We start from the raw sequence: 144,179 nt of genomic DNA, 5'->3' as shown, positions 1-144,179 counted from the left end.
CCTGCATCCTCTGTCTAGGCCTGTTAGAATTTGATAGGTTTCTATGAGATTCATAGACAATCCAGTCCCCACATACAAAAGCAGACAGCAAGCTGGGAAAGAGGCGGAGTGGGATCACAGACTGAGCGCTGGAATCTGTTATTAGTAACAGCAATTCACCAAAAGCTTCAATACTCATTCAGAATTATTGCCTCCCACCATAAACTGAAGAATCATAAACTAATACAGCACAGAAGAGACCATTTGGCCCATTGCATCTGTGCTGGTTCTTTACAGAACCTTGCAATTATATCCCACCATCCTACTCTTTCCCATCTTTTTCTTCAGGTAATTACCCAACTTACTGTTGAAAGTTGCTACTGAATCTGCAGCCATCAGCTTTTCAGGCAGTGCCTTCCAGATCAGAACAAATGCCTGTGGATTTCTTTTTTCCTCATGTCACTTTCGGTTCTTTTGTCAATTACCTTAATATTGCACCCTCTGGTTATTGACCCCCCTGCTGCTGGAAACAGTTTGTCCTTATTTGCTCCACCAAAACACTTCATGATTTTCAAATATCCCCTTAAGAGGAGAGCCGGTGTCTCCACATGACTGAAGTCTTTAATAATTCTATTAAATCTCTTCTGCAGCCTCTCCACAGCCTACCTAAAGTGCAGTGCCCAGAATTGAACCCAGCAACGGAGCCCATTCTCAGCTGCAATTGAATCCTAACCAGTGGATGTAATTGTCTTTTCTAGTCTTGTACATTTGACTATGCCAACATTCCTTCCTAAACTAACACCATCAAATAACAAATGAACTGGCATGGATGGATTTAGATGGGCTAAGTTACATTTCTGATCTGTCACAACATTTCTCATCTCAATTCTCCCTGATGGAAGCACCCACTGAAGATATAGTGAGGTTATACATATATGCTGACGTCACTCAGCTTGACCCCTTCAATACCTTTGTGTTATCAGACAAAATGTCTATTTTATTGTTAGAATTCATTGTGTGAAAATAAATAAGGCTCTTAAATGGAGATTGGTCTTAACATTGTGCATTTGCACAGTAAAGCTACAGTGGAATAGAAGATTCTGGGATCTAGTGACAAATAAAGTCTTGATTCAATTTTTTTCAGAAATTGAGGTAGAAACATCATTGAAATAAACATCTGTGGGGTGTAATAACATCTTCAGGAATTGGTTGTCTTAATAGGGTTGCCGACTCTGGGAATGTCATCACATGACTGCCTACCTTCAATTTCCCCACCCTCAGACTCCTGCCATTGGTCACCCAACATGTCAATGTTCCCCACTTTCCCAAGGTTTTTCAAGAGTCACAGCTTTGACTTGAAAATCTGGTCACCCTAGGTACAAGGATTAGAAGATAAATTAGCTCAGTATCTGGAAAGCAGTTTGTAGTGAACAGATTAGTTCCTGTAGTGATCTATAGTCACTGCCTCAGCCAGTTCCTATGCTTCGTAAAGTTTTAGGCACAGAGTCCATTGGATTTTCTGGTAGACAGTGAACTTATATTGTTCAAAGCATGAACTGCGTTTAGGAGTTGGCTGAGGCTTTAAAGCTGCTTCCCCACTTGGGCCATTTCACTATAAAAGTCAATTGTCAAAAAACAAAATACTGTGTTATAAATGTATCCTTGGGATCTGGGCATTGCTGGCAAGGCTGGCATTTATATCCCATCCCTAGTTGTCCTGCAGAAGTGGTGGTGAACCATCTTCTTTAACTACTGGCACTGCAAGTGTGGCTTGCTAGGCCTCTTCAAAGGGTATTTAAGAATAAAGCATTTTGATGTGGGATCGGGGTCACAAAGCGGCCAGATCAGGTAAGGAAGGCAGGTTTCCTTCCCCAAAGGACATATGTAAATCAGTTAGGTGTAGCTTCATAGCAACACAGCTTCATAGTCACTTTACGCTAATGTCAGCACTTCATCCTAGGCCTGAATTTCACTTGTGGTGGGTGCACGTGATCGGCGGGCCCGGGAGTGGTTGGGAAATGGATCACTGACTGTGATTGGCCCCCAAGCACAATTTCACGCTGACTGGCCAATTAGCAGCCAGCCAGTATGAAATGCGCGCTGGAATGCTCAGCACTGCCAGGGTGGGGGCGTGAAGCAGGCGGGCGATGACGTTTCCGTGGGTGCTGGTGAGCACTGCAAGAAAGCTCCCTGAAGGCAGATAGCTGCCTCATGGAGCTGCAGACCTGAAAATGATCAAATAAAGGTTTTAAAAGCTGAAAAAAATTCATGCATCACAATCGATCACCTGAAAATATAGTTGATAAAAATATTGACCACAAATATTGATTTTTATTTTATTTCATAACAGATATTTCATCCTGCCCTTGGATGAAGTTTGATGAAAAATGCAAAGGCCGCCTGGCTGATTCACCCGTCCGCCAACCGTAAGGTTGGATCGGCTATGAAAAATCAGAGACAAATGACCCGTTAATGGGCTTAATTGCCCTCTTAATTGTCAGCGGGCATGCTGCTGACTCTTGTACCCGCCCGCTGAATGAAATATCGTGTGAGTGCGCGATGACGTTGGGACGTCGGTCATTGGTTTTGTGGAATTCTATGCACCATCACCTCGAGGGCACCTCAGTGCACATCACCTCAATGGATGCGAATGGGTCCTCCGCCAGTGTCTTTCCCATCTGTTGTGTGCCCACCATCTCCTGCAAGAGAGAGGGCAGAAGGTCAGTGACTGTGTGTCAGAGTGCTTGGATGATGTGTCTGCCTTAACTGTAGGTTTGTGGAGGTATTTTGAGGTTTGTGTGCAGCCAGCATGACTGGAAGGTATGTGTGGGTGAGGCGTATTATAAGGATGTTAGAGGTGAGTCCTGAATGTCAGGGTGTGCTGCTGGCTGAGTGATGGGGGTGTGGTGCATTGAGCAGAGTGAGAAGGCTACTCTGGTGGGTCTGAGATGCAATGTGCAAATGTATTCATTCACCTTGACCACCCAAATGAGGTGTTTAAACTTCTTTCTTATTGCCATGTCTGGGTTGCGATACTCTGGGCATTAATCACCCTTCCAAGCCTCGCTAGTGAGGGCTTCCTGCCCTCAACCACCCCCATCGGCTGAAACGCGGGTCCCAATCTTATCTCTGTGCAAGTGGATGGGCTTTGATTGAATTAAAATCTCATGTATGGTCTCATCCCAACCTCTGAATATCCAGGGTGGCATGACTGAAGACAGGAGCCCTTTCATTGGCATGGTGCAACATGATAACCCAGTAGCCTGCAGTGCATTGCTGCAACTTCCCTTTTATTGGGACTGTGCCTTTAAAAAGGGTATGTGCTTTGTTCAGAATGCTGCTGGGCCTTTTGCAGCAGTGTTGGAGCCGCTCAGGCTGTACTGCAATCAGGGAAATCAGGTGGATACATGAATTTTATGTGCTACCCACATTGTTTTCATCCAGTGTGGATAGGTTGTGAAGCATGAAGCCCTCTGCATCCACCCAAAAAATTGAAGCCAACTCATTTCCAATGCTATAAATTTTAATCACGTTTGTCTGAGGTCATAACAATGCAGGATACCATTCCAAAATGCAAAAGATAGAAAATACTTTGGTGTGTTTGTACTTCATTTGAATATCACCACATTAAAATTTGCACAGGAAAATTGAATATGACTCATTATTTCCAGCAGGTCGCAATGTTAAAATGGGCTGGGATGTGCCACGCCACATCACTGTCCCAGTTCCATCTCCAATATCCTCCAGCCCCAACTCCACTGAAAGATCAACAAAGGCTGAATAGAAAATCAGGCCGAACGTTAACATGAAGAATGCATTAAAAGGCTTCAATTCAGTTTAAATTACTTCATAAATTCCTCCCTTATTCATTTAAGTTACACATTAAAAAAGGTTTAGGCTAATTTTCAAGCAGACATCTTTAATAGATCAAAGGGTAACTTGTATAGAGCATAGCATTTCTGAGAGAATTTCTATAAAAGGCCACAGTATTATATATAACGGTTTATACTATTTTACTGAGAAATTAGGTTGAAGTTGCAAGGCTCTTACTGCAGCTAATCAACAAGCTTGGAAAAACTGAAAGAGATGACACTGGCTCTTGGTTTAACAATACCTTGATTTTCCAATCACTCCATGGCCACTCCTTCCCTATTCTGTAACTGGGCGTATGTGGTCTTACCATCTTTTGTGTGGTGTTGTCACGCTACCATGTAAAATCCATGGTTCTGCACCTGGTATGGCTTGGTTTCAGGCAGGTGGGTTTCTTGGAGGACAAGAATGTTAATCATTTGCATTCTAATTTCCCTATTTTGTTCTAAATAGGCCTTCAACATTGAGTTGATTAATGTGCAGTGCTGGACCAATTATCTTGACTGGTTGGTCCTGAAGAGGACCTTGGTTAGTGGCACACTCGATGTTGTCATGCTTTTCAGACAGGCAGGCCACTTTATTGTTCAGTCGTCTTCTTGATGACATTAGCTGGCAAGTTCTCAGTGAACTTTCACACACAGGTAGACCATGGCCAGAATTTTATCATAGGGCAGGAAGTCCCACAGCTGGGATCAAAAATGGGTTCCAACCTGGCGCAAGTGGGTGTAAGGACCCTGGATGGCATTTTACTGGCAGGAGCCAATAAGGAAGCCACTGCTGGGGCCCTTGTTCAATTGAGGATAATGGCCCACCTTCCAGAACTGGCTGCCCAATTAGGGAGTAGGCTGCCTTGGCAATATCACCGAAAGAGATGGCCACTGCAAGAAGGAAAGGAGGATGCCTCCATGTTGAGGCACCATGGAGGCAAGGTTAGGTTTCTTCATCTACCGTGCCAGGGCCAGGTATGCAGGCCCTGGTGATTGTTGTGGCAGAAATTGCAGGGAGGGGGGAGGTGGAGTGGAGCTGGGGGGGCTTGTACTGTCCTTTGCTGCCAATGGGCCACTTGTTGGGCCATGGGGTAGCTTAAAGGAGGGGCCCCCTACCCCGGAAACCCACGGCGAGTCCCCCAGAATTTACCTGGTGGTGTCCTCACTGATGGAACCCCTCCTGATGCCGGGAAAATGCTTATGGGGTTGGGAAGTGGCCCTTAATTGGTTTAATCGGCTGCCTGCCTCTGGTGGGTGGGTCAGTGAGGTACCTGCCACTGATACTTTCTCATTTTGACAAGAAGACATTTGACTCCCCTCCTGATGCTTTCCGCTGCCATTTTATGAGGCTTCCCACCTCCCAGCCAATCTCAGGAGGGCTGGTAAAATGTGTAGGTTGTCATCAACCTAATCTGGCATCAAGAATAGAGGAAGCAAGTCAGACACTGGTGACCTGGACTGCTACTTTTGAAACTGGTGCCTCTGTCTGATCCCAGACAAGATGGCTGTGGCAGCATTCCATTCGAATAATAATGCTGTTGGGAAAGAACACAACATTTCTTCCTGGGACTGAGATGATTGACCTCCAACAACCACAACTATCTTTCCTTGTGTTAAGTACGACTCCAAGCAATGGACAGTTTTCTCCCTGATTCCCATTAATTTCCGTTTTGCTAGGGCTCCTTGATGCAACACTCAGTCAAATGTGGAGCTTACTCCTCTGGTTAGTTGTTTAATTGTCCACCTCCATTCATGACTAGATGTGGCAGGATTGCAGAGCTTAGATCTGATCCATTGATTGTGCGATCGCTTATCTCTGTGTATCACATGCTCCTTCTGCTGTTTGGCATGCGGGTAGTCCTGTGTTGTAGCTCCATCAGGTTAAAATCTCATTTTTAGGTACGCCTGGTGCTGCTCTTGGCATTAATTCCCCATGACCCCTACCCAAAATGCCTGGATGTGACCCTGGACAGAATCCTCACCTATTTCATCAGCATGGACCAAAAAGTAAAAACCAGGTTGAACCTGGTCTGGAAATCACCAGAATGCCATTAGGGGAAGGACAGTCAAAACACTGCACTGCAAAAGTCTGCCTTGTCTACAGCGCTGCAGAATGCTGTTCTGCCTCATGGCCCTGCAGCCACCACACAAAGATCACCAACTTGCAGCTAAATACTGTCATAAGGATAGTGTCAGGGATGCTTAAGTCCACTTCAACTGAGTGGCTCCTGATGCTGTCTCACATTGCCCTGCCTGGCAGCCACTGTGCTCTGTAATGTGGCTAGACCTCAAGTTGTTGGCTTCACACTGGAGTTGGTGGAAATGGTGGAGGATGATCCTTTGAATATGGGGGATGATGAGGTGAAAAGTGAAGACAAGGGGTACCCTATCATGGTCTGGGAGGGAAGGGAAGGAGTGAGGGCAGAAGCGCGGGATGCGGGTCAGTCACGGTTGAGAGTCCTGGTCAATCATAGTTGGAGGGGGGGGGTGGTGGGGGAGGTCTGGCCAAGGATCAAAACACTCCCCAATGTAGAGGATGTTGCATTGTGAGCAGCGAATACAGTAGACTAAATTGAAAAAAGTACAAGTAAATCACTGCTTTACCTGGAAGGAGTGTTTTGGGCCTTGGACAGCGAAGAGGGAGGAGGTAAATGGGCAGGAGTTACATCTCCTGTGCTTGCATGTGAAGATGCCATGGGGAGGGGATGAGGCATTGGGGGGTGATGGAGGAGTGGACCGGGGTGTCACGGAGGGAATTGTCTCTTCAGAATGTCGACAGGGGAGGTGAGGAGAAGATGTGTTTGTTGTGGCTTCACACTGGAGTTGGTGGAAATGGTGGGGGATGATCCTTTGAATATGGGGGATGATGGGGTGAAAAGTGAAGACAAGGGGTACCCTATCATGGTTCTGGGAGGGAGGGGAAGGGGTGAGGGCAGAAGCGCGGGATGCAGGTCAGTCACGGTTGAGAGTCCTGGTCAACCGCAGTTGGGGGGGGTGGGGGGGTGGGGGGGGGGGGGGGGGGGGGGGGGGGGTTGGTGGGGGGTGGGGGTGTACTCGGCTGAGGAAAAAGGAAGATGTCAGAAGCGCCACAGTGGAAGGTAGCATCATCAGAACAGGTGCAACAGTGACAGAGAAACTGGGCGAATGCAATGGAGTCCTTACAGGAAGCAGGGTGTGAGGAGCTGTGGTCGAGGTAGCTGTGGGAGTCGATAGGCTTGTAATGAATATTGGTGGACAGTCTATCACCAGGAATGGAGACAGAGAGGTCAAGGAAGAAGAGGGAAGTGTCAGAGATGCACCGTGTGAAGATGAGAGAGCGGTGGAAATTGGAAGCAAAATCGATAAATTTTTCCAGATTAAGACGAGAGCATGAAGCAGCACCGATAGAGCCACTGACATACCGACTAAAGGGTCAGGGGAGAGGGCCTGATTAGGACTGGAACAAGGAATGTTCCACATACCCCGTAAAGAGACAGGCATAACTGGGGCCCATGCGGGTACCCATAGCCACACCTTTTATCCGGAAGAAGTGAGGCAAGTTAAAGGAGAAATTGTTCAATGAGAGAACAAGTTCAGCCAGACGGAGGAGAGTGATGGTGGATGGGAATTGTTTGGGCCTCTGTTCAAGGAAGAAGCAATCCCCCGGTGGGGGATTGAGGTGTAGAGGGATTGGATGTCCATAGTGAAGAGGAGGCGGTTAGTGCTAGGAAACTGGCAATTGTTGAAATGAGGTAGGGCATTAGAGGAATCACAAATGTAGGTGGGAAGAGACTGGACAAGGGGAGAAAAAATAGAGTCAAGTTAGGAAGAAATAATTGGAATAGGCCAACACAATGGGTCCACAAGGACTGCCATGTTTGTGGATTTTGGGAAGGAGGTAGAAGAGGGCTATGTAGGGTGGGGGACTATGAGGTTGGAGGCTGTGAAGGGAAGATCTCCAGAGGAGATAAAGTTGGTGACAGCCCTGGAAACAATGACTTATGTTCGGTAGTGGAGTCATGATCCAGGGGGAGGTAGGAGGGAGTGTCTGAGAGATGGCGCACAGCCTCTGCAAGTAGGAAGAAGGAGTAAGGTGGCTTTGAACTGGACGTTCAAACATTCCCCATGCACGTGAAACTAGAAGAAGGCAGATTCAATGACATCTGTCTATTTGTACATCGATACTGTGCATATATATATGAGATTAGAGGAGCATTAGGAGTTAAATAGTGAAACACTTGCTAGCATTATTGGCAACATGTGAAATAACCTTGTGCTAGACTTACCAATAATTGTAATGTTTTAATCTCAGGTCTTTTCTTTAGGATTCTAACAGTCTATTTCCATAAACTGGTAAAGAAACTTTTGAGAATTGGCATGACAGCTGTAGCAAGTCATTATTTGGTGAAAGGGTATGAACCCGTAAGCTCATAAATCCAGGGCTTGGTAGTTACTGTGACTGTGCTGTAGAGGGACACATAGCTACTACCGAAGCTTCACAGTTGGAGTTTCCTGGCAGATTTCAAGACCTAGATACCTGGATCAAATGAGGGTCAGAAGCCCGCACTGTGTGAGGAGCAGTCATCTGGCTGTGATTTTCCCCAAATTGGCCAATTAGTGGTCAGAAGGCAGGCATGCCAAGGATGTTGGGTAGGCTCATGAAGCTGAAGGGCCAGTAGGAGACTGTCCTGTAGGAGGAGCACTGAAGAAGCAGCAAAATGCCTTAAGAGAGAGTGCTGCCATTTTGAAGTGACTTCTCTCCAGCTTTTTCAAATTTTAGATAGAAAATAGAATCAGCAGCCAGGCCCCCAAAGGGTGCCTGCAGCTGCTGCTGAGCACAGGCTAGCAAGGAGGGCCTCAAAGCTTGCCTGGAGTCCTGCCTTCCCAGCCTGTCACTGGGAGGCCTGCAGTTGCTCCAGGCAAATTCAGTGCTCTCCTACACCTCCATGTGCCTGGAGGCCGAATGGAAATTTTCAGTTTCCCTCTGACAATAGGCCTGACAATCCTATAAACAAATGAATTGTGGGTGGGTTGCCCTGCCAATTAACCACCAGCCCCCCCTCCATCCCACCTCCAGGAAAATAATAGGCTTCTGATTGGCACGTTTAAGCAGCCTAAAGCCTGCTTCTGGTGGGTGCTCCATGTGACTATAATTTACCTCTGGTAATATCGTGCCTGGAACACTTTCAATCCAGATCAGGAGCAATGGATCACAATTCCGAATTTTGGAGCCTAACGTCCATTTACAGATGTTACCAGCTGAGTGGGGAACTTGAGGCCGGTTTCCGGCAGTGGGATCCAATCAGCCACTTTATTGGCCACCTGTGGATCTGCCATCCAATTAGGAATGGCGAGCAGGCTCTCCATGCTTCCAGCTCAGGGGCCTGGCAGAGCTGAAGCCTCAGCAGTGCCACCAGATGAGGTGGGTGCTGCTGAGGAATGCAGACGACCTCAGAATCGCAGCATGGTACGTTCGATAAACTTCTTTAAAAATTCACATGGCTAAGGGTCAGAGGGGAAGCCCCCCTGGGAGGTCGTTGGGGCCACAGGTGCTACCTTCCCTGCCTATGGGCCTTTCTTTGGCTTGTGAGGCCTTTCTTTCCCCTCACCCTCGCCATAACCCACCATCCGGGCTGCCACTGGGAGGCCTCCTTCATTTAGCCGGCGGCCTCCCCATGCGACAATAACCTGCTTTCTCAAAATGCCAACGGCACGGTAAAATGACCCTTAATAGAGCCTTTGATTATTGACCTCCTTGGCACGGGCAATCTGTCTGACTCCCATCTTGGCATCATGAAAATGCCCCGACAGTGGGAACACATCACGAAATCCCCTGCCTCCTTTCCCGCCGCCTAAGGGCTGGTAAAATTCTGACCAAAGATGAGTGGCTGCAAGCTGACTTACCCCTTCACCCCTCTCCCCCAGTTGTTTTAGTTAGTTAACCTCAAGCGGGTTACCTACATCTTGCCTGTTACCAACCTGAGCCCAAGCTCCCTGGAACTAGGTAACGGAGATGCACTTCTTTGTGTGTTTTCTCTATATTAGGGAAATAAAAACTCTAAAGATTGAATTGGTTTTCCAGTAGCTTGGTTTGGAACACAGTGATGGGTTTCCAAACATAGGGCCAAAAGCTTCATTTCTAAAAGCATTGGGCCATTGATGGGATCCAGCAAGTTTTACATGGTATCATGGTGACATTGAATGCACAATTTCTTTGTGATTGAACCAGTATAAAAAGTATAGTGACCTCAATTGTCCATGTCAATAGTTTCCTTGAATTTTGCAGCAACAGGGTTGGATTTTTACATAGGAGAAAAGAAGATTAAAATACTAAGGATTTAGCATCTTGATCCTTGCTACTAAATTTCAATAATGCTGCTTGTTTACCATAGCATGTATGTGTACATCACAACTTCCACTACTTGTTCTAAGGATAAGAGCAGCAAGTCCTGGAAGCACTCTACAGGTCTGGCAGCATCTATGGAGAGAGAAACAGTGTTAGCGTTTCATCAGAACAGACAGATGTTGACGCTCTGCTTCTCTCTGCAATGGCTTGTTAACATCTAGCACTTCTGATGAAAGGTCATCAACCTGAAACAATGGCCTAGATTTTCACCGAGTCGGGATGACTCAGGGGCCCTTTAAAAATGGCAGGCTGTACTGATTTCCAGAATTCCCAAACCCATTCCTGGGTTGTCTAATTTTTGGGAGTGCCTTTAAAGGGTGTGGGCTGGTTCCTGTCAAAAGCCCACATTCGGCACTCCTGATCTGGCTGGCTCCATTGCGGAGATAGGTATCTCCTATTCCTCTGCAATTTTCATGGAGTCAGGCTAGGTTTTTAAAGAGTTGTGGTTCATGGCCCCTCAGAGCAGTCATGAACCCTAGTCTGCACGAGGGGTGCTTTTAAAAGGTAAGTTAAAAAGGTCCCACTCATGCCTCATATGCCAAGTTATGCCTTTCCACCCACCTGCTATAGCCCTTCTTACCCCCAATGCCAAGCTCTGCCCTTCCACCCACCCCCATGACCATTCATACCTCTAATGCCAAGCTCTGCACTTCCTCCCACCGATATTCCTCCCACAGAGATCAGCAAGCTGAACTGTCAATCAAGCAATGTTTTCTCTGGTGAGCAGTTGTTTCAACAAGTGTAATGGATGTCTGGACTCTCAGCCAAGTCTCATTATGTATGATTGGCTGAGAGCCCTGAGAACCATTACTCTTGTTGAAACACCAGCCCCCAGGGAAAACATTGCTTGATTGTCAACTTTGGTTTTCCAATCTCTGCTGTGAATTTTGCAGTGTTATTTATTTATTTAATTCATTCATGAGATGTGGATGTGGCTGTCTAGGTTAAGTGATTTCAAGGATTTGTGGTTTTTGTTATTGACACTTTAAAGAGTCTGGATAATTGACACGTTTATTGCCGTCAAAGTAAAATGACTTTTTTAACATAGTAGGAAGTTAGGAATGAATTACTTTTTTAAAGCTTTTTTTTTAACACGAGACACTGTTACTATTGGGTTCTTTGGTTCTATACAGTTTATAATGGGTCAATAGGCACAGAAGTGCCGTAGCTTGGCATTGGGAGTATGAGCGACATGGGGGGCTGGGTAGTTGGTAGGGTATAGCTTGGCATTTGGGGCTTATGAGGCCATTGGGGTGGGTGGAAAGGCAGAGTTTAGCATAGGAAGCACGAGGAACCATAGAGGGTGGATGGGGAATGTGAGGTGGCATGGATGGGGCACGGGGAGTGTGTAGAGGGTGGAGAGGTTTGAGGAGTGAGGATTGGCAGGCCTTTGTGTTTTTATTTTAACTGAGACAAAGTCCCAAGGCACCAGCGTGGGCTTTTTAAACAGTCCGCCTCAGCCCCTGGCAGCCTCTGTGGATGTCTCTGAACCTTTTCCTGGTCAGCTGGCCCGACTCCAGGCCACAACCACATCACCCCCACCGCACCCCCAACCCACACTCCCCCCCACCCCCCACCCACCCCACTCCCACCACCCCCGGCAATGAAGATCCCACCTTTGCAGGCACTTGGTCCTGAGGCGGGCAGGCCGGGCCAGGAATTTTCCTGACTCCCACTACCTGCCTCGAGGATAAAAACCCAGGCCAGTAAATCTGTTTCTCTCCAAAGATGTTGCCAGACCTGTTGAGTATTTCCAGCATTTTCTGTTATTATTTCAGGTTACCAACATCTGCAGTGTTTTGCTTTTGTTCTTAATTATTTAGTCGTTGGATGGTAAAGGCATAAGCGACACACATTTTAATTTTTGTTCAGCAAAAGTATCAATTTAATTGTTTCCGAAACTTCTGGGAGCATTTCCACATAGGGAGCCAGAAATTGTGGGAGAATTTAAAAGAAAGAGATTGGATAAAAACTCGAGCGCACACACATATCCTGGAATTTGCCTTTAAAATAAATTAGATACTGCCACAAACCAAGCCAAAAAAGTGAAACATGGAGCAGGCAAATCAGGTCTTTTCGTCATTCTATTTACATAGGTAATCTAACAGTAAAACGAAATGCTATTTATATTCCTCTTCATGACGTCTCTGTTTTATGAAGAGATTCTCTGGCTCAGCAAATGCATTCCCATTTGTCAAGCTCTTCTGCATACTTTGGCTAGATCCATGCTTTGTCATTTTATGTACCTATATTTAAAAGAAAAGCTTGTTCCCTAACTTTATGCCTGGATCAGTTAGATAGGCAAGCAGTTGCTATGCCCCTTCTAATACTGATATTGAAATAGACACTAGGAGGCACTCTTGAGCAGTATATCTCTGCTGGTATCTCCTCCCTCGAGTGAACATTCAGAGGTTTGTCTGGTTGCAATGGCCCATTATTAAATTGCATAGATAGCTGCACGAGGGCATTAGCAAATTATTAGCACATGAATGTCATCCTATTTGCTGCTGAGCAGTGTTATATCTTACAGCAATTTTTTCAGAGAAAAACCTGTACAGGAGGGAGAGAAGGAGCAGTCGTGGTTTCCACAGACAGCTTTTAAGATCTTTCACAACTATTTTCTTTGGCTCCGGTAAGCCCTGCTTGTTGGGGAGCTGCATACAGAAGGGCAGGAGCACGGCAGCTATTCACTATGGCAGTGGTGATGTTTGCTACTGTCCGCTCCCAAGTACACCCCAATGCTCAGTCGGTTTGACGCTGCCTGTAGTGCTGACACTAGTAGTGTCACAGAGCTGAATTTTGTGGCCATTTCCTTAATGACCAGTTTGTGTGCAATGTGCACAGAGCATCATGTTGGTGAATGGCTGTTATCCTGCTTTCATCAGGCACCAGTCAAACAGTCCTGCTATATTTGAGCCATTGTAACATACTAGAGATTGGTCGCTTGGTCTTAGGGGCTAACCCCTCTACTGATCCGCCTGTCGAACACACGTGGACAGCGCTCCTACAATGAGCACCAAGTTGGCACCTGGAACATGATGGGCCAAACAATCAGTATTCTAAAACAATGTTTCACTGCCTGGACCACTCGGAATGGAGCACAACAATATTCGCCAGAGCTTGTCTCCAAACTCGTGCTGCTCTGCTGTGCTCTAAACAGCCTGGGTCTCAAAAGGAATTTGTCAATTGTCACCAAGCCATCAGCGACACCTCAGAATGAGGAAGAGGAAAAGGAGGAAGGAGGGAGGCATCTGGGACCCCATTGCTCTGGATTAGTTCTCTGTGAGCGATCAATAAGACTCTGGCTTCCTTCTTACCATTCCTACATCACTGCTGTTTCACAATTTCCCACCTTCAATCTCTCTGCTATAGACCATCACAGTGACCACTTGGCTAAATCCTGACATTAAATACACCCCAAAAAAACTATTCAATTCCAGCTTTATCCAGAAACACATCCAAAAATATACAGAAAGCTGAACTATACACCTTTGTGCATTCCTTTCGTGCCTGCCTCATTAGTGCCTTTGCCTGGCTTGGTGTTCCTCACAATGCTGTCCCAGTGACTGCAGCAAGGCTGGTGGAAAGCTGCACATGGCCTTGGAGGACAACCTGAAATAGCCCTGTGCCTTGAAGTTGGACTTCAGACTTCATCACGTCAGCATGGGTCATGTCAACTGGGATCACCGCGAATGTTCGAGATGATGGTCTGTTACTCCCTTAATACCTTCTCAAATCTCACTTCACCCTCATATGGGCTGGTTGGTAGGCAACAGGAAGGAGACTGGTGGAGTGGCAGTGGTAGGATATGAATGCTGTCATCCTCAGAGAGAACAGGAGGTTTGTGCTCCACAGAGCCACTAACACCCCCATGGGGCAGTGTTACAATCCCAGCTGAGGTTACCCCTGGACAAGCCTGATCCCAGGGTGGAACCCAGCTTGATAGATTCTAACTTTTATTTGTTTACTTAGATATGTGGAGAGTAACTACTGAACAGAGTAACAGGAGTCAGCTGATGAACTTTTAACAAAATAATAAAACATTTATTCATCAAGAAAAGATGAACTATATTACAATACTCCTTCATCTACAACTATAACCCTACAGATATATACAGATTTGTAAGGATAACGCAAGTTATAAATGCTATCTTACACTCTAATATACCAAGTAAGTACACGGTCCATGTAAACCAATAGGCACCCTGTGGTCAGAACACAACACACTCTGAAACCAAGTGACAGATGCCACCTCAACCAGATGCTATGGATCTCTCATTAACTCTCCCCCAGACGCTTGTCCCACCATGAGTCAACCAGTCTCACCAAACTCCGTCTTTCACACAAGAGTTTCCAATCTCCACTCTCCAAGAACTCACTTTGGAATCTTCTCCCAAATCTTCCGAAGGGTTCGTCTCCAGGGTTTCAAACTCTCCTTCTGATGTTCCTCTCACATAGGTCATCACATGCATTCAAGCTGTCTTCCACACACTCTCTCTAACTGACTCAGCCGTCAACAATTCATCACTGATTCACATACCCATAGCAAAGAGTTACAGACCCTCAGCCATCTCTTTGGACCTCCTTGCCTCTTGCAAGCTGTTCTGGCTTTAAATCTGCTTTCTGCAGTTTGAAACTTTGAAGTTGAAGCTTGGAGCCTTTCTGTGCCCCTCACTCTTAACTTCACATAGCAGGACCTTTTCCAGGTTCTGTTCTCCCTTTGACTCAAAGGTCTGGTTGGGACTTTCTCCTGTTCCACTCCCCTAGATTTTGGGATTTTTCTTTAGCTTGGGACTGGATATCTGTCCCCTTTGCTCCAGACTCTCCTGGCAGCTACTTTCAGAACCAACTGAACTCAAACAGCTTCCAACTTAAAACTGCTGTTTCTCCTCATTTGTTTGTGCATCTGTTGGCCTCTCTGCTAGGCAACAGCCCAGGTACTCTACTCTTGTTTGTTTAACTTAACTGCAATCGTCGTAAAGTCTTCATTAGAAATGCAAGCACCTTTTAAAGTTAAACTAAAACTCAATTTGACCTTTTCTAACACACAAATGCAGAAATACAAATCAAACTTAAACAAGATCCACTACTAGACAAAAAACTCCACCCCTAAGTTTCCCAGTGCTTAGGGCTAATTTGTTCACACTGTCACATGATACTACACAGTACAATAAATCTTAAAGCTACAGTCACTACATTCTTGAAAGCTACAGCTACTACATTCCTTAAAGCTACAGTTACTACATAGTCATATTCCTTTTCTCAAACACTTTTGGAATCTCTGCTGAGAGAAAGCCACAATCCGTTAAATGAGCAGGCAGCGCAAAGTTTTTGTGCTAACTGCATCTCCTTGATTGGGCACAGGGTAATCACACATCATGATCCTCACGTCGTTAATGGGCCTTTTTGAATTTTTAGCCCAATGAGTTTTACAATGCAGGCTTTACACTTTGGGAGGGAAATTCATTCATGTCATACCATTTCTAGTTTCTAGCAGCACTACCATGGCTTACCTGCTGTTTTCAAGCGTGCAAAGTGCTGCTGGACACAGCTCGCACAGCATTAATGAGGCTGAGTAATGCACCCAACCCAGCCCTGGCCCAACCTAAATATTGGGAAAGAACGATGTCCAGACATCACTAACGTGAACGGGTTGATGTAACACCAGGATGTCAAAATTGGTCCACATGTGTGCAGGCACCGTCCTCCTTATTCACTTCTGAAAAAACATGTGTTAGGAAGTAACTAGGGCTATTTAAAAGGCCATTCAATACATTGCAGCTGAGGTGCTCTTGACTTACCTTTGCTGAGGCAAGGTTTTTGGAAACGTTGTGGTGAGTTGCTGGAGGAGTTTGGAGTTTCCTGCTGACAGTGTGAAGGGGAGATGGTGGTGTAGTGGTATTGTCACTGGACCAGTAATCCAGAGGCCCAGGCTAATGCACTGGGGGTATGGGTTCAAATCCCACCACAGCATCTAGTGGAATTTGAATTCAATGAATAAATCTGGAATTGGTGACAATGAGGCTATCGTCAATTGTTGTCAAAATCCATCTGATTCATTAGTGCCCTTTAGGGAAGGAAATCTACCACCCTTAACTGGTCTGGCCAACATGTGTACTCCAGACCCACAACAATATGGTTGACTCCAAAGTACCCTCTGAAGTGTTCAGTTCAAGGGCAATTGGATGGGAAACAAAAGCTGGCCAGTGGTGCCCACATCCCATGAAAGAATGAAGGTTTTTAAGTATGGAGCCTGTTGTTGCAGTGCCATTTGCTCTCCAACATGAGCAGGAAATGGAGAGGAGCAGGCAGAGATGGGACCTCTGCAAGGATGGAGGAGAAAGAAAGCCCTACCCAATATGGTCTCCCAGGAGCACCAGTCCTCCATTGAGATGAGCCAAGAGTGTGCCTCAGGAGCCTTTACTTAAGATGTACAATGAGTTTATGCCACCTTCATCACACAAACTTGGAGCCTCAAATCAGGATGTGAACAGCCTTCCCAGTGCCTGTAACCATCATTTAAATCTACACCACTGTATCCTCCTAGGTGGAAGGAGGTGACATTAGCAACATGCTGTAATTCACCATTTATGTAAGTATTCAGGAGGTGTTGCAGACACTGTAGATAAGGAGAGAGGACTTAATCTTCTCTCTAAGGAGGGAAGGCCAGTTTGAAAGGGCCCCTTGATTCACCAGCATGGTGGGCTTCCCAGTGGTTCAGGGTGCCATTGACTGCATGCACGTGGCTCTGCTGGTTCCTGAGTCAACAAGGAGGGATACCGCAATCACAAGGGCTAGCACTTGGTCTTGGTGTGACCACAGCAAGAAATTAATCTTGGTGAATGCCCACTATCTTGACAGTATCTGTGATGCTTTTATCATGCAACAGTTAGCACTACCCACAGACCTGGAAGTTTTCGGGCCACCTAGAAAGATGACAGGATGGCTGTTCGATGACAAGGGGTACCTCCTCCATACATGGTCTATGCCCTCTTCCATCATCCCACCATGCGAATTCAGAGGGCCTTCAATGAAAGCCATAGAGCCAGCTGCAACACTATGAACCAAGCAAGCCATCGGGTTCCTAAATCAGATTTTTCTACTTAGATTGCTAGGGGTGAGGTGAGGGGGGTGGGGTGGGGGAGATGGTAATGGAAATCTCTGCAGAGAGAATCCACATTTTTGTGGGGGGTTGCTGTGTCCTCCACAACCGCGCAGTTCTGAGGGCCCAATCACAAACTACTGTGATCCAGAGGTCACCTCAGGAGGAGGAGGAGGAAGGGAGAAGATCACATGCAACTGGCTGGAGTAAAAGTGACTGTATTATGTAGTTCCGTTTCAGTTAAAAGGAACCTTCCCAATCCCAACATGGACCCACCATTTCCTAACAAGACATCCACATTAGATTCCACATCAAAGTCCCCTTGGCTAACCTCACTCAACAACAAAAACCTTCACTCAGAACTTTATCCAGCAACTCATCAATAATACAAAAAAAACTATCCACTCCTTACACACTCTTGCGGGTGTCCTTGCTTGTCCTCACATCCCTATACAATGTTTGCCCAGTGGCTGCTACATGGCTGATGGGAGGCTGCTGACTTTCACTAGGGGAGACTGCAGATGGCCTTGGAGATTTCTCACATGCTGCTCTGGGGCTTGAGGGCTTAACTTTGAACTGCAACCCCTAATTTTAAAACAGTGTCCCCTAGTTCTGGACTCACTCAAAAGAGGAAACATCCTTTCCATGTCCACTTTTATCAAAACCATTCAGGATTTTAAACACTTGAATCAAATCACCCCTCACTCTTCTAAACTCCAGTGGAAACAAGCCCAGTCTGTTCAACCTTTCCTCATGAGACAACCCATTCATTCCAGATATCAATGTAGTAAACCTCCTCTGAACCACCTTAGAAAATCAGACTAAAACTGCACACAATAGTTGAGATGTGTTCTCACCAATGCCCTGTATAACTGAAGCATAACATCCTTACTTTTATGTTGAATTCCTCTCGTAATAAAGGATAACATTCCATTAGTCTTCTTAATTTTTTGCTGTACCTGCATACTAACTTTTTGTGACTCATGCACTGGAACACCTAGATCCCTCTGCACCTCAGAATTCTGCAGCCAATCTCCATTTAAGTAATACTCTGCTTTTTTATTCTTCCTGCCAAAGTGAACAACTTCACATTTTCCTACATTATAATCCATCTGCCAGATTGTTGCCCGCTCACTCAACCTATCTGCAACCTCCTTATGTCCTCTTCACAACATATTTTCCTACCTATCTTTGTGTCGTCTGCAAATTTAGCTACCATGTCTTCACTCTCTTCATCTAAGTCAATGATATAAATTATAAACAGTTGAAGTCCCAGCACAGACTCCTGTGGGACTCCACTCATCACATCCTGCCAATCAGGAAAAGACCCATTTATGCATACTCTCTGTTTTCTGTCAGTCAGCTAATCTTCTATCCATGTTAGTATGTTACTCGCTATGCCATGAGCTTTTATTTTCCGCAATAACCTTTGATGGACACCTTATCAAATGCCTTCTGGAAATCCAAGTACAGTATGTTTACAGGCTCCCCTTTCTCCACAACTCATGTTGCTCCTTCAAAGAACTCTGATGCAGGATGGCAGCAGTCTGACCCTACATGCCAGCAGCCAGGGATCTTGTGATCTCTGTCTGAACTTCCACTGCAGCACTGAGACATCAGAAGGCCTCTGCCTGTGTTACAGTGGAAGCTGGGACAACAGCCAGCAGACACTTCATCATGGGTCAGTCTGGTAGTGCTGCCATGGTGGTACCCATCATTTCCACAGTGGAAAGCTTGGGCTCCAAGCTCTGTGCATCGTCCTGTGCCACATTGGAGCTAGACTTCTCCATGCTGCAAGCCATCGACTGGAGGCTGTTGGGCAGACCTGCCAATGTACCAAGCATCTCGGAAATGTCTTCAGGATTTTCCTGCAGTCCACTTCAACAAGGTCCTCATCTGAGTTCCCCGTGGCAGAATTAACTGGTGCCTAATCTGACCCTACAAAGGGTTCACCTTTTATTCTCCCTGGCCTGGCTGCAACCCACTCATGCCTGGTGACACACCATGTGCAGATCCCGATTCTACAACAGCCTCTAATATTGGCACAGTGCCAGTATCTGAGCTGCTGTCTGTGAGGCTGTTAGCTTGAGTGATGATGCTTCTTTCTCAGAACTTTCTTCCTCCTCTTGCCCCTCCATATGAAGCTGCAGTGGACGAGCAGCCAGCCACTCTCCGCTATCAGAAAACACAAAAGCGTCAGGGGAGGGTAGCAATGAGGAAAGGGGGCTGGGGAGGAAATCAGAATCTCCATGGTCAGCCCATCTGCTGTTTCCACTTCAAGACACCTTTTAGGATGTGGGTGAGGAGTTAGTTGACAAGGTGCAGAAGACAGTAATTTACCACCATTCAGGGAATGGGAACATTAGCATAATGATTATGTCATTCAACTTGGAATCCAAAGGCTGGGTCTACTGCTCTGGATTCCTGAGTTTCCCACCATGGCAGCTGGGGAATTTAAATTCAATTAATTGAAGAATCCTGGAATAAAAGAGCTAGTCTCAGTAATAGTGACCGTGAAATTACAGATTGTTGCGAGAAAACAGATCTGGTTCATTAACATCCTTCAGGGTAGGATAATTGCTGGTCTGGCCTACATGTGACTCCATACCCACAGCAATGTGGTTGACTTTTAATTGCCCTTTGAAATGACCCAGCAAGCCCTTCAGTTGTATCAAACCATTGCAGGAAAAAGTCAAATAAGAATAAAACTGGCATTGACCTCGTCACCCTAGCCCAGTTGACCATGCAAAGTCCTCCTCACTAATATCTGGCGACTAGTGCCAAAATTGGGAGAGCTGGCCCACAGACTGGTCAAACAACAGCCTGACATAGTCTTACTCACCAAATCATACCTTACAGACAATGGGTGGAATTTTCTGTGCCCGTTGGCGTCATTTGTCTTGGTGGGCATGAGCGGACAAAATGGTGAGAAGGCTAAAAATTGGTTTCACGACGTTGCAAAACCATTTGTCAGTCGTCCACTCTGCCCATCAGTGGTGGGCCCCCTGCCGTATGTTGGGAACTTTATTTTAATACATCTGCATATCATTATCAGCCCAGCCTACCGGAATCTTTCCCCACGCTGGATCATCCAAGCACAATGGCGTGATTGCACACTGACATGTTTCACAACAGCATATATAAGGTGTGCAGCCAGTGGGTTGCACTCTGAGGGGAACTCGGAGGTGAGTGCATTAAAATATTGTGCAGCGTTCACAAGGGCCGCCCAATGAACTTCAAGGTTGAGGGGCCGTGCATTGAGGTGAGGGCACAAGCAAGTCACTTTTTTCCAGCTGGCTGACAGCGTAGTGTCGGAGCAAGGGCTGCACTCTGGTTGAGGTGACTGGGGGTAGGGGCAAGGGCTGCCCTGTGGTTGAGGTGAGTTGGGGGCGAGGTAAGGGCTGCACTGCGGATGATGGTGGTGCTGAAGCACATGAGGAAGGTGGGGAGATGGGAAGCGGCCACACGTTAGGGAAACCTTGTATAAGGTGACCATTCCTCTGCAGCAGAGACAGTTCAGATGCAGCTACATTGACATGCTTGGAGTCGGGCCTCTTGCTAATCTGGTCACTTAAGTAACACAGAGGCCTAAAAGTGTCAGCAAATGCTCTGGAGTTTCTAACCCCTCGGGCACAGACTGAAAACTGCTGAGCATTTTCATGGACTGCAGAACAATTGGACAGCTGCGCACTTTGTACAATCTCCTTGCTAAAGCTGGCCATGGAGCAGTCACTGGTGGAGGCACTCACAACCCCTTGAAAAGGCATCATCCCGGTTTGGACCAGTCTCCCCCATGGTTGAAGCTAACAGCGCGGTCTTGCAGCGCAGGTTAGGAGAGTGCCTGCACCTGAGCTGAGAACACAGCATGCAGTCCAGTGGGCAAAGCTGCTGCCAATTGGTCAGGTGGAGTGGGGCAGAGGTTTCGGGCAGCCATGCAGCGCACTAATCTTTGGCAATCCAAATGGTGGCCAGCACTCTCCGGGGCCTTCAGACTTAACCAAGAGAGGTTCTTAGTACACCCAAGCGAACCCACACATCTCTCTCTTTCATCCTGCAGGAGGAATACATCAGGATCATGGATCCTGGAGACCTAGCTGTATGCCTTGTGGCATAAAGAGTGCAGAGATGAAGGAGAAGAGAGCGATGGATGTGCCTGGCTGGGCAGAGGGAGGAGCGCCACCTTTAGGTAGAAGGGACAGCTGGTGCTCCTGTGCACACCGCTGAAGAGACACAGTGAGCCATCACTTGTTGGCGCCTAGCTAGACCCGGGGTCTACAGGTGGCGCTTTTCATTCCTGCAGGCAACTGAGAACCAGTGTCACTGAAGACTGTGCATGTCCAGGGAACAGGTCAGTCACATCTGCCACCTCCTGCAAGGTTTGGCACCATGGGGACATGGAGGGCATCCACTGCCCCTGGCCATGTAAGTGACCACGGTGCTCAATTTGTACACCAGTTGTCCCTTTCAGGACTTCACAGGGTGACACAGAAGTTTCCCAGGGGTCAGTGTTGGGACCCTTGCTCATCCTGAAATATACCTGAAATAATGACCTAGACTGTAGTATGCAGGGCATGATTTCAAAAATTGCAGTTGATATGAAGATTAGAAGCATTGCCAATTGTGATAAGGATAGTCTTGAACTTCAAAATGACATAGATAATTTGGTGCATTGGGCAGACAAATGGCAGATGAAGTTCAATGCAGAGAATTGTGAGGTGATTTTGGCAGGAAGAATGTGCAGAAACAGTATAAAATAAAGAAAAAAACTGTAAAGAGGGTCAGGAACAAAGGGACCTCAGTGTATATGTTCATATGACATTGAAGGTGGCAGGGCATGTTGAAAGAGCAGTTGATAAAGCATATGGTATCCTAGATTTTATTAATAGGGGCATTGAGTACAAGAGTAAGGAGGTCATGTTGAACTTGTATATTACACTAGTTAGACCTCATCTGGAGTACTGCACCCAGTTCTGAGTGCCATTCTTGAGTAAGGATGTGAAGGCATTGGAGAGAATACAGAGGGGATTCACAAGAATGATTCCAGGGATAAAGAACTGTAGCTATGAGGATAGATTGGAGACATTGGGTCTGTTTTCCTTGGAGAAAAGAAGGCTGAGAGGAGACTTGATAGAGGTATTCAAGATCCTGAGATATCTCCTCACTGCATGTTGTCATCATCCTCCACAAATCCAGCAGCTATGAGAGCCTCCCGAGCACGCCTGCCTCATCTGGCCAATGTGAGTGCCTCATCGCCACCATCATTACTTTCAAGGACCTCCTGTGCAGCGGCCTCAGACTGCAGCAGAGCGACGCTATAACATGGCTCATGCTGCAACTCGCAACTTGGTGGAGCAAACCATCAGGATGTTGAGAATGAGGTTCCAGTGCCTGGATCGGTCTGGTGGAGCCCTGCAATATAGTCCTCAGAGGGTGTCACACATCGTCGCTGCCTGTTGTGCCCTTTACAACCTGGCACTGCAATGGGACGAGGAGCTGTCTGAGGAGGAGATGGAGGAGCTGAAAGTCTCCTCCAATGAGGAGGATGTCGACAGGGATGAGGGTCAGGAAGCACTCGAAGGCAAGGATGATGGCGATGAGGCCATCACACTGGTCAGACGAGACAGGTGTATTCGAGAGGCCCTCATAGCTGCTGGATTTGTGGAGGATGATGACGACGTGCAGTGAGGAGACACCATTGATCCTCACATCGCACCTGTAAATATGTGATGCCTGTCTGGCTGATAACAGCGCACATACCCTCTGTGATAAGGCTCCTGCCATGGAGACACAGCAGGTGCCCATAGTCCCTACATTCCAGGAGGGTGATGACGACATGCAGTGGGGACACTCCATAGATCCTCACATAGCTTATGTGAATCAAAAACAGAAAATGCTGGAAAAACTCAGCAGGCCTAACAGCATCTGTGGAGAGAAAAAAAGACTTAACGTTTTGAGTCCTTATAACACTTCTTCAGAGCTCTGTCAGAGCACTTCAGAGCAAGTGTTATAAGGACTCGAAACGTTAACTTTGTTTTTCTCCCCACAGATGTTGTTAGACCTGCTTAGTTTTTACAGCATCTTTTGTTTTTGTTTCAGATCTCCAGCATCCACAGTATTTTGCTTTTATCTTAGCTTATATGAATATCTGACTCATCTGGCTGATGGCATCTCGCTTGCGTTTTGTGAACAAGGTCATGTCATGGAGATGCAGCGGGGAAACTTTAACTTCTATTGATCTTATGGCATCCTTCTTGAGCAAAACCCTTCAGGACCGCACTGTCACCAGGCACAGGGGCTGATGAGATGGGGAGACAGCCGCACCTCCAAGGTGCTGGGAACACACAGAGAGAATGATGGAACTCTGTGTCTCCGGCCCAGGACATTCTGGCAGCAATGATAAGCCTCATCGAGGTGCAGGTATGACTGATGTGACCAGTGACAGTGAAGGTGCACCATCAGTGCACTGGGAAGGTTGCACAAAGCACAGGGAAGAGGACCTGGACTGAGACACCTGCCTTTATCTCATACAGGCACCAAGGTTTCACATCTGAGCGACACGAACACTGCTAATCAGATCTAGGAGCCATAGGCAAGGAGACAATCTTGGGAGTTTATTAACAAAATGAACATTATGTACAAGTGATTAACACCCATGCCCAGGCTATGCAATTATATCTTCCAGTGCCCCTCCAACATCCACAGCAGAGGTGGAGGCAGCTTGCTGATTGCTGTGCCCTGTCTGTGATGACCTTGACAGGTGCCCTCTGGAGGCCTGCTTTCAGGGTCCTGCTGTGTGGCAGTGGCACCTTCCTTGGCTTATGGAGCTGGATTTGCTGGGGTGACAGGCAGAGGGGATTCGGATGGGCTGGAAACTCCCGGAATTAACTGGGTGGATGGCCCTGGGGTGTGCACCTGCTGATCCTCCTCCCTATGAGTGCCCGGGGGCCCCTGGCTGACTCCTTGAGGAGAAAGGGAAGCTGGAGTGACATCGAGCTGCACCACACCCCTTTCAAGTTGACATTGTTGGAGGCCAACTATGGCATCAACGATGGAGTTGAGCCCGCCAGCAGTGCAGGACCGGTTCCTGCACCAAGGTCTCTATGGCGGCCGTCATCCTACCAATGTTGACCTCGGTGCATTGGCATGGCGGCATTACCACTATTGAAGGCAGACAGACTCCTCCATCGTGCCTTGCAATCTGAGGAGTGCAGCAGACATCCCTTCCTGATGTTCCCGACCTTGCCTTTGCAGCTCCAGCAACTAAGGTATGACTGAGTCCAGAGGCTCGTCATCTGACTCGGACTCAGCAGATTTCTGGTCTCCAACAGTCCTCCGAGTGTCAGAAACCTGGGAAGTCCCTGCCGCCGCCTGCTGTGGATCAGACAGTGCGATGTGCAAACAAGATTGTTACCCCAAGGCTACTCTAAAGCTTAGTTCCACTGAGGTGTGTGTCTCTGCGTTGGTGAAGGGTGTGGGTGAGCGCTGTGATAGGTCTTCAATGAAGGTTTCAGCAGATTCCTCTTCTGAGCTTTCGTCGGGACTTGATTGGAGGCCCAAGTTGTTGGCTCCCTTGGCTGTTTGGCAGATGTGCCTGCGAAAGCAAGGAGAGATAATTAGGGCATGGCGGTGGCCTGTGAAATAGGACACCTCAGTCACAGCATTGTTGTCTGATGGATGTTGTCCTGCTGAATCCTCACTTGGTAGAGCAGAGCCGACCTCACTGTTAGCACAGGACCGGTCCAGATCCTCTTCGGCCAGCTGGATGGCTCTGTTTTCAAAGTCCATGAGGACCTTGATGTCAGGCTTTCCTCCACCAGTCTGCAACCTCTTCCTGTTGCCAGCTTGTTCTGCATGAATACAGATGAACAGAGTGTAAGCAGGACACCTGCCAGGCCAGATGGTAAGTATATATATATATATATATATATATATATATAAAAACAAAAAAACTGCGGATGCTGGAAATCCAAAACAAAAACAGAATTACCTGGAAAAACTCAGCAGGTCTGGCAGCATCGGCGGAGAAGAAAAGAGTTGACGTTTCGAGTCCTCATGACCCTTCGACAGAACTTGAGTTCGAGTCCAGGAAAGAGCTGAAATATAAGCTGGTTTAAGGTGTGTGTGTGGGGGGCGGAGAGATAGAGAGACAGAGAGGTGGAGGGGGTTGGTGTGGTTGTAGCGACAAACAAGCAGTGATAGAAGCAGATCATCAAAAGATGTCAACAACAATAGTACAATAGAACACATAGGTGTTAAAGTTAAAGTTGGTGATATTATCTAAACGAATGTGCTAATTAAGAATGGATGGTAGGGCACTCAAGGTATAGCTCTAATGGGTTTTTTTTTTATTTTATATAATGGAAATAGGTGGGAAAAGGAAAATCTTTATAATTTATTGGGAAAAAAAAGAAGGGGGAAACAGAAAGGGGGTGGGGATGGGGGAGGGGACTCACGACCTAAAGTTGTTGAATTCAATATTCAGTCCGGAAGGCTGTAAAGTCCCTAGTCGGAAGATGAGGTGTTGTTCCTCCAGTTTGCGTTGGGCTTCACTGGAACAATGCAGCAAGCCAAGGACAGACATGTGGGCAAGAGAGCAGGGTGGAGTGTTAAAATGGCAAGCGACAGGGAGGTTTGGGTCATTCTTGCGGACAGACCGCAGGTGTTCTGCAAAGCGGTCGCCCAGTTTACGTTTGGTCTCTCCAATGTAGAGGAGACCACATTGGGAGCAACGAATGCAGTAGACTAAGTTGGGGGAAATGCAAGTGAAATGCTGCTTCACTTGAAAGGAGTGTTTGGGTCCTTGGACGGTGAGGAGAGAGGAAGTGAAGGGGCAGGTGTTGCATCTTTTGCGTGGGCAAGGGGTTGTGCCATAGGAGGGGGTTGAGGAGTAGGGGGTGATGGAGGAGTGGACCAGGGTGTCCCGGAGGGAGCGATCCCTACGGAATGCCGATAAGGGGGGTGAAGGGAAGATGTGTTTGGTAGTGGCATCATGCTGGAGTTGGCGGAAATGGCGGAGGATGATCCTTTGAATGCGGAGGCTGGTGGGGTGATAAGTGAGGACAAGGGGGACCCTATCATGTTTCTGGGAGGGAGGAGAAGGAGTGAGGGCGGATGCGCGGGAGATGGGCCGGACACGGTTGAGGGCCCTGTCAACGACCGTGGGTGGAAAACCTCGGTTAAGGAAGAAGGAGGACATGTCAGAGGAACTGTTTTTGAATGTAGCATCATCGGAACAGATGCGACGGAGGCGAAGGAACTGAGAGAATGGGATGGAGTCCTTACAGGAAGTGGGGTGTGAGGAGCTGTAGTCGAGATAGCTGTGGGTGTCGGTGGGTTTGTAATGGATATTGGTGGACAGTCTATCACCAGAGATTGAGACAGAGAGGTCAAGGAAGGGAAGGGAAGTGTCAGAGATGGACCACGTGAAAATGATGGAGGGGTGGAGATTGGAAGCAAAATTAATAAATTTTTCCAAGTCCTGACGAGAGCATGAAGCAGCACCAAAGTAATCATCGATGTACCGGAGAAAGAGTTGTGGAAGGGGGCCGGAGTAGGACTGCAACAAGGAATGTTCCACATACCCCATAAAGAGACAGGCATAGCTGGGGCCCATGCGGGTACCCATAGCCACACCTTTTATTTGGAGGAAGTGAGAGGAGTTGAAGGAGAAATTGTTCAGCGTGAGAACAAGTTCAGCCAGACGGAGGAGAGTAGTGGTGGATGGGGATTGTTCGGGCCTCTGTTCGAGGAAGAAGCTAAGGGCCCTCAGACCATCCTGGTGGGGGATGGAGGTGTAGAGGGATTGGACGTCCATGGTGAAGAGGAAGTGGTAGGGGCCAGGGAACTGGAAATTGTTGATGTGACGTAAGGTGTCAGAGGAATCACGGATGTAGGTGGGAAGGGACTGGACAAGGGGAGAGAGAAGGGAGTCAAGATAACGAGAAATGAGTTCTGTGGGGCAGGAGCAAGCTGAGTAAGTATGCCTGGCATGTGTGAGTGGTGAGTGGTGCTATGGACGGATGAGGACAATGAAGATGTGTGTGAGAGAATGAATGGTGATGTCCCTTGAACTGGTAGTGAGTGAGATCCCTGTAGATCAGTAAAGTGAATGTGTGAGTTGAGTATGATGAGAAGAGTGATTTGCCCTGGCGGTATGGAGGAGATTGTTCATCCTCTTTTGGCACTGGGTGGTTGTCCTCTTTTGCAGGGCATGTGCACTGACTACCGTTGCCACCGCCTCCCAAGCCAGATTGATTATGTTGCTGCCCCTCCTGTGGCCAGAGCTGAGGTAGAAGACATTACGGCGGGCTTCCACAACTTCCAAAAGGCGCTCCAGGGATGCATCACTGGACCTGGGGGCTGCAGTCTTCTTGTCTTTCAGGGCCATGTCTTTCATAATGCAGCCCAGGGCTGCAAGCACTGAGAGGTGTGCACGCGGCTGTGTTTTAAATATGGCACCCAGCGTGAGGAAGCTGTGAAGTGATGGCGTGGTGAGTGAATAGGAGGCTGCCCGCCAGTGAAACAGCATGATTCCTGGGAATGCATGATTAATGAGGCGGGATTGAGATGATTTGTTGTGAAAAGCTGCCATTACGTCCGGTGGGTAAAACATTCTTTTAGACTCCACAATATTGACTCCAGATCCCATGGAGTCTCATGGTATCGGGTCAAGCACGGGCAAGGAAACCTCCTGCTGATTATCACCTACCATCCTCCCTGAGCTGATGAAGCAGTCCTTCTCTATGTTGAATACCACTTGGAATGTATCTCTGGGCAGGGGATTTCAATGCCCATCACTAAGAGTGGCTCAGAAGCACCATTACTGACTGAGTGGACTGAGGCCTGAAGGACTTGTATGTGTCAGGGTCCAGTTATTGTCAGTATGAGAGGTTAGATGCAGAAGTCTGGTACAGGATCTGAATCCACTTTGAGCCCATCCAGTTCCATTATTGATGGAGTTAGGACAACACATACAGCTGGTGGGAAGTGGGTTGGTCATTTAATCACTATACAGGGGAGACGGTGGTCTAGTGGCAATGTTGCTAGACTAGTAGTCCAGAGACCCAGGCTTATGCTCTGCCGACATGGGTCCAAATCTCACTAAGGCAGCTGGTGGAATTTGAATTCAGTTAATGAATCTAGAAGTGAAAGCTAGCCTCAGTAATGGTGACCATGAAGCTATCATTGATTGCTGTAAAAACTCATCTGGTTCACTAATGTCCTTTAGGGAAGGAAATCTGCCGTCCTTACCTGGTCTGGCCTACATATGACTCCAGAACCACGTTGATGTGGTTGACACTTAACTGCCCTCTGAAATGGCCTCACAAGCCACTCAGTTCAAAGGCAATTAGGGATGGGCAATAAATGCTGGCCTTGTCAGAGATGCCCACATCCCATTAAAGAATAAAAAAAGAGGCTGCCAACATTCATTTGAATAGTCATTCTATTTTTAGCCAGTGATGGCTGGGTTTTCAAGGTCTTGGGAAACTCTGGGCAGAATTTTCCCCTTGTTGGCGGGGGAAGTTGAAGAACGGGTGTGCGGAGGTGCGCCTCCAATCAGTGCCCCCAATCAGGGGCATGCCGCCATTTTACATGAGCAGGCCAATTAAGGCCCGCCCAGCGTGACATCCGCATGGAAACGCGATGCGCTCCCTGTGCGGGTGGTGGGGGTATCCGTAAACCTGAGAGTGCGCTTTTTCATGCATGCACACAAAAGAGCGCACTTATCTCCCTGAGGCTAAGTGCAGCCTCAGGGAGATCGGCTCTACAGTAATAAGTCTGAAAAGTAGAAAAAAAAATTCCCTGACATGTCCCTTCATGTGACACTGTCACATGAGTTGGGACATGTCCATCACTTTTAAATACACTTTAATTACATTTTTAAAAACCTACATGAAACCTCATCCACCGGCGAGATGAGGTTTCATGCTTTTTCTAATGCCCGCCAGGGCTCCTGGCCTGCCCACCAACCTTAAGGTTGGACGGGCAGGTCCATTAATTAGTTTAATGACTCTGTCAATGGCCTCAATTAGCCATTGACAGGTCGGCGGGTGCACAGCTGATTTTGCTGAGTCCCCGCCTACTGGAAAATTTAAATGGGTCGGGGTGATGTCGGGGATTCTGCCCGATGTCATCCCGTGTCATTTTACGCATCAGTGAGCAGGCCCCAATCTCACCCCCGCTCGCCGTCCAGGAAATCATGGCCTCTGTAACTGAAAGAAGGTGAGAGGGGCTGAATCTATAGGATACGTGCTTTTACAGCACTGTTTGTGGGCCAGGTGCGGTTTCTCCATATCCAACAAACTACCCAATAAATTCTTCTGCTCCACCGTCCCACAATTCAGTTCATAACCTCTCACCACAATTCACCACCTCACACCACTGGACCCTTTAACTATCACTGGATTCTCCTAGATCACCAACAGACCCTGAGACCGCCATCCAGACCCTCGGCCACCATCAATCCCCTACCCACCATCTGATTGTCCTCCTGACCCACATCGAACCCTTTCTCTGTGATCAGAAGCTCCTTGCGATCTGGATTACCTCTGTAATGTCTCTCAATCTGCTAATACACCTAACCTGCTCGTAGGCCCTGACAAACACATTTCACCCCTTTGGCCTCCAGTTTGTCACTCAGGCTGCCTGTGGGTGGGGTCCCACCTTAAAAGAGCCCTACAGTTAAAACACACTCCAATGATGTTCAATACTGTAACCTCTGTGTATTATTACTGACCATAGTATCCTGTTAAGGTATGACCAGTTGAAAATCTTTACTGGGCAGACATCAATCCATTCTTCTGGATTTCCTGACCTTACAGCACCCCACACCACACATCTCTCCACCCCTACAGAATTCACCTCTTGGCTAAAATCCAGCCCTTAGTGTCAGTTTCCATTGCTATCAGTGTCCACAAACTATCAGACATGGGGAGTGAGGGGAGGAAAGGTTGAGGAAGATAGAGAGTTGGGATGGGAAAAGAGAGGATAGATGGGGGATGGAGAGGGCAGATGGGAGGGGGCCGAAGGGACAGTGAGGTAAGGGACATGTGGTGAGGGAAGGAAATGGAGGGAAGGGAGGGGATGGCAGAATGGGAAGAGGAGAGGGAAGGGAAAAGGAGGGGAATGGATATTAGGGATGGGAAGGAAAGGAGGGGGGCAGTGAGTGGAGGGAAGGAAGGGAGAGAGTGGAGGGTACAGATGGGGGAAGGAGGGCATGTATGGGGGGTTGTGAGGGGAGTCAGAGAAGGGAAGGGCAGTAGAGGGAGGATGAAGAGAGGAGAACAACAAAGAGGCGGAAAGGGAGGGACAAGGGTATGGGGGAAGGGAGGCCTCCAATGCTTTGCTTGTGCCTCCTCCAGCATATCATTATATTGCAGTGGTACTGGGGAAATGCCAAGTTCCCCAGAAAGGCTGCCAGTTGCACACCATCAAACAAAACTGTATAAGGGGTAGAAGTGACCCTGCTAGGCCCTATCCCAAAACCATCCTGCCTAAGACAGAGGTCACAGGATGAAAAAGCTTTCAATTTGGAGATTTAGATCAAATTGATCTGTACACCACAACCCCCACCCCTACACCCTCCCCGAGCATCAACAAGGTACCACTCTGAAATCCCGTTGCCCCTTCATAGCATCCCATTCATACTGTGAATGCGATAGACGGCTGCCACTATTATTTAAATAATATTACGCAGGGATTTGGGCCATAGTCAGGACATGGGGCTGGGGGCAGACTGAGTCGGGCTTTAAGGATTCCTCTGCTAGTGTTTTAAAGTGCTGACCTGAACTACATATCATGAGAAAAATGTGCTCCAGTATTGGCCCAGATATGGCAATGGAACAAGGGAGCCAAAATCTGGCCACAGCCTCACAGCATTGTGGGACATTTGGGATGACTGAAAGTCACATCCTTGCCTCATTATAATTTTATAACTTCTGGCTTTTCTGTCATGGCTGCACTGGCGTGGGAGTGATGCAGTCCTGCATGTTTGGATTTCTCCTCGTCTTCACAGTTCACAGATGAAAGAAGGAGGAGGTTTTGAGGATTTAATTGTAACAGAACAAGCAAGGAGTGTGACCATGACTAAAAATAAACTAAGAAAGGCAGGCCCACAGTTTTCAGATGCATCTTTGGATTTTCAGCTGGGGCCAGTAAAGATCAGGGGGATGGTACTGTTCGCAGCCAGTGAAGAGAAGTAACCTGCTGTCCTAACTAAGAAGGGCTGGCTGGAGACGTGGCAGAGGAGGTAATAGCAGTGACCACGAGCTTATGGATTCAGTGCTCCAAGCCTGACCGACCTGACTACATCAGAGACAGTGAATAGGCAGCTATATTCACCCAGCTACTGCAGTATGCCCTTTCTCACTTTGTCTTGTCAGTTCTACTTCATTTATACCACACCTCACCACCACCTCCCACATCAGCTTTAACTGAATGCACAATGCACCTCCTCTCACCCTCACTACTATGGCCTGTTCACCTCCCAGCTTCTCTCTCCACCACTGCCAGTCTTGACAACAACCCTCATCTCATCCTGTTTGGCCTGTCACATCAGTCAGATGTACACCTTCCTCAGAGACGCTCATAGTTATATCCTTACACCCTCGCAGAAGAGAGTGCAAATTCCAGAGAGAGAGTGAGGACAGGTGACAGATCACAGGAAATTATGGAAGGTTTCCTGGTGCAGAAGGTCACTGGAGATAAATGGTCTCATGATAATGATGAGACTGCCTATCCAGCATAAGAATGTAAAAATTGAAGCAGAAGCAGGACATTCGGCCCATCGGGCCTGCTCCATCATTCAATAAGATCATGGCTGATCTGATTGTGGCATTAACTTCACTTTCCTGCCTGCCCTCTATAAAATTTGAAACCCTTGTCAATCAAAAATCTGTCTAACTCAGCCTTGAATATATTCTATGACCTAGCCTCCACTGCTTTCTTTGCGAGCTGTTTCCAAACACTGACGACCCTCTGAGAGAAGAAATTCCTCCTCATCTCCTTAGATGGGAGACTCCTTATTTTGAAATTATGCCCCCTAGTTCTAGATTCCCCCAACAAGGGGAAATACCCTCTCCACATTTACCTTATCCAGCCCCCTCAGAATCTTAAATGTTTGAATAAGATCACCTCTCGTTCTTCTAAATTCCAATGAGTATAGGCCCAACCTGTTCAACCTTTCTTCAAAAGACAGTCCCCTTATCCCAAGAATGATCCTAGTGAACCTTTTCTGAACTGCTTCCAATGCAAATATATCTCTCCTTAAGTAAGGTGAGCAAAACTGTACACAGTTGTGAGACATAAGCCTGGATTTTCACCATCTCGGGTTGACCCTTTAAAAATGACAGGTTGGTCCCGATTCCGGGGCTCCCCACCCCATTCCAGGGCTGTATGATTTTTGGGAGTGCTTTTAAAGGATGGGGGCTCCTTCCTGTCGGAGGCCCACATCTGGCACTCCTGACCTGGCTGGCTCCCTTGTGGAGATAGGCATCTCCTAATCCTCTGCAACTTTCATGGAGGCAGGCCAGGTTTTTAGAGTTGTGGTTCATGGCCCCTTAGATGAGTCGTGAACTCTAGTGTGCATCAGGGGATTTTAAAAGATAAGTTCAAAAGGTCTCCCTCATGCCCTCTATGCCAAGTTACATCCCCCCAACCCACCCCCTCGCAGCCCTCACCCTCTGCCAAACTGCCCTTCTACCTGCCCCCTCAGGCACTCCCATGCCAAGCTCTGGCACTTCCATGCCCGTTGACCACTATCTAGAGACAATGAACACCACAGTGTAAATGTGGATGTTTGAAAAAATAAGTTTTGAAAAAATGTAATCCTTTGATCACTTTCACCTATGCTTGGAAAAAAAATCTGGACAAGCTAACAAAAGTGTCAATTATCTAGGCCTTCTAAAGTTTCAAAAGCCACAAACACTTGAAACCACTTGACCTATGTCAACAAACATTGTGAAATTGACCGCAGAGATCAGAAAGCCTGAGCTATCAATCAAATAATTCTTTCTCTGGGAAGCAGATATTTTATTTTTCTAATAGATGTCTGGGGTCTCAACCAAGCCACACAATGAGGCTTGGCTGAGGTGCTCATTTGAGTTAATGCTGACACCTAGACTAGATGAAGGCTTTCAAGGTGTCACTGATCTTCTCCACTCTGCTCTCCTGCAGATAGACAGGATTGATATGCTGCTGCCCCAGAGAGGGACGGGTGAGGCAAGTGCAGACCTTTCTCAGAACATCTGTACATCGCATCCCTTGTTACCTCCTCAACCAACACCTGACACAGTCTGTCCACTCCAGCTGGCCTGAAGCCTCATCACAAGTGCAGGAGGACCAATTTTTTGCAGACAAGCTGATCCACGTCAGGTTAGGGGCTGGTCAGCCAATTTGTACATTTTAACCCCCATAGCTGCCCAACACTCACCAGCCTGTCAGAGGAGGGTTGATATTGAGGCAATGGTGTCTTTTTATGAGGCATGTGGGGAAGGAGATGGAAACTAGAACAAATTGAGCAGCAATAAGCCTTTCTCAGCCTTGTCCCTCAACAAGCAAAAACAATGCAATTATAATCAGGGCATGAAATATTAAAGGGCACATAATGCAGCATGAACAAATTGGACTCACCTTTAATAGTGTAGTGAGAAATGTGCACAGTTTAAAGCTGTACTTTGATGACCTTCAGTCCTTCATGAGTTAATTTAAGAGATGGTAAAGTTTTCATACATTACATATGTAAATTTTGGTTTGACTTTTTTTTTGTTCCTCACTGAAGTTTTCATCAGTTGGGACTCCAAAAAATATCCATACATCAAGGAATAATGCTTATTTTTTTCCAATTAGAGTATAGCCCTGTAATGGATCTGTTCAGTTCAAATAAAAAAAATTAATCTGACAGAAGAAAATTGAGACAGAGGGATCTGTTCTCGTCACATGCGGTTCCACACCCTGCCATAGATATTGTTTTGTAGGCGCAGTGCAGACAATTGATGCATTATTATACAGTCAGCCTGCTGCCAAAATGGTACAAAGAAAAATAAGTGGGTGCAGGAGATGTTTTTTGTTAGCTGAACAATCACTACGGTGTTGAGTGAGCTTCATGAGACACAGGCTGAATCTTTGATCTTTTATTGTTTTTTACACAATAATAACTATTTAATTGATTGGAGCTTTTGATCAGTGGACACATTTAGTTTCAAAAACTTAGCTGTGGCACCACCATTCCTTTATCAACAATGCCTTATTGTGCTGCTGTTGGTTACTCCCATGCACTGTGGTGGAATGGCAATGTTCACACCATTTGTCCCGCACCCAAACTCACACTGTTGGAGGCCCCATGGCTCAGATAGTGGACGTGCAAGTGATACTTTAATATATTCCCATAGAGTGAAACCAAATAAGGCCATGGTCATGTCAGTGCAAAGCATTCTGTGCTCAGGAAACTGAGAGTGCTTTACGGAAACTGGCCACTTTAATAAATCTGGTCATGTCCTGAGCGGATTGGTCGAGTACAAGCTGGTCAGACCAAGTGAGAAGCCCTATAGGAGGCCATCTCACATCACCAGAATTTGGCACTAGTATGTGATTACAGTGCGTGACACCAAGTTTGAGGAATGTGCAGATAATTTTGTTTCAGTGCTGTACTGTTGGAGGTGCTGTTTTTCAGATCAGATATTAAACTAAGGTCTGTCTGCCTTCTCAGGTGGATGTAGAAATCCCATAGCACAATTCAAAGAAGAGCAGTGGAACTTTCCCGGTCTCCTGGTCAATATTTATCCTTCAACCAACATTAATAAGACAGATTACCATTGTCACATTGCTGTTTGTGGGACATTATTGTGAGCAAATTGATTGCCATGTTTCCTACATAACAGCATTTGCTACACTTCAGAAGTACTTAATTGCACATATAGCACTTAGGGGCATCCTGAAGTTGTGAAAGGTGCTACTAATTGAATGTCTCTCTCTCTCACTTGTACTTCAAAAGGTAGATCTTACAAATTTGCACTCGTGATACAGAGTTTAGTATTCTGGAGGTGTATATGGAGAATTCAGGTGCAGAGGTCATGTTCTGGGAATGTACTGATCTTCCCACCTGAATACCTAACAGCAAGAGAAGCCTGCACCAGAAGCGCAAATTCTACGTAATATACTTAGTGCAAAGTCTGGATACTCCTGCTCTCTTTCTCCAAACATCACAAAATTGACACTAGGAAGCAAAGATCTGCATGCACGTGTAAGCACATGTGCATAGAACTTGCTGTTGGTGGATATAGTGAGATCCACAGTGGCATCCAAGAATGCTAACTTCACTTTGCTCTCTGCATCTACCAGTCTCAGACCAGTATATCAGTAGCCTTAAATAGCCAAATCACATCCTACTTACCTGCTGAGGACCAACATTGGCAGAGCTGGTTCCCTGTCCACTCTCTGGATTAGAGAACAGAGATGAGAAATTAAATAGTTAGTAATCCTCGTGACATTTGAGAAAATAGAATAAATACTTGTCTTTAACTACTGGAGTTTCATAACTCTTTTTATCTTTGCAAAATACAGAGTACTTGGTACATTTGTTTATTGGAATAGAGCCAGAGAATCTGTTATAAAATGCAGACTTGTGTATAATGATTGAAAATGCATCCATTATACACAAGTCCTCAACCACATGCACATCTGTAATAACAGGAATTTCAACCAAGCAGAATTACCATAACAAAATAAAAACTGAAATCTAACGCCCCCACATTAATTAAAGTGTTTTCTTTAAAATCTGTTGACTCTGCAAATAAAGAACTGAACTTGTAAATTGGCGTGATGTTTCATGTAAAAATCTAAGTGGGTGAAAGAACTGGTTGGATTTCATAAGCTGAAGTTCCCGATGTGGGGCAGAATCTTGTGGAGGCGACAGTGGTCTCAGTGCTGGCTGGAGAGCTGGCAAGACCCCACATCATCTCTTTTCGAGAAAGTCCGCTGCATCTTGTGCCACTCGGGAATTTAACAGGGTAGTGGTGGGCCTTCCCCTGGGATCAAGGACTTCAGGGGTAGGTGGCCAACAGCTGCCAGCCAATCAGAGGCCAGCAGCTCTTCAGTTCTCAGCAGTACCACCGGGGACAGAGTGGCTGTTGCTGGTGCTACACCCACCTGAAGGCCGAGGAGGGACCCACACACAGCTGAGTGAAGACAGGAGGGGCGGTCGCAGGGTGGGGTTGTTAGGGAGTAGGAGGGCTGGGGGCCAGCAGCAAGGATGGGGGGCGGATTTCAACCGGACCCCCCCACTTCCAGATGCCAGGCCCCTCGAACAGGTACTGAGCGCCATTGAACAAAGGACCTTGCACAGGAGGCTGCAAGCAAAATGTTTGTTGTGCACGGTGTGCCGTCGCCACCACTAGGTTAATACTAGCGGTGGCAAGATGAGGTCTTTGCCCACTTAAGGGCCTCAATTGGCTGTGGGGCAGGAAGGCCGTCCATGGGCCTTCCTTCCTCAGACTTAATTGGGTTGGAAGGGGTTGCTCGCCTGGCAATTAAATGCCCCCCTGCCACCAAACTCACAATGGAGGAGGGCAAAAGATTCCACCCATGCAATCTCACTGTGCCAAGTTTACCCTCAGGTTGGTGCTTCAATCCATCTTGCCATAGAGTGCATGGGGACAGTATTGCCCTTAAGTCTCCACATGATGAATTCCCAATTTGAGTTGTCCCCTTATTGGGATGTGAAAAGCAAAAGTCAAATCCTGCCCTGCTTCCAGCCCCAAATCTTGTACATCTCCTAGCAACCAGATAATGATGTTAGTAGAGATCTTAGAAACTGCTTGTCTATGAATAATACAAAGACCAGGAGCAAAATAAATGGTGGCTTGGTTGATTGGCAGGGAGGGAAGACTGAGAATGGAGATGGGCTGTTGTGAGGTCAGGAAACGCTGAATAACAGGTTTCCCATATGTCCTGCAGAATTTAACTGCAAGACTCTTCTAATTCTATATTTGTGGGGTTCCTCCCCACAGACAGCCTGGCTGATAGGCTGGGATGCATTTCGAGCATGAGAATCTGCTTCACAAGACCACATAGGGGCAGGTAGATGTATTGGGAGAGTGAGAGGGATCACTGGTAAATGAAACAATTGGGTGGGGGGGGGGGCGGTGTCTGGAACATAGGAATAATACCAATTGTGGGGTTCGGGGTGTGTCATTGGTGATCTCAGGCGCAGAGGTGGTCTTAGCGCAGCGGACAGAATGCTGGTGGAGAGGCGGAATTTACTGGGTACCTTGTTGGGCCTGGAAGAAACACTCTTGCTCCTCCTGGTGCACTAACAGTGCTATAGAGGCATCTACCACATGGATTTAGCCCCTCTTATTTTCTTTCAGCTGCCAAGCTTCCTGAGGCCAGGTTAAAAATGTAGGCAGGCAGCCTTATTATAATGTTGAAATGACCAATCCACCTTCTGTAAGTGGTTGGTTGCCCACACCTCACCCGCCTCTGTTAAAACCCCATGTGGGCAACTTCAGTTCCTGTTCCAGAATCTTTGCATTTTAACCTTTGGCATGATCCAAACTCATCTTTGAGAGTTAAGATTCAGTCATATGAAAGACAATCCATAGAAATGGAAGTAGAAACCTTAACAAATAATTAATATGCAGAATGCTGTTGTAGCACTCTGTTATCAATGATTTTGTTACCTCTATTGTTCCAGTCTTGGTGGAGACCAGTACCTTTTATAAAGAAATTCAAACTCCCAGTTATCAGCTGAAAGAATTACGCTGCAAGATTTCATGTTCTAAGCAAAAACCTTTCTTTTGCAATGAGTTAAAGAAAGCAAGTACTACTAACTTAAAACTGCATTTTGCAAACAATTACTCTTTAAACCTGAAAATCTCAACAGGACACTCCCTATTCTACTTTTATTTCCACCCAACAGTTCCCCAATACTTTACAGGATCTTCAGGGTTTCTTCACTTCTTGGAGAACAGACAGGCGTTTCTGTAGCCATAGGTATGGCTCCAGGATGGTGTGTTGCTTCCCTGGTGGCGCCAGGGTCAAGGATGTCACGGAGATGCTGCAGGACATTCTTCTTGGGGAGGGTGATCAGTCAGGGGTCGTGGTCTGCATTGGTACCGATGACTTAGGCAGGAAAGGGGATGAGGTCCTGAAAGCAGATTTCCAGAAGCTAGGAAGAAGATTGAAAGGCAGGATCTCTAAAGCAGGAATCTCAGCATTACTCCGAGTCCCATGTGCAAGTGAGTATAGAGCTAGGAGAATAGAGTGATAGAACACTCTATTGGAGTGGTTGGAAAGCTGGTGTAAGAGGGAGAGCACCAGATTCCTGAGGCATTGGGGTCGGTACTGGGGAAGGTGGGACCTGTACAAGCCAGACAGCCTACACTTGAACAGGACTGGGACTGGGATGAATATCCTCGCAGGGAGATTTGCTAGTGCTGTTGGGGATGGTGGGGGTTAAACTAGATTGACAGGAGGCTGGGAACCTGAGGGCAAATTCAGAGCAGGGAACTGGAGATGGATAATTGGTGAGTGACTCTGAAAGACAGAAGAAGCACATGTTAAAAAGTGTACAGCACAGGAATTTGGCAGTGTTAAACAGTGTGTATGTAAATTCAAGGAGTATAGCAAATAAAGCTGATGAGCTGAGGGCACAGATAGATACAGGGCAGCATGATATCGTCACTATAATGGAAACTTGGCTTAAAGAAGGGCAAAAATGGGAACTCGACATCCCTGGATTAGAGTTTTCAGGCAGGATAGAGAGGGGGATAAAAAAGGTGGGGGTGTGGCATTATTGGCTAAAGGAACAATTACAGCTGTGAGGAGGGATGAGATACTAAATGAAGCATCAAATGAGGCCATATGGGTTGAGCTTAGAAATAAAAAAGAGGCAGCCACATTGCTAGGAGTGTATTGTAGACCCCCATAGTGGAAGGGAATTAGAAGAGCACATACATAAGCAAATTTCTGAGTGCAAACACAATAGGTCAGCAATCGCTGGGGGCTTCGACTGCCCTAATATCAATTGGGATAAGAACAGTGTGAAGGGCAAAGAGGGCACAAAAATCTTGAACCGCTTTCAAAAGAACTTTTTCAGCCAGCACGTATCAAGCCCAATGAGACGGGGCGCAATTCTAGATTTAGTCTTAGGCAATCAAGCTGGGCAAATGGATGAAGTAACAGTGGGGGACCATTCTGGAGATAGTGATAATAATACAATTAGATTTAGCATCATTATGGAAAAGGACAAAGATAGAACAGGAGTAAAAGTTCTAAACTGGAGGAAGACAAGTATTACGAACCTTAGAGGTGAACTGGTGAAAGTGGACTGGATACAGTTGCTAGAAGGGAAAACAGTGTCAAATCAGTGGGAGGTATTCAAAAGTGAGATTCTACAGGCACAGTGTAGACATGTCCCCACAAAGGAAAAGGGTGCTACTGCCAAATCGAAAGCCCCTTGGTAATCCAGAAGCACACAGGGTAAGATGAGGCAGAAAAAGAGAATTTATGACAGTCACAAAAAATGTAATACTGTAGAAAGCCTAGAGGAGTATAGAAAGTACATGGGTGAAGTAAGAAAGGAAATTAGGAAAGCAAAGAGAGGATATGAAAAATATTGGCAGGTAAAATCAAAGAAAACCCAAAGATGTTTCACCAGTACATTAAGAGCAAGAGGATAACAAAGGAAAGGGTGGGGCCTATCAGAGATGCACACGGTAACTTGTGCGTTGTTGCTGAAGATGCGGACAGGGTTCTAAATGTCTCTGTCTTCACTAAGGAGGGGGATGATGCACACATTCTAGTTAAAGAAGAAGAGTGCAAAATATTAGATACAATAAACATGAGAGAGGAAATACTGAAGGGAAGGCATCCTTGAAGGGAGATTTGCTAGTGCTGTTGGGGGGGGGTGGGGGTTAAACTAGATTGACAGGAGGCTGGGAACCTGAGGGCAAATTCAGAGTAGGGAACTGGAGATGAATAATTGGTGAGTGACTCCGAAAGACAGAAGAAGCACATGTTAAAAAGTGTACAGCATAGGAATTTGGCAGTGTTAATATATGTAAATGCAAGGAGTATAGCAAATAAAGCCAATAAGCTGAGGGTGCAGATAGATACAGGGCAGCATGATATAATCGCTATAATGGAAACTTGGCTTAAAGAGGTGTGATTCACCAGGACTGAATGGATTGTATCCCAGGTTGATAAAGGAAGCAAGGGAGGAAAAAGCAAATGCTTCCTGGATTCAGGCAAGGTGCCACAGGATTGGAGATCTGCGAACATTGTACCAATATTTAAAAAGAGTGTGAGGGATAGACCAGAAAATTATAGGCCCGTCAGTCTGGTGTCAGTGGTGGGCAAATTATTGAAGTCAATTCTGAGAGATTCGAAAAACTGTCACTTAGAAAGGCGTGGGTTGGTCAGGGGTAGTCAGCATGGTTTTGTTAGGGGCAGATTGTGTCTTAGTAACTTAATAGAATTTTTTGAGGAATTAACAAGGAGGGTTGATGAGAGTAGAGCAGTGGATGTTGTCTACATGGATTTTAGTAAGGCATTTGACAAGGTCCCACATCACAGACTGGTCAGAAAAGTGAGAGCCCATGGGATACAGGGGAAGGTAGCAAGTTAGATCCAAAATTGGCTCAGTGGCAGCAAACAAAGGGTAATGATCGATGGATGTTTTTGTAAGTGGAAAACTGTTGCCAGTGACGTTCCACAGGGGTAGGTATTGGGGCCCTTGCTGTTTGTGGTATATATAAATGATTTAGACTTAAATATGGGAGGCATGATTGGGAAAATTGCAGATGACACAAAAATTGGCCATGTAGTTTATAGTGAAGAGGATAGCTGTTATGTCCAGAATGATATCAATGGTTTGGCTGAGTGGGCGGAAAAGTGGCAAATGGAATTCAATCAGAAAAGTGTGAGGTAATGCATTTGGGGAGGGCAAACAAAGCAAGGGAATACACAATAACTGGGAGGGTATTGAGAGGGGTTGAGGAAGTGAGAGACCTTGGAGTGCATGTCCACAGGCCCCTGAAGGTGGCAGGATAACTGGATAAGGTGGTAGAGAAAGCATATGGAATGTTTTTGTTTATTGGACGAGGTATTGAATACAAAAGCGGGGATTATTTTGGAACTGTATAAAATGCTAGTTAGGCCACAGCTGGAATGTTGTGTACAGTTCTGGTTAGCACATTACAGGAAGGACATAATTGCTCTGAAGAGAGACAGAGGGGATTTACAAGAATATTGCCAGGGCTTGAAAATTGCAGCTACGAGGAGAGATTAGATAGGCTAGGGTTGTTTTCCTTAGAACAGAGGAGGCTAAGGAGTGACCTAATTGAAGTGTACATAATTATGAGGGGCCTAGATAGGGTGGACCGGAAAGACCTGTTTTCCCAAGCTGAGGGGTCAAATAGATCTAAGGTGATTGATAGAAGGATTAGAGGGGATATGAGGAAAAACCTTTTCACCCAGAGGGTGGTGGGCATCTGGAATTCACTGCCTAAGTTGATGGTTGAGGCTGAAATGCTCAACTCATTTAAAAGGTACCTGGATATGCAACTGAACTGCTGTAACCTGCAAGGCTATGGACACCAGGTGATGGAAAGTGGGATCAAAAATGAGCAGCTGGCTTTTTCTCTTTTTATAGCTGGCACAGACATAATGGGCTGAATGGCCTCTGCGCCGTAAGTTTTCAATGGTTCTGTGGTTCTCCTGGGACCAAAACAAGGTGTGTCACAACTCTCAGGAATTCACTTTGTTTCTCTTCCGTGTTCCCACTATTTTCGGAGGAATGAGATTTCTTGGGCTCCTTCCACCAGCATCCAACCAGGTGGCTCTCCAACTCTCCTTAAGCACCCCATGATTGTGGTCATCCCATCTCAAGCATGGGCCTCTTGCTTCGTGACTTCAACTCAGAAATGCCCCTGATTTCTGAAATCTCTCTACCATCTGTCCACAGATTCTTTACAGCTTCTGACCCAGTCTTCTATTAACTGTCCCAAAGCTGCTCCCAAGTTGACTGCCTGTTTCTGTGAGAAAACACACAGATAACCCCAAACCAAAAGGGTACCTCCTACATAACTTATTTCCATAGCAGCATCGCATACCTGGGATGTTCCAGATAGAGATCTAAACTAATTAATTTTACCTACAAACCAACCCTTCGATTCTGGGACCCACATGAGTAATGTAGACCCCTTATGGAGACAGCTGTAGACAAATTATCTCCAACAGGCCTCAGAAGGGATCACCCTTTGTTTAGTGTTTCCCCCCTTCAAACTCTGACCTTATTAAATAAACTTAGATCACCCTTTGAATTGTTATTACCTTAAGTTTTCTTTACCAGCTTCTTAAACTGAGAGTTTTCATTTCTTACATTTAAAAGTTTCAATCCCAAAACTAAAATAATATTCTTAAAATATATGAATCATGAAATTACATTTCATAACACTATGCAAACATTATTACTTCATGAGAATGGTGTAGGGTTCTGGCAAAGGGGAGCAGCTGAAAATGTGACTGGAAAACAGACTGCCCTGGTGCCTGAAATTTTAATGCTACACATTTTTAAGTTGCATTTGTGCCTGAGTCCACTGATATACTTTCACTTCTATTTACCAGCGGTGTTGATGAACCTATTATTTATTTTGACTCAGCTGAACCCATGCTACCAATTCACTTCTGAAAAATAATTTCTACCAGCCTCAATGCTACAGGAGAATATCTAGCATTTTTAAAATAAAAATAGTTGTTTTCTTATGCTCAGTCAATAGTTTTTTATTCATTCATGGGAGGTGGGCGTCACTGGCTAGGCCAGCATTTATTGCCCATCCCTAATTGCTCTTGAGAAGGTGGTGGTGAGCTACCTTCCTGAATCACTGCAGCCTCTATGGTGTAGGTACACCCACAGTGCTGTTAGGGAGGGAGTTCCAGGATTTTGACCCAGCGACAGTGAAGGAACGGTGATATATTTCCAAGTCAGGATGGTGAGTGGCTTGGAGGTGAACTTCCAGGTGGTGGTGTTCCCGTGTGTCAGCTGCCCTTGTCCTTCTAGATGGTAGTGGTCGTGGGTTTGGAAGGTGCTGTCTGAGGAGCCTTGGTAAGTTCCTGCAGTGTATCTTGTAGATGGTACACACTGCTGCTACTGTGTGTTGGTGATGGAGGGAGTGAAGCTTTGTGGATATGATGCTAATCAAGCGGGCTGCATTGTCCTGGATAGTGTCAAGCTTGAGTGTTGTGGGAGCTGCACTCATTCAGGCAAGTAGGGAGTATTCCATCGTGCTCCTGACTTGTGCCTTGTAGATGGTGGACAAGCTTTGGGGAGTCAGGAGGTGGGTTACCCATTGCACTATTCCCAGTCTCTGACCTGCTCTTATAGCCACAGTATTTATATGGCTAGTTCAGTTTCTGGTTAATGGTAACCCCTAGGAATTTTGATAGTGTGGGATTCAGCAGTGGTAATACCATTGAAAGTCAAGAGGTAATGGTTAGATTCTCTCTTGTTGGAGATGGTCATTGCCTGGCATCCTGGAACTCCCAACCTAACAGCACTGTTGGTGTACTTACAGCACATGGATTGCAGCAGTTCAAGAAGGCAGCTCACCATCACCTTAAGGGTAATTAGGAATGGGCAATAAATGCTGGCCTAGCCAGCGATGCCCACATCCCTTGAATGAATAAAAAAAAAACTTGTGTGGCATGAATGTTACTTGCCACTTGTCAGCCCAAGCCTCGATATTGTCTGTGTCTTGCTACATTTGGACATGGACTGCTTCAGTGTCTGAGGAGTTGCAAATGGTGCTGAACATTGTGCAATCATCAGTGAACATCCCCACTTCTGGCCTTATAATGGTCATGGATGAAGCAGCTGAAGATGGTTGGGTCTAGGGCACTACCCTGAGGAACTCCTGCAGTGATATCCTGGAACTGAGATGATTGAGCTCCAACAACCACAACCATCTTCCTTTGTGTATGACTCCAACCAGCAGAGAGCTTTCCCTCTGATTCCCATTGACTCCAGTTTTGTTAGGGCTCCTTGATGCCACACTCAGTCAAATGTCAAGGGCAGTTACTCTCACCTCACCTGTGGAGGTCAGCTTTTTTGTCCATGTTCGAACCAAGGCTGTAAAGAGGTCAGGAGCCAAGTGGCCTTGGTGGAAACCAAACTTGAGTGTCAGTAAGCAGGTTATTGCTAAACAAGCACTATTGATGGCCTCTTTCAACACTTTACTGATGATCGAGAGTGGACTGATGGAACGGCAATTGGTCAGGTTGGATTTGTCCTGCTTTTTGTGTACAGGATATACCTGGGCAATATTCCACATTGCCGGGTAGATGCTAGTGTTATAGCTGTACTGGGACAGGTTGGCTAGGGATGCAGCAAGTTCTGGAGTACAGGTCTTCAGTACAATTGCTGGAATATTGTCAGGTCCCATATCCTTTGCACTATCCAGTGCCTTCAGCTGTTTCTTGATATCACGTGGAGTGAATCGAATTGGCTGAGGACTGGCATCTGTGATGCTGGGGACCTCCAGAGGAGACCAAGATGGATCATCCACTTGGCACTTCTGGCTGATGGTTGTTGCAAATGCTTCAGCCTTATCTTTTGCACTCATGTGCTGGGCTCCTCCACCATTGAGGATGGTGATATTTGCGGAACCTCTTCCTCCTCCTCCAATGCTTAATTTTCCACCACCATTCATGACTGGATGTGGCAGGACTGCAGAGCTTGGATCTGATCCATTGGTTGCGGAATCGCTTAGCTCTGTCTATCACTTGCTGCTTTTGCTGTTTGGCACGCAAGTGGTCCTGTGTTATAGCTTCACCAGGCTGACACCACATAAGTATGCTTGGTGCTGCTCCTGGCATGCCCTCCTGCATTCTTCATGGCATTACGAAGAAGGATTCCCAGAACAGGTACGCTCCACAGTTCTGAGGTGACTCATTTGGAAGTCCAGGTGAGAAATGCGGAGCTCCAGTGTGAGTAAATAGCGGCGGAGTGGCAATCCGATGGTGATTGCTACTGCTCGGAAGATTCGGCCCCTATGTGTTTATTGACCAAGGTTGTCCAGTTGCAGTCCAAACTGACTAAGAGGTAATCAATTAAAAACAATTTCCATTCACAAAACAGTTAGTAACAAGCCACAATTACAACTAAATTGCAGGCCTTCTCCTACAGCTCTCTCAAAGTGGCGCATGAGGAGACAGGCGACTGAGCTGGAGTGAGACGGAGACTGAGTGAGTGGCGAATTAGGTTCATGTGGGGATTCAGTGCACTGGGGGATAGAGGTGCAGCGTACATAGGAATTATTCTAAGTTAATTAAGTGTGTAATCATATAACGTTAAGTAAATAACATAAGTAACAATGGCAGGACAGGTGTTATGGTGCAGGTGTGCAATGTGGGAGTTTTTGAACGTCAAGGCGATCCATGACAAACACGTCTGCAGAAAGTGTAAGCAGCTAGAGAAATTCCAGATCAGGATTATTGATCTGGAAGCCGAACTGCAGACACTGCACAACATCAGGGAGGGGGAGAAATACTTGGACCCTTTGTTCCAGAAAACGGTCACGCCTCTTAGAATAGGGTTGTCTATTTTAGTCAGCAGTGAGGGACAGGAGGATGTGACCATAAGTGAGGCAGGTAATGGGACTGAGCAGACAGTAGTGGAGGAGCCTCAGGCTTTGTGATTGTCAAACAGGTTTGAGGTGCTCACAACCTGTGTGGACAAAAGCAAAGTATGCAAGGTAGGTGAGCAGGCTGGCCATGGTACTGTGGTACAGGAAGCCATTCAGCCATCCCTTTGGGGTCGGCAAACAGGAATGTAATGGTAGTAAGAAACAGTAGAGTAGCGGGCGTTGACACTGTTCTCTGCAGCAAAGAGCGAGGGTCCAGAAGGCTGTGTTGCCTGCCCAGTGCCAGGATTCAGGACATCTGCTCAGGGCTGGAGAGGAACTTGCAGTGGGTCGTGATCCATGTAGGTACCAAAGACATTGGCAGGACAACTAAAGAGATTCTGCAGGGTCAGTATGAGAAGCTAGGCACCAAATTAAGAAGCAGAACCTCAACAGTAATAATCTCTGGATTATTACCTGAGCCACATGCAAATTGGCATAGGGCAAATAAGATTAGGGAAATGAAAGCGTGGCTTAAAGGCTGGTGTAGCAGAAGTGGGCTCTGCTTCGTGAGGGACTGGCACCAGTGCTGGGGAAAGTGGTTGTATCATTGGGATGGTCTACACCTGAACCATGCTGGAACAAGTGTTCTTGCGAATTGCTTAACTGAGGATGTAGAGAGGGCTTTAAACTAAACAAGACGGGGTGACGGATCAAGCTTGAGTGGATGTGGTAAATTAAGGGGTAGATTCAAGGCAGGAGACCTAATAATAGTAAAATAGGAAATGAGGGACTTAGAATAGCAGGAAGAAACAGAGAGATAAAACCTAAGAATACACCAATAGTGAAAAGATGTTGCAAAGATATCAAAAAGACAAAACTATAGGCTCTGTACCTGAATGCGCGTAATATTCTTAACAAAGTAAATGAAATGTGCAGCGTGGATGTTACTTGCCACTTATCAGCCCAAGCCTGGATATTGTCCAGGTCTTGCTGCATTTGGACATGGACTGTTTCAGTATCTGAGGAGTTGTGAATGATGCTGAAAATTGTGCAATCAGCTGCATACATTTCCATTTCTGATCTTATGATGGTCATGGATGAAGCTGCTGAAGATGGTTGGGCCAAGGACACTAACCTGAAGAACGCCTGCAGTGATGTCCTGGAGCTGAGATGACTGACCTCCAACAACCACAACCATTTATGCTAAGTATGACTGCAACCAGTGGGGAGTTTTCCCCCAATTCCTATTAACTCGTTTGCTAGGGCTCCTTGATGCCACACTCGGTCAAATGCTGCCTTGATGTCAAGGGCAGGCACTCTCAGCTCACCTCTGGAGTTCTGCTCTTTGGTTCATGTTTGAACCAAGGATGTAATGAGGTCAGAAACTGAGAGACCCTGGCGGAACCCAAATTGAGCGTCAGTGAGCAGGTTATTGCTAAGCAAATGTCGCTTGATGATACTGTTGATGACCCCTTCCATCACTTTACTGATGATCGAGAGTGGACTGCCGAAGCATTATTTGGTCAGGTTGGATTTGTCCTGCTTTTTGTGTACAGGGCATACCTGAGCAATTTTTCACATAGCCTGGTAGATGTCAGTGTTGTAGCTGTACCAGAACAGCTTGGCCAAGGGCGCAAGTTCTGGAGCACAAGGCTTCTGATTCACTGAGTAATGAACAAGGCTAATGGAATGCTATTTTTCACTAGAAGTGGAATTGAACATAAAAATAAGGATGTTATGCTTCAGTTATACAGGGCATTGGTGAGACCACATCTCTAATATTGTGTGCAGTTTTGGTCTCCTTATTTAAGGAAGAATGTAAATGCGTTGGGGTGGTTCAGAGGCAGTTTACTAGATTGATACTTGGAATGAGCAGGTTGTCTTATGAGGAAACGTTGGAAACACTGGGCTTGTTCCCACTGGAGTTTAGAAGAGCGAGGGGTAACTTGATTGAAGTATATAAGATCCTGGACGTGGAAAGGATGTTTCCTCTTGTGGATGAATCTAGAACTATGGGGCCACTGTTTTAAAATTAGGGGTTACTCTTGTAGGACAGAGATGAGGAGAATTTTTTTCTCTCAGTACAACTTTGGAACTCCCTGCCTCAGGTGGTGGAGGCGAGGTCATTGAAAATTTTTAAGATGGAGGTAGATAGATTTGTGTTAGGCAAGGGAATCAAAGGTTATTGGGGGTAGATGGCACTGTGGAATTCGAAACAGATCAGCCATGATCTTATTGAATGGCGGAGCAGGCTTGAAAGGCCAAATGGCCTACTTCTGTTCCTATTTCATATGTATACTTGTATGTATCCCAGGCATTCCATTGCACTGGGGCCTCCAAAAGCACCAGGGTCACCCCCACCCTCCCATCTCAGACCTTGTTACTCTCAGATCTCAGTAACTCTGACATCCTCCAATGTCTGCCCTATCCCCATTAATGCAGACAGGTACCACCTACCAATCATCTCCATTTTATCCCCTTTGCCCCCGATCCCATTAATAGTGAGTATTTCTGCCCTATTCTCATCCAATATCACGACTGTCCATTCCGACACAGAGGGAGTAAAATTAACCGTTGGCGAGGGCACAAAACAGTCGCTCTTAGATTGGTTGCCACATATTCAGTCTTATTAAATTCAGTGGAGCTGAATATTGAACGGGTGTATAACAGGCAACTGATGTGATCTCGGTTTTACGTCTCGCTGATGTCCAATTTTACCCCTGCAATCTTTGCCATTTTATCTCCATGGTCTGTCATGTGCTAATATAGCAGTGGGCACCCATAAACGTTACTAAAAAGACAACACAGTCACTAATTTATTAGACAGAACTGACTTTTAATACTTGACTGAGCAGAGGTTATGTGGAACGTGCAAATGTTACTGTATACAACACTTCATTTCAATTTACAAAGATACATCACTTTTGTTCACAACCTTAAGGTAATCTTACAATCTGAAATGGCCATTGAATCATTAAGTTTTTAAAAGCATGATAAAGGCAGCTATTGATAAAGATAAAATAAAGCAGCTACCACAGAGGTACTGGCCTTTGTTACACAGTGACACAGGAGAGTGAAATTGATAATGGCTGGAGAAGATGAATGAAACTAACAGTTTGCAACTTCTTGGCCGAGAAGCAAAAGCTTGTCAGATATGAAGAAAAAAAATGTCGTGACTTGCAAGCTGACCTGTGTGAGCTTTTCAGACTGAATATCAGTTTTGTCATATTTAAACTCTATCTCTATTGTGGATGTAAAATAGTGTTCCATAATGTTTCAATTAAGGGCATTCAATTAAAGGAGAGAAGAAAAATGGAATTCCTTAGCCTGCCAGTAAAAAAAATAAAAATGCCACTAATCTCAAGCACAGTGTGGGTGGATTCAGCAGCCTGCAGCCTCTCAGTCCAACCCACGTTCAGTCTGGTTCATTTCAGAGGGTCTGTGGGTCGGTTAGGAGATGTAATGAGCTCAGCTCTAACAAAAATATATACTTCTTTTAGAATAAAGTACCCTCTGGAGAGAGGTCAGGGTATAATATATCCCCATAAAAAACACTACAGAATAATAATAGGATGAGAAATTGACTGACATGCTGTTTCTACAGACAGGCATGGACCTGACAAAGCAGTTGTATACAGATGTACACAGCTTTTACATTTAATCAAATTAGGAAGAAAACCACTACAGAGGCAGTGCAACACATATATATACAGATTAGCATGCTGCTAATTATAAGGTCACTATTAAGTATAAAAGGTAGTGTTCTTTCACAGCAGTATTTGTGCTTGAAAGTCACCAGCTAACATCTGATATCGAAAGGATTATCATCGTTGTTGAGAGTAAGGATTTCACAAAGTTCTGTGTTTTACACTCAGGGTACTTCTGCAAAATAGGGCCTCTTTTCTATTATCATGAGAAAAGAATTTCCTTTTACAGACATGGAAGGTGTCAGAAAACAGAACAGAGCCACATACAATGGTCTACCTAAATCTCAAGTTCCAATTTCTGAACAACCCTACAATCAGTGGCTACTTAGTGAAAGTGACTGAACATCAGTGGTTATCTCATCCATGGAGTTTAATTAACCAGCTATTGTATTTACTGTACAGATTATGCTATGCATTTTGTAATATACACATTATACATATACACGATACAAAAAATAAATTATGGTGCTGCAGCTAGGTAATCAAGTGGAAACTTCAGTCCACTAGTTCATTCACTGGTATCTATTCATTTCTAATCCTTAGCACCAATACCCTCTGCCCTTAAAAAGAAAGTAGCAGCCCACCATAATGATAAATATGCACCTTCTAGAGATTTAAAGATTCAACAATGACGCATACTTTAAAGAGATACATTGACTAACTACAAAGAGCAATAAAGCTAATTTAGCTTTGCGAGATTTTTATGTAATGCATCAAGATCCATTACAGACAAGCAGCATTTTTACTCAATCCTGCAAAATACTGTGCACCAGTAATTCTTCCTGAGGAATTAGCAATCACCTTGCTACTAATCAAGATGCTGCTAGGTTCTGGTTCGGCATCAGTTGAATGTGAATTTAATTTCTATAATTATTATTTCCCCCATTAGGTCTTCAACTCCTGCTTCCTGGTGTCACGAAAAATGAGATCTGCCAACACATTTGTGTGTGCGTCTATTCACCGGATGGCAGTAGGTGCACTTCTGAAAGGCAGAGCTGGTTCTGGCAATTTCGCCACTTCCTCCCAGTGCCACAGAGAACAGTTCTAGAAGCCTGCCAACGTCAGCCGGCTAAAGAACAAAGAAGCTTGAGCATCAGTCGACAGTGGGAGTCAATTTCTGGTCCTCTGGCTGGGAGTCTTAAGCTCAAGCAGGCAAGCACAATCAGGTTGACTTGATGTGGAACAGCATTATGCGCCAATGAAAAGTTGAGCTGCAGGGTCATCACCTTTAACTTGCGACTGCCCTAATCTACACATGATAAGAGGACTTCACTTCCACTTCAGTATCCTTTCTGGGGTTTTCCTGATTCTACTGGAGTCTGCTGCTGGAGCAAGCTTTTTTTCTGTAGATTTTATCAAAGTGCTGTTTCCTGTGCAAGTGAATTGTGTTTTACAAGTTGGCGTTTTACTTGTCTCTTGAGGCTTACTCAACATTTTTTGGCTGCTTACCCTTTTCACGTTAGTGTTTTCACTGCTCTTTGTGTGAATTGTCCCACTGCACTTTGCTGAAGTTTGCTTTTGTGAAGCAGCTCTGGTAAGCTTTGTTGGCTTGGACGTTTGTTGGGGCTTATCTGGGGTCCGTTTGGAGTCTGCTCTCTGGCGGCGAGAGGAAGACGCCACAGTATTTCTGGCAAAGCTAGGAGTTGGATTTGGCATGGCTATGCCATTTCTTCCCATGGGTTCTGTTGCTCTGCCAGCATCTGTTCTAGACTTAGGGAGACCATTTGTAGCTGAGCGACATATTTTAGTGCTTTCTTCAGGTTTTGGCCTGGAGATATTTTGGACTGGTTTAGCACTAGGTTTTCTAAAGGAATCTTTACGTTTTGGCAGACTGTTTGATGAGCTACCCAAAGGAATGGACCCTTTTGTTGGCTTTTGATCTGCAACTGGATAGCTTGACCTACGGGGAGTCTTTGAGCAGCTGTCCCATCTATTTGACCCTGAGGCCTTTTGAGACTGTTTTAGTTCATCACTGCTTAATGTTTTCGTTTCTGATTTTTTAACACTATTTGATCTTCTAGTTGACTTTGATATTGGCATAATCCTTTTTATTTCCTCATTATTAGATGGGTTTGCTGCTCTTGGAGATTTTGGGTGGATGGCACTACTGAAACAATGCACTGTTGTTTTTGTACTGGCCTTGTCTTTCTCTCTAACGGTACAAGGCTGCTTTAAATTGCAAACCTGCTTTCTTTCCTTTGGTAAATCCAATTTCAGAGACGCTGCCTCAAGAGCTGAAATGTTTTGTGTCGTTATTTCTTTAGTGACAGGAATGGAAAGATAGTCACATGTCATATGCCCCAAATCTTTGGATGCCACTGTCTGATCTCTGATATTATCATCTTGGTTTTCACACGCTTGACATGATTCTTTTTTGATTTCCTGGTACAGAGCTTTTATTTCACATTTCTCTGAGAATCCAGAACAATCTGCATCATCTGTGTATCCGAGCACAAAAAACATTGTTCCACACTCCTTATTTGAAACAAGGATAGCAGGTGATTTTATGGCATCTGAGCTCAGTTCGGACATTTCAGCCCTTTCTTTAATTTTTTCCTTTTGTGGTGATGAGTGAGAACTTGAAACACAGTGAGACTCATAGTTAGAGCAACAAAGTCTTTTCCAGTCCAGACTGGAAGGCAGTACGCTTGAATCATAGACAGTAGAAGTCTGAAAATTCACATCTGCATCAGGAGTCTGCAAGCTCACATCTGTATCTGGAGTTTGCAAGCTCACATCTGTATTAAGGGTCTGCAAGCTCACATCTGTATCTGGAGTTTGCAAGCTCACATCTGTATTAAGGGTCCGCAAGCTCACATCTGTATCTGGAGTTTGCAAGCTCACATCTGTATTAAGGGTCTGCAAGCTCACATCTGTATCAGAAGTCTGCAAACTCACATCTATATTAGGAGTTTGCAAACTCAAGTCTTCGACGTACTCTAGGTCTGTTAATGTAACTTCATCACAAGTTGTCATTTGGCTCGAGTCAGTTACTTTTGAATTGGAATAACTAAAAATTTGTAAACCCTCAAGATGCTCAAGTTGTTCTTTGGCTGCAGTCAACTGGTTTAAATTTGCAGTCTCTGTGTTCTTTCTGTGATTCCTATTCTGTTTTATATTTTCATCGTTATTGTAGGTGTCATGTCCACTCTGACCCATTCCATTATCAATCTTTGTGTTACTGAAGCTTGTTGTATAAATAGTCTCTGTGTTCCCAGTAATGTAAGGCACAGCTGAAGCTCTGCGCTGAAGGCTGTCTTTTACAGGTGTGTCAGGAGAGCCCCGGTCTGAGTCAAAGTATGCATTATCTAAGCTTCCTTCTCGAGTTTCTGACATCTCTTGCCAGGCTACCCTCTGTCTAGAGCAACGTGCAATCGATCGAGGGATACTGTTTGATTTTGCCTGTTCATCTGTTCTAGCAGTCTGCAAAAAGGACAGTAAATGGCTGTCCATAACTGAGCCTCCGGATGAACGTATGCGTCTGCTTCTTGTTCTTTTTACACCCCCTGGGCTTTGTGATCTCTGCTGTGTGAAGGCCAAAAGATCATGTAGTCCATCCTTAATGAGCAGTTCCACATCATTTTCACTGCTACTCCTTCCAAATACAGTTCGTTCACCAGCAGCCCACAAATGTCGTTTCTCTTCCAGTTCCTTTAACCTCTGCTGTTGACGGAGTTCCTGGATTTCTCTGTCTCTGTTCTCCTATGGGATACAGTGATAAACTTTTCAGCAGCCTAATATTTACCATTTTAGTTCAACAACAATTTCTCTTGTAAAGTTCAAAATAAATTAAAGAAGTCACAAAAATTATAATTAACATTGATGCTTATTGTACCAACTAAAAAAGAAATAAGGAGGGAGAAGATTAAATATAAGGGTAAACTAGCCAGTAATATAAAAGAAGATTGCAAGAGTTTTTTTAGATATATAAAGGGTAAGTGAGAGGCAAAAGTGGACATTGGGCTGCTGGAAAATGAATCTGGAGAAGTAGTAGTGGGGAACAAAGAAATGGCGGAGGAACTGAATAGGTACTTTGCGTCAGTCTTCACAAAGGAAGACACGAGTAACATCCCCAAAGTTCAAGAGAGTCAGGGGGCAGAGGTGAGTATGGTGTCCATTACCAAGGAGAAGGTGCTAGGAAAACTGAAAGGTCTGAAGGTGGATAAATCCCCTGGACCAGATGGATTACACCCCATAGTTCTAAAGGAGATAGCTGAAGAGATAGTGGAGGTGTTAGTGGTGATCTTTCAAGAATCACTTCAGTCAGGGAGGGTCCCAGAGGACTGGAAAATCGCTAATGTAACCCCCCCTGTTTAAGAAGGGGGTGAGGCAAAAGACGGGAAATTACAGGCCGATTAGTCTGACCTCGGTCGTTGGTAAGATTTTACAGTCCATTATTAAGGATGAAATTTCAGAATACTTGGAAGTGCATGGTAAAATAGGGCAAAGTCAGCATGGTTTCATCAAGGGGAGGTCATGCCTGACAAATCTGTTAGAATTATTTGAGGAGGTAACGAGTAGATTAGACAAAGGAGAGCCAATGGATGTTATCTACTTGGACTTCCAGAAGGCCTTTGACAAGGTGCCACACAGGAGGCTGCTCAGTAAGATAAGAGCCCATGGTGTTAGAGGCAAGGTACTAGCATGGATAGAAGATTGGCTGTCTGGCAGGAGGCAGAGAGTGGGGATAAGGATCAGGATGGCGGCTGGTGACTAGTGGAGTTCCGCAGGGGTCAGTGTTGGGACCACAACTTTTCACTTTATACGTTAATGATCTAGATGAAGGAACTGAGGGCATCCTGGCTAAGTTTGCAGATGATACAAAGATACGTGGAGGGACAGGTAGTATTGAGGAGGTGGGGAGGCTGCAGAAGGATTTGGACAGGTTAGGAGAATGGGCAAAAAAGTGGCAAATGGAATACAACGTGGGGAAGTGTGAGGTCATGCACTTTGGTAGGAAGAATAGAGGCATAGACTATTTTTTAAATGGGGAGAGAATTCAGAAATCTGGAGTGCAAAGGGACTTGGGAGTCCTGGTCCAGGATTCTCTTAAGGTTAACTTGCAGGTTGAGTCGGTAGTTAGAAAGGCAAATGCAATGTTGGCATTTATTTCGAGAGGACTAGAATATAAAAGCAGGGATGTGCTGCTGAGGCTTTATAAGGCTCTGGTCAGACCACATTTAGAAAATTGTGAGCAAATTTGGGCCCCGTATCTCAGGAAGGATGTTCTGGCCCTGGAGAGGAGGTTCACGAGAACGATCCCAGGAATGAAAGGCTTAACATATGAGGAACGTTTGAGGGCTCTGGGTCTAAACTCGATGGAGTTTAGAAGGATGAGGGGGGATCTGATTGAAATTTACAGAATACTGAAAGGCCTGGACAGAGTGGACGTGGGGAAGATGTTTCCATTAGTAGGAGAGACTAGGACCCAAAGGCATAGCCTCAGAGTAAAGGGAAGACCTTTTAGAACAGAGATGAGGAGAAACATCTTTCACCAGAGAGTGGTGACTCTATGGAATTCATTGCCACAGGAGGCTGTGGAGGCCAGGTCACTGAGTGTATTTAAGACTGAGATAGCTAGGTTCTTGATTGGTAAGGGGATCAAAGTTTACGGGGAGAAGGCGGGAGAATGGGGTTGAGAAACTTATCAGCCATGATTGAATGGCAGAGCAGACTCGATGGGCCGAATGGACTAATTACTGCTCCTATGTCTTATGGTCTTATGCTTGTACTGATAGCTAGAACAGAAACCCTGTCTGGTTTGATAAATATTTTGTAATAATGTTTTGAACAATGATATTTTACAGAAATATAATTTACAGACTTAAGGTGAGAAAGACTTGCACACCTTCTATTCTGTGAGAGAAAATTTGTTTGAAAACCACAAAATTCATGATGGGATTATTTTCATCTCACACTAATTTGTTCAGTATAAATTCCTCTCCTCATCTTGCAAAGATGTTGATTTTCCTGGGGTATCATTCTACAAATTGCAATAGCTCTTTGGTCATTGTCCAAAATAATCATTCAAATGTGAGAGTTTAAAGACAGTTTAACCATAGGGGATTATGACTACTGAACCAAATTCCATCTTCTTCAGACATCCATACACAAAGATTCCAGTTGGGTCATTGGTTAGCAATCAGGACTGGGAACTTCAGTTAATTTCTCTCTTCCAGAGCTCAGAGGCCAATATGTGACCCCTACTGCTGCCCTGGCTGAGGAACAAACAACTCCACAGAGACTGATGACGAGATCTGAGGGTTTTCTCATTCCACATGATTCAGTACCACACTGACCAGTGCATTCATCCACTGAGCTGTCATATTCAACTTCTATTTTGTAAAATTGGGCTGCTATCCTGATTGTCTGGTGCTATGCAAAGCTGCATTTACAATAACTTCAGCTGTCATCTTATTTCAAGACTTCCTTAAAATTTCAGCTTGAACAATTAGGAGAATTTATTTCAGTCATTCAGTAAACTTGATTATCGATGCTGAGCATCAACGGTGAGGCTATCAGAAATCCCCGGAATGGATTCACTTCACATATGGAGATTCACAAGGCAACTTCAGCTGTTTCAGATCACAGTAGGTTGTGATCTGGCTTACCTTGACGGCTTTTTTGAATCTGTCACAAAAATCTCGAAATATCTTAAAACATTCTTCTAATTTCATTGTTTCTTTGTCTTCGCAGAAGAAGTCGATGAGAGCGTTGACCTCCCTTTGCAATTCTGTTCGCTCTTTCTCTAATTTGTCCACTTCTCTTAAAGCTTGCTATAGTGAAACATATGCAGTACTTTAGCTAATAGCGGATGGAAGTCAGGCCTCCATTTTTCAATAAATATTAGCTGCAACAAAATCAACAGTCATTTACAACACCAACCCCTGCAAGTTCCTCTCCAAAACACACCATCCTGACTTGGAAATACATCGCCGTTCCTTCACTGTCACTGGGTCAAAATCCTGGAACTCCCTTCCTAACAGCAGTGTGTGTGTACCTACACCACATGGACCTCAGCGGTTCAAGAAGGCAGCTCATCACCACCTTCTCAAGAGCAATTAGGGATAGGCAATAAATGCTGGCCTAGCCAGTGACATTCACATCCCATGAAAGAATACAGAAACCCAATAAACAGGTCCTGAGATCTGATTTTCTGGGCTGCAACACCTTCTCAAAACATCTATAGAAACAAATCTTCTTCAAAAATATAGTAACTAATATTTAAAGAAGAGATGACACTAAAAGATATCCAATCCCTGGCATGCAGGATAATTAATAAGTTTAATCATAAGACTAAACATTGAACTCCATCTGTCAAAGTTTCGTTCTGTTTGCTTTGGCGTGATAGAAAATGATGCAGTGTAATATGTAGTATATTATACCTAGTGGGAACCGACTTGTTCCTTCATGTATATAAGTGTCTGGGAGTACCCAGTTTGTTTTGTAAGTTGGCCATCCTTAGTATTCTCATTTACAGAATATTTTTAAGTATGGAGACCAGCACTATCATCTTATAACTCCTCAGCTGCTGCAATTCTATACCTTCCAAATTTCATTATTTTTGTGTTTCATAAGTGCTTTTTCCTTGGACAAACATGCTGCAAATAAACATCTCCCTGCTGCTAAGGGGTTTAGAATTCAATCCTTTAAATGAGTTTAAATCTCAAAAATTATGTTTCCAACTTTAGGTCGCACGCTCAGAATTAATTTCTGTATTTGACAGAGATACTAGGTATTATTATTCCATCCTTATGCTCCTTGCCACAGAACTAGAATTTTAATCTCACTCTATTGTTAATTTAATAAAATATATTTTTATGGTGTTGTTTCTAATTATTAATAAAGCCTTATTTTTAGAATGGCAACCAGATCATTTGGGGCACAATAATAACAGATTGGATTAAACACTCTGCTCTTATAATAGTCCATTAAAATTGAGCACATCATTTAAAAAGTTCAAAACAGATTTTTAATACTATAATTATGGTGGAAACAGAATACTCTTTGTTTATATATTGAATATGGATTTTTTTTATACACAAGGGAAGACTGCCACAAATCAATAATGTACACAGCAATTGTATGTTATCTGATCGCCTGACTTGCGGGGTAAATTTTATATTCAACAACTAAACTTTAAGTTTCTCTATATATTCAAACAAAGCCCACAAGGAACCTTAGACATGTGAGATATGCAAAACGTGCAGAGATTAAGATTAGTAATAGACCAACAGACATAGCTATGCTCGCTAATCTTTCTGGCTCAGGCTATCTACTGCAACAGGTCAATGCTCCATGCTATTTCCAAATTGAATGCAGTCATCCGATATATTCCGTGCCTAAGGTTAATATTTTAATCTTCTCTATTCTACAAAGCTGTCATGTGGACATGCAAGTATCAGGCCTTTTGACACTAACTCACCTGAGTGAAATCCTCCATTTGGTGCAGGAGTTCAGAGTCTTGCTTTAAGTTTCCTTGCAGCCATCTTGTTCTGTTGACAAGCGACTGTAGATCACCATCAATGCTGTCTACCGACAATCTGAAAGGAAAATATCTGTTAACAACATGTCAGAATTTCACATTAAAAAAAATAGACAGGCATGCTCTATTGGCTAGTTTTGGGCAAACCCTCCTAAAGTAAAATTGCATCTGAAAAGATAACAAATAAATTATACATGGTGTATTATAAAAAAGAAAGCAGGCTTGTTTGAGTAGCTATAGTATTATTTACCAGCGCTGTTAAGAAGCTAGTTATGAAAAAGAGCACTTATTCAAGTTAAATAAAAAATATACAAGTGATGGATATCTATAGTAGAAACACAGAATTCTAGAAATACACAGAGGGCAGGATCTTCCGGTCAGCGGTTTGGGGGGGGAGGGAGAGCGTGGGACCCGCTCGCCGACATGTAAAATGACACGGCAGGAACTACCAATGTCACCCCGTGTCATTTCCATTTTCAAGTCGGCAGGGGCACAGCCGAGACAGCTACGCACCCGCCGACCTGTCAACGGCCTATTGAGACCATTGAAAAACGAATTAAGGTAATTAATGAACCTGCCCATCCAACCTTAAGGTTGGCGGGCAGGCCGGGAGCCCTGGTGGGCTTCAGAAAAAGCATGAAACCCCATCCATGGGCGGGATGAGGTTTCATGAGGGTATTTAAATTTTTATCAAATCTTTCAATAAAAGTTATGGACATGTCCCAACCCAAGTGACTGTGTCACATGAGAGGACATGTCAGGGAAATTTTTTATCATTTCTATTGAAAGTTTTAATTCCGAGCCGATCTCCCTGATGCAGCACCTAGCCTCAGGGAGATCTGTGCGCTCTTTCACGCGCATGCACAAAGGAGCACATTCCTGGCTGAGGGAATCCCCACCCCCACCCCCGCACAGGGAGTGCATAGTGCTTCCTGGTGGACGTCACACTGGGAAGGCCTTAATTGGTCCGCCCACGTAAAATGGTGGTGCGCCCCCAACTGGAGGCGCCGACAAGAAGCACGCCCACTCGCACCTCCCCCCCAACGGGGGAAAAATTTTTCCCAGTAAGTGAGTAACTGTAATGTGTGAAGATCAGTTATTGATGTTTTTAGGGTGAAATTTCACCAAATGCTGATTGACCTGCTGAATATTTCAGATTTTTATTTTCATTTACCCAAATTACTTTTATTTTGCAAATTTCCGTCTTTGCTTTTAACTCCAAATATTTAGTTCCTACATATTGAAAACAGGAACTTAAAAAATTATGGCACCAAATAATATCCTTTATCTTGCTTTTGAACTTATTTTCCCCTATCTCTTTCCTATCGGGAACAAAGGAAATCAACGGTGTTGGAAGCATTGGAGCCTTTATTTTACAGTTTGATGCTGACATGCGTTGAAAATGTGCTAGAACCAGTGGAAAGGGAAGTTCTTTGGGGACTTCCCATGGATTTAGTGGACACTCGAGCCACTGGGTATCAGCAGGGAATTTGTCTTATCAATGGCAAGACTCACTTGAGTTTCAAAGGATAGCGGAACAGTAGGGCAAGTAAAATGATTGTAGGGATCCTTGAAGCTATACAAGCTATGGAAAACTCAGGAAAGTTGAAAACGTTGGATATCCTACAACGTTTTTGTATTTCCAGTGATCCTAGGTGTCTGCACCACGCTTCAAGACTGAACAGCAGTGTTGAAAACTGATTTCCCTTCCTTAGTGGAAGTGCCTTGACATATCTCTGTTCAGCCCCATCATACACCAAGGGCACACTGTGTGCAATTAAGGGGAATATCAGTGCATCCTTCACTCTGATCAGTGCATGCACAGCCTGTCCGGCCTGTCCTACTAAGCTTACTGTTGGAAACATCAACACCTTTTTGCAATTCATCTAATTTTAATCCCCAATTATCCAATTGAAAAAAACAACATTGTGTGCAAAAATGTTATCACATGAAAATGTTCTATTTACTCCCTCCTCATTTGTCTGTACTCCACCTGTGAATATGATGATTCATTCTAAGGTAAGGTTCTACAACAGTGGAGAAACTCTCATCAAGATAAAGAGGGCAAAAATGGAAAATGCTGAAAATTTACAATAAAATTGGAAATTCTGGAAAAACATAGCAACCCTGTCAGCATTTGAAAATAGAAATATCTGACTAACCTGATTTGTTATTCTCTCTTGTTCTGAGATCAACTAACAATTCAGCAACTGTAGGTGAAAGTTATTTAATCCACGGCAACATGTCATTTAGTGTATTCACCCATTGTTCTTAAGAAGTTATCGTGTACCTAGACTGCTCAGACCCATAAGTGCAGTGTATTTTTCACAATCCAACACTGCACTGTCAGCTTTATCTAGCACGAAAATTCAGGTAATAACAAAGTTAAGCATTGCTAATGTTTGCATAGTAGACTACAGGTACGTGATGGAAACAAAAGGAATAATAACAAACACAACCGTTTCATTAATCCCAGCTGCAGATGGGCTTTGGTTACGGAATATCTACAAAGTGTGCATGATCTAAAGATTTTTAGGTGTGGCTTCCCAAATTTGTTCTTTAAATATGAGTTTTCTGCAATCTATTTGTGAATAATTTTTGGGATACATTTATAATTTGCTAACTATGTGCTTCATTAGTATTGCCTTGCCATTTGTTTTCCAACCTCTGATTTGTGTATGCTTGTGGCAGGGGAAGGAGTAGGAAGAGAAATAGGACTTAATTATGTTACCTGGCTGCCTCTTGGACATGCTTCAACTTTTCAGGAAAAGTCGAAAGAGTTGCATCCTTTTTTTGTGCTTCCTGGTTGACAAAAAGATCATTGTTACTGGCTTGTTCTCTTTTCTATGAAGAAGAATAAATGACAATTTAAATAACATTTCATCTTCTTTTACAGTAGTCAATGACCCTGGTTGTGCGTCAGAGCTTCATTCTGATGTGCCGAGTGAAAAGTGAATTAAATTTCCTGGAGTTAATGGTGCATCTTATTAGAAGGTTAACCATCTTGTAGCCAAGAATTTTCAGTAATTCCCATAATTTATGATGGGAAGTTGCTGTCTGAACCGATTCCCAGGAAAATAGGAATCCAATGACCCAACCATTAAAAGTGAACTACTTGATGATAGTTGCAAACATTTATGACTATAAGTAAAGTTTGAATACAAACCAGAACAACAAAGTGCAGCAAATTCATTCCTGGCTTGTTTGCCTTTGTATCTGCTAGCTTCAGCAATGAAGACAGTTTGAAACCCACAGCATTCCCTGCGTGACCTCCCTGAAGAGAAATGGGAAGAAGCCATCAATAGACAAGAATCATATGTAGAAGTTTTGTGGTATTAAAAACAATAACAAAAAAAAAAACCATTATAAATCACTTACAGCATTCATGATATTGCCGGCCTGCAGAACCAAATGCAGAATTGCATGAAGTTCCTCACAAGTCATCAATTCTGAAAAATGTTAATAAGTGTATAAAGTTCAGTTACACACCAAAAGGCACCATGAAATGTATTGCGAAACAGTCAACAGAATGTTTAGAACTTTGTAAATGAAACATCTATTGTTTCTTATTCAACAGTTATAGGCAGATACCCACTCAGATAGGAATTCCAACTTTCAAAAATTTTTATCCTCTAGTTTTCACCCTCCACTTCTGAAAACATTGCCAACTCTTTGGGAACAAGTACTTTACCTCAGCCTACTTCATTCATGTGCGAGTCTAAACCAAGATTGTTGGCAGTACAAACAATGAATGTGATCATCACAGCTGAGCCCAACATGTCCTCACCAGATGTTCACACACACACAGTTCCAGCAGGGACTGATGGATCACAGTCAGAAGTGAGACCCATACCAGCACTGTTGTCCATGACCAGAAGACTTGAGTGTGTTTGTGTGCCAAGTCTGGTTTTGAAGTCAGGTTTCTACCATGCATCAGTACAAATATACTGTGTTACAGAACCTTAGAGTGGGACTTTAAAACATATACTAATTCTTCCCAACAGAGTACCTGAGAGTTGTACTTTTGCAATTTATCAGTGTACTTACCTTTTGTAGCCATTCGTATTGCTCTCATTTCTTTGTACAGAGTAAAGCAGGCAGGAGAAAACTCTTCTTTAAGAACCATAGCTTCCATTCGCAGGGCGTAGCTGCAAGGCAGCAAAATTATGTGATCTATCACAAATTTTTATATTCAATTTATTAAATGGAGAACAGTGGGGGGCAGGGAGGTGGTGGGGATGGTGGTTGGCAGACTGCATAGCGAGCCACTTCTTGTACGGCCCATGTGGCATTCCTCATTGTTATCATTGAAGAACACTGCGCAGGGCGTGTACAGAGCAACTTGCGGTGCTACCTGCCCCCAGAGCAGGCAAATGCTACCTTACCTTGGCACTCGTAGCAGCAGGACCATGAATGAATCTGCAAGTGATAGCTTGTTTACATCATCTTTGAAGGCTTGTAACTTCTTTGCCTGTAAGATAGATAAATTATTCGATTAATACAACCTATTGTCACTTCTTGTTTTAAAAAATTACAATGGGTAAAAAAATTCTAATTGTTGTATGTGTTCCTCTGCCACTTATGGACCCATTTCAGGATATACCCTGTTTTGAGTGCCATACACAGTAAAGAGAGATACCACAGCAAGAGAATTACAAAATTGTAGACTTGTTACAGCAGAGAAAGCCATCTGGCCCATCATGTCCGTGCCAGCTCTCTACAAGAGAAACTCATGTAGTCCCACTCCACTACCCTTTCCCTGTATCCCTGCAAATTTCTTTCCTTCACGTGTTTACATAATTCCATTTTGAAAGTGCTGATTGAAATTGCCTCCACCACATTCTCAGGCAGTGCATTCCAGATCCTAAACACTCGCTGTGTAAAAATATTTGTCCTCATGTTGCCAATGGTTCTTTTGCATTCACCTTAAATCTGTGTCTTCTTGTTCTTGACCCTTCCGCCAGTTTCCCCCTAGCTATTCTGTCTAGACCCCCCCATGATATTGATCATCCCTATCAAATCTCCTCTGAAGCTTCTCTTCTTTAAGAAGACCAACCCTAGCTTCTCCAGGCTATCCACATAACTGAAGTCCCTTATACCTAGAACCATTCTCGTAAATCTTTCCTGTATCCCCTAAAAAGCCTTCACATCCTTTCTAAGGTGTGGTGCCCAGAACTGAACACAATACTTTAGTTGTGGCTGAACCAATGTTTTATAAAGATTCATTATAACTTCCTTGATTTTGTATTGTATGCCTCTATTTACAAAGCCCAGATTCCCATATGCCTTTTTAGCCACTTTCCCAACCTGCACCCGCCTTCAACGATTTGAGCACATATAGCCCTCATCTATCTGTTTCTCAAACCCCTTTAGAATAGCAACCTTTACTCTATTAGTCGCTTGGTATACAAAACTTGAATACTGCTGATGATAGAGACATGCTGCTGAAGCATTTTGTCTTCCAGTCATCAGGATAAATGCAACAAAGCAAAATTTCAAACAATCATAACACTGTCTATTACAAACAGCCAGAAGAACATGTTGTTTGATTCATTCAGCTAATCATTAGGACATACAGCCTATGTACCTACAACACTACCTCAAATTCCCTGGAATGACAAAGTATCTCAAAAATTTGAACAATAGGTTAAGCAAGTCATTTCATGCTGCTACTATGCAGTGGGGATGCAAGTGGTATTTCCACTAACAGAATGCTGCTGTCAGTCCAAAAAGATGTACTGCCTACCCCACAATTGCGCAATGTTGTGTATGAATTTCAGTGCTGGTGTAATGCCAGGTAATTAGGCTGTATATCCCAACACTTGGCTGATTGAATCAAACAACAACCTCCGGTTGTTTGTCATAGGCAGAGCACAGAGTGTACTTAACCAGCTCTCTCTTGCAAAGCCCAGAACAAAACGTCTACTGTTAAGATGTGATTCTGCAATTGGGCAGCACTTGCTGAACAATCCTGACTACATTAATAGCTATACTAACAACCAATGTAAGATAATCAGTCGAGCTTGTAATGTGGCTCATTTATGCTTGCTAGAAGCGACAAACATTCATATGCAGGGACCCATTCTCTTCAAACAAAAAGAATATGTTCAAGCCTTGCACTTTTTTTGAATTACCTGGAAGTAAGGGGAGCCTCTAGTTACCCACTGCTTTCTCCATGGCAAAGTCTCAACCAATCAGAGCACCCTTTTACTCCTGTGGTATAAACTGTTGTGATCATTTGAAATTCAACACTCTTGCACTTGTCCTAATGAGTGCAAGACAAAAAGCTTTGGCAACATGTCTCCCTATTTGATATCGCCTCTCTTTGTTCTTCCTACTTCATACATCGCTGCATTAAATTTCATCTGTTTAATGGCCACCCATTCCACCAGGCTGTCTATGTCCTCTTGAAGTCTATCGCTATTACACAATACTTCTGAGTTTTGAATCATCTGCAAATTTTGAAATTGTGCTCTGTACACTCAAGACTAAATCATTAATATGGATCAAGAAAAGCAGCAGTCCTAGAACCAACCCCTGGGGAAACTACTGTATATCTTTCACCAGTCCGAAGAACCACAGTTTATCGCTACTTTCTGGTTCCTGTCACTCATCACTTTCCCTTTTATTCCATAGGCTCCAACTTTGCTGCAAATCTGTTATGTGGATTTTATCAAATGCCTTTTGGAAGTCTATGTACACCACATCAACCACATGATCTTTATCAACCCCCTCTGTTACCTCATCAAAGTCTAAGCTCTATTACTTTGCATGTGCACAAGAGAGCAAAACACATAACAGTTTACAAACTGGGGGAATCCAGTTCGAACAGTACAGTGGGATGAACTAAGGGTTCAAATTTATAGTCATTGCTCAAACATGGAAAGCACTGCTTATTGGTTTGCCCAGTTCCCTGCCAAAGGAAAGATTCCACGTGACAGTGGCTGTTATGTGGACATACTTGCCAACAATAAGCACATTGTGGTCAGTTGTTTTCTTTTCATGTTAGTGGATGAAAATGAAGAGATAGTTGCTCAGAAATGGTCCTCCAAAATTCTTAACCTTGGCATTCCTGCGCTAAGTGATTATTGCTGTAGACAGAAGTTCTTGTGAGTTGGTGAATTCCTATTCACTGTTCAGTGATGTCAGTCATTTACAGCAAGGCCAGGATTTTGTCGGGCTGATGGGGGTTCTTGCACATTGGTCGGAGAACTGGAAGGGAACCCCTGTCAGTTCAGTGGAGGAGGCCCAATGGAATGGGGGGAGGCAGTGGCATAGTGGTATTGTCACTGGACTAGTTATCCAGAGAACCAGGGTAATGCTCTGGGGACCTGAGTTCGAATCCTGGCAGATGGTGAAATTTGAATTCAGTAAAAAAACTGGAATGACCATGAAACCATTGTCGATTGTTGTAAAAACCCATCTGCTTCCCTGATGTCCTTTACCTGGTCTGGCCTACATGTGACTCCAGACCCACGGCAGTGAAGTTGACTCTCAATTGCCTTCTGAAATGGCCTAGCAAACCACTCAGTTCTGAGGGATGGGCAATAAAATGCTGGCCTGGCCTAGCCTAGCCAGTGATGCCCCTATCCCCTGAACGAATAAAAAAAAGTGCCCTTCAAGAACTTAACTGGCTGCCGTCAGGCCTTCCCTGTGATTGAGCTCCCCAATAGTGGAAGTACCATCCACCAAGTACTGCTGGGTAATCATCAATGCTGCCAGCCTAGGGTGGCAAAGAGACCCCAGGTCACAGGTAAGTGAAGCCAGGATAAGAGTTGTGAAATGGGGGGAAGAGGCATTCAGCGGCCAATCCCTTGCCCGATTTCAGGTCCCTCAATTGGGCACTGAGTGCCTGACAGCAAAGGAATCATCCCACTGACCGTCCCACAACACCCTATCCCTGAGGGGCGCTGGTAAACCTGACAGATTTTGCTGGGCGGCATTTCGAGGCACAGGAAACCCATAAAGCCTCCATTTACCCCTGAGCCACCACTAAATTGCTGTGAATAATGGGTGTCAGTTGGCTCATTAATAAGCCTAATTGACACCCTGCTTCCATTAGCAGAAATCCCATCGTCAGTCCCTTCCATCCTTGGGGGAGGTTTTCCTATCGTCAAGAGACTGCCGTGGGGTCTCTCCCACAATTAAGTGGGCCTGGTATTGCAAAATCTAGAGCCCCCTGGCTATCCAGAAGCATACAAGGTAAGATAAAGCAGAAAAAGAAAGCTCACGACAGTCACAAAAAACATAATACTGTAGAAAACCTAGAGGAGTAAAGAAAGTACAGGGGTGAAGTAAAAAAAGTAACTAGGAAAGCAAAGAGAGGATATGAAAAAATATTGGCAGGTAAAATCAAAGAAAACCCAAAGATGTTTTACCAGTACTTTAAGAGCAAGAGAATAACTAAGGAAAGGGTAGGGCCTATCAAAGATGTACATGATTACTTGTGCGCTAATGTTGAAGATGTGGGCAAGGTTCTCAATGAGACTCAATGAGTCTTCACTAAGGAGAAGATATTCTAGTTAAAGAGGAGGAGTGTGAAACAATAGAGACAATAAGCATAATGAGAGAGGATGTACTGGAGGGACTGATATTCAAAGTGGATAAATCACCAGGGCTGGATGGATCGTACCCCAGGCTGTTAAAGGAAGCCAGGGTGGAAATAATGGACGCTCTGAGGATCATTTTCCAATCCTCACTAGAATTAGGCAAGGTCCTAGAGGATTGGAGGTCTGCAAACATTGTACCATTATTTAAAAAGGGTGCGAGGGATAGGCCAGAAAATTATAGGCTGGTCAGTCTGACTTAGGTGGTGGACAAATTATTAGAATCGATTCTGAGAGACAGGATAAGCTGTCAGTTAGAAAGGAACGGATTAATCAGAGATAGTCAGCAAGGTTTTGTTAGGGGAAGGTCATTTCTTACTAATTTAATCAAGCTTTTTGAGGAAGTAACAAGGAGGATTGATGAGAGTAGTGCAGTGGATGTGGTCTACATGGGTTTCAGTAAGGTATTTGACAAGGTCCCACATGGCAGACTGGTCAGAAAAGTAAAAGCCCATGGGACATGGGGGCATGTGGCGAGTTGGATCCAAAATTGGCTCAATGACAGGAAACAAAGGGAATAGTCGATGGATGTTTTGAGAATGGAAAACTGTTTCCAGTGGTGTTCCACAAGGCTCAGTGTTGGGTCCCTTGCTTTTTATCATATATTTTAATGATTTGGACTTAAATGTGGGTGGCATGATTGGGAAATTTGCAGATGACACAAAAATTGGCCATGTGGTTGATAATGAAAAGGATAGCTGTCCACACCAGAATGATATCAATCGTTTGGTTGGGCAGGCAGAAAAGTGGCACATGGAATTCAATCCAGAGAAGAGTGAGCTAATGGGTTTGGGGAGGGCAAACAAAGTAAGGGAATACACAATAAATGGGAGAATATTGGGAGGGGTAGAGGAAGTGAGAGACTTTGGAGTGCATGACCACAGGTGGATAAGGTGGTAAAGAAAGCATATGGAATGCTTTCCTTTATTGCACGAGGTATACAATAAAAAATGGGATGTAATGACGGAAGTGTCTGAAACGCTGGTTGGACCACAGTTGAAATTTTGTGCACAGTCTGGTTGCCACATTACAGGAAGGACATAATTGCTCTGGAGAGAGTACAGAGGAGATTTACAAGAATGTTGCCAGAGCTTGAAAATTGCAGCTATGAGAAAAGATTGGATAGGCTGGGGTTGTTTCCCTTGGAACTGAGGAGGCTGGGTGGGGGGGGGGGGGTGACCTGATTGAGGTGTACAAGATTATAAGGGGTCTGGATAGAGTACACAGGGATGCCCTGTTTGCCCTAGAAGAGAGATCAATTACCAGGGGGCATAGATTTAAAGTGACTGGTAGAGGAATTAAAGGGAACATGAGGAAAAACATCTTCACCCAGAGGGTGGTGGGTGTTTGGAATTTGCTGCCTGGTTTGCTGGGGCAGGTAAAAACCCTCAACTCATTTAAAAGGTACCTGGATCCGCACCTAAAGTGCTGTAACCTGCAAGGCTATGGACCGGGTACTGGAAGGTGGGATTAAAATGGGCAGCTACTTATTTATTTTTTGGCTGGTGGAGACACGATGGGCTGAATGGCCTCTTTTTGTGCTGTAACCTTTCTATGGTTCTATGGTTCCCGCTGTAACAGGCTGCTTAAAATCCAGCCCCGAGAATACAAGGGGGAACTTGGGAGCAACATACTGTTTGGGGGTGGCATTGGGCAGGAGAGAGGAGATAAATGGGGAGAAGCACAATAAGGGAGATACAGGACTGGATATTAGACCATAAGACATAGAAGCAGAAATTAGGCCATTCAGCCCATCGAGTCTACTCTGCCATTCAATCATGGCAGCTGGTAGAAAGGCTTTGGGAGGAAAGGAGGGGGCAAGCTAATTGTGCCCTGGGGTGGGAGAGGCCAAGGTAACCAAAGAAAGGCTTTTAGACTACAACCAAAGTAATACATTCAGTTCTGGGTATTTTACCTCAGGAAGGAAATGTTGGCCTCAGAGTGGGTGCGGCATAGATTCACCAGAATGATACTGGGGTCTAAAAAGTTAAGTCACAAGGACAGGTTGTAAAGACTAGACTTATAGTCCCTTGAGTATAGATGATCAAGGAAGATCCAACTGAACTATTTATGATGATTAAATGATTTTCTAGGGTAGGTAGCGAGAAACTAGTTCCTCTTGTAGGATAATCCAGAACGGGGGAATAGCCTTAAAATTAGAGCTGGGTTGTTCCAGGGTGATGTCAGGAAACACTTCTTCACACAAAGGATAATAAAAATCTAGAACTTGTTCTCCCAAATATTTATTAAGGCTAAGTCAACTGAAAATTTCAAAACAGATTGCTAGATTCTTCTCAGGAATATCGGTGCCCCCGCTGGCAGGTTTGAAGGCAGGGGGCTCATTAAATCCAGTGGGTACCCACCTGCCCTTGCCCCACCACAATTATACCAACAGCAGGGGTGGTGCTGGGCAGCATGCCTGCCAGTGGCCCAATTGAGGCCCTTAAGTGGGCAATTAATTCTCACTGAAGGGCCTTATCCTGCCACTAGGATTTAACTGGAGGTGGAAGAGCCCCACGCCAAGTGGCCAGCCCAAAAGGTCTCCCTATGCAGATGGCGCACAGGGTGGAGCCCCTCCTTAACTGGCCCCTCTGTGTCCATTGGAAGCACCCCCAACAAGGTTTTATACCCCCAGGTTTTCCTCCCATCATTGGCCTCACAATAGCCAACACCTCACCTCCCTAGCCAGTCAGCATGGTACCCTGCACAACCCCAAACACTCCCCCAAATTCTGATCTAACAACGCATGGTCTCTCTTGAATATGTGGAGAGCTGTTTGAGTCACCAACTTTTCAGGGGCTGTGTCAGCTTCTTTGTAACTTTGGCCAGTTTTTTCTACTGGGTGGACTTGTGTAGGTGGAGCCTTAATGAACATCCATGTTTTTCAAGTTAGTGCCTACAGTGCTAACAAGTACTCATTTGACAGCGAAAAACAACTTACCCAGGTACTTCCTTGCAACCACCCAGAGTGTAGTGATTGCAGAGGTATAGGATCAGACCCTCTAGCATATGTGGTCAGCTAGGTATGTTGCAATTCATAGGAAGACTCAAGGTGGGGAGGGGCGGGAAGAAAATAACTAAATATATTACAAAGAAATATACGTATATCAGATTGCCCAGTTATTCAAAGGTGCACATACAAATGTGAAAATGCGGTACTGAAAACATTGAATTCTATCGCACCACACTCCAACCGTTTGATTCAAATTTTGATTATTTGACAAGGGTGATTTGCTAACGTGCAATCCGACTCAGAAAAAAATTAGAATGTTCAAAGTAACCCAGTTGCAACAGCAGTGAGCTGCAATAAAAAAAATACAGCTAATGCATGTGTTTTGCCTCTGGCACACATCACAGAAATGAGACAAAGTAGATTAACCTTTTTGAGTACTGAATGCCTTTTGAAACGTGCACACTCCTCAACTGCTAAAAATGATTTTTCAAAGACATTAGCTTGTTTTGAATATCGCACACTGTCTGGTGCATGACTGTGCCAAGAACTGATGGAATAATGGAGTGAAAAATCAGAAGAGAGAAAAAGATTCTAAGCCATGCTTGTACCACCTCCAAGAAACTGGCTGCAGTGAGTCAGCAGCAGTGACTTGGACCTAGTTGCCACCTGCTAACACACATCCCTAACCATGGCACAGAGCTTGGGGGGTTTGTTTTTAATTAACAGATGAAGAGGGTTATATTGCAGATGAAGGGGGTTATGTTGCTGAAGGAATGAAAACAGGCACTAAGTGGGTGCTATGCTAATAAGACAAGTTTGTTTGAAAATCTGGTTTTAGCTCACAATTTTGGGGCTAATTAATGATTACCATAATTTAAATGTGCCCAGAGGCACTAACACAAACATCTTCAGGTTTAGCAGTCAAACACTGATGAGAAGCAATTTACGTGGAGTTATTTAGTTGTCTACACATATCCAATTTCACTGAAAATGTGGAGTGTGCTGACTGACAAACAGCAGAACATTCAAGGATAGCTCAAGGACCAAAGGAGAAGATGCAATCCTGGAAGTCCTGTTGGAGAAGACACAAAAGAGGAGAGGGAGGGAGGTCAGACAAACAGGTCATGTGGTAGATGTGGAAGGAGATGCTCCATGAGTCAGGAATGTTGCCCCAGGATGTGGCTCCAATGCTGCAAGAAAGCCTACACAAGTGGTCAAGGTAAGATTTTATCTCACAAACACACCTCTCAATAACTGCACCACAGCCTAGCATCACAACCACAACACACTTCATCCATCTCTGCTGTATGCTGACGTTCACACATAACACACTACTGCATTATTCACAGGCACAATTCACAAAGCAGAAGCATTTCACAGGTCTTCAACCATGTGAGGCTCACACACCTGCCAATAACACTCTTCACAATCACCATTCTTTCTGTCAGGACAAGATATGACATAATAAGCACTAGCAGGACCTGACCAGGGGAGGGAAGACATGACTGCATGAGCTCTTGTTAAGGAGGAGGTGATTGGGAGCTGAATGGCAAATTTTATAGCCATAGACAAAGCAGGGAACTGATTGCCTAGACGAATGTGGCCACTCCAGTTTTCTTAGCAGATCCACAACCATAATTTCCCAAACCAGCCATATCTCGTCAACTAGGTATGTTGCAATTCATAGGAAGACACAAGGTGGGATGGGGTTGTGGCGCAGGGGGTGTGGTTGGGGGAAGCAAAATATATTATAAAGAAATACACGCACATCAGATTGCCCAGTTATTCAAAGATGCACATAAAAATGAGAAAAGTTCCCAAACCTCTCCTCACTCACAAGCTCCATATAGTGTCATCACACACCTCATAAAGTGGTAACACATGCTGCACCCTTAACCCTCCTGGCTTTAAACATGTAGGCTCTTAGGAGCAAGATCCACCTCACTATCCAGTAGAATTAGCAGAGGAGGAAGAGCCTACACACTACCCTGCTTCTGGAGAAAGAGGAGAGCAAGGAAGAAGGCACTGCATTAAAACACTACAAAGGTCACAAGCACCAGCTCAGAGGCATGCCCAACTTAGAGGGCACTGCAGAACACTGATGCTCACTAGCAACCACTCCAGGTGGCAGGGACACCTCAGGTTCCAGGGACCAAGTCACATACTAGTTATGTCGTAGTGTGGTCAGATGCGGACCTTGCAGGGCCAAGCTTTAGAGGAAGGCTGATAGGGCTGACAAACCAAATGCTTGGTGTTCAGGACATGCCGTAAAAAAATTTAACAAATTGACTTGAGTGGTCAAGTTAAGATTCTATCTCATAAGCACACTTCTCAATAACTGCACATCAACTCAGCATCACAACCACAATACTCTTCATCCATCTCTGGCTGTACACTGACATTCACACAGGGCACACTACTGCATTATGTTCACCCTGCCTGAAAGCCTACAGGTCATGACTATGGGGACTTGGCCTTGACTTGGCCCATGGCGCACAGACTGGATCCCATTCTTACCAGTGTGCAGAGGCTGGCCAGTTCCATCCAACAAACAGTGAAGCCCGACATCATGCAGCACCTGATGACTGAGATCACATCTCCACTGCAGTCCCAGCATTTGCCATGGAATGACCACAATAGAAGTTCAGCCAGCTGTTATGGTGACTCTGGCCTCTTCTGTTGAATGACACTTGCAGAGAGTCTCTGATGCCCAAATATCTGTCCTCCAGTTGATCAGTGTTAACTGTATAAGGGTGGTGGGCATTAACCAGGGTTTCACTTGAACAGATATAAAGAGAGACATATTGAAACTGTTGTGTGGTTGAGTTAGGAGGTGTATGTTTGTATTGTTTCACTCTGTAACTAAATGCAAGACTGAGTAAAGATCAGCTCCAATACTATGCTTCTCCAACTGGCTTTCTTGAATATATTTAACTGGACTGGCTGAACAAATGTCCTGAGGAAGTAGCATTGGAATTATGAGCAGGAACCTACTGGCCTCTCTTTGGATGGCAGCATTCTTGTTCCCACCTCACTGTTCCACTATTTCCCTTGTAGTTGCCTGTCAGCCGAACGCCCAGACTGCTAAAACCTCTGCTGAAATGATAAAGTCTGAGGTGGGGCCATCATGGCTCACAGCCTTTCAAGGGTGCCCCAGGAGGGCATCTGAACTGCCTTCTTCAGATTCTCAGCAACCATCCACCTCACATGCTGCTGCTACTCAGATTCTACTTCATAGATGCACCAGAATAGGCAAGAACACTTAACAGGATAGCCACTAAGGTTTAGCACCAGAGTGAATAGTTTACGATTTGTAAATGTTGATTATGCCATATTTGCATTGTTTGTGCTTGCGCTCGATGAAGTTTGAATTTACTAATTATGCAGTCCTGCAATAGGTGGTATTTTTATTGTTCATGGGGAAGGAATTGAAAGGGTTGCATGCAAATGAATCCTTAGTTGTAGAAGGTAAGGCACATGGAAACCATTCTCTGAAATGTGATGTCAGAGGACACCTCTCAAAAGCTGTCTTCAGCTAAATGGTAGGCCAGTGTCCCTAGCAAGTGCACATTGTCTACCTTGAACCCCTGATGCTCTCCCAGTCCCCTGCATCTTCCTCTTCCTCTTGTGACTCCTGAGCTTGACCTACTGATCACCAGATTGTGGTGCATGCAACAACAAATCAACTCATATCTGGGGATTTTCTCAGCAGGGTATCCCTGACCAGTGAAGGTGCAGCTCGAGGACCTTAATGATATTCCTCGTGGCTGAGTGGCTCTCATTGTATGAGTGCCCAGCTGGTGTCTGGGTCTTTCTCAAAAGAATCATGAGCCATGGCATCAGAAGATATTCCTTGTTACCTGGTAACCAGCCTTACACATTGCGTTGTGTTTCAAAAGTCTGTGGAATAGATGACTGTCTTATTATAAACACATAATGACAGCTCCCTAGATAGCAAGCATTCACTTGCATGATGCATTGCTAGTGTTCGCAGGCAAGCTGCACACAGACGGAATGGAATCCCTTCCTGCTCCTGAACACCTCCAAAGGGCTAATATGGCATTATGTGTGTAATTAATGGCTCTGTGGACCATGGGGAATTCCTTAATCCTGTCAAAACTAGAGATCTCTGCCTCTGGTCTTCTCTGGCAATAGGAAATTATATATAATTATTTCTCAGAGCATATAGAACTTCAACAACATCCAATAGGCAGAATTGCATAGGGGATTGTGATATCACTTGTAGGGGCCTGGAAGATTCCAGTAGCATAATCATTAAGTATTCATGTGACCTTGACTGTCATAGGCAAGGCAGTCCTGGCTATGATGCAACATCTCCCTCTTCCTTCTATGAGGCCACAGATCTCTGTGAAGACTGTCATTGTAAAGCACAGCCTCTTCCTGTGCTGCACTTGGGTCATGTCAATGGAGGAATAGCGCTCTCTGAAGACCTAGGGTTCATAGGACCTCCTGTTTACTGCTCTTCTGTCTCTCTCCCTTCCAACAGCTGCTGCTGCTCTGCCTTGTCTCTTCTTCTCCTCACAATCTTCCTCCAGACCAAGGATGACCACAGAAAGGTGCCCATGATCAAGCATTCCACTTCTCCTAGAAGTTACTAATAAGATGCAGTAGCACAGCATCCACTCTCCTTAGGTGAGATCCTTAGAAAATTTCTGGGGAAAATGCTGAAGACGTGTTGGTGACGTCTTCACAAAGTGTCCCAGAAAATTTCCTGATGTGTTCCAAAAGTCCTCTTCAAATGCAGTGCAGCCAGGCAATCTCCAGCAGCCAGTGAACATTGAAAGTTGAGCATCGCTTTAAATAGCACTAGAAATTATCAGCAATGACTTCTTTACTCTGAGGTTGAGAAATGTTAAGTAAGGCTATTAACTGAAATAAAAACAAAAGTAGCTGGGAAAACTCAGCAGGTCTGATAGAATCTGCGGAGAGGAACACAGTTAACGTTTCGAGTCCTCTTCATCAGAATGTTAGGCATCAAAATGCCATGCAGCCTCTATAATAACAACAACAACAACAAATTAGTCGTTTGGTAGTGTAGAACTTGAGTATTGCTGAAATAAGAGACATGTCTAAGCTTTTTGTCTTGCACTCATCAGGACACACACAAAAATACCAGTATAAGAGGAAAACAACAATTTACACTTTGTGAAGAGAGTGTTGATTGGTTGACAAGTGGCGTTGCCATGGCGAATGCACCACTGATGGTGACTGACAGTTAACTGCCAAGAAATTTAAACCAGGCAGCTTGACCCTGATTTATCAAGGCATTGCCCTGAGGAATGGGTCAATAAATGGCTGTCACTTATTTTGTTCAGCTGAAAGGTGTGTACATGTTCTATCTGTCTGCAAAGAACAGGACCCTGTGTATTAATATATATAGTTTCCAGTACACGCACATGTGCCATACTGCGAGCCCAACTAACAATCTTAAATTGGTTGTCGGCATACTAAGGATTATTTAGCACATATTGTCCAATCGCGGAATCACATCTAATGTTTGACACTGTGTTTTGAGTTCTGCAAGCACAGGCTAGTTGGGTACAGTCTGTACCTTGCTCATTACAAACAACAGCTGGGACATACTGTTTGATACAATCTGCCAGTCTTTGGGACGTATGGCCTACATACCTAGCATCATACTGGCACTGAAATTCATATACTCATTTCATACTCATTTATGCGATAGGCAGAATGTCTTTCTGGCTTGACGGCAGCATCCTGTTAGTTAGCGAATACCACTCGTGTTGCTACTGTATAATAGTAGTGTGAAACAGCTCGCTTCACCTGTTGCTCAAATTTTTGAGATACCTCGCCCTTCCAGGGTAATCTGAGGTAGACTGGGTGTTTTCAGGGCTGAAAGTGACGGTTCTTTGCAGACAGGAAAAACATGTACTCACATTCTGCCTGCTTCAGCTAAACAAAATAAGTGACAGCCATTCACTGACTCATTCCTCAGGGCAATGCCTTGATCCATCAGGGTCAAGCTGCCTGGTTTAATTTTCAAACAATGTTTAGAAGTTAACTGTCAGTCACCATCAATGATGCATTCTCCATGGCAATGCCACTTGCCAACCAACCAGCCCTCTCTTCACACACAGTATAAATTGTTGTTTTCCCCTTATATTGGCATTCTTGAGAGGGTCCTGATGAGTGCAAGATGAAATGCTTAAACATGTCTCCTATTTCAGCAACAAGGAATTATATTAAACAGCACCTTTAACATATTAAAATGTTCCAAGGCTCCACTGGAGTGTTATAAAACAAAGTATGACACCAAGCCACATAATGAGATATTAGGTCAGATGACCAAAAGCTTTGTCAAAGAGGTAGGTTTTAAGAAGTATCTTAAAGGAGGGAAGCAAGGTAAAGAGGCAGAGAGATGAAGGGAGGGGATTCCAGAGCTTGGTGGCTAGGCAACTGAAGTGATTAAAATCCAGGATGCACGAGAGTCAGAAAAAGATGAATCCAGATATCTCGGAGGACTGTGGGGCCGGAGGAGAAAAAGAGATAGGATGGGTGAGGCTCTGGAGGGTTCTGAAAACAAGGATGAGAATTTTAAAATCAAGACACTGCTTGACTGTGCTGGTAAAAAGAGATAGTTTAAGTAACTTATATTTATATTTGTAGGTGGTAGGAATGAGTTTTAGCTTTAAAGTTTAAGCTTGATTTGTATTTCTGTATTTGTGGTCTGAATTTTCCCCCTGTCAGCGCCGACCGCGTGCGTGCCTCCATTTTATGTGGACAGGCCAATTAAGGTCCACCCAGCGTGATGCTCACCCTGAAGTGCTGAGCAGTCCCTGTGTGGGGGCGGGATTTCCCTGAGTCCGGGCCTATGTTCTTTCACGCATGCGAGCAAAAGACCACAGGAATCTCCCTGTGACAGTGTCACATGAGCTGGGACATGTCAAGGAGCATTAATTAAAAATTTATTTAATTTATAAACACTTCATGAATCCTCTTCCCGCCTGTGGATGAGGTTGGACGGGCAGCTCATTTAATTGACTTAATTAGTTTTAAACAGTTCTTAATAGGTCTTTGCCAGTTCAACGGGCGTGCAGCCGGCTCGGCTGCACACCTGAACTGAAAATCTAAATGCCACGCGGTGATGTTGGGACACCCGCCTGACATCACCGTGCGTCATTTTACACATTGGCAAGCGGGCCCTGACCCCACTCGCCAACCGGAAAATTCTCCCGTGTGTTAAGAAAGGTCAAATTGAGTTTTAGTTTCACTTTAAAAGGTGTTTGCATTTCTAATGAGAGTTTTACGACTCTAAGTTAAACAAACAAGAGTAGAGAAAAAATCTGGGCTGTTGCTTAGCAATAGGGGTCCAGAGAGGCGGGTTCCTCCCACAGACACATGCAGAAGAAACTAGAAACAGCAGTGTGATTTGGAAGCTGTTTGAGTTCAGCTGGTTTTGAAAGTAGCTGCCAGGAGAGTCTGGAGCAAAGGGGTCAGATGGCCAGTCCCAAGCTAAAGAAAAGACCCCAAAATCCAGGGGAGTGGAACAGGAGATAGTCCCAAGAAGACCTTCTAGTCAACGGAAAGACAGGATCCTGGAAAAGGCCCTGTGAAGTGAAGTTAAGTATGAGGGGCAGAGAGAAAGGCTCCAAGCTTCAGATCTAAACAGACAAAAGCTGCAGAAAGCAGATTTAAAGTCAGAGCAGCTTGCAAGAGGCAAGAAGGTCCAACGAGACAACTGAAGGTCTGTAACTCTTTGCTATGGGCATGTGAAGCAGTGGTACACTGTTGACAGCTGACTTAACAGAAAGAGTGCATGGAAGGCAGCTTGAATGCATGTGGTGACTCAGGGAATAGGGACATCAGAAGGAGAGTTCGAAACCCTGGAGGTGAACCCTTGCAGAAGGCATCTGAGAGAAAGCGTCGGTTTGGGAGAAGATTCCAAAGTGAGCTCTTGGAGGGTGGAGTTTGGAAACTCTCGTGTGAAAGACAGAGTTCAGTGAGACTGGTTGTCTCACGGTGTGACAAGCATCTGGGGGGAGTTGAGGAGAGATCCACAGCATCTGGTTGAAGTGGCATCTGTCACTTGGTTTCAGAGTGTGGTGTGTCTGACCACAGCTCACCTATTAGTTTTTTCGACTGTGTACTTACTGTGAACATTAGAGTATAAGATAGTTTTTGTAACTTGTGTTATCCTTACAAATCTGTATATATCTGTTCAGGTATAGTAGGTGAAAGAGTATTATAATATAGTTCATCTTTTCTTGTTGAATAAAGGTTTTATTCCTCTGTTAAAAGTTCATCAGCTGACTCCCGTGACTCTCTTCAGTAGCTACTCTCCACTTATCTAAACAAACAAATAAAAGTTAGGATCTATCAGGCTGAGTTCCATCCTGCGATCAGGCTTCTCCAGTGGTAACCTCAGCTGGGGATCATAACAACTGGGAGTGAATATATAACAGTGATCACAGGGTTATGAGCATTAGCAGTTTAATTGTCACTCAGAGCCTTAACGACTCTTTGGGTGGCTGTTTCTACTCGGTCTTCAATTCTTTAGCAAAATGGCATTGTGCACTAAGAATGAGCTGAACTGGTTATGAGGTCAAGGTTCTTGCTTGGCCACCTCTTTAGCACCTAAAACATCCAGGGAAAATTCTCACTCAGAGGTTAACTTTTGAATCTACATGCTGCACCATGATGTTTTTAATTAGTTGAGCATCAAATTGACATTTCCAAAATCGAAATCAGCGGTAGCACTTTTGAAGTTTTTTAAAAATTCATTCTTGGATGTGCATCTGGCACCTATTGCCCATCTTGAGTTGCTAGGCCACTTCAGAGGGAGGCTAAGAATCAGCCACATTGGAGTGGCTCTGGAACCAGGTATACGAGGAACTGGGTAAGAATGGCAGGCTTGCTTCCGTAAAGGACACTAGTGAAGCATTAATTTTAAAAATTTGTTCTTCGGGTGTGATCATACCCAACGTTTAGTGCCCATCCCTAATTTCCCTTGAGCAAGTGATGATGAGCTGCCTTCTTGAACTGCTGCAGTCCGTGTGGCGTAAGTACGCCCACAATGCTTTTAGTTGGGAGTTTCAGGATTTTGACTCAGCGATGATGAGGGAACTGCAATACAGTTCCAAGTCAGGACTATGTATGACATGGAAGGGAACTTGCAGGTGGTGGTATTCTCAAGCATCTACTGCTATCGTTCTTCTAGATAATAAGAGGTTGTGGTTTTGGACGGTGCTGGTGAAGGAGGCTTGACAAGTTACTGCAATGTTTCTTGTATATGGCACACACTGCTGCCACTGTGTGCCAGTGATGGAGGCAGTGCATAATGTGATGGCTGGGGTGCCGATCATGCGGGCTGCTTTGTCCTGGACAGTATTGAGCTTCTTGAGTGGCTTTGGAGTTGCACTCTCTAGGCAAGTGGAGAGTATTCCATCATACTCCTTGTGGATGGTGGACAGGTTTTGGGGAGTCAGGAGATGAGTTACTCGCCACCAGCCTCTGACCTGCTCTTGTAGCTACAATATTTTGGCTAGTGCAGTTAAGGTTCTGGTCAATGGTACCCTCCAGCATGATGATGGTGGGGAATTCAGTGATGGTAATGACCTTGAATGTCAAGGTAAGATGGTTAGACTCTCTCTTGTTGGAGATGGTCATTGCCTGGCATTTGTGTGGTGTAAATGTGACTTGCCACTTATCAGCCAGGTCTTTCTGCATGTGGGCACAGACTGCTTCAGTGTCTTTGGAATTGCGAATGGTGCTGAAATTGTGCAATCATCAGCAAACAACCCCACTTCCGACCTTACAATAGAGGGCAAGTCATTGATGAAGCAGCTGAAGATGGTTGGGCCTAGGGCACTACCCTGAGGAATTCTTGCAGTGATGTCCTGGGATTGAGATGATGGTCCTCCAACAACAACCATCTTCCTTTGTGTTAGGTATGACTCCAACCAATGGAGAGCTTTCCCCTTAATTTCCATTGACTTCATTTTTGCAAAGGCTTATTGATGCCACACTCAATCAAATAATGTCAAGGGTAGTCACTTTCACTTCACCTATGAAATTGAGCTCTTTTGTCCTTGATCTTTTAGATCAAGGCTATAATGAGGTTTGGGCCTGAGTGGCCTTGGTGGAAGCATCAGTAAGCAATTTATTGCTGAGTAAATGCCGCTAGATGGCAATGACAACTTCCATCAACTTTGCTGATGACCGAGAGTAGACTGGTAGGACGGTAATTGGCTGGGTTGGATTTGTCCTGCTCTTTATGGCCAGAACATACCTGGGGAATTGTCCACATTACCGGGTAGATGCCAGTGTTGTAGCTGTACTGGGACAACTTGGCTAAGGAAGAGGCAAGTTCTGGAGCATAAGTCTTCATCACGACAGCCAGAATGTGGCTAAGGTAGCCTTTGCAGTGCCTTCGGCCATTTCTTGATGTCATATGGTGTGAATCAAATTGTCTGAAGACTGGCATCTGTGATGGGATGGGTTTTTAATGCTAATCTGATCCCTTCATGGTCACTTTTACCAATTTCAGTTTGCAGCACTGTATTTATATAAGAAATAAACACACCAATTTTCTGAACCTAGTCTCAACAAACTTGATAAACAATAATTAGTGGGTAAATACAAGAAGGGGAAAATTAAAACATTTGTGAGTCAGAAATTATAGTGCTGGATCAGTATGCAAGTAGCTCAAAGACACCAGAAGTCTTAAAAACTGGAATTAATAGGCGTCGAATTTGTTCTGATCCTGCTTTACCATTTTAAACATGTAGGCATTTCCCTACTAGTTGCATCCCTGGCCTTATCCCATTCTCCAGGACTAGAACCAATTAAATTTTTAAAGCATTTCAGCTAAGAGGAAAAAACTCGTTGTGGCACTTGCTGCAGGTTTTATGAGCCCACTGTCCCTTTTGAAGTGTCACATTTTTAAAATAGGTTAGACACTGCTCTGTAATCAATCACCTTTTGTATTTTAAGTCTTGGAAGCCCTTTGCAATACTCAATGAAAGGGTTACAAAAAGTGTCCCTTTTGCCCAGCATTGCTGAGAAATGTGATGGGCCTGGATTTTGTAGTCAGTTGCTGACCTTGAAGAAAGCTGCCAACAGAAATCTAGTGATCCCTGTGGCATGGATTTCACCTTTCCTGATGTTAATTTGAATCTGGTGCCAAGCCTCCAGGTGACCAGCAACAGTGATGACATTAAGCATAAAATTACAAAGAGATATTAATAGATAAAGTAAATGGGAAAACTGTGGTAAATGGATTTCAATTTAGAAGATAATACTTTCTAAATGGCCAAAGGTTAGAAACATTAAGAGATCCAGAGAGATTTGAGGGTTCGGGCACATAAATGATTATAATACACAGGTTCTGAAATTGATCAAACACAATAATGGAATGCTGGCCTTCATATCTAGAGTATTAGAATACAAGGGATAGAAGTAATGCTGTACAAAACCCTGGTTAGACCACACCTGGAGTATTGTGAGCACTTCTGGGTACCACATCTTAGGAAAGATAAATTAGTCTTGGAGGGAATGCAGTGTAAATTTTCCAGTATGATAGCTGGATTCCAAGGGTTAAATTACAAGGCGAGATTAGACCTACTAAGGTTATATCCCCTGGAATTCAAAAAGGTCAAGTTCAAAGTTTTTGAGATGTTAAGGAAAACAGATAGGCTAGGTACAAAAACCATTTCTGCTAGGACTAAGGGGCATAGTATAAAATTAGAGCCAGACTTATCAGGAGTGAAATTAGGAAAAACACTAAGGGCTAAAAGTTTAGAACTCTCTTGTGCAAACGCGATTGATGCTAGGTCAATTGTTAATTTTGAACCTGAGATTGATAGATTTTTGTTATCCAAAAATATTAAGGGACATGGGGAAAAGGTGGGTATATGCAGTTAGGTCCCAGATCACATTTTCCAGAGAGCAAAATAAAGATTGGGACATACGCGTTAGGAGCTGAAACATCTTAAATAAACTTTAAAACAAAATCTATTTTAAAAAACACAGAATTTTTATCATAATGGAAAAACTTGATATTACACATACATAAAATTAATTTTCCATGAGAGGTTGCTCAGTAATTGTAATATCATAACGCACCATTAAAAACCCAGTTACACTTCATTAACAAGGTGTACCTTTTTCAGGGGTTATTAACAGTGACATTACAATGTAAAAGGAGAGTTCTTGTCAGTTCAGTAATTTCCAAAGATTGCCATCTGAAGGGACATTAACACTGCACCTTGTGCAGCAGCAGGTGTTTAACTGCACATGTTCCGATGACAGACGTTGCTGGCAGTTTCAAGGGCAATTATGGTGAACGCTGACAGTTCCACCATCATTCCAACTGCAAAAATCTGGGCCATTATTTTATCTTGAGTATTTTCCTTATTTATATGTTTCAAAATACAACAGCAGCTACTGCTTGTCTTTATATAATGCCTTTAATGTAGTCAAACAATCCAAGGTGCTTCACAAGAGCATTATCAAACAAAATTTGATACCAAGCCACATAGAGAGATATTAGGTCAGGTGGCCAAAAGCTTGGTCAAAGAGATAGGTTTTAAGGAGTGTCCAAAGAGGCAGAGAAGCAAAGAGGTGTAGGCAGGGAATTCCAGAGATTGGGGCTTTGACATCTGAAGGCACAGGTGCCAATGGTGGAGGGGTTAAAATCGGGGGTGCACAAAAGATCAGAATTTTAGGGATGCAATATCTCAGAATTTGGGGGTTGAGGGGTAGAGGTGCAAGGCCATGGAGGGATTTGAAAACAAGTTTGAGAATTTTAACACTGAGGTGTTGCTTAACTGGGGGCCAGTGTAGGTCAACGAGCACAAGGGTGATGGTGATGGGCAGGTGTATTATGTAGCTGTTCCCAAGTAGGATTTAACCATTGGCCAGGATATCAATGAGAGCTCCCATCCTCTTCTTCACATTAGTGCCATGGAACTTTTTACATCCACCTGAGGTCTTGGTTTAACATCTCATTCAAAAAAAATTGCACTTCCGGTGGTGCAGCACTTTATTAGTACATAGATGGGAGGATTATCAAAGGATTTTGTACTCAAATGAGACTTAAACCTGCAGCATTTGGAGTCAGAGGCGAGGCTGCCACCACTGAACTATGCCACACCAGCAGACATGACAAGGAGTGACTATTAGGGTATATGCATGATTTTGAGCTGTGGACAATAACTAAGCAGACTAAGTTTGCAGGAAACAAGAAATTGGGAGGGGGCTTTCAATCACTAAAGCAGAGGCAGACCAAATAAAAAATACTTCAGGACAAGTTGTACTGATTAGCGGGTAATGGTATTCAATGTGAATAAATGCAAAGCAATAAAACTAGGGAGCAGAAATAACCAGCTGTACTGTTGACTAATGGTCAGTCAACACATGACAGGAATTTGAATTTTTGAATTGCTCACTGAAATGAATATTATAGTATATGGCAGCAGTAAAGAAACCCAGCCAGATCCAAAGGGATATAGCACAAATCACAGGAGGTAATGAGTCTTTACAAGATACTGCTACACCTAGTATACTGTGTACCATTCCATTTGCCCTACTGCAAGGATATTCAAATTACAGGCAGTGCAGAAAGAAGATCAAATCTAATAAATAGCTTATGTTCCCTGAACTATAAAGCAGGGTTCTGGGACTCTTTATAGAAAAGAGGACACAAGGAAACAATACTCAAGTGTTCAGGATTCTGAAGGGAAAAAATATTCAGAACTCTAATCATGCATTTTAGATCACCACAAATTTTAGCAGCAAGGAGTTTAAGCCTGCAAGAGGGAAGATGCACAGTTTAACTTTTTACACAGAAGATGGTGAACATGCAGAATGGATCGTCTGCTAAGGCAGACAGCATGCAAAAAAGAAGAATTGGATAGATATTTGAAGGAATGCGTGATTGAGGAACGGAGATGTCAGATGGTAACACTGAATAAATGGAATGCTTAGTCTTTTCAGGTCCTGTACCTTCCCATGTTCTTAAACCTATTAATCATTCAGGCTCATTCTCATTATTGAGAAGCAAAAGAGTTACTGCTGACAAGTCTGACCTCTTCTGCCTCTGGTAATATTTTGAGAAGTTCACGCAGTTTCTCAGAGCCATAAGCCTCGCTCCTTCCTGACCGAATATCTTCAACGATGCATTGATTTGACCTTAAATTACAAGAAAACAACCATTAGTATTTTAATGATGTACAGTTAGTATAGAAGATTCAAAAGAATGACTGCATCCCAAGTTTCAAGTTATTGGTATCACGTAGCAATGGGAATGTGAAATTTACAAATCTCATCTACTTGAACTGTGGAAAACAGGCACCAGTACAATTATAGATTCTAAACTTGGGTTGTGAGATCATTCTGAGCTCTGTAACACTAGAAGGAAGTACTGCAAGTTGTAGGCCTCTCATTGGCAGTGGTCCTGGTGGAAACAATTTGAGGTGATGAAGTGAGTCAGTACACAAGTTGTATATTGATTTTTCCCTGGAACATACTGCTACTAATGTACTAAATAAGCCTTGTGGCAACACAGCTTGCAGTGCTGTAAATTTAAGTTGCAATTCACATGTATCCTTATGACACCCGCAATTAGATGCTGTATGACTCATGATTACTAGAGGGGATAAGGATAGGTGTCTTCTCCTGAATTTTTTGGCAGGAATTTTGTTTGTCCAAGTTCCAATTTTTCCAGTAATTCTTTCAATCTTTGCTGATAGTTGTACCTCTGATTTAAATAAGTAGATAATGCTTCTACAAAGGCAACATATTTTTAATTATAGTATCTACTGCAGCAACACAAAAAAATACAATGAATGAAAAATTTATTTAAGAAGCACACATTAAATAACTAAACATTCCACAAAGTATTTTATATGTAGGTCTGAAGGTACTTCAAATTATTCTTCATCAATGTGCTGATGAAAACAACAATTACATCAATAACAAGTCAAGGCAGGGATTTCAAATGAAGTTTAGAAATTGATGTTGCAGATTGGGGTGGGGGAAGTGGGGGTGGGGTACAAAGAGATAACACTTTGAAGGATGTAGTGATGCTGGCGCCATCTGTTAGTCACAATGCCTGAAGTGAAAGGAAATTCATCTGAAAAAACATCTATCAGCTCAGTAAATTATTAGTGGCAGTGTCTGAAGGGTGCCCTCGTGTTCCAGTTCCCAATCAGCAAACACTTTTATTTAGAAAAGCATATGAAGAATGTCTCTAACTTAAAATAAAAGATTAATTTTTCCAATTGGCCAATTCTCATATTTTATAAAGGAGTTTAGTAAAATCTGCACTTCTCCACCATCTGATCTCATTGCTGATAAGATATTTAAAAGGCAACAAGCCTGGAACTAGGGTTCATCTGTCCAACCACATTGCAACTTAACTTGTTATTCCCCCCCATCCCCCCAATATTCTCAGAGGAAGAGTAGTCTGTTCTCAGAGGACCCAGAAGTAGACCACCAACTATAATATTAATGCACGGTCTGAAAAAAGGATGGGGAAAAAGATAAATAAAAATAGGACTATATACCCTCACTCAAAAAAGCAACTTCTATTATAGGGTGGATGATATACGTTCATTGCTTTACTTCATTTTTCCAACCACTATACTACTGGCTGTTGCTGTGGCAACCTGACCAACAATAGCAGAAATTTACAACAGGGGATGACTGAGGCATTGAAACTCACTGCAATCAGTGAAGCTCTTCAACCTCACAGGCCTAAGTCTAATGGTTGAAATTAATAGGCATGGACATTTAAAACTTTACCAGTTTAGTAAGTGCTATAAAATATCAACTTTAAAAGAAGGTTCAATAAGAACCTTCCCAGAATGGAATTTTCTTCCCCATTACAAATGAAATTTACAGCATTGTGCATGGCCTCGCAAATATGCCTTTCTGACCTGAATTATCAAAGAATAATTTATCAATCTTATTGGTTCAATAAGGCCAGGAGTAACTAATAGACAGGCTTACAACGTCAGAGGGTCTTAACACAGCCATTTTAGGCCATTAAAATTTCTTCAAGGGTGTTTAAAACTCTAAGGATATTTGTGTCCATCATAAAAACACAACACTGGAGAAATTTCGATGTTTTATTTGCTCTCAAGGTGGGGGGGTGGAAATCCAACTCGCAGAGAAATTTGAAAAAAATTATTTATCAGAATTAACCTACAAAATTACATCTATGGTCTCTGAGTGACACAAATGCATCAACTGTTCACATAAACACAAAATATCAAAAATGTCTAAAATGGTGGAATATATATCCCACTATTTCACAAGAAAGTCCGCCTCACTTTTAACGTTCTCATTGTAGAATTACTGCAATCCTATTCACTGAAATTTATCTTTTATTTATTCTTTCACAGGATGTGGGCGTTGCCCATCCCTAATTGCCCTTGAGAAGGTGGTGGTGAACCACCTTCATGAACCGCTGCAGTCCACGTGGTGTAGGTACACACACAGTGCTATTAGGGAGTGAATTTCAGGATTTTGACCCTGCAACAGTGAAGGAATGGTGATACATTTCCAAGTCAAGATGGTAAGTGGCTTGAAGGAGATGATGTGGTGTTCCCATGCATCTGCTGCCCTTGCCCTTCTAGGTAGTAGAGGTCATGGGTTTGGAAGATGCTTTATGACCAATAATAAACCAAACACAGATTGCATGGGCTGTTTTTGGTATCCACCAAACACTCATGGGTTGTTCTTTCTCTTTTTCTGCAGGTAGCTCCTGGGAGACTGTCACTGCAGTATACTCGAGTGAATTTTCACTTCCGCTCTCCAACTTCCTCTTTTTATCTCTCTCCTTAAGATCAAGGTACCATTCCATTGGTAATTGTTTGGTATTTTTAATGAGTGTCAGGTTAACTTATTTGTTCACAGTTTTGCCTTTGAGTTAGAAGGTCACTAAAGCCTCACTTGAATATTCCTCTACATAATTTAAGCAGACAATTTAATGCAATATTGAGAGACTACAGGAATATTGAAGATGCTATCATTTCAATGAGGTTTTAAACCAAGATCTCGTCTGCCTGTTCCAGTTGCTCAGGTCGATGTTAAAAGATTCCACAGCACTACCTGAAGAAATAATTTGAGATCCTGCGATGTCACAATTCTCAACCAACAGCACAAAAAAAGCCATTCATTTTGTTGTTTGTGGACTCTTGGCTTATACAAATTGGCTGCTGCATTTGCCCATATAACAGTGACAGCAGGTTGTAAGTAATTAACTGTCTATTAAATGCTTTGGGGTGTTTTGAGGATGTGATAACTTTTTTCTTAGCTTATGCAAGTAGATTATTTATTCATGGGATACAGGTGCTGCAAGGCCAGCATTTATTGCCCATCCCTAATTACCCATGAATAGCTGATGGTGAGCTGCCATCTTGAACTGCTGTGGTATTTATGGCGTACACCCACAGTGCTGACAGGGAGCATGTTCTCAGAATTTGGCCAGAAGTGATGATGTAGGAATGATGATACATTTCTAAGTCAGATGATGTGTGATTTGGAGGGCAACTTGCAGGTAGTGGCGTTCCCATGTGCTGTTGCCCTTGTCCTTCTAGGTGCTACAGGTTACAGGTTTGGAAGGTACTGTCAAAGAAGCCTTGATCAAATACTGCAGTGCACCTTGTGAGTAGTACACATTGCAGCCAAGGTGCGCCAGTGGTGGAGAGAGTTAATGTTTAACTTGGGGGATGGACTCCCAATCAAGAAGCTGCTTTGCACGAGATGGTGTCAAACTTTTAATGTTGTTAGAGCTGCACTCATCTAGACAAGTGGAGAGTACTTCAGCCCACTCCTACTTGTGCCTTGTAGATGGTGGAAAGGTTTTGGGGAGCCAGGAGGTTGCAGAACTTGTTGCAGAATACCTAGCCTTTGACATCCTCTTGTATACACAGTATTTAAGTGGCTGGTCTAGTTAAATCTTTGGTTATTGGTAACCCCCAGGCTGTTGATGATGGGGGTTTCAGCAATGTTAGTGCCACTGAATGTCAAAGGGAGGTAGTTAGATTCTTGTTGAAGATTCATTGCCCGTCCCTTGTGTCGTGTAAATGTTATTTGCCATGCTGGGATGTTGTCCAGGTCTTGGTGCATGCATGAGTAGCCTCATTGTCTTATTTTCTTATTTACTTATGACAGAGAGTAGACTGAGAGGATGGTAATTACCTGGACTGGATTTATCCTGCCTTTGTGTGGTCTGGACATACCTGGGCAAATCCCCACATTACTGCTGTCAGGCTACACTGGAACAGCTTGGCTATTGGCGCAACTAGTTCTGGAATACAAGTCTTCAGCACCATAGACAAACGTTGTCGGGGTCCATAGCCTTTGCTGTGTCCAGTGCACTCAATTGTTTCTTGATGTCATGTGGAGTGAGTTGAAGTGGCTGAAGGCTGGCATCCAAGATGGTGAAGATCTCAGGTAGAGGCCAAAATAAATCATCCATTCAGCACTTCTGGCTGAAGATGGTTGTAAATGCCTCAACCTTGTCTTTTGCACCCACATCAACTATCATTGAAGGTGGGAATGTCATGCAGTCTCCTCCACCTGTTAATTGTTTAATTGTCCTCCACCCGTCACAACTGAATGAGACAGGACTGCTGAGCTTTGATCTCATCTGTCGGTTGTTGGACCACTTAGCTCTGCCTACAGCATACTATTTCCATTGCTTAGTTTGTTTGTATCTTTGTGTTGTAGGTAGGTTGGTGTCTGGTTTTTATATATGTCTGGTGTGGCACCCTGTGCACTTCCCATTGAATAATTCTTTATGAATAAGCCTAGGCATTTAGGAGCAGTGGCTATTCAATTACAATAAGTCCTCACTTTAAGTCACCCTGTTAAACGTTATTTATTCTTTAGCGACTGTTCTTCCGATTTGAGTCCCAAATTTCACTTTTACATCATTTACATTCTGCCCCCACCTCCCCACCCCCCCCACCCCCGGCCCCTCATGCTGCACTCTGGGCCAGCTGCCACCATGTTCTGATGCCATAGCCTCTGCTGCCGTCATCGGAAGCTGATGCTACAGGGACAGAGTGAGGCCCAAGATCCGGAAGCAGGAGCGCAGGGCAGGGAGCCTGACCCCAGAGGCTCAGTCGGGACAATCACCGCCACTCAGAGAGGTGCCATGGCAGCTCAGGATGGGAAGCTGCCAACTGGGTGATGAAGTATGAGTAACCGGCCCCCTGGTTCAATCCAAGGTTCCCCCAGAGCGGAAGAGAGAGAGAGAGAGAGAGGGAAAGGAAAGAGAGAGAGACGGAGTGGGAAAGGAAAGCAAACAAAAAATTGAGCTGAGTTTCAGGATGCTGTGGGGGAGACACAGAAGCTGTGCTACTCAGAGCTTGTTTGAGTTACTTAGTGTTATTTTAATTTGAATTTGTATATTATTTCAATTATATTTAGTGATTTATTTTATTTTGCAATTTATTCCAGGTAGGAAAGCACAGTGCTGCACACATACAATACAGTCTTTCAACTTGGGCATTGGTTTTTCTGGGCGAGAAATGTCCAAAGGAATCTAACTCTGGGCTTAACATTGATTCCTATGGGAAGCCATGAACAACTTAAAGCTGCTTCACTGATAGCCATGATTTCAGGCTAAGTGAGGACATACTGTACATTGGGTGTAACTGCTGAGTGTCATATTGCTCACACTGGAATCAGCAGGTATCCTTTCCTATAGGGTCAATGGCTGAGATCATCTAACTCAACTCAGGCCTGGAATCTAACATAGCAGTATCTTAATGTTATGCTGGACCAGACTTACTAAATTTCTCGATCATTTGGGGATGAGCTGCATTTTTGTTTTGCTTTCTGTTACAGGTTGCTTTACTTTTCACTGGTATCCCTACCAAGAATCGCACTGGCCCCAAGACCGCTGCTGGTGAAACTCTTCTACATAGATAATTACGAATCTCAGCAAGAATGATCAGAGACTAACACTGAAAATATAACTACAATTTTAGCAGCATATCCCACCTACTACTAGCTGAAGGGGAAAAGGTTAATTTAAAACAAGCATTTGGATAAGTAGGTGATATGCTACTGGCCTGCAATCCATCACTTTGGGTGCTCATGATCATCTCTGAATATAGCTGCCTCCAGTGCGTCAAATGTCACACTCTGCCTCTCTCCAGCCAATCAGTTGAAAATTAAGGCAAATACTAAAAAATAATTTTAAAAGATTTTCTGCTCAAGAAAAAATTTTCTTGTGGAGGCAGCAACATAACATCATCTGTCTAAGAAGTACTACTAGATAATGTACCATAGTTTCCCAGATCTAAGAGCTATTCTTTCTCCATATGAATAATTATTAAAGTTAATATGTTGAATTCTTAAGTTAAAATTCACAGAAATTAACAAGTTTTTCAAGAGCATTAATATTATGATCACCCTGTAATATTTTCGGACCAGGGTTGGCCCCACCCTTATCAACTATTGTTAACCAATCCTTCTCAAGTGCAGATTTCTACTTTTATGCTGAGATGAGCAAATATGCTCAGTCAGAAAGCATGGGGGGAGAAACTGCATGTTTTGCTCATGGTTTTGGATGTGAAATAAGTGCTGTAGGGTCGAATTTCATGCTGCGGTAGCTCATGCCTGATCCTCCCCAGAGGTTTGACAGTCACTATAGTGGCGGTGAATTTTACACTTTTGGACAGGGTGGGAATCCGACGTGAAAGCGTATGATTCACCAACTCCCGCTCCCACCTTTTAAAGACAGAGACAGTCTTGCTGCCAATTAGCAGGCTGCTGCCAGGAAGCTGGCCAACTAGATAAGGGAAGGGTGGGCAGCCTGCCCAATCAGGACTACAGGGCAGGATAGAGAGGGGTCAGGCCATGAGCTGGAAGTCGGTCATAGCCACCCATTTAAAGGCACCCCGGCATGGGTTGGCAGATGCTGCAGCAGAAATATTCATTTGGAGGCAGAAGTTTTTACCAAGAAGACTGTTAAATCCATTGAACTACTGGAGTAGCAGGCATCAGCTTGTTTTTACATTTTGATGGCTACTGTGCCAGCAGTGTTGCATTCAGGAACCTAGTCAGGGAGGAAAGAATATTGGAGCACACCCATTCCATTCCCCTTCTGAATAACAAGCATTTAGAAGAAGACTATAATTCTACCCTTTAACTCCGCCTGTCTCTCCACAGAGGCTGTAAGGCCACCATTTGCCTGGAAGAATGAAGGAAGGAGCTGTGAAGGGGCTCAGTCCAAGGACAACGATTCCCCACGAATCCTCCTCCAGGCTGCAAATGATTGGTGGCAGGTGGGCAGGCATGGCAAAGAGAGACACTGGAGAAGTTGGTGATGAAATATCATCAATGGGTTTTGGCATTGGAGACTTGCAGAGTTTGGGGATGGTTAAGTGTCTCAATGTTAAAGGGGCTGGGGTTTAAACCATGGTTACCTTTTCCGTAGGACGCAAGTGCAATTTTTTCGGAAATGTGTCTGTGTGGTCATGCCAAATGGTGAAGGAGGCCTTCATACTCCTTATTTGTTACCTACACAGGTGAAATGCTGGCAGCTGCACACACCATCCCAGATGGACTCATGTTAACATCCGAGGAGGAGGAAGAGGGAGCCTCAGAGGCTTCAGAGTAACAGTTTTGCTCTGCACCTAGCACTAGCACAGATACACTCATCACAGTGGGAACGTGCGAGTTGGCTCAAAGGGATTCACACATTGATGCGAGCACATCACAGTCACAAGACCAGCTGTCAGAGACCGAGACAGAGAAGGCCTCTGATACTCAGAAGAGTGTTGGAGGTGACCTAGATGCCAAGCCCCAGTCTCATGATGAACCTCTGGAGTCTTCCATCAGGAGGCAGATGCTAGATGTACAGCGCAAAGTACATGGAGATGTGGCAGTGCTTCCAGCGGGATTGTGCACACTGGCACAGACTGTGGAGGTGTCCATGAGCACTGTGATCATCACAATATATGGCTTCTCCCATCAAGAAACTAGTGACTGTCATGGAGGGACAAACCCAGCAGCTCACTGATAAGATACTGGGTGTGTGTTCTGACCTGCATTCCATCACCTTGTACTTGAGCTCCAGTGCCCTCAGCCAAGGCGAAAAGTGAACAAGTGGAGTCGCAGCTAGGTCCTGGTTCCTCTTAGGAAAACAGAGAGGGCCAGGTGGGCCTCAGGCCGGTGGATGAGCAGTCTGTGCTCATATGGGCCCCTTTCATCGGCCTCATTTAGTACCTTTACACTGGCACATGCACAGGCATGCCAGGTGCTGATGAGTGGGAGATACCAAGCAAAGGTGAGAGTGGCCAAGATGGTTTCATAGATCAAATTACAGATTGGCAGTTAAATCTTCACGTTATTAGCAAATCTCACGTTTCTCTGATATCCAAAGTGCACCGGCTTGCATAGCTGGTTGGTATGGCCCATCCTCCCCATCATCAGACTCAACCTCAGAGTCCTCATCAGAGGATGGGGCTTGCTCCATTTGACCCTCTGCTGCCAGGGCTTCCTCTGTCTGGAACGCCAGATTGTACAAGGCACAGCATACCATGGCCATAAGTGAGACTCGAGCAGCAGACCATTGAAGAGGGCCACCTGACTGGTCCAAACATCAAAATCTCATTTTGAGCAGACCAATGCTGGCCCTAGTGGAAGTGTGGTACTCATTGTGCCACTTGCCCTGCTCACTGTGCGGGTTCTGGACTGGAGTCACGAGCCATTTCTTAAAGAGTTAAGCTTTATCAATCAGAAGACAACCATCCAAAGGTTCTGGTGCACAGAACATGCTCGGCATCTGGGAGTGTCTAAGTATGTACATGTCATGACTGCTACTAAGATAGCATGCACACACCTGCATTATCCTTTGCCTATGGTCACATACAAGGTGCCCACTGATGGAATGGAAGCCTTTTCTGTTCACAAATGCCCCTAGCTGTACCAATGGCATTTTAATTGCCACATGTGTGCAATTGATGACCCCTTGCACTTCTGGGAATCCTGCAATGTTAGCAAAACACTCTGGCTCTGTCTGCTTGCCTGGCATTATCAGTGCAAATGGAATGAACTTATGGGCACCCCTGAATATTGCACCTGTGAAAACATTTAAGCAATGATGGGCCACTGGCTGCAAAATCCAGCAAAGGTCTCCAGGTGTTGCCTGGAATGACCCTGAGGTGAAAAAATTTAAGGCCACTGTTTCCTTCAACACCACAGGAATAGTGGCCACCAGTTTGAGGCAATCTCTCCTGCTAACATGTCACACAAGGATGTGACTGTCACCCTGAAGAGATGCAGGCCTGGATTTTCACCAAGTCGGGATGACTCAGGAGCCCTTTAACAATCCCAATTCTGGGATTCCCAACCCCATTCCTGAGCTGTCTGATTGTCAGGAATGCATTTAAAAGATGGGGGCTAGTTCCGGTCAGAAGCTCACATCTGGCACTCCTGACCTGGCTGACTCCATTGCGGAGATAGGCATCTCCTACTCCTCCACAATTTTCATGGAATCAGGCCAGGTTTTTAAAGAACTGTGGTTCATGGCCCCTTAGAGGAGTTGTGTACCCTAGTCTGAATGAGGGATCAATTTAAAAGCTAACTTCTAATGTCCCCCTCATGTCCCCTATGCTAAGCTCTGTCCTTTTACCAACCCATAATGCTCCCTAATGCCCCCTATGTCAAGATCTGCCCTTCCATTCAGCCCCGATGACTCTTCATGCCCCCATGCCAAGTTATGGCACTTTCATTCCCACTGACCCACTATACTAGGACCAATGACCCTATAGTGTATAGTGGGCTCCAGAAAACCATTAGAGTACTAAAACATTTGCTTGATTAACAGCTCAGGCTCTCTGATCTCTGCTGTCAATTCACAATGGGAAAAATTTTCCCCCTGTTGGGGGGGCGGGGAAGTACAGGAGCAGGTGCACCTCCGATCGGTGCCCCCAATTGGAGGTGCGCTGCCATTTTACATGGGCGGACTGTAATTGGCGTGACATCCGCCAGGAAGCGCTATGCGCTCCCTGTGTGGGCTGGGGTGGGGTCAGGTGCATTCCTGACTCCTTCAGCTGGGAGAGTGCTCTTTGGCGCATGCGCACGAAAGAGCGCACTGATCTCCCTGAGGCTAAGTGTTGCCTCAGGGAGATAAGCTCGGAATTAAAACTTCTAAGACAAATGTTGAAAAAATTTCCCTGACATGTCCTCTCATGTGACACTGTCACATGAGTTGGGACATGTCCATCACTTTTACTGAAATGTTTATCAAATATTTAAAAACCCTCATGAAACCTCATTCCGCCCGTGGATGAGGTTTCGTGCTTTTACTTAAGCCCACCCGGGCTCCTGGCCTGGAGCCAACCCTAAGGTTAGATGAGCAGCCCTGTCAATTACATAAATTGTTTTATTAATGGCCTCAATAGGCCATTGACAGGTCGGTGGGCGCACAGCTGACTCAGCTGCACCCCCACTGACCTGAAAATGGAAATGATGCGGGGTGACACTGGGAGTTTCGCCTGACATCATCCCACATTATTTTACGTGTTGGTGAGCGGGCCCTGCCTCTGCTCGCCGACCGGAAGATTCTCCCCAATGTTTACACAAGTTTTGTGGTTTTTGTTATTTAAAAGGCTGGGCGATCAGCACTTGATTAATTTGCAATGAAATGACTTTATTTTGAACATAGGAGAAAGTTATGAATGAGTCACTTTTTTTCAAAGCTTTCTTTTACATTTTACATATAACACTATGCACTATAGCATTCACTGGTTCTAGACAGTGTATTGAGGATCAGTGGGCATGGAAGTACCATAGCTTGGCATAGGAGGCATTAGGGACCATAGTGGGTGGGTGGAAGAGCAGAGCTTGGCATGGGGGAAAGGGGTCATGGGGTGTGGGGGAAAGAGGTGGCATGAATAGTACATGGGAAGTGTTTGGAAGGTGGTGGGGTGTGAGGGATGGAAGGCCTTTGTGTTTTTATTTTACCTGGTACAAGCTCCCACAGCACTGATGCGAGCCTTTTGAACAGACCGCCTCCATACCCAGTAGCCCCTGTGGCTGCCTCCGCACTTCTCCCTGGGTCAGTTGGCCTGACTCCACCTGCACCAGCCCCTGGCAACGAAGAGAGAAATTGCCCTTGCACCAATTTCTCCCAAGGTGGGTGAAGCCAAAAATTTTCCTGGCCCTTGCTACCCACCTCGAGGATGAAAATCCAGGCCGTAGTCTTCTCAGACAATGGCGCTCTGGCATTTGGAGGTATGTCATCCTTTGCCAGTATACTCTCTTGGCAGGATGGAGTCCTCACCTACCTCTGCCTGCCTGCTGCTGATGTCTCTCCTCTTGCTCAGTAGCAGATTTCACAACTTCCTAGAACACAGAGCACATCACACTCTCTGGCCAGGTTTTCATCCTCCTCCTCCTCCTCTTCACTGCAGGAGCCTCCCCCAGAATGGACAATGCCCATGGCCACACTGATCACAGGGTCCAATATTATGGCGCAGAAAATGCACTTTAGGTGCACCTCCCAGACAATATCTCCAATTGAAGGCTCAAAATGATTAGTAAAATAACTTGCAACACTGGTAAACTCTCCCTCCTTCAACAGCAGACTTTTCTGCTAAAGTAAGCCATAGTCCTCTCCGCCTTTAGGATGTCCCCTCATTCCTGGCACGACTTCCTCCGAATGTTTTCCCCATGCACCTACCAAAAAATGACATGGTAATGTGCAATCTCAGTCGACTGGCCTGTTATCGAGTTTAACAGCTTGTTAATTAGCTTTTCCAAAACATGGGCAGGCTGACGATTTCAACATCTACCTAACTTCCGTATTATTGGAGACAGGCACGAAGATGTCAGATTAGTGACTTGACGTCATCATGCCAGATTTCACGTAAGTGGCAGTGGTCCCAAATTCAACAAATAAAATTCACCCCTTTCAGTCATCTCAGGTGATCACCGGAATAGCGCACTGAGGCAGTTGTTATATGTAAATAAGGGCCCTTCATCTTTTGTGAAGCTGGATTGTGGGAAAACCAGATTTGTGGGTTGTTAAGAGTTGCCCACTGATTTTTGGTGCTAATAGCTAGCAGAAAGACAGCATCAACAATATTTAAAGGGATCCTTCAATGCCCTCAGGTAAAACTCTGGTTTGCTGTTTTAGACTGCTACTGGGCTTGGAGGATTCCACACCACTGCCCTCACCACCACCACCCTCTCTTGAGACTGTGATATCTTAGTGGGAAAGCTCTGCAAAAAGAGTTTTTGGATCTGCGGCACTTATCTGTGCAAGAGCTTCAGCTGTTCTTTGTGATAAAATGGATGTTTCACTGGGTCTGCCCGTGTGGCTGCTGCAGAATGAGGAGCAGCCAGGTAAACAGCTGAGACCTGCAGCTACTGGGGCTAGAGAGTAAAGGAGGCCAGGTTGCAGGCAGCCAATACAGCACCACTGGTCTTCCAAAACAGGATCTCCTACCTCAGCCCCAGAGAGAAGCAGTGTGCCTGCTGCCTCTGTTTCACTAGGGAGGCCACGAGTGAACTATACCACCTGTTGGAGCAACAACTGGAGTCAAGCAGCAAGCTGTGTTCAGAGAACACTATAGCTGTTGGGTTAACTGTGGCTCTCAAATTCTATACTTTAACGACACCACACAGGCTGCAACAGGCGACATTAGCAATATCAGACAATTTACAGTGCATTTTTGCAGAAGGCAAGAAAGAGTGCAAGAGGAACAATGTCATTCATTGCCTTCCCAATGGAGGCTGCCAAGCAATTGAGGAAAGCTCTGGGATTCATCCAAATTAATGGGTTTTCCAGAGTCCAGAGAATAAACAGTGTGAGCAGTGCCAACTGCTCACCATGCATTTAAAATGAGCCACATGCTTCAATTTGTTCATGCCTCTTGCTAGCATCATCAGGCGTTGGCAAACAGCAGAATGGGTGAAAAGAGGACCTAGAGGCAGTCAGCCCCACCTAGAAGAGCTATCCAATCCAATCCAATCCAATCTAATCTGTGGCTCCAGACCAGAGTAGCTGCATTCTGAGAGAAATTAGTTGCTTGTAGATCCTTGGTATGCAAACACCGAGGCCGGGATTTTCCAGCCCTGCCATGGGGGAGGCAGCGTCCCAGCCGGAAGTCCACTGACTTATGGTGAGACTGGAAGAATGCGGCAGTGGGCGGGTGCGGAAAATCCCACTGCAAGTGTCACTACGTGCTGAGGTCCTCTCTGTCCCTGGTATTGTGAAGGATGGGTCTGGCCACACTCTGTGGAACATTCCAAGTAGTTGGACTGTGCCGCACCACCTATCCCTCATGGAAAAGTTTATGCAGAGAGACATCTTTAACCACAAGTCCATCAGGCAGTGGTCTGCACGTCACATCCTAGAGGCCCTACAAGGATAAAGGAGATGGTGGATCCTGTCGGATGGTTCCCCGAGCAGACTGTCAAAGTCATTTGACAGAATGTCTCATTGCCAGAAATTTCAAACAAGCACAAAGACTTAACTTGGCTAGTGGTGAGAAAGGCCCTCCCCGTCAGATCCCTCGTACACACCCAGAGTCTCACCCCCTCTGCACATTGCCATCGAGGTGGCTGTGGTGGGGAAGAGACCATTCTCCACCTCCTTGTGGAATGTAGCTTTGCAGAGAAGTTCTAGAGAAATAGTCAGTGGTTTTTGTCGAGGTTCATCCCGAGTTGTGACGCTGGACTCTGTGCTCTACAGGCTGTTTCCAGGGACATACACCGAGACAAACATCAACTGCAGCTGGAGGATCATCAACTCAATGAAAGATGCTCTTTGGTCTTCCCGAAACTTCTCAGTCTTCCAGTGCAAAGAGTTGTCCTTGACCAAGTGTTGCAGACTGGCACATTCCAAGGTCCAGGACTACAAGCTGAGGGATGCACTAAAGCTTGGGGCAGCCGCTGCAGAGGCAAAATGGGGAAAGGTCACTGACCAAGACCTTTCAGCATAGTGCACCAGGGGGCTGGAGATTGTGTAGAATCCCTTGGCCTGTATGACTCACATTGAATGTGTACAAAAACATTACATGTAACACAACTGTACTGAAGCACTTCAGAGTGCAACATGATCTATGTAGATAATTTGAATATCATTGCACTTTCTGTGGTGACCATTTTGAAATGTTTGTAACATTCTTTTTATTGTATTGAAGCACCTCAGAGTGCAACATGGGGGAGAATTTTCTCCCCATCGGTGGGAGGGCTGAGCGGGAGTGGGTGCGAAGCCGATCCCCGCCTGCGATCGGCTGCACGCCACCATTTTGCATAGGCGGGCCAATGCGTGAAGCGCAGCCGGAAGTGCTGAGTGCTTCCTGTGCAGGCGGGGGGAGGAGGCTGGGACGGGGCACAGAGCTGCCTCAGGGAGGTTAGTTTGATTATGAAAAATTTAAATAAAGAAAAAGAAAATTCTTCAGACATGTCCCCTCATGTGACAGTGGCACATGAGCTGGGACAAGTCAATGAACTTTAATAAAAATTTTTATTCAATTTATGAACACTTCATGAAACCTCATCCCACCCGTGGATGAGGTTTCATGACAAATGCGAAGGCCGCCAGGGCTCCTTGCCTGCCCACTAACCTCAAAGTTGGACAGCCCAGACAGCCAGCTTAATTAGATTATTAATGGCCTTAATAGGCCTTTGACAGCTCGGCAGGCGCGCAGCCGACTCCAGTGCATGCCCGCCGAACTGAAGATTTGAATTATGCGCGGTAACATCGGGACACATGCCATTTTACACATTGGCGAGCAGGGTCCGTCCCTGCATGCCGACCAGTAGATTCAGTCCATGATCTATTTGAATATCATTCATGTTTCTGTGATGGCCATTTTGAAATGTTTTGTAATGCTCTTTTAGATATTTTATGAATAAAATATATTTTTGCAAACAAAAGTGTGACATCACAGGAAAACATATAAGTGATTGGTTGGTGAATATTTTGCTTGTTTATTTTCAAAACTAGAGTAATTTTTCGGTAATTGGAAAGTTTTATTAATTGTAGTAACATTTACTGGCAGTAGTAATAGTTATTGGAAGTAACAATGTTTATTAATTATAAATTAATTAAGAATCCTTAATTAAACACATACTAAAGATTGCAGGGTAGGTGATCTGTTGTGACAGCAGAATGTGGGGGCTCCTGGACACCTGGGTGATCCAGGGGGGAACACATCTGCAGTAAGTGTCTGCAGCTTGAGGAGCTTTGGCTCAGAGTCACTGCGATGCAATGGGGCAAAATTACCTGGGCACTTTGTACGAGGTGGCATTCACATCATTTAGGATAGGGTCTTCTGACTTAGTCAGTGATCAGGGACAGGAGGGTGTGACTGCGCCTGAGGCAGGAATGGAGGCTCAGAAGGTAAAAGTGGAGGAGCCTCAGCCTTTGCAATTGCCCAACAGGTTCGAGGTTCTTGCAGCCTTTATGGATGAAAGTGGTGGCTGCAGGTTGGATGAACAAACTGACCATGACACCATGGTACAGGAAGTCATTCAAGCATGTGGAGTTAATAGGAATGTAGTGGTAGTTGGGGACCACATAGTCATGGGGATAGATGCAGTTCTTTGCAGTCGAGTGTGGGAGTCTAAGTGCCTGTGTTGTCTGGGTTCAGGGCATCTGCTCTGGGCTGGAAAGGAAGTTGCAGTGTGAGGGGGAGGATCAGTGGTCATGGTCCACGTCAGGTCCAAGGTTATAGGTAGAACTAGGAAAGAAGTTCTGTTGAGGGAGTATGAGCAGCTAAGGACTAAATTAAAAAGCAGAACTTCAAAAGGTAATAATCTCTGGATTACTACCTAAACCATGAGCAAATTGACTTAGGGTAAATCAAATTAGAGAATTAAGTGCGTGGCTCAAAGATTGTGCGGGAGAAATGGGTTTCAATTTATGAGGCACTGACACCATTTCTGGGGAAAGTGGGAGCTGCACCATTGGGATGGTCTTCACCTGAACCATGCTGGGTTGAGTGTTCTGGTGAGTCGTATAAATAGGGTGGGAGAGAGGGCATTAAACTAAATAATGGGGGAGAAGGATCAAGTTTGGGAAGATATGATAAATTAAATATAGAAGACCAGGCAAGAGAGCAAGGTAGGAATAAGGAAAATGGTGATCAGAGCAAGGTAGCGACAGAGTGTACAAACCTAAGAATGCACTAGCAGATAAGATTAGGGATTACAAAATAGTAAGGAGACAGAACTAAAGGCTCTGTATCCGAATGCATGCAGCATTTATAACAAAGCAGATGAATTGACAGCGCAAATAGAAATAAATATGTATGATCTGATGGGCCATTATCGGGACATGGCTGCAAAATGACAAAGACTAGGATCTGAATATTCAAAAGTACATGACATTTAAGAATGACAGGTGGTGAGGTAGCTCTGTTAATTAAGGATGACATTGGTAAATAGAAAGAGATGACCTTAGTTCTGGGGATCAAAATGTAGAATCAGTTTTTGTGGAGATGAGAAATAGTAAAGGTAAGAAGTCACTTATGGGAGTGTTTAGTAGGCCCCCTACCAGTAACCACACTGTAGGACAGGGTACACAGAAAGAAATAATGGGGGCTTTTGAGAAAGGTACAGCAATAATCATACGTGATTTTAATCTGCATATAAATTGGACGAATTGGATTGGCAAAGGAAGTTTGGGTGATGAGTTCATATAGTCTTTTTGGGACAGTTTCTTAAAGCAGCACATTCTAGCACCAACCAAAGAGCAGGCTATATTAGACCTGCTAATGTGTAATGAGTCAGAATTAATTAATGACCTTGTATTTAAGGCGCCCCTAGCAAGCACTGATCGTGATATGATTGAATCTGGGAGAGAATCGTGGATCTAACGCTAATGTTTTAAACTTAAATAAGGGCAATTATGAGGGCATGAAGCAGAGCTGGCTAAAATCAACTTGAAAATTAGGTTAAAGAATAGGTCAGTAGAAATGCAGTGGCAGATATTTAAGGCAATATTTCAGAATACACAGAAAATGTGCATTCCAGTAAGAAAGACTCTAAGGGAAGGATGCACCATCTGTGGCTAACTAAGGAAGTTAAAGATAGTATCAAATTGAAAGAAAAAGTGTACAATTCCGCAAAGATGGCTGGCAGGTTAGAAGATTGAATGGAATATAAAGAACATCAAAGAATGACTAAAAGGTGAATAAGGAAGGAGAAAATAGAGTACCATAGAAAGCTAGCTAGAAATATAAAAACAGGTGGTAAGAGTTTCTACAGGTATTTAAAAAGGAAAAGAGTAAGTAAAGTGAATCTGGTAATTAATAACAGAAAATAAGGAAATGATGGATGAACCAAACAGAAATTATGGGGAGAATTTTTCCTATGGCGGGGTGGGCTAGGCGGGAGCAAGGAGGGGCGGGCGTGGAACCAATCGTCACTGGCGATTGGCTGCGCACTGCCATTTTACGCAGGTGGGCCAATTAAGACCTGTGCAGCGTAACATGCGGCCGGTAGCGCTCAGCGCGACCTATGCGGGCAGGGGGAGGAGGGAAAGAGCGTAGCAATCTCCCTGAGGCATGGAGCTGCCTTGGGGAGACTGAATAGATTATAAAACATTTAAATAATTAAGTAAAAATTTCCTTCAACATGTCCCCTTATGTGAGCTGGGACATGTTTGAGAAGTTTGGAAATTTTATTTATTTATTTTATAAAAGCTTCAGGAAACCTCAACCCGCCAGTGGATGAGGTTTTCTGAAAAACGCGAAGGCCGCTTGGGCTCTTCGCCTGCCCATCAATCTTAAGGTTGTTAGATGGACAGTGTTTTTAACTAGTTCAATTACTTCCTTGATGGCCTTAATAGGCTGTTGACATTTCGGCCGGCACACACCCGCCGAACGAGATATCGAGATGACGCACGATGACGTCAGGATGCACGCCAATGTTATTATGCATTATTTTACGTGTTGGAGTGTCAGGCCCCATCCCTGCACATCGCCTGGAAGATTCAGCCCTATGTCTGACTTCACTGTAATAATATCCCTCAAATAATATCCCTAATTGTGAATCAGAAGGTGAAAGGGAGGGAGGAACTTAAAACAATTACAATCACCAGGGAAAGAGTACTAAGAAAATTATTAGAACTAAAAGCTGACAAGTCCCCAACTTCTGATGGACTTCATCCTAAGGTCTTAAAAGAAGTTGCTGCTGAGATAGTAGATGCATTGGTTTTAATTTTCCAAAATTCTCTGGATTCTGGAAAGATCCCATCAGATTGGAGAATAGCGAATGTGACTCCTCTATTCAAGAAAAAAGGAAGACAGAAAACAGGAAACTACAAGCTAGTTGGCTTAACATCTGTCATAGGGAAATTGCTGGAATCTATTATTAAGGAGGTTATAGCAAGAAACTTCGAAAATATCAATGCAATCAGGTAGAGTCAACATGGTTTTGTGAAAGGGAAATCATAATTTGACTAATTTATTGGAGTTCTTTGAGGAAGTAACAACAACGTGGATAAAGGGGAACCTGTGGATGTGCTGTACTTAGATTTCCAGAAGGCATTTGACAAGATGCCGCATCAAAGTTACTTACCAAAATAAGAGTTCATGCAATAGGCAGTAACCTATTAGCATAGATAGGGGATTGGTTAGCTAACAGGAAATAGTAGGCATGAATGAGTCATTTTCGGGTTGGCCAAGATTTGATGAGTGACATGCAGCAGGGATCAGCGCTGGGGCCTCAACTATTTACAATTTGTATCAACGACTTGGATGAAGGGACCAAATGTACAGTAAATTTGTGAATGTTGAAGGGATTGGCAGGATATTCTGTTTTTGAAACAAGTGCGGTGGTGGTGGGATCTGTGGCACATTTCCTGCTGGTTGGAATAGCGGAAAATTGTGCCCGATTCAGTGCTTAGAACCTCATTAATTATGCACAGGTGAGTACCTCTCCAAGTCTCCTGGCGGGTTGGGAGCTAATTCGTACGCCCCACTGTTGCCTGATGGGGTTGAAGGTCTGGGCGCCATATTTAAATGCCACCTGAGCACACACAGCTCACTCTCTCCAGCCCAGCTGTCTCCAGGACATGCACAGAGATGCCTGGTGACCAGAGGAAGAAGGCTTCCAGCCACAAGAAGGATGCAACCTGCTTTTGCCCCGACGCCCTCAAGACCTTGATACGAGGAATGCAGGAGCATAGGCACGTGACGTACCTGAAGGATCCAAGAAGCAAAAGAGTCTCACCTGGGAGGCCAGTGCAGAGGAGGTCAGTGCGGCTGGCCACCGCACCTGCAATGCATCCAGTGCAGGAAGGAGATAAATGATCTTATGTGCTCTGCCAGGTTAAGTCAACTTCCTCCAATAACGAACTCTCATCATGGCATCTTGTACTCAAAGCCTACTCTCTTCAAGGGTCTCACACAGCCATTAGTGGGGAACACGTATCACCACTGCTTGCCTCACAGAAACTTTCACATCATCACCATCTCATCTACCATGCTGTTCACGCTCCATCTTCAGCCCCTTCTGGGGAGGGCTCACCACACAGTGGGCATAATGCATGTTTCCCAACCTCAGCTCCATCTTTTCTCATCACATTCCTTCCTTTCGTCTTCATCCAGGGCAAGTTGACCCACAATAGATGGGAAACATCCCAGATTGGGGGAGGGACAGCTGACATAGTTTCCCTCATGCAGTCCGAAGAGGACGCCACTGAGCTGGCTGGAGAGGACTGGGAGTGCTCCTGTGGGGAAGGGGAGATCCGATTATCCCAGCAACCTAGTACGTATGACACCCCCATGAGGTCATCACATCTTGACATCCACAGTGAATGACATACAATCATGTATTCTGCCTGCTCATGAATCAAAACACTCTGCTTTCTCTCATAGGCACTAGCAAATCTAGGCAGACAAGGATGGCCAATGTAAGCCCCAGCCCCCAAACCACGTTGGATGAGGAGCTGAGGAAGAACTGTCACTGTGCTCACCAGTACCCTCCACCAGCTCAGAAACACACACCTCTGTGGGGCACAGCTCTAGATTAGGTTCAGGCTCACATACTGGAGAACACCTCGCTGACACATCCCTGCAGCTGTTGGAGGCAAGGACAGCCCAGGTCTCTGGCACTCGGAGGGCTGCTGGAGACCAGCCACCCGCTGAGTCCGGGTCAAATGATGATAGCGGCTGCCAGCACAATGCTGGAGATGCAACAACAGACGGCGGAACATCAGGCAGTGATGCAGCAGTAACTCAGCAGACTAGAGTGAAGGATGGAGGAGTCTGTCCATGTTCTGTCTGATGTTCTGTCCAGCAGGTTTTTCCAGATTTGCGCTCAGCCCTGGACTCCATGGCCACAGACACTGGTTGACACCATTAATGTCTAGGCAAGAGGGGGTGAGGCACCTTGACCTCTCTCCAGGTGCCCCTCCTCCTCAAGGAGTCAGGGAGGGGTCCTCAGGAACCCACAGGGAGGATCAATGTCATCAGGACACCCAGGGGGTCTCCAATCAGGACACTCCAAGGGTATCCAGCCATTCCAAACCCCTCTGCCTGGGACCCCATCAACTCCAGGTGGTTAGGCTGAGGAGGGCACACCTGCCCTGAGCAGAAGATTCTTACTAGGCCAGGGCCCTCTAGACCTCAAGCTACCAGCCAAGATCATCACATCAGGACATAGCAGTCAGCAGGTTGCCTCCATCTCTGCTGCAGATGTTGGGGCTACTTCCAGGCATAATGGTAGGGTTAGGAAAGTTAAGAAATATTGAAGTCACTTTTGCATCACGGGTCTACAACCACTGTAAAAATATTGCACTTTTGATAATATGTTTGATGTTTATGTGAACGGCTTGGTGATTATGTACAAATGAATCCTCTTATTTCGAGGTTTAGCCATCCTCCCACTCAGTGGTAGTTTCTGCACCCTTGTGCGATGTCAGGGAGATGTGTTAAAATCTTTATTGGAAGTGATTAATGCACTTGTAACCTTTTTCCTCACGACACACCATTGTGTGCGTGCAGCTCAGCAGCCTTGAGGGATTAGCAGCAGTTGTGTCAAAGGATAAGACCCGGACGAGTGGATGATATCCCCAACCACGTCCTCATCTCACTGGCCACTGTAGTTTCTCAATGTGGCAAGTTAAGTTGCCACAGCTTTCTTGCTGTTATGTCGACTCACTTCCCAGAGCGAGCGCATACAGAGGGCATCACTGACCTTCTTAGAGATCATGGCCTGGTCAATCATGAGGCATGAAGGTGCAAGTCTGAATGCTGAGCTTGCTCTCAATGTGACTGGTTGGACATCCCTTTCAATGCAATGCAATGTCATTCAGGGCCAGGAAAAATGTGACCATCTCCCCTCACCTTCACTTTACTCCTCCTGGAATCTGGTAGCAATTAAAGTGGCTGGGACATGTTTTCCACATCTTGCTTCCTCAACGGCGTAGTCCCACGGAAGCTCACCCTTTTCAGTTTCCTGGCCTTCTGCTCTTCATCCTCCAAGGAGCTCTCATCCTCCATTTCACCTTCTGTCAAGTGATTACCTCTGTGCAGCGCCAGGTTGTGAAGGGCGCAACACACCACGATGATGCGGGTTGCCCCATCTGGAGCGTACTACAAGCCCCACCCGAGTGGTCCCAACATTGGAAGTGCAGCTTCAGAATGCTAGTGGTCTGCTCGATTAGGGACAGTAAGGAGCTTTGAGCTGCTCTGTACCTCTCCTCCGAAACACTGAGGCCAATGCAAGGGTGTAATTAGTCATCATTTCAGTGGGTACCCTTTATCCACAACCAGCCATCCATGTAGATGCTCAGGCCCTTCGAATATGTGAGGCACCCGGGAGTGACTCAGAATGTATGAGTCATGGCAACTCCCAGAGTACCTGGCACAAAGGTGCCTAATGTGCTTCTGATGATCGCAGGCCAGTTGAACATTGATGGAATGAAACCCCTTACAGTTGATAAACATGCATCTGTGTGTTGCAGAGTGTGAGATGCTGCACAGGATCCCTGGAACATCTGTGACCTCTCTGATGCATCTGTGTGTTGTAGAGTGTGAGATACCGCACAGGATCCCTGGAACATCTGTGACCTCTCTGATGCATCTGTGTGTTGTAGAGTGTGAGATACCGCACAGGATCCCTGGAACATCTGTGACCTCTCTAATGCATCTGTGTGTTGCAGAGTGTGAGATACCGCACAGGATCCCTGGAACATCTGTGATCTCTCCAATGCATCTGTGTGTTGCAGAGTGTGAGATGCCGCACAGGATCCCTGGAACAACATGCAGGCAAAGAAATTGAGCACGGGCGGTCACCTTCAAAGCCACTGGCAGGGGATAGCCTCCTTTAGTAGCAATGTCACTGGACTAGTAATCCAAGAGCTGCCATGGAGCCCTTAAGGCCATATGGGCACAGTGGATTGCACCCTGCACTCTTGGGAAGCCTGAGATAGCTGCAAAGCCATTGCATCTAGCACTCGCTATCTTCATCGAGTGTAAATCTCATATAGTGATACACTTTGCTGTAGAGGTCACCTGTGACCCCCTCTGATGCATCTGTGTGTTGCAGAGTGTGAGATGCTGCACAGGATCCCTGGAACATCTGTGACCTCTCTGATGCATCTGTGTGTTGTAGAGTGTGAGATACCGCACAGGATCCCTGGAACATCTGTGACCTCTCTAATGCATCTGTGTGTTGCAGAGTGTGAGATACCGCACAGGATCCCTGGAACATCTGTGATCTCTCCAATGCATCTGTGTGTTGCAGAGTGTGAGATGCCGCACAGGATCCCTGGAACAACATGCAGGCAAAGAAATTGAGCACGGGCGGTCACCTTCAAAGCCACTGGCAGGGGATAGCCTCCTTTAGTAGCAATGTCACTGGACTAGTAATCCAAGAGATCCAGGCTAATGCTGTGGGGACATAGGTTCATATCCCACAATGGCAGCTGGTGGAATTTAAACTCAGGCAATAAATCTGGAATTAAAAGCTAGTCTTACTAACTGTGACCAAGAAACCATTATCAAATTGTCACAAAAACCCAGCTGGTTCGCTAACGTCCTTTAGGGAAGGAAATCTGCCATCTTTACCTGGTCTGGCCTACATAAGACCACAATGTGGTGGACTCTTAACTGCCCTCTGAAATGGCCTAGCAAGTCAGTCAGTTGAAGGCCAACAAATGCTGACCTTTCCAGCAATGTCAACATCTCATGAAAGAATAAAGAAAAAATAACTCCACAGAGCGTTAGCTCCTCATGAAGAATATGGCAGGTACAATCCACCAGAGCCTGGGGGAAGCGCAGATGTGTGTGGCGCTGTCTCTCACTCTTCTGTAAATAGGAGAGTGTTCTTCGGTAAATCCTAAATCACCTCCGTGCTCTGGGTCTATCCTCCTGATCCTCATGCCTCCTCCTGAAGCTGTGCTTGGCGTTGTCAGTACCTTCTTCTCCTCCTCCATTGTATTAGAACCCTCAGAAAGACAGCATTTTTCCCTGGATCCATAATTGTTCTATCCTTCACTGAGAAGATAGATTGAACTGATTAATGAATTATGGGTGAATATAGTAAAGCTCACAATCTTGAAACAATAGCAACTGTAATGGTCCATAGTGGCTTCTGTCCTACTAACCCTGTCACTGAAGCGCCGCAGCTGCAAGGCTGCAATCAGGCACATCGAGGTGACCAAGATGCCATCCCTGTGAATTGCATCTGAATTGCACAGTATTTGGGGAAGGTTTGAATGACCTGCACAACCTGATCTAGCTCAGTGCTCCAATCTCAGATCTGGCATCCAAGCTTAAAATAAGTTGCTCATGATTAATGACTGGATGCCCTATGGCCCATTATGAATGCTAATTCTGAAAAGCACATGACAGTCTTCCATTGATGGGACACCATATATACAACACCTGTGCCTCCTTACCAAAATTTCACATTCCTATGTGTTAATGTTGAAATGCAGCGACTGTGATGTTAAGCCAGAGACTTCTATATTTCCCTGCTAGAGCACAGCAAAAGGCATCGGTTCCAATGGCTAGCTTCTCAAGGTCTTCCTCCTTTCTCGGAGCTGGATCCACTTTAATCTTGTTGCACCAAGTTAGAGGGCACCCCCAGAAAGGACCCCTTAGTCCAGCAGTGCGCTCCTCCCACACTGACTCAGACCCCTCCTGTTCAGATTCACTTTTACTTTCAATTTATAACTATACCATTAGTTCAATAGTGCAACTTGGTGGTTCTGCGCTATTTCTTCGAGACCAGCTTCGACACTCTCTCACTGTCCACATCCCAGAAGTTTAGCTGGAACCTCACGGTGTGCAGGCAGAGCTGTCTACTGTTATTTTCTTCAGCCTCCCCCAGTAATACTAGATCCCATAGTTAGTGTGGTTGACATTCCTACTTACTGAGCCCATCTCTGTTGACACACCCATGTCCCATATGGGCCTCTACCCTTCCCATCTAGAGGCTGTGTGCACAGTCACCTACAGAGAAGAACCCCCATCCAGGAAAGCTTCACATACCCAACCCCCTTTATTATATTTTCCCCAAATACAGGCTGTAGATGCTTCCTATAAACATTGCCATTCCATCTGCAGCCCAGTAGAGACAGACAAGCCCATGGACAGTGACTGTGAAAATGCCCTGCACACCAAGCTGTGCATTATCCCAATTGAGCACACAGCCCTTGCCCCTCTCTGGATGGAAGTACAACGTGCGTGCCATCCATGGCCCTGTAGCACCCCATGACTGTCTCTACTCTCTGACTCCTGACTGTGAGCCTGTGAGGCATGTCTCTTTCTGACTCTGACCTGCTGGCACCAGACCAAGGACTTTGACTTTCAATGAGTTCCCCATTGCCCTCATGACTGAACACTACATTGTTCCCCTTCCCAACCAATCCCCCACCTCCCTTGAGTCTCTGTGTGACCCATCCCTCATGTGCCACACTAACACACACACCCCCTTTCCTATTCCAGAGTCTGCGTGCATCATCTCCCATCCATACATGCGGTACCCCATTCACTCCCTTGTTTGTCAGTATTTCAGTTTCCCCTGTTGGACTTCAGCTTCCCTCTGCCAGCCATCATTCCCCCTTCTCCTCCAATCCTTGCGAAGCCTTTCTGCCCCTCTGCCTTCCACTGTTCCCCCTCCCTCCGCAACCCCTTTTGCAATGCTTTCCTGCCTCTTTGCCCCCTGGGTGTCCCCATCACCCTCCATCCCCCCACCAAAACACCCCAGTCGAAATGCTGGTTTCTGTCTGAATATTCAGCCCTGTCCGTGCCACTGCACAGTTGTGTCCTTCAGGACAACAGTGGCAGCTACCCAGCAGTGTGGCATTCAACTGGCATCACAGTGAGACCAGCACAGAGGTGTGGCGGGTAGCTATGAATGTTGCACTCACCTCAAAGTTGCGAGCGAACTGTGGTCCAACCGCTGCACGTCACCATTTCTCAAACAAGATTCAGAGCAGTCTGATTTCCCGCTGGCATGATGCAAGATTGGAAGGCTGCACGTGATCCCGGCACGCAACAGATTTAATGAGCATTCATGAGATGATAATAAATGCAAATGGCGTTCACGCCGCTAGTCAACGGAATACCCGACCCGACATTAACCCGCCATCAGAAGAATTGCAAACTGTTTTTATGCTGGTGGGTTCCGATTTTTTGACTCCTGCTAGATTCTCCACTCCTCCCTGCTACGAAACCCGCCATGGGCATGATGGTAAAATTCCACCTGATGTTTCTCCTTGTGGGGCAGAGTAGAACTAGGGGACACAGTTTAAAAGTAAGGCGTCTTCATTTGAGACAGTGATGAGAAATTCCTCCCCCCACCCACCTTTCTCAGGCAGAGGTAGGCAGATTCTTGACTAAGAAGAGAGTTAAAGGTTATCAGGGGTCAGCGGAATGTGGAGTTGATGGCCACAATCAGTTCAGCCATGATCTTATTGAATGGTGGAGCACACTCGAGGGGCCAAATGGCCTACTCCTACCCCTACTCCTAATTTTCATGCTTGTATGACAGCATCACTGATTTCACATTGGTTCTTACCAGTTACTCAATTTCCCAGCCACTGCTTGCTCTGTTAATGTAACATATTTAAACGCCACTGGTATTTTGCATAGTTCATCATTTTTAACCATTACAGATAAACGCACACACTCAGGAATGTTGGGTGGAATGAAGTCAAAGGGATGCTGAAATGGAATTATACACCCAATGCAAGAATTAGGGAGCTGGTATAATGTTTGACAACCATGAAAAATGCCAAAACAGATGCAGGCTAGTTTTAACCAGTGCAGAATGACTAAGTGATACACTTACAATATTGGCACCCCACTGATGCGTTCAGCCAATCAACAGTAGTTAGTATTGGCTGGACATGGGAGCAGTGAACGAAGCAGGCAACACAAAGTTGACATGCTTCCTGCATTGCAAACAATGTGCACACGGGTTAATCCAATTTAGCACTCAATGTATTTATAATAAACAGGATAAGATTTTGAAATGAGGCATTTTAATGTTTTAACACTTTTGATGAAAAAAGTATCCATAGGTGACCCAGCATGTGGAGCATTTTCAATTCGATTTGCATACAATACACATAGTCCATTCACAACTTTTACATTGTCTGCTTTGTAATAACTTTATTATGATAAAACTTGTTGATCCAGGTCACCATGTACATATGATCAAGATAAAAATTGGTGTCCTTTTGTTTGAAAAAAAGTGAAAGATTTGCATTGATTCAGCTTTTTACAACCTCAGGTTGTCCCAAAATCCTTTTCAGCCAATGAAGCACTTTTGAAGTTAGTCACAGTTGGAACGTAGGCAACTGAATAGTACTGGGCAGGATTTTACGGCCCCTCCCACCCGGCGGGATATTACAGTCCCGCTGAACTGAATGGAGATTTAAATGGCCTGCTGCATCTGCGGGGGGTGGGGGGGGGCATAAAATCCTGGCCATTATCCTAAAGTGTATCCACAATAACTCAGGAGTGGCAAAAGCAGACAGGATCACCCAAACAAAGTAAAACGGAATAAACAGAAGCATTTCAGTAAGATGCAGGCTCATTACATGATGATGCACCAATCATTCAGAATTAATTTCCCAAGGGCGTTATAACACCAACTTGTGCTTCACAGGAACTGTTGTCAAACAAAATTTAGCACCAAGTCACACGAAGAGCTATTAGGAAAGCTGACCAAGAGCTTGGTCGAAGAAGTATATTTTAATGAGTTTCTTAAAGGAGGAGGGAAAGGTAGAGAGGAGAAGAGGTTCAGGCAGGGAATGCCAGACTTTAGGGCCTAGGCAGCTAAAGGCTTAACCTTCAATGGTAGAGTGAAGAAAATGGAGGACGTCAAGTGTTCTCAAGCAATGTTCAATAATAGTAGGTACCTGCAGCTTTGGATGGCATGCAAGGCACTGTGCATATGTCCAGTAAGGAAGGTCCTATTTAGATAAACTTTGAATCAGCGTATTAGTTTTAGCTGCTTTTCAGGGCATGTGCATTGAGGACGGCTGCATTAAATGTAATATGTGATTGCATCACCATGCAGCAGATAAAAATTCAGTAAGTTAACACAGTCTACAGCAATGACATTTCTAATATACCCTATGGGACATTTGCAGCTCCTCTTCAACACAACAGAGCTGCAACTCTTTGTGTCTCTAAATCTCCATTTGTATCCCATCCAACATAGAACCAGTGTTCAGCATTGTTTCCCCTCACTTTTGTTATCCAGAGGCAGGAAACAAAGTGATAACAAAGGCAGCATAGGTATTCACTGAGAAGGTGAATGGTCTCTATTAAAAGTATTAGATTAACAATCTTAACTTAAGTATCAGCTTTGTAAATTATATTATTCTTCTGTGACAAAATTCTAGTTATCACTTGGCAACAGCCTAAGGCAACATTTCCAAATTGGGAGCTCTAATTGTAGATAAGCTTGACACAGGTCATTAATTCACAAAACAATATGATTATGATCTGGTTAGGGACAGGCAAAGTTTTGTTTAAATAAATCAAAGTTTGAAATCCCAGTTACCCACTAGGAGAATAAAGCCACAAAATTTCCATGGTTTTAAATAAACAAAATAAACTTTACTATACAAAGTCAGGAAAATCAAACAATTTACAATATCTATCTAATATACTAACATTCAGAATTAACATAAGGTAAATATGAATTAATAGGCAAACTGTGATCGAACACACCACACTGCACATTAAATGGCAGGCGCGACCAAGTCAGATCCCATGGATTTCTCACTAAGTCACAAAATCTCATTAAAACTCTGTCTCCCTCACTAGGGAGTTCCACTCTTCACTTTCAAAGATCTAGCCTCTGAATTCCCTCGAAAGCCACGCTGACTTGGACCGCCTCAATATCTGCTCACCTCCCGATAGTTGTCTCTTCTCCTGAGACTACATTCCATGGGATTCACTGCTGCACTCCTGCCTCTAACTACCAGCACCCTGCCAACTCTTTCACAGACTGCCAGCATCACAAAGCTGACACTGACACTGGGTTTCTCCGAAACTCCAGTCTCACAGCTGCACCAAGCTATAAATGGCTCCCAGTGCTTCTCTGAGCCCTAACTGCCTGGCACGGACCTTCCGCCACCTTCTCAACACCCCAGGACTTCCAACCGCCTCCCTCTCCTAGCAAACACAAAGTTAAGTTGAAACCAGAGAACCTTCTTAATCTCCACCCATTTCTATGATGATGTAGCCTTTCAGTGTTCACTGAATGGTTTTAAACTAATTTAGCTCTAACTCCTAAAACAAAACATCTCTTTGGACTGCACTTCTTTACAAGCAATGTAGACATCATGTCTCCAGCTCTGCAGCTAAGTAAGCTCACCTGCTGTTTTATGCTTCCATCTCTTCTATTCTGACTCCATTAAACAAACATGATTAACCTTCTGAACTGCCATTCTCTTTTAGGCATTCCGACAATTTCTAAAGCCCAGCATTTTAGTTATCTTACCTTTACAACAACAATCTTCCCAAAACTAAACATTACCTCTAAGATATTGATATGAACCAGATATGTGTCACAATATGTACAGTCTTGGGAGTGGCAATTGCTAATGCTTGTGGCCTCTGACTAAATATTAGCAAATAAGGCTGGCCTCAACAGATCGACACAGGGAGTACCAGCAAATAGTGTATGTGAAGGCTAGAGGCAACAGCAGGTCTACTGTCACAGATTTGACCAACCTTCAGTATCACGGTGTAAAATGGCTGAACCTGTGGCAGGTCCAAAATGTATCATAACAGCTACCAACCTTAACAAAAACATTAAGAATGTCAACAGTCCAGCCACAAAGGTGCATAAAAGGCCAGCATTTTTATTGCCCATCCCTAATTGCCCTTGAGAAGATGGTGGTGAGCCACTTTCTTGAACAGCTGCAGTCCATGTGGTGCAGGTGCACCCACAAAGCTGTTAGGAATCGAGTTCCAGGATGTTAACCCAGCGACAGTGAAGGAATGGCGATATAGTTCCAAGTCAGAATGGTGAGTGACCATCAGGAATGCAGAATTTTCAAGTGGCTCCACATGACATGTATATTATGTATAGTAGACAGTTGGTTTTACATTCCTTCTCTGTAATAGTCTGTATTCATAATTTAAGTTCTCTCATAAGTAGTTAATAATGCTCAGTGGATTATTTGAATAAGATGAATTAACAAAGTGTTTACCAGCTTTAAAAAGGTTTCCAAGGTTGGCAATCTGCGAAAGTCTGATATGGAGCTCCAGGAAGTGGTTTCCCTTCAAGACGATACTTAGCTGTATATTGTAATATTTATGGGACCTGATAGATCACTTCTCCAGAAGATGAGCAATATATTGAGGGTCTGTATTCTATCCCTCTCCTCTTTTTCTACACTGCAATTCCATGTTGTCAGAGTTATTTCTTCAGGAGGCTGAAGCCTGATTCATATTCCTCCATATGTGCAAGACTGTCTAAACAAGTGGATGAGTTTGCAAAAGGCTACGGAATTCAACATTTGAAAGGAAAATGGGACCATCTGCCGAAATAGGTTAGTAACACTGACATTCCAGTGTCAATCACTGATGTGTCCCTAGAGCATGGAGCCAATATTAACCAACCTAAGGTAAACAACTGAGGAGACACACTTTTAGCTTCACAGTAGCTAGTTACAGGCCTCCACAATCTGACACAAGGACCATATTTTCACGGAGAAGGTGGAAATCGGGAGGCAGATTCTACTTCTGGGTCACGAAGAACTGAAAACTAATTAGCGTATTCATCGAGGCAAAAACCTAATTGGAGAGGGGCCAGGAACGGCAGTGGCCGCAGGGAATGGAGGCGAGACTCCAGCGAAGCCAGTGCCCGACTCAGCAGCCACTGTGAATGGCTTTAGAAAAAGGAAAGAATCCGCATCTTCAATGGACAGATGGAAAGCTGGAAACTCTGGATAGGCAAGGAATTTTCAGTCTTCTTTCAAACTTCATTGCAGTGCAATAACTTTGTTAAAAGCTGTACTCTTTTAAAATCACAAAGTTATTTCACCATTACCAAACCCATACCCGACAGGCTAGATAGAGATGAACTTCCCCCAATGCTCCCAGTGGCCGTCCGCACCTTCAAAAACCTTAGGGCGTTAGAAGCCGAGCTCTTTAATTATATAAATGCATCTAATTAACAACGCAAGCAACTTCACTTTCCCGCACTCCCTCATGCCTTCCTGACAATCAGCATGGTCATGAATGGAGGCAACAGACAGGCATGGATGCCACTGGCATCACTGTTTTTGGTCAGCTGCCTCCTTGCCGACATGATTCAGTGCAAGAAAATACAGCCCCAGGTCATTTGCCATGAAGTGCGATATCTGCAAGTCAGAGTCCTTAATGATAATTGTTTAGTATGTGCACCAGAATATCAAGAAAGGAAGTATATTCTGACTGGCGTTTCTATAAAAAAGGTAATGAGGAAATCATCTGGGCATTTCATACCAGATAAATTTATTATTGCATTCAAAATTAATGGGTAGTACCAGAATTTTAACATGATAGTTCAATATGAGAAGAAAAACTGGGCAACACAAGTACTCCAAGTCTAATGTTCAAATAGTTGAGGGTGATGTTGAAACAGATCAACAGTGAGAGTGAGAATGAGGCTGCAGTTTGTGTTGCGCCCATTCAGATCAAGGTGGATAAGGCATAAAATTGGTCAACCCAACTCATCTGAATGATTTCTGCACAGGAATCTTTGCTTCCAGCACTGGTCTCATATTTTCAGTACTGCCGGCATGGCCTGAGTCTGTAATGATAGATGGGGCACTCGAAGAATTAGTGATACAGGTTTGTGGGGGGGATGCCATGGTCCTATGGCATGTAGTGGGCTTGGGGGGGTGGGAGGGGTGTGTGTGTGTGTGTGTGTGTGTGTGTGTGGTGGTGTGGTGGTGCAAGAAGGTCCTGGAAGATCACACCTAACATCCAGAGACAGTGAAAGGTGGGTGTGAGACTGAAAGCATTGGCAGGTATGTTAGGTGAGGTGGAGTATCTGGATGTCAAGCATGTGTCCTGATTGTCAAGGAGTGCTGTTGGATGAGTGATGGGATGCAGTGCATGGTGCAATGAGAGAGGTGCAATGATGTGGTAGGTCAACGATGTCATATGAAGATGGCTGACACTGACCACTCATGTGAAGTGTGGCACAGCTACTAGGTCTTTGGGTCCACCCCCTTCTGATGGTGGTCCGAGAATCTCTCCTCCTGCCCATGTAAACCACTAATGCCTCCAGCGCCATCACTACGGATCCTCTATCTGTCCTAGTGTGTTTCCATTGCAGCAATTTTTTTTCCAACCTCTTGTTATTAGGCAGCCCCTGCCTTTAAGAAATAGCAGGCTGTCTGTAGCACATGGTCCACAACATTGCTGGGGCCTCCTGTCTAGAACTCACCAGCATTGTTATGGAGCACAGATCAGCATTGGATGCGCACCAGCTAGCACCACAATCATTCAAATGAGGTGGGTACATGAATGTTGTGGGTTGAGCATCTCGATATGAATGGGCGTTGGCAAATCATGAATCATGAATCATAAATTCTGTACTCAGAAGTTGAGGCAATTGAATTTTTAGCCCTCTATATTTTTTCTTGGTCTCAAAAGATGGGCAGCAAAATTGTAATGCATAATCCTTGGAAAAAACTGTTGTTGCTTCTTACCGCTTCATTAATTTGTTTTGTTTTGGAAAGATGTGGCAGTTTTCTACCGGGGAACATTAAAACAGTCAGTTTAGAATTAACTTACTCAGGCAGAATTAATTCAAAAATGAATCAGCTAAACTCTTTGGTAGAGAATCTGTTTAACAGAGTTTTTACTTCAAATGCAGGTGGGAGTAGGTTGCTTTGGAATACCAGCTCCATCAGACACAAAGCACCCATCCCACAAATTATCACTGGAGTTTTAAACAAACGCTCGACTGAACTGCTACAAAGCTCCAAGCTATTGCTCAACCATTAAATTTAATGTGTCCTCATGGGGAAAGTAAAGATCTCAAGGTTTCAAAGTATAAATTGATCATTAGAAGTACAAATGTCAATGGTATTCGTAAAATTAATCATAACAAATCATTACAAACTACACAAGCAGTGAATACAAACAATTTTTAGAACTTTAATGGTAGTTACTCTTTGATTTAGATTTAAAATTCATTACACACATAAGAACAAATGTTTTGGTGCTAATGCCATGGAACCAATCTTTCAAAATCCAAAAATATGCATCAAGTGAAATAAAGCAGCACAACTAAGTGAAGCAACGTAATTAAGTGGTTTTTAGATCATGTGAGAGGCACAAAATGAGCAACACTGCCAGTCCTGATGAGCTGGATTTTGAAGAATGTGCCAATAAAATTCTATATATGGTAGTCCTCAAGAGTCTCTCCTCCTGCCCATCTAAATTACTAATGCCTCCAGAGCCACATCCATCACTATGGATCCTCTATCTGCCCTGTATGTTCAAAGTCCATGAATTTCCATTGCAGCAATCTTTTTTTCCAACCTCTCTTTATGAGGCAGCCTGCCTTTAAGAAAGAGCAAGCTATCTGTAGCATGTGGTCTACAACATTGCTGAGGCCTCCTCTGTCCAGAGCTCACCAGCACAGTTATGAAGCACAGATCAGTGTTGGATGTGCACCAGCTAGCACCACAATCATTCAAATGAGGTGGGTACATGAATTTTGTGGGTTGACCACCTCTATATGAATAGGCTTCGGGTACGGCAATGAGTTAATTAGACCTGCACTGTCTTTAAAATAAAAAAGAGAAGATTATCATCCCAGTTTTTAAATGTTCCTCTTTAAGTCTTTTTATTAAGTAGATATATGTTTTGTCGTTTTGCAAATAGACACTGGGGCAAGTAGTTTTCACAAAAAGTACTTGAGCTAGACTTCCAATTCCCTTAAGAAATCGATATTACGAAATGTCTCCTATTCATGAAAAACAAATCTATTTCCTGCATCAAAAATCCTTAAGACTTTGGACTAAGCTTTCCAATTTGTATTAATGATGAACAGTTCTTTATTCTGAGCCAAGCACACTACCACTGTAGTAATTATGATGGTGATCTTTTCGCCTCTACTGATCCACAGGAGAAGACTGGGTAACTGAAAATGATATTCTCTTCCAGTTGTGATGAGAAAACTGGCCTCATCCAACTCCTTTCCCAATACCCAAATGAGTTTGGGTACTCTGCATGGTCAATTGTAACTGCCAGCCTTACCATTTCAACCCAGTTCACCAATACATTCAACTAAAGGAATTGCCTTTTCTTTCCAACTTTCCCACCTCTTCTCTCAAGGCCCTCACTACTATTTGATTCTACAGGAACTTTTTCCTTCAAGCTGGCATTCTTTGAGGTGGTGGGGTGGGGTGGTGGTGGTGGGGCGGGGGAGGGGGGGGGGTGGATTTTGTCAACAGCGTGCCAATTCTAACAGCATAATCGGACGTGTGCACCATTTCCACACGCTCTCTTTTTATCTTTTCCCTTACAACTACAGTTAAAGTTTTAAGTGCCAGCAGCGTGCACGGAAAATACATGCGATTCAGCGGCTGGGGAAGCTTTTCAGTTGTGAAACCTGCCATCAGCTGACAGTGCTGCAGCAACAGGTGGGCTATAAAAGAGCCTCCTGGTCAAACAGGGGGGCTCTTCATCGTGACCAGAACTTTCCTGCCCAATTCCACTGCCATTAACTTAAGATTTGAGAGCACAAAGGTAGCATGGGTGCTCTTTAAAATTAAGTTTTACGTGTAAATATTTCACATTACAGTGGTTTCATATGTGCACCATCATTATTTTTTGAAACTAGCTTAATCAGAGAACTAAATGTACTGGCACAGCACATGGTTGGCATGCATTGATGGTTACAGGGGAATGAGGGACATTTAATTAATTGTGGAAGAAACATGCCGTGTCTTTTTTTGTTCACTTCTTATTGAATGTTCATGTTAGGGTCCAGTTTTGTACTTACTACTCTGTGCAACATGGCTGAACTTGGAGGCTCAGTTGGCCCTCCACTCCATGCATTGTAAAGGACATTGTCCGAGATCACTCTCAGCCGGGATAATTGAAATGTTGTAAGATAACATGTAGGGGGAGGCATAGTGGTATTGGCACTGGACTAATAATCCAGAGATCCAGGGTAATGCTCTGGGGACCCGGGTTCGGGCAGTTAGTGGAATTTGAATTCAAAAATATGGAATTAAAAAAATCTAATGATGACCATGGAACCACAGTCCATTGTTGATCTGGTTTACTAATGTCCTTTAGGGAAGGAAATCTGTCGCCCTTACCTGGTCTGGCCTACATGTGATTCCAGACCCACAGCAATGTGGCTGACTCTTAAGTGCCCTCTGAAGTCACTCAGTCACCAAAAAAGGAATGACCTAGGCACCGAAACAACACCAGCAAACTCAGCCCTGCAAAGCCCTCCTTACTAACGTTTGGGGGCTGGTGCCAAAATTAGGAGAGCTGTCTCACAGACTAGTTAATAAATAGCTTGACATAGTCATCCTCACAAGATCATACCTTACAGATAAAGTCCCAGGCACAGCCAACCCATCAGCAGGACCAGCAGAGGTGGTGGCACAGTGGTATACAGTCGGGAGGGGGTTGCCCTGGGAGTCCTCAACATTGACTCCGGACCCTATGAAATCTCACGGCATCAGGTCAAACACGGGCATGGGGACCTCCTGCTAATTACCACGTACTGCCCTCCCTCAGCTGATGAATCAGTGCTCCTCCATGTTGAACACCAGTTGGAGGAAGCACTGAGGTGGCAAGGGCGCAGAACGTACTCTGGGTTGGGGACTTCAGTGTCCATCACCAAGAGTGGCTCGGTAGCACAACTACTGAGCTGGCCGAGACCTAAATGACATAGTTGGTAGACTGGGTCTACAGCAGGAACCAACAAGAGGGGAAAACATACTTGGCCTCATCCTCACCAATCTACCTGTCGCAGATGCATCTGTCCATGACAGTATCGGTAAGAGTGACCACCACACACAGTCGCTATGCAAATGAAGTCCAGTCTTCACATTGAGGATATCCTCCATTGTGTTATGTGGTACTACCACCCATGTTAAATGGGAAAGATTTAGAACAGATCTAGCAATTCAAGACTGGGCATCCATGAGGCGCTGTGGGGCATCAGCAGCAGCAGAATTGTACTCGAACACAATCCATAACTTCATGGCCTGGCAGATCCCTCACTGTACCATTACTATCAAACGAGGGGATCAACCCTGGTTCAATGAATAGAGCGGGAGGCCATACCAGGAGCAGCTCCAGGCATACCTAAAAATTAGGTTTCAACCTGGTGAAGCTATAACACAGAACAACTTGCGTGCCAAACAGTATGAGCAGCAAATGATAGACAGAGCTAAGCGATCCTACAACCAACAGATCAGATCTAAGCTCTGCAGTCCTGCCACATCCAGTTGTGAACGGTGGTGGATAATTAAACAACTCACTGGAGGAGGAGGCTCCACAAATATCCTCATCCTCAATGATGGGGGAGCCCAGCAGATCAGTGCAAAAGGTAGTCTTCAGTCAGAAGTGCCAAGTGGATGCTCCATCTCGGCCTCCTCCGGAGGCCCCCAGCATCACAGATGCCAGTCTTCAGCCAATTCGATTCATTCCACGCGATATCAAGAAATAGCTGAAGGCACCGGATACTGCAAAGGCTTTGAGCCCTGAGAATATTCCAGCAATAGTACTGAAGACTCTTGCTCCAGAACTTGCTGCGCCCCTAGCCAAGCTGTTCCAGTACAGCTACAACACTGGCAACTACCTGGCTATGTGGAAAATTGGTCAGGTACGTCCTGTACACAAAAAGCAGGACAAATCCAACCCAGCCAATTACCGCCCCATCAGTCTACTCTTGATCATCAGTAAAGTCACGGAAGGGGTCATCAACAGTGCTATCAAGCGGCGCTTGCTTAGCAGTAACCTGCTCACTGACACCCAGTTTGGGTTCCGCTAGGGCCACTCAGCTCCTGACCTTATTACAGCCTTTGTTCAAACATGGACAAAAAAAAGAGTTGAACTCCTCAGGTAACTCCCGAGGGTGACTGCCTTTGACATCAAGGCAGCATTTGGCAAGTGTGGCATCAAGGGGCCCTGGCAAAACTGGAGTCAATCGGAATCAGGGGGAAAACTCCCCACTGGTTGGAGTCATACCTAGCACAAAGGAAGATGGTTGTGGTTGCTGGAGGTCAGTCATCTCAGCTCCAGGACATCACTGCAGGAGTTCCTCAGGATAGTGTCCTCAACCCAACCATCTTCAGCAGCTTCATCCATGACCATCATAAGATCAGAAGTGGAAATGTATGCTGCTGATTGCACAATTTTCAGCATCATTCACAACTCCTCAGATACAGAAGCAGTCCGTGTCCAAATGCAGCAAGACCTGGACAACATCCATGCTTGGGCTGACAAGTGACAAGTATCTTTCGCGCCACACAAGTGTCAGGCAGTGACCGTCTCCAACAAGAGGGAATCCAACCATTGCCCCATGATGTTCAATTACATTACCATCACTGAATCACCCTCTATCAACATCCTTGTGGTTACCATTGACCAGAAACTGATTTATATGGACTAGCCATATAAATACCATAGCTACAAGAGTAGGTCAGAGACTAGGAATCCTGCAGCGAGTAACCCACCTCCTACTTCCAAATACCTGTCCATCATCTATAAGGCACAAGTCAGGAGTGTGATGGAATGCTCCCCACTTGCCTGGATGAGTGCAGCTCCCACAACATTCAAGAAGCTTGACACTCTCCAGGACAAAGCAGCCCGCTTGATTGGCACCACATCCACAAACATTCAACTCCCTCCACCACCAACGCACAGTAGCAGTAGTGTGTACCATCTCCAAGATGTACTGCAGGAATTCACCAAGGCTCCTTTGACAGTACCTTCCAAACCCACGACCACTACCATCTAGAAGGACAAGGGCAGCAGATAGATGGGAACACCGCCACCTGTAAGTTCCCCTCCAAGTCACTCACCATCCTGACTTGGAAATATGTCACTGTTCCTTCACTGTTGCTGCGTCAAAATCCTGAAATTCTCTTCCTAACAGCATTGTGGGTGTACCTACACCACATGGAGTGCAGTGCTTCAAGAAGGCAGTTCACCGCCCCTTCTCAAGAGCAACTAGGGATGGGCAATAAACGCTGGCCCAGCCAGCAAAGCCCACATCCTGTGAATGAATAAAAAAACACTCAATACTCTATAAGGGCTCTGTCAGTCAGCACCCCGAAATGGACCCGCATTTGGACAGTACTGACACTAACCTTTAGACCTTTCATACCTTGGCTGGAAGCTCCCCCACAAAACCCAGGACACCAGGCCCTTCTCACTTCACTACTCCATATCCCTGACCTCACCCTCTATCCTCTCCTGGATCCCTCTTCCAGTCCTCCATGCCCCTGACCCCACTCCAAACCCCACCCCCTCTCACTCCTGCTGGTCACTGCAAGCTGCCATTTTCCTGCTCCTTTCCCTTGTGGCTTAGAGTTAAACAAAGAAAACCGCTGACCTTATACACAACTGCACAAAGCCAACTGATGCACGCCATCTTTAAACAATGTGAACAGGGAGCCATGAGATTCTTGTGCACTGCTGACTTACCTTGGAAGTTGAAGATAATTTTTAAATGTTTTATGCTAATGAGTATATTCATGACATGCAAATATATTACAAGTAGGAACTCACTAAAGGCTGGTGGCTCGACATGACACAACCATACCGCTGACTTTATCTCTGCATCTCAACCTATCAGTAAATTGAGATTTCGCATCCTACCTAATTAAGTCACCGCACGCTTGAGGGCTTTACTGGCCATTATCTACAGCCACATTTAACTCTGTTCCTACATGACATCCAGTTCCATTGGAGAGAAATGGATCCCAATCATTCTCTAACACTTTGTCCTACTTTAGAGCCAACTTTAGTATCTCAAATGTGCCCCATTTGGAAACAACTAACATAGTTTTATGCATTGTTGTAAAGTTTATTTCATAATTTTTTGAAGGATACGCAGTAGGTGTGATTTGGGTGAAGCATACCAAGAGAAGGTGCCTAAGGAAAGGGTGCAATTCCATCTGATTAGCAAGCACACAGTTGAGTAACCTACCAACATTTATTATCTTGGTTCAGGGATAAAGGCTAGCCACTTATGTAAGGTATGGAAGAATGATCAGTGCCCATGGAACTATATCCTAGTATTGAGTTAAAGTGCTGAATTTTACATGGGAGGGCATGGTTCCTGCCCCAGCATAAAAGGGACAAGCCTGCCCTTGACCAGTTCACCTCACAGCCATTTAACAGTTGTCAGGCCTTTAGTTAACTTGAGGCAAGCTGTGCTCCCATTGGAAATGTATACAGTGCCTTTCCATCCTCTGGACACCCAAAGAGCTTCACAGCTATTAAATTACTCTTGACGGGTAGTCAGTATTATGCAGGAAAACTTGATAGCTAACTTGTGCACAGTAAAGTCCCACAAACAGCAATAACTTCCTAGTTAATTTTTGGTAATGTTGATTGATGGATACCAGCTATAACACTGCAAGAACTCTTCTGCTCTTCAATATTGCCACAGGATCTTTTATATCCAATAGAAAGGGCTGACTGCACCTTGGTTTAATACCTCATCCAAAGGACAGCAACTCCAATAGGGTTGCACTGGAGTGTCAGCTTAGATGCTGTGCTCAAGTTTATAGTGTGGAGTTTGAACCCACAACCCCTGAATTAAAGGCAAGAATATACCACGGAAGCAGGATCAACAAGATCAGCAGCATAAGTGACCACAGCATTTTTGGTTGTCTTCAGGTCAGTCAGTGTAGAAAGGGCTTTTTTAGTTGACATTTGAACAAGATAGATGGAGAGACTAGAAGTTATCATGTGGTTAAGAGGCAACAGCAGTCAACGGTTACATATGAGCCAAGCTTTCCTGTATTACAGACAGACCAGAGCTGCTGTAATGAGCTAAGCAACAGAGCCAAGGATCTTAAATAAGCTGGCCACCTGTAAATTACAGTCAAGTTAGTGAGCCCCATCATTGATCCTAATGAACAGTATCCACTGTCTTATGGTACACTGGATAGTTTAACAGACTAAAAGTTAACACTGCAAAGGAAAGATTATACATATTTGTGTGCCTTTTTGCAGGTTTAGGTTTGCTTGCTGACAAATTGATGAGTTTCTTCAAAAGCTGAATAAGCAAACAGCTACCTAGACATTTGCATGATCATCTATGCTAATTAAGTATTAATATGGGAAACTACTCAAACTAATTTCAATTTCAACTGGAAGAGATCCCAGAGTCAGTGTCTCCCATAATTTGGTCATTGCATCTTCTCTCTCAACTGCAGTTCAAGTAAGTGATCTTGGAAACAGTAACCAGTAATGCTAGCTATGAGATACTGTATTGTACTGTATCTTATTTCCTGCAGCTTCTAAGCATCTTCATTCAAATATATAACAAAAGCGAAAACGTACTGCACGCTGTTCACATTTAAATTTTTAATTTTATAAAATGGTTTGACCTTTTAGCAGTCACCTATTAAATGACAATTATCAGTTTAAAATAACACAGAAGATGAGTGAATTGGGAAAATTTTGAATATAAGTAAACAGCTGACCAGTGATAGCAAAAGGCATGTCTAGGTTGATCTTTCAGCAGAAAGTACATGACTGGAGTGTATTCATTGCTAAACAGCAAGAATGATCTTGCATGATCGTGTGTAATTATTTAATGTGGTTAATTAAGCCATGGAATCAAAATAAGCCTGGGAAATGATTCATTAAAAATGTGGCAAATTCGAAATGAGGTCCTTGAGCACCAACTTTGTGCTCAGTAACAACAATACTCTAGAAAATTCTAGAAAATGCTGTCTCTACAAATGCATTGGAAAGTATCTAAAAATTGAAAGATTAGGACATTCTTCGGTTAGGCTTGACTGGAGGACATGCTGGAAATGCATTCCGCCATATTTGGGACAACCCACCACAAACAAAATCTGCAACAACTCCACCACAATGTGAACACTTATAATGCTAGAGGTTATGGCAATGCTAGTAGAGGAAGTACATTCACATACACTTTTTAAAATTCAAACATGAAAACTGCTGCAACACAGCACAGCACCTGGGCTGGGATTTATGCTTTGTCAAGGTCCCTGCCTCCCCAGTGTAAACATGGAGGTGAGCCTTGCCCCGCCTGGTTGCTCGACCGACAGACATTTAATGGTCGGCAGACCTTTATATGGCTGGAGGCAAGACTTCCTCCGTAATCTGGAGAGGAAGACCTGGCCCTGAGAGCTATCGGACAACCAGCCAAACAATCAGCAGCTCTCTGGTCCCAGAAGCGCCACCAGGAGCGATTGTCACTGGAGCCGGACACTGAGATAAGTGTGTGTGGAAGGTGGGTGAGGGGGGTGGGGGCAGTGGGGGAGAGTGGTAAGGTGGTGGTGAGGTAACACCAGGGCTATTTAATCTAATATATCTAATCAAGACAGAATCCAATCCACCTTGCACAATCATAAAACCAGTGTGAAATGGACTGTGTAGACAAGAATCTAACTTATGCAATGAGAAGTAGTATCAGAAGTCCAATTAGCAATGATATAGCGGTGGTTAGTTTAAGAGGCATGGGAGCACATTAATAATCTTCATGACTATTGGTTTTGCAGATATTAGGGATGTTTTACAGTCTGCACTACATGGGAACAACTTAGAAGAATGGCCAAGGCCCATTGTCCAGTATAGCACAAAGTTGAAATGAAAGGAGTCAATAATAAATCAAATCAATCAAGAAACAACGTTTAGGTGACACTGAATGTTTGTTTTGGAAGCCTAAAGATTGTAGGGAAAAAGGTTGGAATTATTATGGGTGATGTGTACAATTAAGTAATGTTCACGTGAAGACTTCGTAAATTTCTATTCAGTTTGACTTGGAGCATCTCAGGCCTGATAATTTTCTAGATTGCATTAGGCCAGCGTTAGATACAACAAATCCACAATACATAGGGCTGGAAGTTTTCCCCCGTCATGGGGGTTGTGTGGGCGTGGGTGGATCCGCGCCGTCATTTTACGTGGGCGGGCCAATTAAGGCCCGCCCATTGTGACACACACACAGAAGCGCTGTGCGCTCCCTGTGCAGGAGGGGGAGGAGGGGGGGGGATTCCCTGAGTCGGGACCTCAGGGAGATCAGTTTAAGTTCTGGAATATTTAATAAAGTGGAAAAAACTTTTAAGGACATATCCCCTCATGTGAAACTGTCACATCAGCTGGAACATGTTCATTAATTTTTTCAAAAATTTTTATTTAAATAATAAACCCTTCATGAAACCTCATCCCACCCATGGATGAGGTTTCGTGAAAAATGCGAAGGCCGCATGGGCTCTTCACCTGCCCTCCAACCTTGAGGTTGGACAGACAGCATTCTTAACAACTTTAATTACTTTGTTAATGGCCTTAATAGACCTTTGACATTTCGGCGGGAATCTGAATGACGCGTGGTGACGTCGGAACACCCGCCCGACGTCACCACACATCATTGTTCATGTCGGTGAGCAAGCCTGGCCCCCTGACGGGAAAATTCTTCCCATAATTTTAGAAACGACAGACACCATTCTGTCACCTGTGAGATTGCAATAAGTCACTGCCCCAAAGACATAGTGCCATCCATCAGGCCCTCCCAATGTATTAGTGAATACATCTGTTCCATTTACAGACAATGTCATTAACTAGAGCGAAATCATTCTCTTCCAATGCCTTAGCACATTAAGGCAGCTGGGATGTACATACCAGGAAGGTCCCATTTTCTATCCTTGATGAATTAGTTGATCACAACTGAAGTTCTTAGATCAGTGGACACTTAAATAAGTATTAGAGATTGACGGATGCTCAGAAACTGTACCCCTGTGAGGAATTAATGCTTTCAAGAGAGTTGGAGGGGGAAGGAGAAAAAAATTGAAAGAATTCTCTCTATCAAGAATCAAAATCAGAACTGACTGAGCACTAACAAAGGAAGAGAACGTGAAACTGCTGGAAAGGTACTGGGATCACAATCAATTAGTTTAGACTGCTTCATTGTCTGCTAAGGTTCCTTGTGGAGCCTCCCCTTGATGCTTTGATAGTTTGTTAAATAGACTACTCGAGTGAATAATGCAACATTTCAGTCATGTAATGCCAAGCAGGAAAGATGTGGCAATACAGTTAGCTCCAAAAGCTCTGTAGGATAGCTGAGGGGAAAACTGCATGTTCATTCTGTGATTGTGCCAGGACAAGTTCCTACAATCAAGGGCACCATACATCAATTATTGTCGATAATACACTATAGCCAAGATAGTCCAATAGGGTATAAACCAGTGAGGCGAGATTTGAAGCTGCTTAGTATTACATTTGGCAAGCTTACATTTTTGTTTTGAGAACTGTCGATTTCTCTTATTTTGTTAATATGCCAACTTGTGACAAGTTGATCACAAATCTTCTTTTTCTTCTTTGCACCAAGTTCCCTTTTGTTTCATTTTTCCGTTCCCAATTTTGGCAGAAGTATTTTGAGCAAAATGTTCAGTAGAAATTTCCAATTCAGAGTCAAAAAAATGTATAAAAATCTGATCTGATCAGGTGGTGAGGTTTGGTGACTTCTGTTTGATCATTTGAGTGGTATTTTAAAGCCTCCTGCATGCAGTACATTCAGTTATGTTACTACTAGTACTGTTGGCAAGTGCTAAAGTAAAATCGGTACCAAATTGATACTTGGCATAGCATCATAGAATTTTTCTTCCTTAACTATTTGTTGACTAAGTCATGCAGCTGTGAGGAAGGGCCTTTGGACTGCACCTATGATAAAATACTCCAAACATGTTGAGGAATTATGTAAGGTTCAAGGGCTCTGGCTATCTGTTATATTTGAAATTGGAATCAATGCAGTAAGTACCTGAGATTGGGTTATTGTTCTTTATTTGTACCAATGCACACTTTTGGTAAATATGGAAAAAGCATAGAATCAATTTTAAATTTGTGCAAACGTTGGACAGGCATCCATAATGCCGCTCGCACATGGTCCTTAAAGAGAAACCGGAGATATTTGGAAGGCTGAGTCTCATTTCCATCTGATCAATCTCCATAAATTGTGGAGGACAAAAGTATTGGGTTGCTGAAGTTTGGCATATCTCTTCACCTATGATGAAATACTCCAAGCAACATCTGGTATTTATCCAGCACCTTAACAGAGTAAAATGTCCCAAGGTGCTTTAAAGAAGCAATTACCAAACAAAATTTGACACAAGAAGATATTAAGACAGATGACCTTAAGCTTGGCCAAAAAGGCAGATTTTAAAAAGCGAGAGAGGTGGGAAGAAGAGAGAGGTGGAGAGACAATGAGGTTTAGGGAGGGAATTCCAGACCTTCTGACATACACAGCTGAAAGCATGGCGATCAATGGTGGGGGGCAAAGAAAATCGAGGTGCATAAGAGGTCAGAACTGAATGCACTGTTCTCAGTTGGCTGACAAGCCATAGGAAATTACAGAGACAGGAAAGGGTGAAACCATAGAGGGATTGAAACGCATGCATGAGAACTTTAAATCTGAAGCATTGCTGGACCGGGTGCCAATGTCAGTCAGCAAATACAGGGATGAGAGGTAAGTGGGACTTGGTGCGAATTAGCATACGAACAATAAACAATATCTAAGACCAATTATCCACAGAAGGATAACTCATAGGCTCTTCCAATTTGTTGCTGGTCAATATGAGAGAGATGGATGAAATGTAGAGAAGAGAGATTGCCTAAAGATGTACACAATGAACTAGGTACTGCTAGTATAGTCCTGAAGGAGACCACAGAACAGAAACTGATAGCTGCAATCATCTCCTGAGTTACTGGTAGTACAGCCCCCATTAAGGGAATGTAATTACAGGTGGTCATTCAGCAAGATGTCCATGAGCACATCTCAACTAAGGCTGAAATAAGAACAAAATATGCTGGAAAAACTCAGCAGGTTAGGCAGCATCTATGGAGAGAAACAAAGTTAGCATTTCAGATTGATAATCTTTCATCAGGACTACTATTGAGAACTGTACTGAGACTGAATTCATAGACAGTAGTAGGGCCTCTGGGCTCTCCGAATAGGATAATCCAATCTGTCCCTGCTGTTGTAACCCGTGAGTGACTAGGGGAAACACCAGCATTATATTTTAAACTCTTAAATCTTGGGAAAAGTAGAGCATTAATGGGTGGTTTTTGAACCTAGTTCAATCATCATTAAATATTGTTTTTGAACCTTGACATTATGACTTTGTCAGATCATCCCCATAAACTGGTTTATCTGGTGTTTTAGTAAAATTATGTTGGAAATGGAAAGCAGTAATAATTATTGCTAAAAAATGCCTTAACTATATTAAATATTAAGTTTAATTTTCAAAATGATTAATAAGAAATAGCACTCCCCCCCCAGAGCCGACCTCCTGAATTTTAAACAAAATACTTAATCAGCTATGCACAAGCAGCTGAGGGCAAAATTGAAAAGAAACATATTCGGATCTAAGGTACACCAAAGTTTATTATACAAAAGAAAATAAGATGAAATTCAGAGTTGTTCAGAAAATAGCGTCTTACCTTTTGAATTGTTTCAGAAATATTCCAATATTCATGCTTCTTTTTGCATCCAAAATACTAATCTATAAAAAGAAATAATGCAAAATGACAGAATACCATAATGCAGAAAATAAAATTTAAAAGCTTCTTTTAACCCACTTGCTTGTGAAATCTTTGTTACCAATTCATAAAAGTTATAGAGACAGTGGGTCGATATGAAGCAAGCTCGCGTCAAACGGGCAGAAAAAGAGGTGGGCAGGTCCCATATATGGACATTCCACCCCCATTCCTGTCACTGGCAACTTTTAGTGGCATGAGAAAGGGTCACTCCTCCACCCCCCACCCCCCCTGCCTCCAACTTCCATTCTGATGGAGTCAGGCTGGCTTTTGAAGGTGATGTAGTTCACACCAACTCAGCGGTGTCGTGAACCATGGGGAAACCCTCATCTGGAATAGGGAACCTTTTGACATGTAGGTTGATAACTTCACGTCATAATGTAATGCTGTACATTAAGTTAAATATGTTATTAATGCAGTAATTGATGAGAGGGCTTTGTTCCTAAAAGTTAAATGACCATTAAATTGACCAGCATTGTGAAAGTGGAAACGTCTTCACGTTCATTGCCGTACATTATCCAACAGTGACTCAGGTTTGACTGTGTCAATTGCCCCCTGTGATTTAATCTTTTCATTGATTAAAAGCTCTGGCACTTGTTCCCCTGCTTTAAAACTTGAAAGATGGCTGAGCTCTTTCAATGACTTCAAAGGTTTTAATGTATTCAGCTCTGGAGGTTTTGTTTATGCAGCTATGCAATGGAATCCCATTATGAATGCTTGTCTGAGTTACAAACCCCACTAATGGATTTAGCTCCGCTGAGGGTTGTTGATACAGTCATTTAATGGAATCTCATTATGCTAGGCTGAGCTAAACACCCCACTAATAGACTCAATTCAACAGAGGTTGTTGACATGGCTGTTAAGGGGCCTGTGAGTTGTTTACCTCGAGAGTTTATGACCACTTAATGGGATTGCTTTATTTGTCAAATGGTCTTTGAATGATTGTTTATCTTGATAGTTTTGTGAGCATCTCAAAGCTTTCCCAATTTTATTATAGGTCTGAAGAGCCCTGTACACAATGGATACTGAGTAAGTGAGCATGGGGGCTGGGTGAGTAAGGGCTTATAGAGCTGAAGAGCTCTGTACACAGTTGATACTTGGTGGGTGGGCATGGGGAGGGTGAGGCCAAATGAGGCGAGGAGTGGCATGGGGCTAAGAGTTGGGTGAGGGTTAGGGGGCCTCATACTCATCTACAGAGCTGGGCCGGTGCTTCAGGAAACAGAGGTAGACCTTCCAACCTGGCTCCATTTCTGCCTTCATCCTGCTTCAGGAGGAAGAAGGCCAGATGCCAGCCTGCCCCCAACTCTGCGGGTGAAAATATGGTCGAGAGGTGGGAACACAACATCAGGAAATGGCCCAACTCCTGCCTCAAAGAAGAAAATCTGGCCCAATCTTTAAATAATGTCCTGGGTTCAATGCTTGAACCTAGTACCTTGGGTTCAAGTATTTGAATCAGATTGCATGTCCTGGTTATAACTCATATTATTGACAACTAACACCTATTCATTGCTATACTCTGTAAAATTATCCCTAACATGTACCACTTGGTTTCGATGACACATAACTGCAAGTACAGCAGAATGTATAGCTGAAAGGAAATCTTATTTTTTCTTCAGAGAATTAGGACCAGGCTTTCATGCCTCCATCCATAGTGGAACAGAGGTGGACAGACAGGATTTCAAAACGGCAGGTGAGACCCAATTCCAGGATTTCCACCCCATTCCCATCAGTGACTATTTTTAGTGGTACAAAATAAGGATGTGGGTAATAAGCATGCAGGATGTCCTGACCTTGTCAGCTCCATTGAAGGGGGTTGGCATTTTAGATCCTCTCCTATTTTCATGGAGGCAGGTGGCTTCTGAAGGTAACATGAAGGTCACACCAGCTCAGAGGAGTCATGAACTATGAGGAATCCCTAGTTTGGAGTTGGAAACCTTTTGTCATAATGTAATGCTGTGTGAGAAGTTAAATATTTTCTAACACAGTGATTTCTAATAGAGCTTTGTTTAGAAAAGGTAAGTGACTATCAAACTGACCAGCAGTGTGAAAGTGGAAAAAGTCTTCAGAGGCATTAGAGTACATCATCCATTGGATGATGTGCTCTTCTGCATTGAAGTGTTGAGATTCCAATTTTACTCTGTCAATTATACCCTGTACTTTAATCTTCCCATTGATTGAGAGGTCAGCCATCTGTTCAGCCTTTGAAACAGTGCAGCAGATGGCAAACTATTCCCCTACATCAAAGATTTTACTATATTAGGCTCTGGAGGTTTGTAGTAGTTCTGCAATTGAATCTTATTATGAATGCTTGACTGAACTCCAAACCTAATTAATGTTTCAGCTCAGCAGGGGTTGTTGCTATAGCTGTCAAAGGGACCATGAGCATTGTTTCAATTGAGTTTCATGAGCTCTTAAGAGGATTATGTTTTAGAAGAGGTTTTGAGTGGCAGTTTGCTTATTTTGACAGTTTTATGACTAATTAATAGGATTGAGATTTTTTCCCAAATTGGGTTTGAATGTCTGCGTTTGATTGACAGGTTACTGAGCTCCTAAGAGGATTACAGTTTTTTCAAGCTGAGTTTGAATGAGTGTTTGCTTGACAGTTTTGCAAACAACTCAAATACTTCTCGATGTTATTACAGGGCTCATGATTTCTGCCCTCGGTGGATACTGGGTGAGTGAGCATGAGGGGATATGGGGTGGGTGGAGTTGAGGGGTGGGGGTTGAGTACCTAACACATGTTCAGAACAGGGTCCATCTCCCAGGGAATTGAGGCAGCCCTTCTAACCTGCCCGCCACAGCATCCTCCCCAATTCCAGTCTGTCCCCGCCACCTCATGATGAAAACAGTGTGGGCTGGCAATCCCAGGTAGGAGGTAGGATCACGACATCAGGTAGTGGCTCGACTCACGATTTCCACCTTGAAGATGAAAATCCGGGCCCAATTGGTTTCTTGCTCAAGTACATTAGCATTATTTCAAACCTTTCAACATTTGCCAGAATTTATCACTCTCTGCTTATTGTCCCAGTTTGCTCTATTTTTCTTACAGAATACTTGAATCAATACTTTCTTAGCAATGGTAAAAAAGGTGTGGATTAGGACAAAAACCTTAATTGGCTTTGAAATGTATAGCTGAGTCATCCTTGCTGCAATTGTCATGAGAGCAATGCTGTTCATATGACATTTCTCATGCTGTGGGCAGTATCTCTGTACAAAGTTATTCATTTAAAACTGAATACTTTGCTGCAGAAACTTGTTAATTATAAACAGCTATATAGTATATAATTATGCTACGTTTTTTTTATATTAGTCAGGAACTATTTGCCTTTGGTTTGGTTAGGTGTGTGCCCTTTTTGGCTAGTTATAAATTGGTAAAATGACAAAGATTATAATTTAAATTAATAAGGTCTGTTTGAAAAGAATTATTTTTCTCTTCAGGAGAGACATGTATGTCTACTTTTAAGTGCTCCCTTTGTTTGCAATGATGTCACCGCAACAGGAGCTGCTTTCTAGCTCTTTCTCAATGCAAGTTTGACATTTGAGACAGGCTGTTTTTGGATTAACAGGTATCAGAACATGATTCCTTTACAATTCTGATCGGTCTGTTGTATAGTGTAGTGAAATAGCTCTGGTAAAGTACCACATTTCAGGTCAACTCTATGTTTTGGTAAAAGCAGCTATTGAGAATATATATTTTATTCTGAGCAAACCAACTCTCAAATACTACTCTAAATTAAATATATTCATCACTTCAACTTTTCCTTGCAATATAAGAGCATAGTTTAAATTAAAAACCACATTCCTCAAAGGTTCATTGAATAATTACACACTAATCCTTGACCTTGGCCAATGCTTCCCACAATTTTCCATACTGTCACCCCATTTTAATGCTTGAAAATACCATTTCCCCTGAATGGGGTGGATGGGAGGAGGGGAGCTATCAGAGCAAGGTGGGAGGTGGGGATGCAGAGGTGTCAGAGCAGGGCTTAGAGCTGTCTGGGGGGTGGGGAGCAGCCAGAGAGTAATGGGTTTTTCAATGACCATTTTGCAGGCACTGATGAGACATCAGTGAAACATCAGCGACACACTGTTCAAATCACGGATGGAAATAAGAACCTGCACATGCACATCAAAGATCCATGGAACCGGTCCCAGGACTGTCCCTTCTGGATTTCCACTCCACGGTCACCATTGCCGTCTTGGAACTCATGATTCCAATTGCACATCTTGCGAGTCACGACTCATGGTTTTAGGAACCACTGGCCTAGACTGAGTTACTGGATCTTATTTACGGTAATAGTGGGGTATAATAATTGCAATCAACATCCCTAGGTACAAGAAAATGAAAATAAAAACTCCACAACATTCTGCCTCTCAGTGTGTGCCCTAATCAGGATTTGTTATAAATACACCTCTGTGGAGATGAGATGAGAAAATAATAATGTCAAATGTCCACTAGTATCTCCAGAAAAGGCTCTTACTTGAAAAATAGTTAATGAATAATTACATTTAGGAAGGCAGGACATGGGAGGAAGAGAAAAATAAAGCTATCAAAACATGCAAAATTTTAAAATAAATGTTTTATGAAATTTTATTGAAGTATTTAACTATAATTTCAAAAGTTAGATTAAGAATCACTAGAAGTTTGAAAAGGTATGCCTCCTTAGTTCTTTTCAATTAATGACACACCTCCTCAGTGCTTGGAAGGTTAAACAGCACATGCACTCTGAATAAAATCAAGGCTTCAGGCAAAAGAATTTGATAACATGTAGAAGGCACTTGTTACAGACTGTTTCCCAGGGTTTGTGTATTTACTCATTCCTAATATAAAGAAGTGCTTTAAATGTAAAAAATATTGACACAAAATGTACATAGTACCTCATTTTCATTAAAAGTCTGTATCTAGTTTTTGGCAGTTTCATTCTTGGGATAACATCACACAATTGGGAATTTATTAGTGTATAAATTGACATATTAGCCTAAAAATTACTGTTGATATCAATAGTCAATTCCTATTATAGTCCTCTGTCCCCCACTCTTAACACAAGGGTAAAGCAATTTACTTTAACTCAATTAGTACCTCGCTAAAATGAGAGAAAATGCCACAAAAACATTAAATGTTTTCCATTAATATCAGGAATAGTGATCTCTAAACTATTATGTTTTTGCTCGATTGAGAAACACTGCATTGTTTGTGGCAAAAATAAATAAAGCCAACTGAGTATCAGATATTTTACATATAACAATTATTGATTAGAAATTACTTCAGATTATATCTTGTAGGATTGGTCTGTGCAAAAGACCGCAAACTAAATCACAACTTTAGGTGGCCTAGTAGGAGAAAAGATCTTGAAATTACACCTTATTCAAAGATATCAGAAGTACAATTTAATAGCATGCATTAAAATACCAGCCCTGAAATTGTGAGAGGTTGCTCCCCCTCTCCCATCGTGGTTCTAGCAGGAGATCAGACAGATCCTCAGAGAAACAACAAACAAATTCTCCTGATCTCCTGCTGGAGTTATGGCAGACAGGTAGAATTCCCTACCCAGCCAGCCTCCCCGAACCTCCCACCCTGCAATAACCACTTCCGCCACAACTCACCAGAATGGATTGGAATTTCAGGGCCATGAAGGTAAGGATTATCCTACATGATTAATGAAACACCAAAGCTGCAAGAAGAGGTAGTTTCAATTTTTTTTTCCATACATGTTGCTTCATTATTTATTGCTATTCCCTCATCTGCTCTTCAGGCTGCTTAATAGGACTTTTGATAGCTTAGATACAGTGTATGTTCTTCACTCTTGTCCCAGCCTGTAGCTGTGCAATGGTAAGCTTGATTGACTCTTCTCCCCTCCCTACTGACCCGCCTAATCTCCAGTGAGTACTTCATCCCAAAGGCACCACTTAGATTGGAACTCAACTGAGGGGAATTCTAGGCGCAACCTATATCTTCAAAACTAAGTTTGCGGCTTTGTTAAACGAAATAGAACAGTCCTCTTCTTACACCACAGGGTAGTCAGTTTCAGTTCCAAACAAGTCATATTGGACTCAAAATATTAACTCTGTTTCTCTCTCCACAGATGCTGCCAGACCTGTTGAGTTTACCCAACACTTTTTGTTTTTATTTCAGAATGGACTGTTTGAGTAAACTGCAGCTGTGCATTCCCACCTACCTCCAGTCTGACCCCATTTCTCAGTCAGTGTCTCCTACTATTTAGGATACATACTATAGCAAAACAAAGTGCAAACCTAACCTTCCAGGTTTGAAAGTCTAGTAGGGTTAACCAGGTTGAGGGTATATTATGCTTCATTTAAAAAAGAAATATTGCATGCATGCTCAGGGGGAAATGGGAATACTACAATGCACTATGGGTAATCAACTATTATGATGGTTGCTGTGAACACACGTTCCTCTTCTCTATTCCCCGCCACAGCCCCCTCACCAATTTTAGTTCAGATCCACATTTGTTCTCCCAGTTCTACTTTGGCTCAGTTAATCCCTTTCCCTGGCATTGCTATTACTTGTGCAAACTACAGCTTGACAGCTTTTCTCTCATCTGTATTCTGTGCCCTTGCTGTCTCTTTTCTGACTCAAACTTGTTTACTCCTGTTCTTCTAACCCTGCAGCTATGGCAAGTTACAGAAGACAAGTAACCGGATACTGGGACAATACTGCAGATTTTAGAATAGAGTTGTGCCTGTTTGAAACTAGCCAAAGCAGTGGATCATTACTGAGAAATGCAGCTAATGCAAGGGTGAGAAAATAATTTTACAATGTTTATAAAAGTACATTAATCAGCCCTTCAATAGTTTGTACAAAACTGCTTACAACCTGAGCCTCACTGGAGAGGTCACATTCATACCTGGTTGAGAAAAAGTGTATTAGAAAGCTTAATGTTATTCCAGAGCTAAAAAGCAATAACTTAATATGGAAATTGGCTTAAAAGATTTGGTTGCTGATATTTACTCTTGTTACATGATAATTTTTTCTAACCTTCTTTAAGCTCCACAAACCAATCCCTGATTGAAAGGGGTGGGGGTAGGTGTGGGGGAGAGGGAGGGAAAATAGTGACTTCATGTAGTCTTGTTAGATGGGTAGGATAATTGGGCATGTAGATGGGCATATTTCATTTGAACCTCCCCTGGTTTTACATGACTAGGAAATTGGGAGCCCCATCAATCGGGCACACTGATCCCCAACTCTTCCTGACTGACCATGACTGCATAGGAAACGACGTCACCGAAAATATACCCAAATGTTCCTTACTAGAATTTAGGCCAACCAAGAAATTCTGTGCTGCCAAGACGCACTATTATTGAAGGTTGTAGCTGACAAATCATAATGCTGGTATATTAGTTTTACAAAATGTTATTAAAATGGCAAAAGTTTATTACTGTATTATTTAATGTGTGCATTTTCCTCACACCTGTGGAACACTTTGGGTCAGTTTCCTACTTTAAAGTAGCAAACTTTCTACAGGATTAAAATGTACTGTTTTTAACCTATTTTAAAGAAGTTTTACAAACTTCGCTTCTTCCCTACCTATCTTTTAAAAATATTAAGGTTTTTATAGCTTTGGAGTGTTCTTCAGCATTTTGGGGGATGGAATATAAATGTAACTGATCGATTGATGTTAGTTTTTTAAAAAATCATAATTGGTTTAGAATGGATTTCTGTTCATAATTTGTAAAACCTCTCTAAATAGCCTCTTTCAATAAGGCAGGTAGACTGTGACCGTAACTTCAATAGAAACCACTGTGTCTGACAGAGGCAACCAAATGTGATTTATCCCCTTTTTTCACCAAGCTCCCTTGAGGAGCTAGCTGTCCACACACAGATCCAACTTTTCTAATTCTAATTCTGATCAGATGGTGGCTCAGGGTTGTGGATTTGGACTGGAAATTGAGCACATTATCGGGAGGGAGGCTCAGTATCATTATCAGCAGCTAACAAGGGAAAGGCTCAGTTTGAAGGGGAAGTGAGGGTGTCGGCTTGTGGCAGCAAGGAGAGCCCACAACCGATGGTTCTATTGAGGGCTGGGGAGCGCGCCTGCTCCTCCTAGCTCACAACCGGCACTCTAAAGAGCACAGCCGCCATCGCCTCCAATTAGCTTGCGAGTTTTTCAAGTGCTGGGAAACCTGACCTGCGGCCATTAAGCTTAAAAACTCAGGCTCCCAAATGCACAGTGGGAGCTATGTGAAGTATTTTTCCAAGATGAACACAGACACACCAAGCAACCTACTGCTGTAAAAATGGCGACAAGTGTGTGCATAACAAGTTGGGTAGCTTTATATAATTTTTTATTTTTAGCCTCCACCGCCTCCAGACCCTCTCCCACTCATCATAAGGAAATTAATATTGACCCTAGGTGTCATGCAGGCAATATGTCATGATTGGATTCTATTAAAAATTTAGACAAAAGTCATTTTGTCCATTTATATACTATCTGTCACCCTCCTCAGTTCTATGTCATGCTCTCATCTTTATCCCATGTCTTATACCCTGCTCTGGCTAATCTTCCACTTCCTGCCCCAGCAAATCCATTGATGCTGTCTCCTGCACCTCCTGTTAGAATCCCATTGAAGCACCAGTGTCCTTGAGTCATGCACTATCCTGATTGATGCAGTCGTACCACCATTCAGTAAGGCATGCTTTCTCCAGTTAGCCCCCACAGACAGACACTCAGCTTGTGATGGACACCATGAGAAGTTTGTTTGCTTGAAATATAATTTAATTGCATTAATAAAGGAGTAGTATTTCTGACATAATGAATGAATATGATAAGGCACTTGTGTGATTGTGATGATGGAACGTTTCTCTCTCCCATGATTAACAGCATTCTCTGATATAGAGATGGGAACCTCAACAGAACCTGCTGCATTGGAACACACATTTTCCTGGCCTGACAAATTGTCAACACAGGTTTTCAATCAGAAGGGAAACAGTAAATAGGGTACACCAGCCCTTGGAGGTTGGAGACCTCCTTTTGGGCACCACTTCCTGGTACTGCTACCTAAATATAAACATACCAATAGATAAAATATAAAAGCGAGTGGCAGGCGGCATCAAGTGGTAACTAAATCAGTCAGGTTGGTTCAAGAACAACCTCTGCATGGTTGGTTCAAGAACAACATTGGCAGGGGCTTGACAGCAATCTTTAGATTCACCTAGAGAATGGTGTGGTAGGAACTAGAAGGAAGGGAGTAAACATAATTAAAATGAGTAACAAAAATGCTGGTAATTGCACAGCAAGTCTGTTCGCATGTGAGAACAAAAACCAGGCATGAGGAGGGATTTGCCAGTCCTTCCAGTGGCGGGCACTGTCGTGGGTAGGACTGGAAAATTTGGAGAGCAGCCAAAAGCCAATTCCAAATATTCCCATCCCTCCTGCAACAATGCCCACCACTGGCGGGACTGGAAAAAGCCAGCATGTTAAATTTCTGATAAATGGTATCCTTCCAAAAATGTTAATTTGACTTTTTACAGACTGATGGTTCTGCTGAATATTTCCAAGATTTTCACTTTTCATTTCATAACTTTATAATACTAGTAATTGCAAATTTTTTTTACAAAAAAGCTCCACATTAAATATTCAAATAATAATCATTTTGAAACCCTCCAGTCTGCCATTCACGGCTTGACTTTTGGCAAATTCTTCACAGGAGGAGTTTAATTTTATTGAGTATACACAAGAGCAATAAAGAAAATATGCAGCACTTTTTGCAACCTCAGGATGTTCCAAAGTGCTTTACAACCTGTGATATACATTGAAATGTCACTGTTGTTATGTAGGAAATGCAGCAGCCAGTTTGTGCACAGCAAGATCCCATACACAATATTGTGATAATGACTAGATAACCTGTTTAAGAAAGAAAAATTAAAGTAGATGGACCTCATCTGACCTCACAAAAGTTCTGAGGTTGCATTTCCATCATCTCTCACAAATGGAAGGATATCAATCTCATTTTCAGATGTTGGTAGGGGGAATAAATATTAGCCCAGTACTTCTTTGAAACAGTATCTTGGGGTATGCTACATGCATCATGGAAGGCTGTTGAAGCCTTTTTAATGTCTCATATGAAAATGGAACCTTCCTCAGTGCTGCACAGAAGTGTCAGCCTAGGTTATATGATGAACTCTCTAGATTAGAACTTCAGCCCACAACCTTATGCCAGAGGTGAGAACACTACCACTGGGCCAAGATTGGCAACCAATATATTTTGGAAATATCCTATATCCTTTGATAAGATAGAAAACACACACAAAAGTCAAATTCTGATTTTACCTCTTGGCTGTTGCTTTTAAATGGGGACCTTGAGTTCTTGTTTGCCGTGCCAAATTTAGATTTGGCTTCATCTTGCTGTCCAAACAGCTCCTCAATAGTACTGGTATCGATCCTGTAAGAGTGCTCCCTTGCACTAATAGTCCAAATATTGGTTTTTCCACGGATGTGCTCCTCGGGGATGGTTTTCCAGAAGAAACTGCGAATACGTTTTTTATGACCAACATGGGAACCTGGCGTAGGTGGGGGTGGAGGAGGAGGCGGGAGCCCTGGTGGTGGTGGTGGTGGTGGTGGTGGTGGTGGTGGAGGAGGAGGTGGCCTTGGTAGTAGAGAATGTGATGATGCTGGTCCAGGTACTAAATCAGTGACTGATGGAGAACTTTCATTCTCTTTGTCATTTACAAACGACAGGCAACTCATCACTTGCATTGTAATTCCAAGAAAAAAAAAGGTAACTTAGCTTTATTTCCCCCCTTTGCAAGGTCTTTAACGGACTGGGTTAAATTATAGCCATTGTTCCAACATCTGCTAATAAACTCTTCTCAGTCACAGGATTTTCTGGACATGGTCCATTCAACAGTAAAACGTCCCAGAAGCCGCATATTTTATCATGTTTAGTCTATCGAAGTGCCAGAACCTGTTCATAGATCAAAAATAAAACAAGAATAAATATTAAATTAACAGAATAATAAATCACACGTGTTTCTCGAGCAAAAATGTACCCACTAATCCCTTGCAATGCCCAACATGCTATGCTTCCTCAACATTTATTGTTTGATGCTTTGTTGAAATTTAAATTTGCAATATACTCAATTCATTCCTAACAGGTCTTTCCTGACTCAACAATGAGGACACTACTCCAAGATTAGCAAAACTAAAATACTGGTCCTAAATTGTGGAAAATTATTGCAGATTTTTCCCTTAATCCTCTCACGGAGGTGTTGACACACGTGAGGTGCCGTGTCATGCCATAGATGCTAGAAGTAACTTGATACCTTGAGGCCTTTCTTTATGCAGGAAGCTGAACAGAGATTCTAGAGATAAAAACAAAAAAACTGCGGATGCTGGAAATCCAAAACAAAAACAGAATTACCTGGAAGAACTCAGCAGGTCTGGCAGCATCGGCGGAGAAGAAAAGAGTTGACGTTTCAAGTCCTCTTGACCCTTCGACAGAACTTGAGTTTGAGTTCGATTCTAGAGAGGTCATTTCCTTTGGGGTCATTGTAAATGAATGCAACCCTATGTGTGTACATAGGAAACACTTCAAGCAGGTTTAATTGAAATGTATTTAAAGCAGGAACACCTGCCAATATACCATCTATCGACTAGGGCCACGAATGCCAACTGCAACACTCCTTCCCCTATTCCTGCTTGAGTTGAAGGCTATTAACTCAGCAGAGATCAGGGATCAAATCTGGCATTTTCCTGTTCTGTCTAGCTCAGTATCTCACCGCCTGGTACAACTACCTTGCGTCTCACACAAGAGGTTATTTTTCTATTGAAAACTATTTTTTGGTGATCCATGAGACTATTTTTTGTTTAATGCAGTCACAAATATATTACTTAATGATAATAAAAAAGGAAAATGCTGGAAATATTCAGGTCAGGCAGCATTTTTGGAAAGAGAAGCAGAGTTAACCTTTCAGGCCAATGGCCTTACATCAGAACTGGGAAAAGTTAGAGAGGAATAGGTTTTGAACAAGAGGTGGGTGGGACAAGGACAAAGGAAGGTCTGTGATATGATGGAAGACAGGAGAGATTGAATCACAGAAGAGTTAATCTTACAGGGCCAAACAAAAGGGCGATGGAGGAAGGAACAAAGGAACAAAAGACCTATGATCCTGGCTATCCCTGTTTTTTATGGGATATGTTGGATATTCCTTGTTCCAGTCCTCTCAGGCCCCCTCTCCCAACTCTTTCTCCAGTACATCGATGGATGACTTCATCGGTAGTGTGTCCTGCACTCACCCTGAATTGGAAACTTTCATCTACTTAGCTTCCAATTTCCACCCTTCTTGCAGTTTCATATTTGTCCATCTTTGACTCTTAGCTTCCCTTTCTTGACCATGTCTGGCAACAGGCTATCAACCAATATTCATTATATGTCCACTGACTCCCACAGCTACCTCGACTACATTTCCTCACACTCTACACCCTGTAAAGATTCCATTCCATTCTCCCAGGTCCTCCCCTCCCTCCCAGAACCACGATAGAGTTCTCCTTATCCTCACCTTCCACCCTGTCAGCCTCTGTATTAAGCAAATCATTTACTGCCATTTCTGCCACCATCCAATACATCTTCCCTTCCCTTTCAGTATTCTAAAGGGACAAGACCCACCATGATAACCTGGTTGTTCTGTATTTCACTGAGTAAGACTACACATGCTCAACTTCAGGCAGCCATCATTGAACAACTTTATTTACACCTCCCCAGCAGAGAGGGCAATATAACAAAATGCTCAGATCTTGCAATATACTACACTCCCTACCCAATTGAAAAAAACATATATTAAGATGCAAAATGTACATTTACTTAAGTTCTCAGAATACAATGGGACTAAACCAATATCAACAATACCTAAAAATGTAGGCAAATTTCAGAGAAGTGTAAAAATAATAGGGTAGTAATAGTGGGGGATTTCAAATTCCCCAACATTAACTGGGTTAGTCATAGTGTGATAGGTTTAGAGGGAGCAGAATTCTTAAAATGCATCCAGGAGAGCTTTTTAAGCCAACATGTAGAAGGTCCTACAAGAGAGGGGGCGGCTCTGGACAATTTTAGGGAATGAAGCCAGGCAAGTGGTCGAGGTATCAGTGGGGGAGCATTTTGCAGATAGTGATCATAACTCCGTTAGATTCAAGGTTATTATAGAAAAGGACAAGGATGGGCCAGAAATCAGAACTCTAAATTGTGGGAAGGCCGATTTTAATAAGATCAGATATGATTTGGCCAGAGTGGACTGGGAGCAGCTTTTAGGTAAATCTGTGTCAGAGCAGCGGGACTCATTCAAGAAGGAAATAGGGAAGGTACAGGGCCAACATATTCCAGTAAGGATAACAGGGTGGGACCAACAAATCCAGGGAACCCTGGATGTGGAGGGATATACAGGATTGAATAAAGAGAAAAAGGGAGGCTTATGGCAGCTACTGAGGACTCAAAACAGCAGAAGCCCTAGTGGAGTATAGAATGTGTAGGGGGGAACTTAAAAAGGAAATTAGAAGAGCAAAAAGGGGCGTGAAATAACATTGGATTTTCCTTTATTTTACCTGCCAAAGTTATTTTACAAGTACATTAAGAGTAAGAGGATAACTAGGGAAAGAGTAGGGCCCATTAAGGACCATACTGGTAATTTGTGTGTGGAGCTGGAAGACATAAGTAGGGTTCTAAATGAATACTTTGTGTCGGTGTTCACAAGTGAGACGGGGGACGTGGGTATGGAAATCAGGCAGAAGGACTGTAATATAATTAAAGAAATTAGAATAGAAAGAGAGGAGGTTCTAAGTGGTTTGGCAGGTTTAAAAGTAGATAAATCTCCAGGCCTGGATGAAATGTATCCCCGGCTGTTGAATGAGGCAAGGGAGGAGATAGCAGGGGCACTGGCAATAATTTTTAATACCTCTCTGGCCACAGGAGAGGTGCCAGAGGACAGCCAATGTGGTACTATTATTCAAGAAGGGAGGAAGGGATAAACCAGGGAACTACAGGCCAGTCAGTCTAACCTCAGTGGTGGGGAAACTATTGGAAGCAATTCTGAGGGACAGAATTAATCTACACTTGGAGAGGCAGGAATTAATCAAGGACAGTCAACATGATTTTGTAAGGGGAGGTCATGTCTGACCAATTTGATTGAATTTTTCGATGAGGTGACCAGATGTGTAGATGAGGGCAATGCATTTGAAGAAGTCTACTTGGACTTCAGCAAGGCTTTTGATTAAGTCCTGCATGGGAGACTGATAACGAAGGTAAGAACCCATGGGATCAAGGCAATTTGGCTAATTGGATCCAGAATTGGCTGAGTGGCAGGAAGGTGATGGTCGAGGGGTGTTTTTGTGACTGGATGGCTGTGTCCAGTGGAGTTCCACAGGGATTGGTGTTGGGTCCCTTGCTGTTTGTGGTACATATAAACGATTCAGATTTGAATGTAGGAGGGTTGATCAGTAAATTCGCAGATGACACAAAAATTGGTGGGATGGTATATAGTGAGGAGGATAGCATTAGATTACAGGAGGATGTAGACAAGCTGGTCAGATGGGCTGATCAGTGGCAAATGGAATTTAATCTGGATAAGTGTAAGGTGATGCACTTGGGCAGGACAAACAAGGCACGGGAATACACTATGAATGGAAGGACCCTGGGTAGTACTGAGGTTCAGAGTGATCTTGGTGTGCATGTCCTTAAGGCAGTGGGACAGGTAGATAAGGTGGTTAAGAAGGCATATGGGATACTTGCCTTTATTAGCCAAGGCATAGAATATAAGAGCAGGGAGGTTATTGCTGGAATTGTATAAAACGCTGGTTAGGCCACAGCTAGAGTATTGCATGCAGTTCTGGAATCCGCATTATTGGAAGGATGTGATTACATGGGAGAGAGTGCAGAGGAGATTTACCAGGATGTTGCCTGGGCTGGAGGGTTTTAGTTATGAGGAGAGATTGGATAGACTGGGGTTATTTTCCCTGGAGCAGAGGAGATTGAGGGGCGACATGACTGAGGTACATAAAATTATGAGGGGCATAGATAGGGTAGACAGGAAGGAACTTTTCCCCTTGGCCAAGGGATCAATAACCAGGGGAATAGATTTAAGGTAAGGGGCAGAAGGTTTAGAGGGGATGTGAGGAAGAATCTTTTCACCCAGGAGGGTGATGGGAATCTGGAACTCACTGCCTGAAAGGGAGGTAGAGGCAGAAACTCTCGTAACACTTAAGAATAATTTTGATGTGTACTTGCGATGCCATGGCATACAAGGCTATGGGCCTAGTGCTA

At 44.1% G+C, this 144,179-nt stretch overlaps 1 protein-coding gene across 1 annotated transcript; it reads right to left on the bottom strand.

Moving 5' to 3' along the window:
- Nucleotides 1-50,437: 50,437 nt before the first annotated feature.
- On the bottom strand, nt 50,438-139,677 carry fhdc1 (FH2 domain containing 1). Its single transcript, XM_041194622.1, has 11 exons — nt 139,202-139,677; nt 128,817-128,878; nt 83,763-83,865; nt 62,520-62,605; nt 62,182-62,282; nt 61,513-61,583; nt 61,301-61,408; nt 60,866-60,936; nt 58,075-58,192; nt 56,261-56,425; nt 50,438-53,351 (listed from the first exon to the last, which is right to left on the bottom strand). The coding sequence occupies exons 1-11, from the start codon at nt 139,625-139,627 to the stop codon at nt 50,919-50,921; spliced, it is 3,744 nt and encodes a 1,247-aa protein (XP_041050556.1). The 5' UTR covers nt 139,628-139,677; the 3' UTR covers nt 50,438-50,918.
- Nucleotides 139,678-144,179: the final 4,502 nt, after the last annotated feature.

Source organism: Carcharodon carcharias, chromosome 1, assembly GCF_017639515.1.
Source record: "Carcharodon carcharias isolate sCarCar2 chromosome 1, sCarCar2.pri, whole genome shotgun sequence".
NCBI lineage: Eukaryota > Metazoa > Chordata > Chondrichthyes > Lamniformes > Lamnidae > Carcharodon > Carcharodon carcharias.
The sequence above is the reverse complement of the archived record's forward strand: the minus strand, read 5'-3'. Positions and strand labels throughout refer to the sequence as shown.

Coding starts and splice junctions, on each gene's coding strand:
- fhdc1 (XM_041194622.1), bottom strand. CDS start 139,627: ATGCAAGTGATGAGTTGCCTGTCGTTTGTAAATGACAAAGAGAATGAA. Junction 61,409..61,512: donor CCGGCAATATCATGAATGCT/GTAAGTGATTTA, acceptor ATTTCTCTTCAG/GGAGGTCACGCAGGGAATGC. Junction 53,352..56,260: donor GATTCAAAAAAGCCGTCAAG/GTAAGCCAGATC, acceptor TGTATCCCATAG/GAGAACAGAGACAGAGAAAT.